The sequence below is a fragment of the Amblyomma mixtum genome, chromosome 1 (genome assembly GCF_055824585.1).
Source record: "Amblyomma mixtum isolate Tamu chromosome 1, ASM5582458v1, whole genome shotgun sequence".
Taxonomy (NCBI): domain Eukaryota; kingdom Metazoa; phylum Arthropoda; class Arachnida; order Ixodida; family Ixodidae; genus Amblyomma; species Amblyomma mixtum.
The window spans coordinates 186,456,939-186,601,117 of record NC_143012.1 but is presented as its reverse complement, the minus strand read 5'-3'; the positions used below and the strand labels follow the sequence as shown (position 1 = coordinate 186,601,117).

The following is a 144,179-nucleotide window of genomic DNA, read 5'->3' as shown; positions in this document are numbered from 1 at the left end:
ATCGAACCCGCGTCTTTCGGGTCAGCAGCCGAGAACCATAACCACTGAGCCACCGCGGCGGGGCAGACGGAGTAAGAAAGCAATGTTGTAATCACGTTGTGTCACATGAGTTCAAGGTCTAAACATTTTTAAACTCCGCGGCCTTTCGTTTCTGCCGCATAAAAACGACCACGCTAAGGCTATCTCGTTGGAAGTGCCTGGGTTATACATCATTTGTGGAACTCCACAACCTTCCTACTGTCGCCTGAACGTTTCAAGCTGTATTTAAAAAAAACATTTTTTATGTCAATTTATTATTCAAGGGCGCAAAACTCAGCGTGGGAGTCAAACTCGAAGGCTGTCAAGGCTCACCGCTGCAGTTTTCGCATATTTGGGCGCCCACGGTCATTGACGGCGATGTATCCCGCAACGTCATCTGCCATTTGCAAATATCACAAGCAGCGTAGATGCGGCTGCCCTTTTCATTAAATCACTTTGACTGCTTGAAAATAGAGCAGGCGTTGATTTAAAGGTCATATGTAGCAGCAATCCCCGAGAGACAAAAGCGCATAGAACAAGCACGCGGAAAGCTGTTACCATGGCTCCCAACTAGCATCATTCTAACAACTGAGACAATATAAACCAATAACCATCTTTATTATAAGGACAGATAACCATGCGCCAATTAGGAATATTCCCTAATTTGTCACCTGCAACTTGCCTTATTCAATGTAGAACACAGATAAAACTTCGCAAAAAAATTCATGCGAAACGGAGCCAGGTGCCAGTTTATTGTTTATATGAAACCAATAGCGGAAACGTAAGTAAACATTACCACGAATATTTACTACATTCGAGTCAGTGCGAAAGCACGGATTTCTCTTCGTAGAAGACATCAGTGAGCGGGCATTTACGCTTGTTACGCTTGGGCACAATGCAAAAGAGCTCGGCTGCTGTCCCGAAAGACGGAGGTTCGATCCCGGCCGCGGCAGCCGAACTTCGATTAAGGCGAAATTCTAGAGGCCCGTGTGCTATGCGATGTCAGTGCAAGTTAAAGAACCCCAGGTGGCCGAAATTTCCGGAGCCCTTCACTACGGCGTCCCTCATACCCTGAGTTGCTTTGGGACGTGAAATCCCAATAAACCAAACCAAAACAAACAATGCAAAATAACCGAGATTGCCGAACTCAAATGAAATTAAGACACAAGAAACAAAAATGCTTGCTCGAATCAGCACTTCGTTTCGGCGCATATTTGATAGAAAGAATCTAAAGGATGACGGTACATCGGTCTAAACATCAATCACAGCCTGCCAATGCCAAAAAACACCTGCACATTTCAAATGGCTTATAAAAAAATGAGAAAAATACCTTGGCCTAGTGCTGGATCAGGCGCTCTGTAGTGTTGACTGTAGCTGCAGGCTTTCTATATTCGTTTGCGCTAATATCCTCACGTGAGATGTGCTATGCGTTTATAATGTGTAAGAGAGGTCATGAACACAAAATGCGTGGAAACGTAGACTCTACCGTGTTCCAACACATCTATGTCGTAAACTCCAGCATCGACGCATTCTCTTCTCCAAATGTTTGCGAATCAATTTTTATCCATAATGTTTTGTATATATATTTCGTACGCAAGCCTTCGAACATTGTTTGCTTTTTTGAGCAAACCGAATGGCGCAGCAATTGCCTCACATATATCGGTGGACATCCGAACCAACCGTGCCGCAGGGGAAGGGATGAAGGTGGGAGTGAAAGAAGAAAGAGAACAAGAGGTGCTGCCTTCCGCGCCTCTTCAGTAATTCGTGACTTCTTCAATACCTCCGCTTCCAATGCCTTTCTGCGTTCATTTTTAAGTTGCGGAGCCAAGCTGCGCATTCGCACGGGCGACTGCAATGAAGGTTTATGAGGGCTGCCGCTATGCAGACCCGAAGCTTTGCTCAACGCGTTTTATTATCTCTTGACAAGTGAGGCTCCTCTGAGGAGGTGAAACAGTTGCAAACACCAGATACGTTACTGGCATCACTTCACTCGCGTTCGGTACACGCTGTTTTTCATGCCTGCTTCTTTGTTTATCTACTCTGTTTGAACCTCTTATTTACTTTCTATGTATACAGGACTACCTTCCGAAGTCTCCTTTCTTTACGTCACTTTCGATTTCATCCCATGTATTGTATATTATAGCAGTGATTGCAGTTCGTGTGCCTGCTTCGCGGGTCAAACCATTGGAAAAGTCAGAAGAATGACACTGACGTTTCTTACATTCCAGAGGGAGAATCCGGCTCATCTTCGACAAATGTCTATGTATATCGCTTCAAACCGCTGCTATTAGACAAGAAGCATTACGTACGGTCTCAGGGGATCGCTGCCGTGTGAACATGACATTTCATGTTTCCATTTTACGGCTCTTGTAGTCCGCCATAAATGCATGAATGCGAGTAAAGTTGACCAGCGGGACGGGGCCGCTCCAACGATGGTGGCAGTAACCATTCCGTTTCGTCCCAAACGATGCACTATTCTCAGCGGCGACGACTGTAATCCTTAAGTATTCGCTCTCTGGTATTTTGTGGCATTAATTATTGACAAACGGCGCACAACAGAGGCTTCGAAAAACTCTGGAGTGTGCCGGGGTCACCGAAGCCTGATTTCTAATAATATAGCAGATGTTTTCTCCACGTATCCGACTGTCTGACTTGCTGAAATTCTGTGTGGAAAGCACGGATACTGTCAAAGCGCCTGCCTTGAAGTACCGTTGCCGGAAAGCGATGGCTGAAGAACTTGTGGCACATAAGGCGAGAGGTCATGTCAGCTGTGGTAGCGTTCTCTACCGAGTAGACATAGATTCGCACTGCTGACATGGCAGGCGGACACTTAATGAAGTAACTCCAATCTCAAAAGGCGTTTGATGAACTCTGCAAGAGACGAGGTGATACGTGGTTATTTTCTGCACCGCAATCAAAAGTGGTCCATGATGTCTTGAACGAAGACAAAGTTAGTAGCGAACGAGGACAGGCCACGCCACTGCCGATCGGGGTATCCACACAGAAAGTCCAGTGCGTCGGGATGTCACCAACCGACAGAGTTTCCTTTCGAACGCCGCCTACACAAGAACGGCGGTGAGCCTAAAAACGGAAGTGCGAAAATTTTTTATTCTGAGCAAAGCTTTGAGGGACGCCGCAAGAGAATAGAGCCCTTCGTCGAGGTTTCCATTTGTCGTAGCTACCTCGCTGGCTCGGGAAATCAGGTCAAGTGTGTCGTCCAGGGCTGTGCTCGACAGGACGGCTTCCCACTGAAACGGCAAAGGATGACTTATGGGGGTACTGATGGAGGATTGGGCCATTCTCATATGAAATATTGTAGGGTTAGACGTGCCCCACAAAAATTGCGATTTTGAGGTAGCGAGTGGGGTTAATTTCGTGCCTAAGCGTGAGAGAGAGGAAAGTTGTGGGCAATTGTTAGCCTTAAAGGGCCACTGACCAGGGTCCGGACATTTTTGAAAAACAAGCCCACTGCATAGATGAGGCATCGAAGATAACCTCTGCAAAATACTAGAGCCATGCGCGCCCCGAAAAGCTGCGAAAATTCAAATCAAAGCCCGTTCGTTCTTTCCTTCCTTCAAAAACGGGCCCCGCCCACTACTCTGCACCCCGCTGACGTCAAGGGTGGCTACTTTCGCTAAAGGCACTCCATTGGTGCATCGTTCTGACTGACGGGAGAAGGTTGGGCGTAGCCTTGGCGTCGCGTCGTCTGCACAAGGTTTTCCGCAGCGCCTTCTGTTCTGGCTCATGCCTCCAAACCCGCATGAAGGAAAAAAAAAAAAACTGCGGAGGGAGCGTGCGGCGACAGCCTTGAACCCTTGCCATAAAAAGTAAAAAATAGTAAAACTGAGGGAGTTGGTTCGCCCCCCCCTCCCCCCCCGCCGTGATCACGTCACGAGACGCTCTGCGTGCGCGCTCCCTTCTCAGTTTCTTTTCTTCTATGCGAGCCCCCCAAAACAAGGTTTTAATTAGTAGTGCAGCAGAGCCTTTCCCTCGCTCGTCCACTTGAGCGCTCCGCACAGACACCGCTTATCCTCCATGCATCTTGCGTACGCCCTGACTCCAATGAACGACATGGGCTTCGGAGCGGAGAAAAGACACAAACACACAGAACACAAACACGCATGAAGAAAAGCAAACGGGCGGTTGTCGGGTCCGCACTTCGCCGTGTGTTTCGAACAGAAACGACTTCCGCCCATCCGCTCGTGAAACGGTGGGGAGGCCTAAAAAAAAAAATGAAAAGGTGGCTCGCTAACTGGGAATGACAAACAGATGTATGAAAGGGTGCGTTCGCTAACAAGTCTAGGTGGTCGAGCCGATCGCGCCTCTCGATCGTTCAGTGTGCGGAGAAAATGCGACGACGCTGTTTCGTCGTCGCCCAAGAAAAGAATTCTATTGAAGGCGGGGCCATGACGTAGCCCCGTGACGCACTCCACAGACACCACGCCTCCGGCTTACGTCGGAGAACGAAGGGGTGATTTTGCCTTGCCGAGCCTACTCGACGAGGAGCGGGAGAGAAGAATTTCGAGGAGGGAATGGAAGGGGAGGAGGCTCGCTGAAAGAGAGGTAGAGAGTGTCTGCTGAGCTGGGGTGGTCCGTGGCCCTTTAAGGATCATCACTATTCCATGACAAAGTGCCTGCTACAAGCAACGATTTGATTTCGACGCCACCGCTGACATACTGCATGGCTGGTAGGCACGCGAAAAGCACACCTAATTCTCTCAGGAACACGTTTGTGATTGTGCAACCGCTCCTGCAACGCGCCGCCACCTGTCCTCTCTCCTCGTTGCCTTTCCCTCTCTCTCTTCCTCTCCGCTTTCCCCTTCATCGCTCCTTCATCGTTTGCTCCCGCTCCTTTTAGGCAGCCGTGTGATGTGGGTGGTCAGTGGACGTTGAAGACCCCCATATGGTAGAAATTATTCGGAGCCCTCGACTGCGGAACCGCTTTTTCTCATCGTTCTTTTACTGCCTGCTTCGTTCCTTCTCTCAGGACGTGTTTGAGGAGACGCCCGATAAGTCAGACAGTTACTAGGCCGTTTCCTTTCCCCCCCAAAATGTTCGTATTTCTCGGTTTTTGCTCCTCCTTGCGTACGGGATAACGGGACACGTGCGGACGGGATGACAGCTACAGTGCCCTCCATGACTCCGCGATACCGGGTGAAAAGAGGCTAACACAACTTGCGCTGCAAAAAGAGAAACAGCTCCCTGACGAAGGAACGTTGTGCGTTTATCTCATCGACTCTGCGTTGTCGCTCGTTCGTTGTCGTAGCCATGGCCACGGTCCAGCTCGTTTCAGCAAGTGAGTAGTAACGACGACGCCCGTGAAAAGCATGCGTCAAGAGGACGGGGCACTCTCATCAGTTCCACTTTTAGTACGTTCGACGAAATACACTGCCGTTCTAGTCACTGCTGAATACTGCGAAAAATGGCTAAAATATTTCAGAAACATTCCTGTATATCATACTTCATCTAGTAGGGTAGATGGTAGCCTTTCATTTACCGCACATATATTCTCTTTATATACACGCTCATACCCTTACCAAACTACTATGTGAGCTTCTTGAGAATATCGTTTATTCACATCTGATCGGCGTCATCCAATACTATTCCTTGCTCACATCATCAACAAGGTGAACGCATTACAATTCTTAAACACATAGCGTTGTACTAAAACTACTGTGGCATACATATAAACACGCGTGTTGTGCATTCATATAAAATTTACAATGACAGAATAAATCATTGGAGGAGCACGATGGTTTGGGCCAAGACAAGGCGGACCGTCCTGTTTCGCTTGCTCCTGCTCTTGTGTGTGCGTTTCAATTGTGCTGAAAATGTTTCTACAACATCGAATTTATCGAACTTCCCGTGGTGGTATTTATTCGATAGACTCCTAGCGGAAGGTCTCCTTGGTATTGTGACTAACTACTATGGTATACATATAAACACGCGGGTACAACTATCGATGGCAAAGACAAGGTAATTCGTCACATGCGGAGACGCGTATATGGCGATATAAATTATTTATGTACGTTCCGTGTATGTAATAAAACCAGTCGGGAGTTGGCGCTTCGTCTTGCTGTGTACCTATGTGTTTCTTCTGTTTTTTTTTTTTTGCGGCGTTGAATATTTGAAAATGAACCAACACCAACTAGCCTAACAGCAAGTTCTTATGAACCGCTCATAGCTGTTGTCGAAGGCTGTTTACTTTCTTTTATTTTGTGCAGTCACAATAAATGTCGAAAATAATAAAGGTCAAACAGTGAAGAGAAAGTGATCCCTGCTTGACTGAGAAACGTCACAATGCTTATAGCAAAGCTCAGGTACCTGAACTTCTTGATTTCCAAAAGTTACGTACAAAAGGCTAAAGCCCTGCATGTAAACAACAGCTTCAAATGAAACCGGGAGCTCACACTATGAGTTTAGGTGTCAAAGACTTGTTTGCACAATGCTCCTTATTTGGACCTCGGACTAAAGCTTCACTTGTTATTATCGTTTTAGTGCAGATGTGCGCCAAAAAAGTATAATAGGCAATACTGAGTCTAAACAACGAATATACACCGCCAAACCATTACAGACTGAGCTTTGACACTTCTTTGAAAATAATGGTACAACGAAGACAGTCACAACACTCTCATTTCAAGACAACAAAAGAGACAAACATCAGAGTGAACAGTTGCCGCTTCATTACTGTGGTGCTTACTGCACAATAGCCCGAATCATATCCGCACATCATTGATAAGTACACACGACTGAATACGTTGTGCATGCCTATAAAATTTGAAAATGACAGAATAAATAATGGCAGTAGCATAATGGTTTGGGTCAAGACAAGACGCACCACCCTGTTTTTCTTGCTCCTGCTGTTGTGTGTGCGTTTCATTTGTGCTGAGAATTTTCTACACCATAGAATTTATCATATTTCCCAAGGTGATATTTATTTCTGTTGACTGCTAGCGGAGCGTCGCCTCGGTATTGTGACAAGCAAAAATTTGCTTGCTACGTTTTTTGCTTGAGTTCCTGGCCAAGGCAATCTTCGGAAACTGGGAGTCCTTTTGTTTCTTTGTCAGGCTAAAGCAGCAATCAGTTGTTTATCTTTGTCGAAGGCCATAATTTGTTCCTTTCAGTAGTAGAATCAAAGCGGGAGCTTAAGTATAAAGCCATATGTTTACTAGTTAAAACCGTGGTAATGTTGGTGTTGTGCAGATGAGATAAGCTGTAAAATCAGAACGGCAGCAATTGCTGCCTGTGTGTGTAATAATCAAGATGAAAGTATTTCTGGCTCTGTTGCACATTGCCAGTGCTCCCTAAGAATGTTAAAAGTATTTCTGCTATCTCATGCAGCTAGGGGTCCTGACACCTCAGGGAACCCGAAATGATCTGCTCTGTCCACTGCAAAATTCCATCGGCGGAAGTGCCGCAGCTATACGTCAGGGCAGTCAAAATCCACCGGCAGGCTAAAAAAAAAGTGTACAGTCTGCGTCGCGCTTGTCTAGAGCCCTCGAGCTGTGCCCTGCCCTGCATAAAAGTTGACACCTCGTCATAGCGTACAAATTTTAAACGCTGCGCTAGCGTGGAAGACGAGCCACATAAACCCGCAAGCAAGGTCGGTGCAAACAATCTGCCCGCAAACAAAGGACTGCTTTCTAATTTCACTTTTGATTGTGTAGTGCAGACTGCTCCTGCGCGCTACACAAGGCTGACGCAGACTGTAAGCCTTCCGCAACCATGCAATTCGGGCACAAAAATCGATTACATAGTGCATCTTGGTCAGCCATACCAGTGTGTAAGCGCAGCCAGTGCACATGCTAGAGATTTCATAGATTGATTCTGGCCTAAAAAGTTGAAGAATAATAAGCCCCGCATCCACCGCTAAAAGTGCAACGAGCTTAAACCAATACCGAATGAAAAAGAGCATGTCCAATGGACTACAAATGTATTTTCCTCCACCAGCAGGTCAGAATACAAAAAAAGTTATGATTGGCAAGGTTACTGTGTGCTGTGAATATGAAAGCACTCTTTCACCTAAAGGCCTTGACCTTAAAGGCCTTTACTTAAAGCACCTGCAGGCCGACATCCTAAAGGCCTTCGGCTAATAGGCGCTTAAGGCCTTCATTCTAAAGGCCTTTATCATCGCTATTCTCATTAATGACCCGTGCCCACTATCGGCAACGTTCTTTACAATTCCAAACCTATCAGTATCATTAACTATCACTGTGAGTATCACTATCACTAACTACTACTGTTTCGTGTAATGTCTTCGCTTCACTGCCTATGACCATCCTTTACTATTTTGTGTTCTACTACTACCATGATGCTAGAGCATAGTGATGTCATCGAGGTTATAGCACAACTGCTGCTGGAGAACAGCGTCGGGTTTTGTTGCCGCTCACCCGTGTAATTATTTCGCATTAAAAGGGCATATGTGCTACTTGAGCAGTGAAGCCACGCTGCCGGCGTGGGGACCCAGGCAGTCTCCCTTAATTTGCCATGGGAAGAAATTGGCAGGGTCGGATGCAGGCACAAAACAATTTGATTATCAACGGCGGGTTATGGACGTTTCGATGGGAGCCAGGACAGCGCAATATTTTCAAATGGTTAGGGTAGACGTTAGCCCGATTTCAGGCCCTTGTGAACGGCGAGCACTCGCTCTTTGCCCAAAATATGCGGCCCTCGTCCTCAATGCATGCTTCCTACCACGGAATGCTTTCCGGGGTCTCCCACGAGTCCGCAGATCTTACAAGGGTGAGAAATAAGGTCCTCTCCATCTAGCCACGTCCCCCTCCCCCCGACACCCCCCCCCCTCCCACCCCCCCAAAAATTTCGTCGGCAACTATGCGAGGTTGGTTTTACCCACTCAGAGGCTGTTCCGCCGCATACTTCAAAGTACTAGCCTCGACGTCGACCCTTCCTTCCTTTCCAGTTATCACACCTTTTCCTGTTCAGTATGAAGATGCGGCCCAAGCAAAGAAAAGTTGATGCCTCGCACTGCCTTTGAAATAGCCGTCATCTGGCGATGCCGAATTTGATTGTAGCTTCCGACTAGGAAATGTGTCATTGACAGCCATTTTCTACCCATGCAACTGCACTTTCGTGGGTGGTAATGATTATACAGACCCTTTCAACCATACTTGTAATAATGATAATGCGGTTTAATTATACCAAATACAAAGAGAAGGTGGGGTAGCACAGTAGTAAGGGCTGTCCTGGCGACATCAATGCAAGGGCGCAGGCTAGCTACCCCATTGGACTACACCCTTGGACTTATTCAGTACACATACATAAATATATAAGGCACGTTTAAAAAAATACGTATTGTAGCCACGCTCATCCACTGTGAATTGTGGTAAAAAAGATGACCCTATGGCGTGAAGCTCGTTCAGAATCCGAGCGCTCAGCTGGACCATTGCTGCGTGTTGCATATTCAGCTAAACCACAACCCCCCTTACAACATATACCGTATTTTGCCGCACTGGTCACGACAACGGTATTTATTGCTCAGCAAACTTTTACAACAGCATTTCACAGTATTTCAACTGTGGCTAGATAAATTACCAGGAATACGTATTCAGCGGGCTTCTACAACACTGACACGAATTGTTGGAGAAAGCACCATGTCCCACAGAAACAAGCATGATACATCAAATGAAACACTGCTTCGTGAGCAACCGGACTTCACTACCTGGACAAAAAGCAGGATCAGGAAACGCCTGTCAAAAAATATTTATTTTCAGACTTGCGAAAGTAACAGTATCGCCTTTTTCGCATTCTTGTAGACATGTCTGCGACTGTTCATGGCTGCCTTAAAAAAAAAAAAAATAGCTGCCGGCATGAAATTACCTTTTGGCTTTGCTTTGATTTGTCTCGTGTTCTTTTAAGACGCGTTTCGTTGTTTTATCTGATATAGCGTGCCCACGTCTTTACTCCATGGCGCCGTTTTACGTTGGAATGTGTAACTTGACCATTTGGATATGATCGTGTGCAAATCGTGTGCCGCAGAGGCAAGTCATTGGAGTATGTAGCAACTGATTTGATTCGCAAATTGATTGCTTTGGGTTCCTTCCAAAAGGATAATTAATAGTTGGCAAAGTTTTACGTGAGTAACGTTGGTTCTTATGAAACGCTTTATTGAAGAAGTTACGTATTTTGGTTGATACTAGCTTTTGGATAGTGGAAAAGATATGGTCCACAAAATTCATTTTACTCACTTTTAGTGCTCCTCTAGCGCGCGGCTTTAGTGCTCCTCTAACGCTGGCTAGCATACATGCTAGCCAGCGTTTTTCGTTAACTGGGTGCGTCCCATATTCTACACTGGTGTCTCTTCAGATGGGGAAGTACAGTCGGCTCATACTCATCCTCGTTGGGGGCTGTGGAAGTTGAATAGCTGTATGCTGTCAGATGAAATCTTCCAACGTGCTTTATCTATTTGCTGGACGGACACATGGTGACGCGGTGACTTCTCATTTTTGCAAAACTGGGCCTTGCTTAAGCAAAAAAAGCTTGGCTATTGAAGCCTCGCCAAGAAACAAGTATTTGAAGAGACATCACCTTCGTGAGCTCGGGAGTACTTTGGTTGAGCTACATGAGTTAGTGAGGCTTAGCTCAGGTGAATACTGAGAAAATGTCACCACCGTAAAGCAGAGCTTCAACAGTATGAAGCCGAAAAATACAAGGGGGCCTTCATAAGGTCTGGGTTCTATGGGTTTCTGGATGAGCAATCATCTCGTCGTGCCCTGAGAGGTGAAAGACAGACTGCTCTTGGTGAGGAAATATTGGAAATTCAGTACGGAGGTTGCACACAGAGCGAAGCTCCGGTATTATTGATGCTCTCTTCAACTGTAATCGGAAGCTGTTTGGGGTTGTGTGGGCAACAATGTGAAATAAGAATCAGTCGCAGATGCCAAGCCTTCCCACCACTTTACTGGGATTCACAGATAATGTCCATGAGGCGAGAAACCCAGGCTTGGAAAGATAAGGAACTGTCGATATTTGCTCAGGCTCAAGTATCCAATGTTTATTTGCAAAACTTGATTATGAGCTGCAGGTCCCCCACTGTGCGAGAAAGAAAGCGCAGGCGATGACCAGAGTATTGGCTACCTTCGTATGGCGCTCCCAATGGGAACACATGCGTCGTGTAGAGTCTTGTGGAATGCGCCTTGTTCACTTATTCGTGCATCAGCATGCTTCGCGTTTTTTTTTCCTTTTCAAACAGGCAAACCACTCCTTTTTAGTACCTGTTCTTATTAGGCGTCTTAGTGCTCGTATGCCTTTCTAATTCGCTTCTAATGGGCACTCGTGAAGGGTTTTATGGGGATTCCTTAGGAATTTGCTCACACCTTCAATTTTCTCACTGTGCGTTTTTCTTTATACTGTATGCATAGCCTCTTAAGAAGGCAGATGACTGAGGTGCTTAAAGTTTATTTTTTTCTTGTGCCTTTGTATTGGACACCTTTTCTGGAGTTCCTTGACACCAGTTTATTAGGACGTGTTAAGCAAATGTGCATTTCTTCCGCTGCAGAAACATCCTTCCTTAAATTGCACAAATCCACGCTGCCTGCAAGGCATGGCTTCATGTTAAGGAGATGTTCGTACCATGGACGGTTAACTGCCGCCTCTTCAATGTGCCAGAGACCGTTGACCACAATATTGGTTTACTCTGTCAATGATGCTATGTTCTTCTGGGACATATTACAGCAAACACTTCAGAAGGTCATTCAAATCACACCCTACAGTATCCGCTTTTTGCCTGTGGAGAAAAAATGTTTTGCCGTATGACCTATTTATGTTGATGGGATTATTTAGTCTCTGGAAGAGCCGTGTGATAGACCGCCACGCTAAATCATCGCGGTCATCAAATCTTCATTCCGTGAGCAGTGCGCTTTGCTGCGGTGAGTATGTATGCTGCCCTAGAAGAGCCGCTTAGCTGGCTCCTTTTTCAAGATGCACGTGTGCGCGTTTGGATGTTTGACTTTGGATGTTTGGGAACGTGGGGACGTGCAAGGTTATGGCGAGATCGTATTACACTGCGTGGTAGTTTGTGCCATAAGCGTACTCAGATTTTTCTTTTCGGCACTATTTCGAAGCAACAAAAGAAAAAAGAAAAGTCATGGCGCAGTGGAATCGTCCCCGTCTACCATGCCACAGGCAGGCTTTCGATTTCCACCCAGACCTAAATTTTCTTTTCTTATTTTCCTTCTTTGCGGTTCGTGCCTTTTTGGGTTATGGATTGAATTGTGGATTATGATTTGCAGTGTTGAAATATGGGTTGGAATATCGTTTGGCTTGTTGAATGGCTTTGGATTGGATTGTGGATTGGCTATGGATTGGTGAAAGCGTGATGCATCCTGTCCACGCCACTCATGAGCCATAAAAGGCTTTCGCCATAATATGCCCCCCTCCACCGCTAAGTGCACAACAGGCTGAACGAAAATCCACCGGTGAAAATATAAATGAAATGGGCAGAGATATACGTTAGCAGCGAAACGACAGTGCTGGAGAGCGAGCCTGGGCAGACTCTTGTAATCTGCCTTACAAGGCCATGTAGTTTCGCATTGCCCAGTCAGAAGTATCTTTTCGCACAGGAAACTTAATTATCAGCAGAGTAGAGCTAATCAGGAAAGTTTTTAAATATTTGCATCCGGGATTAGTTTCAATGTGGAAGATGTAGCTGCATTGAAAAACACCAGATTTCAGATGTTTGCACCCAGCTACCATTTACACACCTTTTTTTTTACCGACGTAGAAGAAGACCGAAAAATACAAAAGCTACCACATGGAAGTGGCGCTAATTCAGCGTCCGAAGAGGCATCTCACGTCAGAAAATTATTATTTTTCTTTTCAGAGCACTATTCCCGACGATGCTTTCCGTGCGCACTATGCGAAAGATATGCGGCACCACCCGTCAGCTGGTGGCTTTGTGGCGGTTTTAACGTGGTGTGATGTCATAGATGGAACAAAAAATGCAGTGCTTCGATTCATCGCGAGCATGTGCTTTACAATCACCCACTAAGATTATACCCCTCGAGAAGAGATTGCACCATTTCATATCACAAAGGAACGTTGTAATTGCACTAGTAAACCTTCTGCAGGCCTGTCAGAAAAATAAAACTTTTCCGGGGACTTCTTGACTGTCGTGCGCATTTTTAATCTTTGTTTCTTGCTGTTATACTGTATGATCAATACTCATGGCTTCTTGCTTCTTTCTTTTCCCTATTTAAACGCCAGATTTTGAAACCAAAGCCATAACTGACAGCCAGCGCCCGTACTGTTAAGTGCCTTTTGCTAATCTTCCGTCCTGTGCGCTGTTTTTCATTACAAATCGTCACCAACTCGGCCAACTAACAGCAGTGCTAAGTGGCAGCTTTTGAACTCCGCGGATTTTCTCCGCGGCCGGTAAATAAGGGTGCAGAAATGAAAACTTGAGCAATTATTTAGTCAGCTGTTTGTGAAAATTATTTAGAACTTCTGGATGAACCCTTCATTTCTTTAAAACATTAAGTTGGGCTAGTTGGTAACGGCTTGAAGGAATCATATTCTTAGCGGTAAGAAACAGACACAACACCAAGAGACACACACACAGGACACCCGCTAGACAGAAACTTCGTTAAAACATTCAGTTAACTTAATGTTTTAACGAAGTTTCTGTCTAGCGGGTGTCCTGTGTGTGTGTCTCTTGGTGTTGTGTCTGTTTCTTACCGCTAAGAATATGATTCCTTCATTTCTCCACCTAATATTTAAAAATTACCTAGCAAGTCTAGTGAATAACTGCTTTGGTGAATGAAGGAATACTGCAAGCTCTCAATACCACTAAGTGTGCTTAAATCGGCTGACTCTCTTCGTATTCTACAAAACCTCGATTTCCTTTGTTCGGATACCCGTTACATCCGCTGTTTTTTGTCTCATAACATCATCGCGGCAAAAAATCTGTTTCAAATGCAGCCGCCTAATCGAGTGAGTGACGATAATGGTGAACTGGAAAAAGGGGGTTTAAAACGCCTGGTCCTGGTGTTCTCTGTCCTTAAAGAGCCGCTGTACTGCCAATGCATGGAGCACTCAAACTCCAATTCTCAGCGTGGCAGCAGTGAACTCTACTTTGTGCGCTTCTCAGTGGGATTACTCCTTAAGGCTGTGAACTATTTCTCAACATACTACTGGTCTTAATTGCAGATGAATTGCATTGGGGACTCTTAGGGATGCCTGTGATTACGCAATCAGGCGTGTGAGTAGAATTGGTGTGAAGCCCGCTCTTTCACTCGGAAGGCCCTGCTGTACATTCATGGGGAAGCTGCACGTGGCCTGGACGTTGCGCATTTGCAACACAGCAATTTTCCATAGCTAGCGGCGGTGAACAGCTGAAGCTTTGCATAGCCTTTCCGAAAACGACAAGAAAGTGGCGCAGCTATGGAAATAAATCATTCTCGGAAGTGAACAGCGCCAGATAGTTTCCCTTACAGGATGCTCATGATCTTGCCATGAATGTCGCACTTTCGTAGTATTTCATTCGGTGATATTTTATTTCGCACACTAAGTTATGTTCACGACTCTGTGAGTAAGCTCGGAGGGGTGTATTGGTTGTCACCTTTTCTTCTCGCAGCATTTTTTCCCCAACCTCAGCCATTGTAGCCGACGTCTGTGCTTCGTACTATTTCGACGGCGGCATGACATTTCATCTGCTTCGATTGCAAAGGGCGCAGCCAGCGTGCCTACCAAAAGGTCATCGTTTATCGCAACCAGCTGAGGCGTTTTTCACAACAAACATCCCCCGCGTCTTTCGAGTATGGCTACCCTGTGTGTGTGACATTCTGCTTGTCAGCCACATACGTCTTACAGTCGCCCATGAATGCAGCAATCCGAATAACATGTCTGCCCAAATGGTGCAGTACGATGATCGCTTCTGGCGCTCAATTTCTTTTTTACTCTATAGGCGTTTACTACCAACAGACCGCCGCCTCTTTAAGAACTTTATAGTTGTTGACCTTTGCGATTATATTATGAATTACTTCTGATCAATTTTTTTAAGCGATAACATATTCAGTAATATTCTAAATTGATTAACACCACAAAATAAATAAATAAATAAATAAAAAAAATCCCCTGTGACCCTTGGTTTCTGTGGCTGTTGGCTTCTGTCATATTTATAAACGAGCCCCTCAATCCCCTTTCCTTGTTTGCTTAATTGCTTAGCGAGGGCCTCGGTTCTGGCAGCCTTGACGCCATAGGAAGCATAAGAGGGTTCTCACGCAGCTTCCACCCTCTCCGTTCGATGACGTTCTACGTCACACTATGCGGTAACTCAGGTCGTTCTACGTCTGCCGCTTATGAACGTGGGTGGCGCTGATGAACACTCTCAAGGTCAGGTTACTTGTAAACATAAATACCCCTGAAAGCAGAAGATATGACAGCCGTCGCCGTAGCTCAGAGGTAGAGCACCGGACGCGTAATTCGGAGGTCGTGGGTTCGGATCCCACCGGGGGCATGTGGTTGTTTTTTCTGCTGCTTTTCTAATCAATTTGTTTTAAGCGATAACATATTCAGTAATGTTCTAAATTGATTAACACCCCAAAATAAATAAATAAATTAAAGAAATCCCCTGTGCCCCTTGGTTTCTGTGGCGGTTGGCTTCTGTCATATTTATTAACAAGCCCCTCAATCCCCTTTCCTTGTTTGCTTAAGTTTAACTGAGTAATTTCTTCTGCCTGTTTTTATGTGCGATACAAGTTGGCAACCTACCTACTCAAAACCACACTCTAAAAAGTCTACTTATGAGCTTTGGACATTTCACTAAACAAGGAAAGTTAATAGAGTAGGCGGTGATCATGCTGTGACACAGATTGTACACCCTTTCAAGTTTTCTCTAATAAGATATTACTTGCCTGATTCAGTCCGACATATTTGAAGATCCACATCATCTGCTGGGACAAAATGCCAAAGAAGCAGTATATACTGCAACAAATCTGCCAGCGCATCGACCATAAACGAAGTTACCCTAAAAGAAATTCATCACCACTTATACTTTACGGTGGTCGCTTGCCGAAGTGAAGCGAGGTGGATCAGAACTACTGCTGTGTGTGCAGCTTGATTTGGCTCTTTGTCGGTGCAGATGATGCAGCTTTTTAATTAATTTTGAATGAGTCAAGCAGTTAGTGCATCCTAGCAAGTCATTATATTATACGGGCCATTGACTGCCACGTCGTTCTTTGAATTGCTGCCCGACCTAGCAAGCTGCGTAACCGGAGAAGTATTTTACCGCTGTTTTTAGAGGTTCGACACGTGTTGTAATTATAAAAAAGTTAGAAGGGTCACCAATTCTTTCACGGTCGAATTTTAGTGGAGGCGAAATTCTAGAGGCCCGCGTACTGCGCGATGTCAGTGCACATTAAAGAACCCCAGGTGGTCGAAATTTCCGGAGCCCTCCACTACGGCGTGCCACATAGTCCGAGTCGCTTTGAGTCTTTAAACCCAAATAAACCAAACCCCATTCTTTTCAAGCGCTTAGTGTGTGATAATCTCGATTGAAAAACGTAATTTAAATATCTCTTGCAGTGTTTGGAACTTTAGGCTACGTACGGAGGAAATTACAAACTTTCCGAAGCACTCATAAAAATCATATCCCGCCCTCCCTTTTGCTGATATTTGTGCCTGTGGGCGTTGGTTTCAATGCTACGAGTGCCAGCGATTGCACAAAAGTGGCTAATTGCCGTTTGAATCGAGCGGAAATCCGCCTCCTTTTTTTTGAGCGCTCCCGTAAAAAAAGCTGATGTTGGCTCTCACCTTCTTGTTAGTTGTTGATGCTCGGCTGCTGACCCAAAAGACACGGATTCGATCCCGGCCTCGGCGGCCTAATTTCGATGGAGGCGAAATTCTAGAGGCCCGTGTACTGTGCGATGCCAGTGCCCGTTCAGAACCCCAGGTGGTCAAAATTTCCGGAGCCCTACTCTACGGCGTCTCATATCCTGAGTCGCTTTGGGACGTTAAACCCTCATAAACTAACTAACTAGTTACTGATGGAGAGGGTCCAGTGCAACTCTGGCCACAGTCTCCGGATATCAGCACAGGTTCAGAAAGTAACCTACAAAGCTTTTTAAGGCTCTAAATTTCCCTCTTTGGATACCGCTTCTGCAAATTGTTTGTGCAACATACTGGACAAATATAGCATTGCCATTCTTCAGGCAGGTATGTTCTTCTTGGCAGATAGCAGTACAGTGCATGAGGTAAAAGGCTAAAAATAATAAAAAATCTTTTTTTGTCCCCGACATAGCTAATCTCGTTTCCATGGCACGGAAAAGCAAATTGCCTTCTACTATCCGCCCTGGGCCCTGAAATTTTATTCGTCGACCGTCTCAATATGCTGGAGAGCAAATCTTCGACAACCCTTCCTTCCAGCGACGTGCTGGAACTCTCTTGCTACAGTCGCATTTCATCACAAAACGAGAGGAGGTGTTTAGATTTAGCGCGTCCCGGCGACCAACAGTAAGCGAAGAAAGTTTGTGCACCTGGTTGTGGTACAAAGTCGGAGAGTTTTTTCGCAGTACAGACAGTGATAGGAGGCTGCGGGAAACACTGGTTACATTAAATGAATTTTTATTGAAAGCCTGGGCAGGGGATTGTCTCGCCCTTGTGCGTCTGTTGTCGAATGTTGCACGCCGGAACAGCTTTGCAATTTTAGACAATTGCCACACACACCAACCGCAGCCCCGAACGCCTGAAAGACTTAGGCTACTGACGTTGCTTCGCACCTTGTCCTACACAATGAAGGAGGACAGAAAACTTCTCTTGTGAATATTGCTAGTTATCCCGCTATACCAAACAAACCGCCCTAAAACAGGGAACGGCCGGTACGCGTTGCGAAATTCCTGGACTTAGAATGTTCTACCTAGACTCTAACGAGTCCTGAAGAAAATATCTTTTGGCAATACATTGCAGTGAGGGGTCATCATCATCATCATCAGCCTGAAAACGTCCACTGCAGGGCAAAGGAAAAAAAAAACGCCTTTATAGTACTGCGAAATGGAATCGATGTGCCGATGCATGGGAACGAAACTATACAGCTGAAGAAACATATTATGCTGCAGTTCGCTCCGCCAAAGGTGCTTTTTTCAAAAAGATCTGCCAAAAATCCTAACCAATAACCCCAAGAGGTTTTGGGAAATAATAAACCCCCAAGCATCATGGAACACACCTATTACAAACGCCGCGGGTGAGGAAGCCACTGATGAAGAAGGTGCTGAAATATTTAACCGCGCTTTTGCGTCCGTCTTCACAGACGAAACAAACTCATCACTACCCACTCCGCCTACTGTAGCACTACCAACAATGCCACCCCTTGACATCACAGTGCAAGGCATAACTAACCATATTGAGAGAATAAAACTTTCATCAGCTGCTGGAGTGGACGAAATCAACTCCAAAATACTGAAAAACACAAAACACATTTCAGCCATATATCTTTCATTATTGTATTCGCAATTGCTTTCAACAGGAATGCTACCGGATGACTGGCAGGTTGAGAGGGTCATTCCGGTCCACAAATCAGGTCTAAAGGACTCTCCACTGAATTACCGCCCCATCTCCTTATCCAGTGTGCCTTGCAAAATCATGGAACATGTCATCTATTCCCATGTCATAAACTTCCTAGATTCTAACAACTTTTTTCATCCAGCTGAGCACGGGTTTCGTAGGGGACTCTCCTGCGAGACCCAAATGGCAATCTTCACTTTCGATCTGCATGCTAACCTCGACCGTAACCTACAGACCGATGCATTATTTTTAGATTTCGCGAAGGCTTTTGATAAGGTACCACACCAACGCCTATTACTTAAACTATCCTTTTTAAATTTGCACCCTAATATTCTAGACTGGATTAAAGAATTCCTAGCTAACCGTTCTCCGTTTGTTTCTATTAACTATCACAACTCAAGCACTCTCCCTATAACATCCGGCGTTCCGCATTGATCTGTGCTCTGCCCGCTTTTATTCTTAATATATATTAACGATCTGGCGCCACAAGTATCGCGTAAAATTGGCATATTTGCCGACGACTGTGTAATTTATCGTACCGTTACTAACATTTCTGATGAAGTGGCTCTTCAAAATGACTTCAACCGCGTCCATGAATGGTGTGACCTCTGGCTCATGACACTAAACGCTAAAAAATGCAAACTCGTCTCATTTCACCGTCAACGCAACCCCCTTATTTTTTCCTATACAGCTGCCAACTCATCTATAGAAAGCGTCCAATCGTTCAAGTACCTCGGTGTAACACTCTGTAGCGATCTTTCTTTGCGAACACACATTACCACAATCATATCATCTGCTAAAATATCTCTAGGATTCCTAAAAAGTCATCTTCGTCATGCACCGCAACACGTGAAACGTCTAGATTACACAACCCTTATTAGACCTAAACTCGAGTACGCCAGTCCCATCTGGAATCCACACCAAATATACCTAACAAATGCACTCGAATCAGTTCGAAACCGCGCCATTCGCTTCGTTCATTCTGCATATTCATATACGATCAGCGTTTCATCTCTAAAGAATAATTCCGGTCTCGAAAGCCTTGAAACTCGCCGTCGCGTCGCCTGCATGTGTTTGCTCCACAAATTTTTCCATAGCACTCTGAATCAAACACCTTACATTTCTCATCCGACCCGCATATCTCACCGCACTGCACACCCGTTTCAGATCGCCCGGCCTCTATCGCGCACTGCAACCTTTTCAGGTTCCTTTTTTCTCCGCACCATCGTTGACTGGAATGCCCTCCCCGCCGATGTTGCCGCCATCACGTGCCCATCTACATTCTTATCCGCTGTAACCACTTGTATCATACTGCAATGACATGTATTTATTATTGTTGAATATACTAACCCACCCCTTATGCAATACCTCCTCAAGGGGGTCTTTAAGGCTAATAAAGTGAAGTGAAGAAGAAGTGAAAGACCCCTCCCATGTCTCTCCAATTAACCGTCTCTTTTGACAGTTGCGGCCACCGTAGCAACGCAAACATAATCTGATGCACCCATTAAACTTTCTGGCGCCCCCTGCTACACTTGCCTTCTCTTGGAATCCACTCAGTTTCCCTTAAGGACCAACGGCTAGCTTGCCTTCGCATTACATGCCCTGCCCAAGCTCATTTCTTCCTCTTGGTTTCGACTAGAATGCCATTAACCCACTTTTGTTCCCTCACCCACTCAGCGAGCTTCCGATATCTTAACGTTACACCTATCACTTTTCTTTCTGTAGCTCACTGCGTTGTCCTTAAGCTCTACTCTCTTCATGAGGGGTGCACACAAAATATTTGATCAGATCAGCTTCGCCAAGTCAGTTGGCGGAGCTGGTCTTCAAGCCTACAGCCGGACTGTCCAGCCTCCCACTGTTCAAGAGATGAGTTGGGATTCATCTGTACTGCTCTTATATTGGGACAAGCCCATGTTATACGGTGTACTCAAGGAAATTTAGAAGAGTGCGGTGAGGGGATAGCTGGTATGACATTATGAGAACAAAAAGTAACTGCGCAAAAGGACGGGACAAGAGAAAGAGAACCACACGGGACAAACGCAACTTAAGGATAGTCTATAAAAAAGGAACATTCTCTGTCGTATAGTCTTGAACGTGTCCTGTATGAGGTGGCTTATGTATCGGTAGGTTTTAGTTTGTAACTTTCTCCCAGCTACTGATTTTTCTTTTGTGTGCTTGCTATGAGGGCAAGGGTTTATTCCTCTGATGCTCTTATATGCGCTGCCGGAGTCGTCTACTAGATACCACAAGCCTTCGGTAAATCGTGTCTTCGCCGGACAGGACACTACTTAAATAATCGTGTGCGGGAGGATGGGCTATGTTTGTGGATGGGGGTCTTTCATTTACCTAAATACTGTTGGGCATGCACACAGTGTCAGCAACAGCTGAATGAGGTTAGGACGCTAGATAGCAGCGAAAATAACGTCATGTGGGAACTTATGATAGTGTACTTCACGAAGAGGAAAAGCCACCACTACGTCAGCGAGACTTGAGTTGCACCATAGACCAACACCGCGTTTACAAAGATAGGGGGCGCTTGCGCACGCCGGAGCCAGCTGTGTTTGAAATGTATGATTAGGACTCATACGAATACATGTAAACAAAGTTTCCCCAGCACTATTCTGATTTCGCGCTGTACCTACGCTACCGTACCTTCGTGAAGGATAATCAAGTTCAGTTATTGTGAATGTATGACGCGCTATTTCGAAAGGAATGTACTTTTCAAACAGCGCGATACATGCACGTCGGATTCAGGCCGAGATTGGCCGTGTACGGTACTAGGAGCAGAATTCATAGAAACACCTGCAGACAAAATTTTCCGAAATATTTTTCTAGTCTCACAAAGTACTTATGAAAGCTGCCATTGGTTAAAAGTTGGCAAGCGCATTGAAGAAGAGGGTGACAAAGTATGGCGTGACATTTCCGAGGAATCGCCTTAAAATAACACCCTGAATATGATGTTGTGCAGCCGGACATACCCCCTTTACACGCTTTATCCGTTGGTGGTTCCTTTCAGTCACCCAAGCTTCTCGTGTAGTCCGACATGCTGCAGCGCGCCATAAGTGTCCTCATAAATAGTGCCATGCAAATTAGAGACGAACGATAGGTTTGCAATGAAGACAGTACTAAAACAGCACGATAAAGGAACCGTGCAGAGTAACAGACGGGCAATATCGTGCTTACACACATGGTAGCGTTCGCTCAAGCACGAGCCGGAGGAGGCCGGGTGTCGTCAACCGCGTCATCTGCAATGTGCGTGATTCTTTTTCGTTCGCTTGTCACGACGCTTAAGAGTTGATTTTCCATGCGGTGTTGTTTAGGCTGTCTAATTTGAATGGAAGTACTGGCGAGGAAACGTAGCGCACGCGGCTGCATGTCGGCCTACACAAGAAGCATGAGCCATTCGGGGAAACACGCAGCGGACAGAGTGCCTTTAGGGCGCTCGTTGTTTTGTGAGCTCTGATTTGTATCTTCCCTGTTAGGTTTCGAGTCGTTGCGCTGTTTTACAAGAGCCTGTTTCACAAAACAAATTTATCATGGCATTTTAAAGCGATAGCTTCGAAAGGACGTAGTATACTTTGTCACACACTTCTTCAATGCAGTTGCCAGCTGTTAACGAATGGGTTACCTCCATGAGCTGTCTGCGAGACAAGAAAAATATTTCGTAAAGTTTTGCTAAAATGTGTTCCTGGCGGTCGTGTTCCCGCTCTGTACCTGCAGCCTGGAGGTGGGGGGAGGGGCGGCTACGTAACAATAATTGAACACTATCCATTCATTACAGCGCACTGACATCCTCTACAGTTTTCTGGAGCTCGTAATAACCGCCGCTACAAGGATCCTTGATACAAAGTGCGCAGCTTTCAGTGCCTCGAGCTTGTAGAAAAATAAACAGCAAGAGGTACTTCGACTCGCTGCTCTCGCGATTTAAAGTGAATACTGACGTAACGGGCGTCCGGATCCCGTTGATGAAATTACGATTCGCCGGATATAAACTAAGGCTTATTAACATGTCCCTTCTGCAACTTCTCTTCAGCTTCGAATATATACGTTGAAGCGCAATTTAGAGCGAGGGTGCTTCCAACTGGTATATAAAGACCCCACAGTGCCCAGACCCTCTAGCTCATTCAAAATCGCCGTCGTGAACTAGTTAGGAGCCAGCAGATTTTAGGCCTACATTAACGAGTCCTCTAAAAGAAAAGAGAATACAAAAAACCGCAATCATTGCTCAGCCACTAACTCATTGTCTCTACAGCCCAAAACCTTCGAGGCAATCTGGTGGCAACCTAGCGAAATGCATCAATATATCAGTCCTGCTGACGTATTGTAGATGGGTTCTTTATTTAAGCACCCTTTTTCGGGCCTGAGCCCCTAAAGTTTATTTCCGGCCATCGGAGATGCATTCAGAGACCGGATACAGCTTTTAATCTACATTCCTTTCCTGTCTTAACCTGCTCGACCAGTTCCCTGAGGTTCGTAGAGGACACGAAAGGCAACTGTAAAGGGCAGTATGAGGAATTTTCTCAGTACAACTTTCATCTAAACATAAGTGCAACTTTATTTGAGCGCAGAAAAAGGCAATGGGTGACAACGCATCTAACTGTTTTGCTGTATGCTCAGGCATGACAGTTCGACGCCAACACCGTTTGAAGAGATTCCAACATATATTTGAAATTGTTATGGCAGAATATACAAATATCACCCGCGAACATTTTTTTTTGCTATCGTTATCTCAGCACGGCTATGAAGCAGCCTTTAAAAATCGTGGCAGGCCTTAATATCCGGGAATACTCTATGTCTCGTCCAGAACACATCCCTTTACATGCAGCATGTCGTCAAAGTTTGGTACAAAACCGTCCGTGTCAAGAAGTTGGATGGTACCCAACGAACTTCTTGACATAAATCCTGAGAAGCATGCACTGAGCTAATAACTGAAACAACCAACAGGCACCAAGTTCGAACAAGGGTCGAAGGCACAGGTTACTTTACAAACCCGTGCGCCTAGCAAAGCAGAGTACCAGGCATGAGCCGTGGCTTGTGCCCATCTGAAGAACACGGTGGATACCAGCATCACTGGAGTGCCTAAGCCGTAGCCTAGTGACCAGAGCACCTGCCTACATTCGGGAGGTGCTGGGTTCGCTCACCAGTGCTGCCGGGTGCGCCAAGCTTTCTAATGGGTGCAAAGGTTCTCCTGGCGTGGTGTTCGGCTTTTCTGGGGTGAAATGCTTGGGAAAAGGTTCTTCGGACAACCGACACAAAGTAGCAAGAGCTGTTAATGTTACCTCTCTCCATGAAACGACGTCATGACCGTACGTACACCATGCCTATTAAGCTCTTAAAATGCTTGGTCGGCCGCCTCGGCTGCGGGAGGGTGTTGGTTCTAAACCCACCGCCGACAACCCACCGGTAAAAATAGTTGCAAGCGTCCCCAGGCCCAGCGCCCGGCTTCCTCACTGGTGGGCGCTTGGAAGAGGTTGCTCAAAACCCACTGCATCGTATAGGGTAAAATAAGTTTCGAACACAATCGGCCTTCGAAGGTGGTTCGTGATTCAGTTGAGAGTTCACAAAGTCACTCACGGATTGAAGAAAGTGGCAAACCAGTTTAACGTACCGGTAGTCCTCTCTGCCTCCGCAAGCTTGGCGAGCTAAGCCATCGCATAACTTGCGAAAGCCAATAGATCGGCTGTCAAAAGAGACACGGGCATATTTTATTTAAGTGGGTCATTAACGTCGTTTATGAAATTCCTATCCGTGAATGACCGACTTAGGGAACATACAAAGGATATTTGAAATAATGAGGGTGAGTGACTTCTTGAACACTGCAGGGCTTTAACCAATTGTACACCATGCATGGTCCCGCGGTGTTAGATATCTGGGTAGAGACAGGCAGCAGACGGCTCATGAAACTCTGGAGGCCTTTAAATAAAAAAGCTTGTTCGAGCTGTGTGAGTGGCACTTCAGTTTTTTTTTTATGATAAGGGAAAATTCCTTTCAGCCCCACTCTGATAAGATCGGAGTTGGTTTTCTTGGTGCCTTACACGCGTGCGCTTTAGCAGGGAGGGCTTCTGTTCTTGCCATTCTTCCGGGTCAGCACCAGGCGAAGCGTCGAAGGTTGGTGGCACCCGGGGCGGCTGAAGAATGATTGGAGTCGTCGCCTGGGGCAAGGTCATGGTAGACGTTGCTACTGGTTTTCGCTTCCGGGTAGGGTCCGGCAGAATCCCGAACTCAGGTGCGCCCCCTTGCAGACGGCGCCTTGCGCGGTGGACTGGACTCAGGTCCTGCGGTAGATGACTCAGAGGGCTGGCGTCACGACTTGTAGGCGGTGTCCGGAACATGGAAGGCTACCCAGCACCTCCACCAGATGTCACGTTGTAGTGACGGCAGTCCAGTGGTCAGGAAAACACCAACAAGACTTGGAAACGAAGCTCTTTATATGGGCTGACGTGCGCCCGCAAAAGAACTGAATCACTCGGCGGCGGCGTAAGCAACAAACGTGCTTGTTAGTCGTCGAACTACGAAATGCCCGCCGCTCGCGGCATCGCTCAATTTAAAGCCACCAAGGAAACATCGAGATAAAAGGTCAAGATCATCTACAGTAATCTAGAAAAACGTAGATGCAGCTCTTCATGGCTGTGATCAATTGAGATTAGTCCGGTCGCTTCTCGCGTCACAAACAAAAAATGATAACACCCCTTTCCTGGGGCCTTGCGCGAACGAATGGACACTACAGTGGTACGTGGCAATATGTCTACTGCTTTCACGTGACTAAACAGCTGTAGTAAGTGCCCGTGTTGTCCTCTTTCTTGTGTGTTCTCCGTTACGCTGAAAACCCCGGTAATATGTCTGAAAGTCAAAAAGCTCTGCAGTTAACTCTCTTAAAAGGTAATCTCAAATTACTACATCTAATGTTGCTCCGCATATCAATGGATACTAGCGACAAGAAAAGTAACACTGCTGCAGAAGCAGATTGTATTCTTGTGACTGATTCCTTTTGTGTTTTCTTTTTTAGTTTTCTCTACGTCTAGACGATGTATGTACGAAGTGTAAATCTTTCTCGAAGCATGCCACTGCCTGAAAAGTGCTGAGAGCCCACTCAAGTGTATATTTTCTGTTTTTGTTTTGCCAACGTATGCCTAGATAATGTATGCAAAGGGTTGAAATCTTTCCCTCTGCATGCCACGGCCTCAAAATGCAGAGAAAGCACTTAAGCTTCTATTTTATTTTTTAGTTTTCTCTACATGTGTCTAGATGATGTATGTACAGAGTGGAAACCTTTCTCTCTGCATGCCACTGTTTCAAAACTGCTGAGAACCAAGTCTAGTCTTCGCTTTTTAACTCATCAGCTCCGTCATTTCTGTAGGTTATGACGGGAAAAAATATTATTATTATTATCACCATATTTGAACCACAGCATTATGCTGTAAAGTGTGACCGTAGAGCTGAAGGAAAGCTATCTTGCAGCATTTCTGGGGGGCGGGGGGGGGGGGGAATCATCAGCCAGCTGCTACTAGTCATGTGTAGTTTGTACTGAGTAGACGCGAAAGCGACACACTTGGCATGCGCGTTTTGCTCCTCGTGGAATTGAACTACGCCTGCACAGGAGTTGCCGAGTTTCAACCTGGCCTCAGCGGCTGTGTTTCGGTGGAGGCGAAACGCAAAAGCCGCTCGTGTGCTGTGCGATGTCAGTGCACGTTAAGGATCCCCATTTGGTCGAAATTATTCCCGAGCCCTCCACCTTTCTCTCACTCCCTCTTTTCTCCTTTTCCTTACAGCACGGCTCAGGTGTCCAACGAGGTGTGAGACTTCGTCATTTCCCTTCCTCACAAAAAAAAAACAAAATCAATTTTTCTGCGTCGCACAGATTTGTTCGTTTTAAAAAGTTTGGCGGGCAGCAGAAAAAATTTCGCTCATTTCCCAGAGGGCGCCACACATTGTAAAAAAAGAAAATAAACGCGCTACCATTTACAAACCACCGCGTAAGCGGCACACATAGCATGGGTTGAGGTCGGCTGCTGTCGCAGTCTGCGATAACTGCCAGGCGGCCGAGTGGAGCAGACGCGCTTCACATGGGCTCTGTGAACTTGCTGCTTCATTCTCCCAATTGCCCTTCATAGCGCCCGAAATTTCTACCTCAGGCCTTCGCAACATCCCAGGAACTACTACGAGGACTTATTTGCCCATCATTGTGCCTTATTTTCGCACAAGCGGCTTACGAAGACCTCGGAGGCGGCGTCACCGCACTAAGCATAACGCCGCCTCGCCGGCGCATGGCCACGACAATGCATCATATGGCTGACGCCGCTGCCTTGCCAGCCTGCCACAGAGTGTTGTGCTCGCTGTCCATGGCAGCGAAGCGAGGGAGGCCATGAAGTTGCCGACATAGAAACCCAGGACGCCACGCCCGCAATTTCCACTTCCCACCCACCAGAGGGCGTCCCAACGGCCAAAATCAAGATATGTCACAATTGCGGCCTCCGCGACCCGAAAGAACCACAAACCTGCTCCCGCTATGTGCACCTCGGAGGAGGTCACGTCACAGGAGGACGAGAAACCTGTAAACGGCTCCGACCGGACTCTCACCGAACCCCTCCTTCAAATGACATGGTAAAAGGAACAGAGAACCGTAGAAACACTCCCTATGCCTCCGCAGGAAGAACGGGCAACCGAACCACCACCTTCACTGAATCAGCTGGGACCAGAAGAGATCCTCTCTATCCAAGTCAAGGTCTCGATCGCGTTCCCGCTAGAAAGCCCGCAACTATCAGGAGGAGCATAATGCAGGCACCCAGAAGCCCAACGGTTTCGAGAACAAGAATGAACCACCACCGCCGCCCCCCTAAAGACGGACGTTCAGGTGAGCTGGCTACCCTTGGGCTCCTCCCAGCGCTTAAGTTGTAGCCCTATCCAATCAAAGTTAGAACAGGAAAAATTTCGAGGGGGCACTTTGGGGATCTAAACTGCGATGAGGCGAAAGCCTTTCCCGCAACTCTCCGGCGTCCTTACGCTAGACAAGATGAACTGCTTATGCGTTGGCAGAAGTCGGCGTAGCATAGTGGCTAGCACGCTCGGCTATGTACGGAAGGATGGTGGTTCGATTCTCGCCGTGCACAACATTTCAGGATTTTTGTTCTGGTCAATGACTAGTTAGTCATGACTTGTGACTAGTAATAACTTCCACTTGAGATGCATAACGGACGGACGGACAGAGTCATGGCCGCGAGTATGAGCCATTAAAGGCTTTCGCCTTAAAAGAAACTTAAAGCACAGGTTCAGGACCTTACACGGCGCTTTCAGCGCCAAGATGAGCAGCCCTAACAACCGCCCACACAAGCACTCTACAACCAACATCCCAAAGACCACTCGCACCACCAGTGCAGGCTTCCCATCCCGCACCGCAGCCGGAGTCACCACCCCCCGAAATCATTACCCTTGCCAGAATATACGTGGCTATTTAGGCACTTAGTTCGTGGGTACAGGCAATTGAATCGCGGGTAGAAGTGATTGGCATGCCAGTCCCACACCTTACCACTCAACAACAAATAGCTACCCAACTCCCAAAACATGAACAAGCCATAGAACTGCTCCAGCGTAGCGTTCGGGTACCGGAACACGGCTCGCTCAAGCGAGAAAATAGCGCCGATTACTGCACTTCAAACCCTAAAGCCGCACCAACAACGCTAATGATGACAACGACGCCCAAAGCAGTCTCGAAGGCAGCGTTATCTAATAACTGATGCGACAACGCGCCATCAGCTGAAAATTTGGCAGTGGAACAGTGGTTCACTCCACAAAAAAATTTCCTAACTACAACTTTTCACTCAGCACCATCCGCTATCACCGGAGGTTATCTGTATCCAGGAGATCGGAGCTCACCTTTTCACTATTAGAGGATACTAATATACGATCCGGGCTATCCACAAGTTGCGGGGTACATAGCCAACCCCATAGCCTCATAACCTTCACGTCCGCAATCACCGCAATTGATTCCATGCTTCAAATCCTCCCTTTCTTTTCCAAACATTATATTTATCTAATGAGATGCACATACAGTTTATTTCATTTGAACATGGTTGTAAGTTGAATCATCAGCATTCATATTCTGAGACAGAGACCACGTGGATATATAACCACCAAATTGTTTTATTAACATAACCTGCCATTAGTTATTTTCTGAAGTAGGTACTTTGACACGCAAGCAGATCAGTACACTTGAGATATTTGTTCTTCTATATGAGAAATGTTACGCGTCATTCGTGTAACTTGCATGTGTGCTCACTGTGAGCCCCAGAGACACTTTCACTCCGGCACAAAAAAAAAAAAACAGTGCCGTTCAGGTCTATATACTGCTATATGAAAAATGCTACATTAAACTTCGGTCATTAACACGCGGCAAAGGGATCGCTCATTTTCATCACTGTCTACGTCATCCTTGAGGTTTGAAAAGTTTCGCTCACCACATTGCTGAAAGAGGAGAGTCCCAATGGCTGCCTAGCAGCTCCCGTGGCGACCGTTATAATGAACGTCATCCGTAACCTTTGACGACCGTTCTGCTCTGGGAGGTATTTTGAAGACAAAGATGAAAAATCGCGTTTCACGAGCTCTTTCGCTCTTTCGCGCACTTCGCTCTTTTATCGACCGCTGCGTCACGCGGCCGTGAAGGAGGCTGAGAAAGCGGCAAAGGCGCCTGAACGCCTCCATAAGGGCGGATAAAACAGTGTAAATGATGCGATGGATCCAGGTGTAAAGAGGCGCAGTCACGTTGTCAGCGTAGTCCACCTATCGCCAGTCGACCGCACTGCAAATCGATAGTTCCACCTAGTACCAACTGCATGAGGCAAGGATGCGCTACAGAATGGGAAAGCCCTAGGCGTTTCTGACACTAGCTAATCGATCTGCATCAGGAAGCGGTCGGCGATTGCCACTTGCCTTGTTCTTCCTTAAACAGCACTTGGATATCTTTGTGACATAATGGCATCCTCGCTGTTTTCCGCGCACGTACCGAGACGGCCATGTTCGATGCCAGTGTTTCTTAACGACCTATATCAGTCCCTAGATTTGAGGCAAGCTTCAATACCTCTTGGGCTCTCTGTAGAGGAAGGTGCGTTCACGCGGATCGCACATTATGACAACGCAAATGATTATCGCGATGAAAAGTTGCATTTTCACGGAGAAAGGTTAGCGTCACGATTAACGTTAGTTAAATAAGCGTGTGAATTCGTAGTTCTCTCCAAATTCCGGGATAGAAAAACATCAAATATTAAGCCTAACGCCACCAAACACGAGTTGCGGTTTTAAAGGGACCAACAACTGCCCAAAACGACTCTTCAGAAAAGGGTTCAAATGAAACGATTGTGAGAAACGGGCTCTTTATTACCGAAAAGCTCGGAATATAAAATTTGATGCTTGCATGGGGATCACACGAATCACACTGAAGTGACAACCTGCCGTTGAACCTTACCATTACTGATTTTTTTTTTCACCAAGTCAGCAAACATCAGCAAAATATTGTTCACATGTTGGTTAATGCGTGAGTCTTTAGTTCGTTCAAAAATATTTGTCATATTGCATCGTACATTTTAGTTTAAGCTCTCTCTGGACGACCCGACCATTACTGATGCAGTGTTTCAAGCTTTCGTTTCTAGGCTGCGTCTCAGTCTTTAGGGATTTCGGTTCTGGCAGTGACCACAATGTACTTAAATTTTCCTCGTTCCCGCAAACGTTCCTCTTAGATAACGACTTTCGTCATTGAAGTTGAAGCGGATCCTACGCCATGCTAAACCTGCTGTAGTGCGATTTCGCAGTTGGGACCATAATACTTTTGGTTCATCACTTTTGCAGAAGGCAAATGCTCTCACTCTCGCTGGTCATGGTTTGCAGCTTCTGAACGCACAAAAGTAGGCAGTTACACTGCTCGTAAAATGATAAATAAGCTTTTTCTACAGCGCTTCTAACAAAATCTTTCTTCTCTCCAGTGCCTTCAGAAGTCAGTTTTGTGTTACGCCGAGAAATATTGGGAGGATATAATTCTGTTCCAGGTCCACGTCTTGATCGTGGAAGATCAGTCGGGGCGCCCACCTAATTATTAGCCACTTCTCTATGTGTCGTCGTTCAGTGCAATAAGATCGAAAGTTCTCGTGAACTTTCAACACTGCAATCAAAAGCCGACCAAGCTGCTCTTCATCATGGACTACATGAACCACAGGACGCAGAGATTCGAAAATTAAATCACTAAGGATTCCACATAGTGTACCAATGGCTACAAGGACGCTAAGGAATCGCAGTACACTACAGCAAGAACGAAGCCGCCCTATCTGCCCGCAGGGAGGGTGGTTGTGGGTGGCATGCAAGGGCGATAAATCCTTACCTTGGTATGTTTTCAATAAAACCCGCATGTTCCTTACCAGCGCGTGGTAATCAATCGATATAGGCCTCCTCTAATTTGTTTTATGTTTACCTATGCGACGAGAAAATGTGGATTGGGAAACGCTTTTTAAACTAATTCTGTCGAGCCCCAGAAACCACAAGCTTTTTGTACATATTACACCCAAACACAGATGAGCATATCTGCTGTTTCGTCACGAGCAGATCGGTTATCTGACGTCCCAATCTTTTTCATCACCCGGTTCGCACTCCCTGATGGAGAAACGTCTCCACAATCAGTCGTGCATTACAACGATTCTTAGGCATCCCTCGAAAGACGCGGGATAGATCTCGGCCGCGGAGGTCGAATTTCGATGGAGGCGAAATTTTAGAGGGCCGTGTTTTGTGCGATTTCAATGCACATTAAAAATCCCCAGGTGGTAGAAATTTCCGGAGGCCTTCACTTCAGAGTCCCTCATATCCCGAGTAACTTTGGGGCGTTAAACCCTCATAACACCATAAAAGCAACATCCCTTACTACCAGTATTCTCAACCTCATTGCACCACCGGAAGCTTTGCCGCTTAGACTCTTTTTTGCTTTTCTTATATCCGCTCTGTCAGAGAAGCGGCTACCTTCGTTGTCTATCATCACGAAATTCTCAAAACTCGCGCCTGCAACCACGAAGCCCATTGTGTCACATGGATGTTCTTCCCGCCACTGGTCATCAAGGCTCAGTGACCTACACATTCGTGGAAATGCGCATCGAGAGGGTCGGCATTATGCTCCTTGGTTAAGACCATGGGAATAAAATAAAAGTAATATAAAAGAAGGCCATGAATTTGAATCCTAGTGGCGGCATGTGATTGTCTTCCTTTCAAGCGTCTGTAAAATTGCCTTGAATCCAAAATGATTACGCTACTAATTTACCGCTCCGATTCACGCCCTGTTCGAAAGCAAGAAGTACATTGTGATATGTATCCCTTGGCTGCAATCACTACTGACGTCTTAATATAGTTCTCGATACTTCATCCCAGTACTTGGATATTGATATCGGTGAGGTAGCAGCTATGCTTAGCGATGTACGCATCTTTGCGCACTTTTCTTGACGTCTTTCTCAGCTAAAAAGCCGGATAGAGTTTCAAGAAGCTCCGAACTCCTAAGGATTTTTCGATTGCTAGAGACCAAACTGTACTTGCTATGCTGCATGAAAGCCCTCATCTCTGTTGAAAAGGGCTCACATGGATGGCTTCACGCAGCGGCACAGGAATTACTGCACGTAGAGGGAGAAAAACTAAGCGCGGGAGTCTCATACTGTTAAGCCTCATCGCAGCAATTTTCGCATCTTTGGACGCCTACGGTCTTTGACGGAGATGCACCCGCCGGCGCCATCAGCCATTAGCAAACATCGCAACAGGAGGCCACTCATGCTGCGACCTTTTTCATGGCGTCGCAACAATTGTGGGAAGCGAAGAACAGACGTTGGTCTGATATGTCACTACAATGACCGCGAGACAACAGCGCATAGAGCAAGCGCGCTGAACGCTGTTGCCATCGATCTCAATGAGCTTCGCTCTAACAATTCAGGCGGATATGCATCATTAATATCCTTTAACTTATGGCTATTAAATGTCTGCAAAAAATAACATCACCTAGGCTGTCCTCTGTAACTTGCTCGTTCTTGATCTACAGCACACATAAAACATGACCACAAAATTTGTGTGAAACGCGACCCGGTGTCAATATTTATTGAAGTCAATGCAATGTAGCAATTAGAAATAAAATATGAACAGCTATGAACATTCACGCTTGAACGCAAGGCAGAAAAATTAAGGTAACAGAACTGGAATCATAGTTTAACATCAGGGAACATTTTCTTAAAATCAAAACACAAGAAATAAAAAGCTTGCTCATATCAACATTTTAAATTAGTAAATTGGATTTTGGGGAACGGAAATGGCGCAGTACCTGTCTCACATAGCTCGGCGGACACCTGAACCGCGCCGTAAGGGGGAGAGACAGAAGACATTATTGTCGCAAAAGAATGGTTGCTGGATTCTTAGCAGAAGGGCCAGGTTGCCGTTAGCTGATAACTTGTGGCGACTTCGGCGCTCTCGATTGCTCCCGCCTGGACGGCGGGGGGGGGGGGGGGGGGGGGGGCAAGCTGCGCAGCACTTCAATTAACCACCGCATACTTGTTCATAAGCTAGAATCTTGGTATTTCCGGTCCACCTCTTCAGTTGATATTGATATTACCCCGCACCTCCACCAAAATATGTAACGGAAAACAGGGCGACAGGTCGCTAACCAGCAGAATGCAGCAGCCAGGCAGCCAGCGCGAGACACTTCAACGTCTTCGAAGACACTTCAGCGCCACCTGAGAACACCAGGTGGCAATATGCAGTTATTTAAGCAATCGATCACAAGTTATTGCTATAAACGACACTTTTTCTACCTCTCAGACTATAAACCAAGGTGTTCCGCAGGGATCAATACTGGGACCGTTACTGTTCTTACTGTTCATTAATGATCTACCTATCGCACTAAACCACAAAAAATGTGTATTATATGCGGACGATACAACCATTTACACTTCAGACAAATCTACCACCACACTTCAGCATAAACTTAACATAGACCTAAATAATATCAGCCAGTGGTGCAAAAATAACATGCTGCAAATGAACCCCAACAAACAACTTTCATGCTATTTCACTCTCCTCTCAGAATCATAAATATTCCACCATCACTAACATAACCATGCACTGCATATTATGCACTGCATAACCATGCACTGCATGATAACCATGCACTGCATATTTCCGAATCTTTCAGATTCCTTGGGGTCACTTTAGATAAGCACTTGAAGTTTCATCTCCATGTTCAATCACTCATGCATAAGGTTTCCATCGGCATTCATATTATAATCAAAACACGCGTGCATACTTTCAACCGCACATCTTACGTTAATTATATTATGCATATATCCACAGTCACCTTAGCTACTGTTTGTCCTGCTGGGGAAATACATATTTCACTCACATTGAAAGACTTCAGCGCCTTCAGAATCAGGCCATCAGGCTCATGTCATGTCATTCAGTTCATTCTTAACACACTCTTTACCACTTTATCATAGCTTGTGCATACTTCCACTTCAACAGTTATTCGCTGTGAAATTATCCATCATTATCTACAAGGTAATTAATCATCATGCTCGTATTGATGGCTTTCCTGATCAGCTTATAAATATTAATTCTACTAGGTTTCAACAGCGTAATAATCTTCTTCTACCTAAAGTGAGGACTAATTATGGAAAATTTACCACAATATTTGCTGGCATATCCTGTTGGAATACTTTGCCATGTGAAATTAAAGCATCGTTTACTGTTCACTCATTTCATCACCGCATTAAAGAGTACTTAATTTAATTTCCTGTGTAGCTCACATGCCTAAACAGTAGTAATCCTTGCTTAAAGTCTCATTTTCTTTGCATTGTGTTTCAAAGTTGTTGCTGTATATACTTTTTGCTCCGTTTTTCGCACATAACATTGTAAATTTTTTGTAGATTGTTTATTTATGCTAATTGATACACTGCCTTCCATTCTTTGTAATTTTACCCCACTTTATTTGTTCTAGGAGGTCCCCCCGACAGTCGTGTACTCTGGGACCTCCTTCTGTACTGATTTTATTGTATTTGTATTAGTATGTGTGTTTTAAATAAACTTGAAACTTGAAACTTCTTCCTAGGCTTCTGCTGAGGGAGCCTTTATAAGAGCTTCTGGAGAAGGACCCTCCGGGCAGACCCATAGTGTATGATCAAGGGTGGCAGTGCTGCCGCAGTGGATGCAGGTGGAGTCTATGGGGCCGGGGTGGATGTGGGTGTAAATGCACGGGTTCGAGTAAGTATGGGTTTGAAATCTTCTCCAAGCCACCTCTTGGTGTTTGGAGAGGGACTTGTGCGGGGGAGGATAGATTCTTCTCGAGAATTTGGAAAATTGGGTAATGTCGTGGTAGGAAATCAGTGCCTCCATCTCGGGTCCCCCTGGAGGAGAGCCCACTGCTCGGCTGACAAAACCTCGAGCGTGTTGGTGGTCTGCTTCGTTCCCTGGGTTCTCTGAATCGGCAGAAGTCCATACCAGTTCTCTCTCTTGTTGTAGCGTAATAGTTCGGAGAGTGTTTCTAGCAGTTAGGGATATTCTAGCGCGCGAGAAGTGTCGTATGGAAGTCTTTTAATCACTGACAATGATGTCAGCCTCAGTATTGGCTAAGGCCAAGGCTATGGCCGCTTCTTCTGCTTGATCCGAGCACTTGACCACGACCGAGGCCGCAGAGATGCATTCGCCTCTTCCAGTTTGGATGCCCAAATGGCGAAGGCGTCTTGGCTGAGATTTTAATCGGATGCATCAGTGTACACGGCTCCAGGATCATTTAGGTACTTTCTATTCAGAGCCCGCACTCTGGCTCATCTTCTGCCGTCGTGGAAGCTCGGTAGCATATTTCAGGGGAACGGTTTGATGATTAGTTTGTCGCGCACTCCTTGTAGTAGAGGGCCCGGTCGGTCAGGCATGGGTTCAGCGTTTACGCCTATTCGATCTAGAATCTCTCTTCCTGCTGCAGTGTTTGGCCAGTCTTTGAGTGTCCATAGCCTTGTGCGCAGTGATGAGTCCTTCTACAGTGTTGTGTATACACAAGGATAAAAATCTGTCCATGGGTGTGTTTCTGGCAAACCCTAGACCAGCTTCATAAGCTTGCCTGAGTAACCTGTTTAATCTGTCGATGTCCACCTTAAATAGTTTGAGGTATGGTAGAGAGTAGCTTTGTCTGCTAATGACGAATGCATAAATAAGTCGACAGATGTCGGCCTCTTTCATACTTCTCTTTTTAGCGGTGATTCTTCGAATGAGCCTGACTATCTGGTTGACCGTTGTTTCCACACGGCTGACTGTAATGTTGCTTTTAAGATTATTTTGAATGAACAGACATGGCACTCGAATGATTACGAACTCCTGTATCCGGAAACGTTGAAGGCTCACCTCTATGGTGTTTTCTCTCTGTTTCTTTTGTCTGATTAGAAGGAGTTCAAACTTGGATTGAGAACATTTGAGTAAACAGCTGCTGGCGTGCTCCTGGACTACTTGTGCCGCTTCCTGAAGAGATTCTTCCACGTTTCTTCTACGCCCCTCATATGGTAACGTCGCCCGCATAGTGTTTAGGACGTAAGTCCTCTATGTCCTTTAGCTTGCTAGGCAGCGATATCAGAGATAGGTTGAAGATAAAGGGTGACAGGACGGAGCCTTGCGGCGTGCCTCTATCTCCCAGTTCTATCCTATCCGACCTGATTCTCTCAATTAAGAATTCCGCCGTTCTCTTAGATAGAAAATAGCTGACATACTTGTAGGCTCTGGCGCCTACATTTATGCTCGGGAGGCCTCCTAGATATTGCGAAATGCGATACGTAGTCAAAGGCCTTTTCTAAGTCAAGTCCAAGAATGGCTGTGGTGCTGGTTTTATCCCGGGGATCTATGACGTCGTTATAAAACTGAAACATGGCGTCTTGGGTTGATATTTGGCTCCTGAAACCTGCTATAGTACTGGGTACTAAGTCATTATCCTCAGCATAGCCTTGCATTCTGGTCAAGATCATGTGCACCATGAGTTTGGCTAAGAACGACGCAAGAGATATGGGTCCGAGGTTGTCAATGCAGACCCTCTTGCTGGGTTTAGAGATAAAAATTACTCTCGCGTGTTTCCACGGTGAGGAAGTTCTCTTTTACGCCAATATCCATGGAATAAATCTGTAACTGTCAAGACAGATTTAAGATCTAGATTTCGGAGCATCTTATTCGTGACTCCGTCTGATTCCGCGGCTGATGTTGTGCTAAGGTCACCGATTGCAGCCGATGCCTCCGCGCCCGTAATGTCTCTGTGTAGCTCCTCGTTGGGAGCACCCGTGTAGCTGCTAAGGGCGTCTCTTTTAGACGTGTTCAGGTATCTCTTCCGAAGTTCGTACAGGAGCACCGCATCTTTTCCTGGGAATCCGTGTATGATTTCGCTCATGCGAGATCTGGCAGTAGATTTTGTTTCAGTGGGCTCTAAGAGGTGCCTTAAGAGCAGCCAGGCCCTTTTTTCCCGAACTGACCACATACGACCTTCATAGCAGTGGCATGCTGCCCGAAGTCCTCAAAACTTCGCCGTTATTCGAAAGCATCGGCGAACTTCACGACTCCGCTTCACCACCGTAATATGAATCAAAGGTGAGGTCCCTACGTGGCATTCGTTCTTTGTAGAAACGAAAGGAAGCATGGGTCCCTTAAACTACGCGAACCTGGAACGAACGTCAGCTGTCTTCAAGAGCTCACACAAACCGAGGCGCCGGACAACGCTCGCTCCCTCTCCTTCACCCCCAAGTCTACTTATTTTTATTTTGCGGATAGATGACTTTGGCACAAACAATTGTACCCCTTTAACAGCGTGCACGACACGATATATGCGTCGAGAGGAGTGCTGCGAGAGGAGTGGCCTGAACACGGGCTTCAGTTCCCCGCTGCGAAAGCCATCATCTCTTCTTCCTGGCTACCTTAGCTACCCCTGGAAAGTGATTTACGAAGTGCCAGTGCAGCACGTTTGGGAAACTCCCCTCGTGCTGCTTGGATGTTCAGCGCGTCAAGCAGGTATAATGACACATGCAACCACTACTCCCATCTTGTCACTTTTCGAGAACACAATTGAGCCAGTCTCTACATCTGCACACACCTTCCTTCAATAAATATGCTATAAGCACACTTGTACGATGTTGAAGAAACAATACTCGGATTCCCCTGAAAGCTAAAGAGAAACCCTCGAAAGCTAGGAAATGCTTGAAATGCAATGTTCCCGCCATGTACTCGATGGCTGTGCACCTAAGTCTCAGCGCTGGATAGCAATAGTAGTCACAAGCATATGTTTCTAACACAATAGTTTTACGGAGACTCCAGGGTCGTGCCCCTGGTACGAATCCTCGCTGATGCCCGCCTGAGTATAGCCGCTGGGATATTACCGCGTGCTAATCCACACCAAAACTGCGCTTCCTGACCATATATTTGTAATCAACTCCCGTCTTTAGAGTAAAGCCTTCTCTCTTTCGAGGATAGTGTTATCAACGTCAGTGCATGACGGTAGCTCTACTGGTATTCGTGCTCAGGTTCAGTGTTTCCTGACAGTTGTCAATGCGTGATCCACCCGCTTGACGAGAACGCTCGAGAGGCGTGCTCCCGTGCAGATCAATAATTGCGATCGCAGGTTTTTGGGGCGGCCTCCTGTATTAGCCTTATATGACACAAATACGCAATGATAAAAGTAGTGTTTGTGGCCAATAGTAGTAAGAAATTCTTCGCTCACCTCGGAGAGCAGTGAGTGAAGACGCACATGCCCTCAAGGAACAACGATTTTCTCCACAAGTGAGCGACTGCATGGCTTGAGTGCTTTGTGCGATTTGCCTCTCAGCCGTCCAATATATCTAGTTGGAGTCGTTTTTTATCTAATTATCTTCCTTCTCCCACTTCCTCCTGCTATGAGCTGTAACCACCGATTGAGGACTCCTCCCGAATTTTTCAAGCCTGATAAATATTTAGTCGCAAAATTTGTACATAACCGGAAGCAAATGTAAGCACATGTAATATATCGTATTTCGTAGATCTTTTCAATAACTAAAGTCATACGCTGCCCATAAAGGCCTAACACAGGCAGATACGCGATGTTAACGCCTTCTAGCGCCTGCAATTAGCGATGAAATGATAAAACTGTAAGTAACCGCATTTCCTCATGAAGAAAACGGCACTCCCAAATTAGCGCGCGTTGATGAGAGAATATTGAAAACACTAAAACAGTCGGCCTCGAGTAAGAAACTTTAAAAATATCCTGACTCGTCTCGGAAGGGAACCCTGCTCATCAGGCGAAAAAACGGACAACACAACAACACTGCTAGCTAAATCGGTTGTAGTGTAGAATACTGTAGTGTAGGCGCTGTAGTGTAGGCGCTCTGTCTCGTCTTTCTTCTCCTGTGTGTGTGTGTGCGTATGGTTTGGCGCCTTTGAATTTAATTATGAATAACTACCAACTAGCCCAACAACAAGTTCTTCTAATGTAGAATACTATTATACTATTTGTGTTCTGAAATACCGCACCAAGAGAAATAAGTCCTGCACTCCTCAGTATGTTTTCGTAGAAGTGTTTCGCTGCATTCCCGAGCACACCTGCATCACTAATTTGCAGAAACATTCTTATTATCCCCAACTATTACACAGGGACAACAAGGAAGAGAACTAATGTTCTCTCTGCTTCGAATAAGTGGTAACCAAATAGGAGGCACGAGTTGAGCGCCTGTTCTGGTGCTTTTGCGGAAAATATATGTACAAATGGCAAGCTTTACGGTGTACATAGTGACAACCATGAAAAGTTCCGCTATATAAAACGGCAGAGTGAAATTTATCTGACGGAGTAAAAATACGGAAACATTGCCACCGATATCTTAAACTGCTCCTGCACCTTACTCCGTTTGGAACCACACACCCTGAAAATGTAGCCATATCCGTACAACACTATGTGTGCACATGTTTATTCACTGTCCACACCAGGTTACAAAAATCATATCGTGAAAGATTCATTACGCAAACGTTGCTTTTGATTCTGGCTCCGTTGTTCCTGAAGAAAATTTGTAAGTTCTTCTTTGCTGCTTTGAAAAAAGCGCTCACTGAAATAAACAATGCCACTCTCAAGTTGACGAAAATAATTTACTGTAAACCCTATGCGTTTATCTACGTGACCTGCCGCTCCGTAGAAATTTCATTCGGAACATATCGTGCCCAGTGTCATCTAAAGAGTAGCAATAAATGTTTCCTCTGGTTACCGGGCATACTAGTTTCGTATCCTGTGAAACACGGATTCCTGTATCGTAGTAAACTTGATGTTTGCGTAATCTGAAGCGCCTAGAATCAGCGCCACCAATTTAATTCACATCGCCACCCCTGCCCTTCGAGGACGGTTGCTAGAGACCCCACTTTCGGCAACGGCCTCCGTTTAGCCACCAAGCTCCTATGTCGCCGTATGACGAACTACGCTGAATTTCGGAGGCATTGTACAACTTTTTACAAAGCTCACAGATGCCACCGTCCCACACCTCCACATCCTTAACATCTTTCCATTTGAAATAGGAACCGTAACGAGTATAGTTCTTTGACAAAGCTATCAGGTAGTCGGCAAGCTCCTTAGGTGACTGGAATGCGAGCGCATCGATGTATGAGTTGGGGGGCGCGATTGCAGTGTAATTTGCACCACCAAACACAACCGGTACAATGTAATATTTTAGTACAGTAAAAAATTTTTCTGTCACGTATTCAGCGCAAATAGAATTTTCAAAGGAAAGCATGTAAAAGTAAGCACGCTCGAATTCCTCGTAGCATGCACGACCACGCGATCTGGGGCAGTCGTAACGGCCGCAGCGGCCGTACACATCAACTTGTATGTGCCGGCTCAATTCCCTGACGAATGCTTCCCGTCTGCCATCAGTCCAGCAGTTACTTACCATCCAAACAGCGATTTTTTGTTTGGATTTCCAGATGGTGCTCATGTTTTTGTTTATGGTTACCGGTGAACTCCGACGAATCACTCTGCCATAGGGGTTGTACACATCCGAGTCTGACCTGTAGGTCATGGTCCAGTTGAATAGGTTCTTCGTGGCACTGAAGTAGTGAAACAAGGTGTGTGGTGGGGACTCCATCATGTAGAAGACCCACTTTTGGGAGTTCAAACGCATCGCAGGCAAATTCCTAATGTCCATGTCCCGTAAATGGAATACGACGGCGTCGCTAGAGGCCAGCAGATTCAGGTCGTTGGTGATGAAGCACGCAGCGCTGCACTTTTCCAGCTTCTCTTCACCGACTCTTGAATTATTTAGCCCTCCATACCAAGAGCCAAAGAATTTTGTCCACATCATGATTCGCGGCAGACGCTGCGTAGCAGTGATGTTTGTCAGTAAACTGTCATTCGTGAAGCCATAAGCTGAAACCTCAATGTCCTGAAGCTTTTCGCTTGGCAGCCGTCTGTGTGGCTTTAGAGTGTAAAAGAATATATAAGTTGCTGTCATTGCCATGACTAGGAGCATCCACTTGAGTGGTAATCTGAGGGGCGAGTTGGATTTGGTAGCGGCAAAAGAGCAGGTGGATGCTGCAAAGAAAAACAAGAGAAATGATTTTTTTTTGCGCAATGCTCGAGCCGTAGATTGGAAGAGCGCTTTAATTCCGAAGTTAGCGCAATGAACAACAAACATCACTCTCACGAGTGCGATAGCTCCTCAAAAAAACTTTGAGCCCGGAAAGATTAGCTGCTCTATACCGTGGTATTGCATGCACAATATCCCACTAAAATCACAACTTTTACGTCGTTCTGTGCATGATCGGAGAGCTAAAGTGTTGGCGTATGCCCTGCCTGTATCGCTTCGCAATATTACAGCCGTGCAGCAGCGGAGGACCGCTCCTCCTTGCCCTTATCATCCTCAGTGCTTTCTCATAGTGCCGCCTGCACCCATCATGTGGTGTGCCGCTTGCCTCCGCTACTGGCCTCCGCAGCGCTCCTTCTTAGCCGCGCCCTTTCGCCGTGCTTAGCCAGCGCCTCTATACTCGGTAAAGGTAGTGCGAAAGACGAGGACGAACGCAGGACACGACACGAGCGCTATATCTTTATTACATCTTTATTGAAACAGCGCGAAGTAGAAACACACGTCTTGAGAAAGTTCTATAAAAAGAAAAAAAGGAGAACGTGGGACCTAAAACCACGTGAATATCTCTGGGCAAGGTATTAACAGAGGAGAAACGCGAAGTAGCCAGACATGTGGTGAACTAACTTGAGAGCATCGCGGCCCCAGCCAAGGAACACCGGAAGTAACTAGTTCCACATTTGTGACGGAACAGGTCAAAACACCTGGGACAAGAGACAGGCACATAGGTCGAAGGCATAGGTCGAAAAGCTGGCGTGAATGTTGTGATGACGGCTCCTAATAAACTCAAAAGTCTGTGCAGACGAGTGAACTGCGACATGACCAAAAAGAAGTAGGGATGCACGATAAAGCATCGAACCCCCTTTGTGGAGTGCACCGAAGGCCTTGTTTATTCGTTGCCAGTGACATGCGGTAAACAATACATTGGGCAGACTGGCAGGTGCATGAATGAAAGGCTACTAGAACACAAAAATAATTTCGAGAAAGCTTGCAGGAACCTGGCAATTCATTGCAGAGATTGCCCTTCAACAAGCTGTGCACCGGTTTTCCAAAAATGTAAAGCTTTGGCTAATCACAAAGACCAGTTATACCGGGAAATAATCGAGGCAGCTTCGATAGCGAGTCTGCGCGACGATTGTGTCAGCACGCCGTCTGTTGCTTTGACAAAGAAAGAATTTGACATGTTAAAAATGTGATTATAAATGTCTGTGATTATTTGTCTTATGTTTTTTGGACGCTTGAACGATATGGTTGTGACGCATGCGTTTTTTGAGAGGGCGAAAAAGGTATAAGAAGAAGTGTTTCTTCGAAATAAAAACCAGTTGTGTCACAAATGAATAATCAACATGCCCCCGCTGCTGTCCTGGCTAGTTCCACGTGTGGTCTAGATATGTTAATTGATGCGCAGGTCACACCGACAGATCGTGTGCTCATCAGCGATTCTCCCGGCCTAGATATGTAAAACGATTAGATAATGCCGCGTGAAATCCCCTCCTTAGGGGTTCCTAATATTTCTGCTTGCTCATAAAGTGGGCTACAACCATTACATTCCCCAGAATGGTCCATCAGATGTGAAGGCTTTGATCCATGTTCTTTCAGCCGCGCGTTGAGACAGCGTTGCCGCAAATATAACCAATCTGAACAGACAAAACAGAAAACATCTAAAAAGTGCCATTCCTCAGGGCTCGTTTCATACAATCAGGCGTGGTGTACGAAGGCCTACGGAGGGTGTTATAAAAAGAAAGCAGCCACAGTTGCTCGCACGGCAGATCAAACACAAGGGAAACCCCTAAGCGCCATGAACCACCACCTAACCTCGACGTGGTTTTCACGACTACGGCAGCTCTTTCCGAGAATCGGTCAACACAGCGTGGGAAAGCACCTGACAAGACCTACGCTGATGCAGTAAAAAAGAAGCGTGGGAAGTCCGTTGGTTCTTCTCCTTCATCAAAGCTGCTGCAGCGCACTGCACAAGACCCGACAAACAGCGTCGCTCGCTCTGAGCCTAAGGCGCCACAACATGACATGAAGATCAGCGACAGGCAGAAAACCGGAAGCTCTGAACAAGATATCACAAGCCTACTCATTCCGATGCTGTTTGCAGCCATCAAGGCTCTTATCCGTGCAAACCCCTCGTCAGGAGGACTCCCAGAAGTAGAAGCTGTCCTTGCAATGGAGCCGTTGGTGTCGCTCTCCTACGCTCCGCAGGGGCGTAATACCACACTTCAGTAATCATGGCTTCCACAGCGAGAACTTCGCCGCAGCTGACAATCCACAACATCTTTCGTACATGCACCATTTTCCAGTGGAACGCTCGCGGGCTACGCTCTAAACTCTCAGATTTCCGACAGCTCGTGCGAGCGTACCGCTTCCCCTTCATAGTCATCTGTGAATCACGCGTCGAGGAAACTTTCCGACTCCGCGGATACTATTTCCATCATTCACAACGACCAGATAACGTCAGCAGATTGCTGATAGGCTTTCGCAAGGATATCCCGGCCTCATCGGTTGATGTCCCGCCTCACAGCGACAATGAATACGTGTGCGCTGTCACAGTTATTGCCGGACAACAGTACACTCTGATTGGAGTATATCTTGAGCCAGGCACGCCATTTGATGCTATGAGACTTGATAACTTGATAGCAAGGACGCCCTCACCGCATATTATTTGCGGGGACTTCAATGCTCATAATGAAATTTGGGGCAGCTCACATACATGTGCCCGAGGTGCCAAGCTTGCAAAACTTCTCTCCAAGCATTCGGTTCAGCCATTAAATGATGGCAGCATCACCTACCTCCGAGGCCCGACGACTACCAGCAGCATCGACTTGACATTTGTCACAAGTTCATTCGCCCACAACTTTGGCTGGTGCACTGATTTGGAGACACGCGGAAGCGACCATTACCCAATCCTCATATCGGCTTTCCATGCGCAGAGGAACCCAAAGAAATTCCTTACAAAATCTACAGACTGGGACGCATACAAGGGCGCTGTAAGCAGAGGAATTACTGCGGCAACTCGCAATGAGGAATTAGCATCAACAATGGCGTATTGCCTGAGAGCGAGTACACAAATTACAACTAAAAATGATAGCCTACCTTCAAATGATGACACATTTCAAAGGCTCTGCGCTATACGCCGGCGAGCTGAAAGGAAAGCTCTGCGCACAAAAAGCCTCGATGACCTACGTGCATGCCGAAGGGCACAACGTCACATTCGACGCTATATGGATAAACTCAGTCGGCAAAAGTGGCGTGACTTTTGTTCTACGCTGGATGTGCGCCAACCAGTAACCAATATTTGGCGGATAGTTAGAGGTATGAGCACGCCACCTCAACAACTCCACCCCTTCACTGCACTCTCCCTTCACGAACAAAAATCTATAAAAGAAGTCTCAGAAGAATACTGCAGGCTACTGTCGACAGGGTCAGGGCATTCGACACTCTCCGCAAATGGTCAATCAGGCATCCCAAAGGCGGCAGTGCCAGCGTTAGACCTGCATTTCACAATGGGAGAACTATCCACAGCTATCGCGGAGACAAATAGACACACGTCTCCGGGTCATGATGAAGTGACTTATAAAGCCATTGCAAAGCTACCCCACACCTCCCGTCTTCGACTCCTGGAGTATTACAATTCTTCCTGGATGACTGGTGAGGTCCCCACGGAATGGAAGCTGGCGAAAATTGTGCCTGTTTTGAAACCCTGTAAGCAGCCAACAAGCTACGCATCATTCCGGCCCATTGCCCTACTGAGCTGCGTAGGTAAGCTCATGGAGCGCATGATCTGCAAACGCATAACTTGGTTCCTAGGAAGCCGAAATGAGTTCCCCCAAGAAATGAACGGGTTCCGTCAAAACAGGTCTGCGACTGACAATATCATCTCCCTCGTCTCATCAATTGAGGAGTACCTTCATGCTGGGTACATCCCGACAGCCGTTTTCCTAGACATCAAGGCCGCCTTTGACTCTGTCTTTCACCATGCAATACTCGCCGCCTTTGCCAGTCTTGGCCTTGGAGGAAAGCTATACAAATGGATTGGGCATTATTTGAAAGAACGGCAAATTTTTATGACCACTCCAAACGGTCCAACACGCTTTCACGCAGTAGAGAGGGGCGTACCACAGGGAGCGGTGCTCAGCCCTCTCCTGTTCAATATTGCCCTTATACACATAAGAAGAAACCTTCCGCGAGGGGTCCGTATAACAATTTATGCTGATGATATCTGCATCTGGACCGCATCACGTTCGCGCTATATCACCCAGCAACGTCTACAGAGAGCGCTATTGCACATTTCGATGCACCTGGCTTCCAGAGGTCTTCGTCTCTCGCCAGAAAAGAGTGTTGCAATGGCGTTTACAAGAAAAACGACGACCCGATATCCGCTGCTCCTAGGCGGACGATCGCTACCAGATGTACAATCTCAGCGATTCCTGGGTGTTGTAATCGACTATAATTTGTCATGGACACCTCAGATCAAAAAAACTCCGCGAGAGGATCATTGCAGCATCGCAAGTGTTTAGGTTCATGGCGGGAACAAGGTGGGGTAGCAACTGCCGATCAATGCTTCTGCTTGAAAAAGCCTACGTTGAAGGAACCTTGCGCTACTGTCTACCAGTGTTTCAAAGATTATCTACATCAAGCAATAAGTCTCTCGTTGCCGCACGGAACAACTGCCTGCGAATATGCCTTGGCCTCCCAAAGGGTTCCTCTGCATCAGGAACAGTAGCGGAGGCAGGATGTCTCCCACTAGAGGTGATTGCCGCCCAGGAAACTATGCGTACCCATCTCCGCCATGTTCTTCAAGGGAAGAAGCACTTCCTGCACCGTGCCCACCTAACTCACAGCAACTCTAGCTTTGGCCAGGCAGTGCAGCTCCTGCCCATCCCTACTATTAATCAGCCACAGAAACTACTACCTCTGACCTTTCCTCCATGGACACTCTCTCCTCTAAAGGTGAAGAAGTTTGTTCCAGGTGTGAATGCAAAGAGCCGCATGCCACAGGCAGCTCTTCTGCAAACTACTCTGGCCTACTTAACGGAGGAATATAGGCAGCACACCCATATCTTCACCGATGGTTCAACTACTAAAGAAACCTCTTCATGTGGCCTTTATGTGCCCTCAATAGGTCATGCCCTTTCTTACCGGCTGCAGCGGAGGACATCCTCTACGACAGCTGAGCTTGACGGCATTAAGGAAGCTGTTTCTTACATCCTGCGCCGAACCGCCGACCGTTGGGTTATCTTCACCGATTCGAAAGCATCTCTTCAGATCCTGGCCAACCTGCTGAAGAAAACGAATCACCAGCCAGTTTCCCTGGACATCGGATATCTACATCATTTAGCTATTGCCGCAGGCCACTGCATAACATTTCAGTGGGTACCTGCTCACTGTGGCATTCAGGCTAATGAAAAAGCAGATGAAGCGGCCCGTAAGGGCCACCAACATCGGAGATACATTAGAACTTTTTTTACGAAATCTGATGCGTCCCAGGTGGCCAAAAGTTTTGCTTCCGAAGAAATGTATCGGCTTTGGAGTTTGCCGACATATCAGTACCAATTTCTTCACTCAATCGACCCACATCTTAGATCAAGACTCTCACCCAGAATTCCTCGACATCTGGAAACACTTTATCATCGACTTCGTCTTAATGCTGCATATACAAACGGCTTACGATACCGTTTTAGACAAATGGACAGTCCGCACTGTGACAACTGTGCCGCGATAGAAACTGTGGAGCATATCTTGCTTGAGTGCCCTGCATATGCCAACGAGCGTGCGTACTATGAACATTGCATGCAGAAGCTCTGCTCAGTGCCCCTTACAATGGACAAAGTTTTAGGTCCCTTAGCCTGCCTTAGGCAACAGAGACTTGCAATGACTTTTCTATTCACATATTTAAAAGACATTGGACATCTTGATAAGCTTTAAACTCACTTGCACGTCACCTTCATGCATTCTTCATGCAGTGAACTTCGTCAGCCCATTTGACGGACTATGCACTCCATCACTCCATAGGTTACATCAATTCTCGCCATTGCATCCTTAGTACCCATTTCATGGCCGCATTTTATCTTCGTTTTTTTTACCTCTTCCACTCTGCTCTCCTTCTGTCTTTATCTCCCAAATTCCCCTCCCTACGCAGAGTAGCATGCCAGCGATTTTTAAGCGCCGGCTAAATTCTCTGCTCTTCATTAAAGAGTCTCTCTCTCTCTCTCAAGACGTATGTGTGCAAGACCTACATATATGAAAAGGACGTTGTCTGAACGTGCCACTGTTCATGAAAATTCGCTCTCAGGATCAAAGTCTTCACATCTCGTTCAGGACTGCAGGAATGTAACCGTCGTCGCCCACTTTATGAGCAAGCCGAAATATTAGCAACGCATAAGGAGCGGCTTTCATGCTAAATTGTCGAGGGCTTTTACATATATAAGCGGGAAGAATCTTGGATAAACACGCCATCAGTTGCTGCGATTGCGAATGAAGATATCTGCACCACACGTGGAATTAGTTTGCATCTGGAGTTCCTGGATTGCGACGGGGTAGTTTTCAAGATAGTGAATTATGTGCCCAGTTACTTCTCTTCGCTTGAGTTTACAATTTTGCCTAGCAATTTTCAGGCTATCTTTTTGGCCCCACCTTTTCTTTTTTGTATAAATTTTTGCTAAGTGGGTTTATATTTATTTTATTTTATTCCAATAAACACTTACTTGCGAAAAAGGGCTCGTGTATTGTCTTGCTTCTTCTTTTCGTCTCCCATCTTTCGCGCTACCTTCACCATGAATCCGATATCCTCGCCCTACTTTCCACCTTACCGTATTCTTACCATTCTTTTCACCAACAACGTATTCTAATCAGCGATTCCCAGCAGCTCTCTTAAACCGCAGAGGAACAAGATATCCGTGGCGCACCAAACGGAACTGAGGATCTGCATCCAAATCGCCCATTAAAACAAGCTCCTCGAGTTTGCGGAGCAATACTACTTCTTTCACTGCGCCGATCGGGATGCACCATTAGAAAGACCTCGGCTAGACCTCGCTTTCATCGGTGGGACGTCACTGCGGCGAGATTAACGAAAGATGGAGCCACGCGCAGCGGTCCAATCGAAAACCAAGGAACGCCGTGGCAGGTTATGTTCTCTGCTCGACGTACGCTCTCTACTTCTAGGTTTCTTTGCCGTCAAACTTCCACCGCCGACTGTGTCACTGCCGCGATCGACGAATGAGTTAGCCATGCATCTTTGGCTATTATCTAGTTTGTTTTCCGGTAGGGGTGTGCGAATATTCGAAATTTTGGAATATGTTTCGAATATTATATTTTTAATATTCGTATTCGATTCGGAATCCAAGTATTCGTGTTCTTTCGAATATTCGACCCGACTCGGATATTCGTATCTAGCCGAATATTCATTGTGAGCACCGGCGTTCATTTCGCTCCGCAAGCCCTATCGACAGAGACATAACAGCATGGCGGCGCTCAGAGCAATGCGCATGTAGCGCATGGATGGATGGAGCTTTTTTGTGGCTATACCTGCGAAGCTGCTATAGTCAGAGCTGTGCACGAAGTACCTCGCAATACCTGCCAGGTCAGTGCCATGTGAGAGGGCACTTTTCTGTGGCTGGAGGAGTCGTTTCATCTACAAGGGAACTACTTCTGCCTGATCATGTGGAGCAGCTGGTTTTCCTTCACGACAACCTTCTATGTTCATCCCAGCAACGCGGTTTCCTGCTGATGGCCTTAATCAATGCTGTGTACTAGCCATCCTCTCTGATATTTCCACTCTTATAAGTATAATGTTCGAGACTTTGTTACTTTTTGTGCAGCCACACACACCTTTTTTGTTCATTTAATCATCGATAGTTGAACTGTGATATCGTTGGGTGCTCAAATAAATGTTTTGTAGTGGTTAAATGCGTCTGTCCTTGACTATTCGATATTCTATTCGATATTCGAAATCAGGTATTCGTATTCGATTCGTATTCGAAAAATTTGATATTCGCACACCCCTATTTTCCGGCTAAAGATACCTCACAGTAAGAGAGCGAATCGAATTGCCTTTAGCCCTATTTCCTCGTCAAAGACTGAAAAACTGGTTTTGCGTGCACGAGTCCTGGTTACTGCCCCGCCGCGGTGGCTCAGTGGTTACGGCGCTCGGCTGGTGGCCCGAAAGACGCTGGTTCGATCCCGGCCGCGGTGGCTGAATTTCGATGGAGGCGAAATTCTAGAGGCCCGCGTACTGTGTGATGTCAGTGCACGTTAAAGAACCCCAGGTGGTCGAAATTTCCGAAGCCCTTCACTACGGCGTCTCTCATTGCCTCAGTTGCTTTGGGACGTTAAACCCCAATACCCCGAGCCGAAACCGAGTCCTGGTTACTGAATGTAACCAAAAGCGGAGATTGTTTTTACTGTGCTAACTTGAATGGTAAGTAAATAGTATAGTGAATGCTGAGTGAATAATAAGTGAACGCTAAGTGAATAGTATATTTTGTTTAAAAAGCGAAAACGTATAAAAAGAGCTTTGCCGTGCACGTCGGCGTCCTACCTCTTGGCAGGCATGTTTATTCGCGCACCTCTTCTAAAATATCCTCTCAAGGAAATGCCGAAAAAGCCCCTTTACGAACAAATAATAACAAACAAAATGCAGCACATTGTGGTTTTTGTTCATCTGTAGCTCTAAGCAATCGTTCGGGAGTAGTGAAACCTACTTCCAAGTCAATATCACAAGGCTGACATTCCGCAGTTATACACAGGCCTTCATGTCCAGTGGGTATGGGCCGCGTGCACTTGGAACATCGCGAAGTGCGCCACGTGGTCTTCCACTAGACGCTGTTGTGCTTCTTCTCATTCCCTGTGCTCTCCCCTGCCCCTTGACGCTTCCCCTCCCCCGCTAACCTTCGCATTGCTTCTACTCGCCCCCCCCCCCCCCCTCCCCCCTCGTCCACTGTGCCGAGAGTCCTTCCTGCGCACAGGATGTGTGCGTACTTGGACAAGAACGGAGCCTTCGGGGCACTTTGTACGGAGAGCTAAGCCTTTAATAAACCGCTTATGCGGAATTCACATCATTATAACACTTCGGGCCCCGTTACTTGAAAGACTGTACTTCGGCTCCTAATGACGCTTCGTGACACCGCGCATTTTAATCTTCAGAATTGCAACCTTAGTTCAACTTCTCTCCAGGCTTCTATAATGCAACAAAAATTCTTTCCCAAACACATGATCGAATACACACTGAAGTATAACTCATGCAGCGTGCGCTCCATGGCCATCGGAAACTACTTCGCCCATGGCAGTTAGCGATATCATCTGGCTGTTTAGTTAAGGGCGAAATATTAAGCTCACCGCAATCTGAAGACCTCTTCGGGTTTGCGCGGTGGCTTTCAGACGCGATGACATTCTGCCCTCCGGGAGTCGGATGAGTCCGTTGAGCCGGACGAACGCTTCCTTTGGGAGTCCTGAGATAACATGAACACGTGGCGCTTGTGCTTCAAGCATTCTTTGAAGTTGAAGTTTTTGTTGCGAACAGGTCATACACTTCTATACAAACACGAAGAGTTCGTGCTGCGAAGCTTTGATGCGCTTGGTGGCTTTCTTTGAGTACAATAGCCGCTCCATTCTTCGCTTAGCATGTCTCAACACCAAGGTAAGGCACAGCGCTTTATTAAAATTATAATCGTATAAGAGCAAACACGCGGGTACAAATAGCGATGGCAGAGTGAAGGTATAAAGCAGGCGTTCATTCGTAGACTCAGCGTCATTATCTTCGCCAGTGAGTTTATGGTTACAAGTACGAGAAACGACTCTTCCATTGATCCCTCTTTAACTACGTCTATCAAAAGCCAGTGAAAACAAAAACGCAGGACAAGATGAAGGCACACACACACTGCCTTGCAGTGTGCAGGTTTTGCCTTGTAGGTTTTCGCAGGATTTTGTATGGTTTATGGGGGTTTAACGTCCCAAAGCGACTCAGACTATGGGGACGCCGTAGTGAAGGGCTCCGGATATTTCGTCCACCTGGGGATCTTAAACGTGCACTGACATCGCACTGTACGCGGCCCTGTAGAATTTAACCTCCACCGATATTTGACCGCCCCGGCCGGCATCGAACCCGCATCTTTTCGGTAAGCAGCCGAGCTCCTTAACCACTGAGCCACCATAGCAGGGCTTTCTATGAAATCCACGTGATTCTAGCGAGGTTCATGAAGTTAGCGTCTCGACGTCTCGACGTGAGCGTAGACCAGAGTGGAAATTGGCGCGCAGCTGGATGTTAGTGATATCGTCGGGGCACTTGTACTCAAGCCGGCGGCGTGCGAAGAAGGCCTCGTTTTAAAGTGAGCCATCTCTTCTCTGCTGTTCATGATCCTGGCTTGTAGAAGAAGGTGTTCGGCTTTCGTAACTACGTGAAATCCAAGCCGGTATGCTACGGGCCTGTTCAGGCGTAAGGAACGAGGAATCACATCCCGTGCCTTGAAGGTTGGGCTGAAGATAACCCACTGGTTCTTAGTGAAATGAAGCGGCGAATCTCGGTGATAACACGTTGGCCATACGCCTCACGAAATGCCACGAAATCCAGGGCTTGAGGGAAACCCGTCTGGTCGGTTATGTTCATGGCAGACATTCTTCGAGCACCATCATTCATTACCAAATAACGCTATAAAAATGACGAATAAAAAACGTCATTTTTTTATAACGAATGGCAAGCGCTTGAAGAATTCCCGCCATGAACATACCCGACCAGGGGTTTCCGTCAAACCCTGGTTTTCATCATACCAGTACTTTGTCCTCGCCTAAGAATTTCTGCGACGAAAAACAAGGATTACTGCGAGATAAAGCTCAAATTTTCATAGAATGCGACAGCTCGCCTCAGTACTGCACAAAATGTCTTAATGTGCTGTGGCCAAAGAGATCAAGTTACACAACCTATTGTAGTATTCGTAAATCATTTATGATATAAAGTATAAAGTGGTATTCACTCAGAAACGTAAACAGCTTTTTTTCTTTTCCGAGAAACCAGATGCCGCCCCTGATAACTGTCAATGAGCCGCTTAGTTCAGAAAGTACTCACATGAATTTGCTTGAGCAAGCGACGGTTGGGTCAATGCAAATTGCGAGAGCAATGGTTCGTGCAGCAGGCTAGCTCTTTTTGCGAATGTCGAGAAGACCGATCACTGCTGTGTTTATATCTTGGCATCTTTGCGAGCACTGACGACACTGCCTGTGACGACACGGTGAGATGCTCGCAGCTGTCTTTTAGGCAGACTCTGTTTCCATTCTTTTATTTTTTGCGCTCACAATGAATGTCGAAAAAAAAAATCACATTGAAGAAACCGCGATATCCCGCTGCAACGAGAAACATTACAATGCTTAAAGGAAAGCGCATGTACCTGCGCTCATGATTTCCCCAATGCGTCACACAAACGAGCAAGGCTACCGTATTTTCCTGTGTATAAGACGCGGCTTTTTTCGAAAATCTTGCTGGTGCGTCCTATACAAGGGTGCGTCTTATATGCGAATTTTTCAGCTTTTCTTTTGCGAGTTCATCGATTACTCCGGTTCATGCTCAAGCTTCTTTCACCTAAAAAATGTCACTACCAATAACGCGGTTGTAACACGGTTGATACTTCAATACGGGGACCGCCGTGCGCGACATTCTAGGTGATCTTTATCATGAAACGGTGGGATGACGACTTCCGGGATCACAGCGCGGCTGTTTCGAAGGCCCCAAGCAAAAGTAATGAGAAGCGCCAAAAGATGGTGACAATCGCGCTTCTCGCCATTGTCAAGACAAGCCGGCGTTCTTTTTTAGTCACGCAACTTTTTTTTGCTCCGTGTACGTAGTGCATGTTTCAGCCGAGTTGCTTCCAGAAATGGGTGAACCTTTTGATAGCGCATCTGAAGATGAAGACTTCGAAGGTTTCAAGTAGAAATAAAATGATGTTATGGACATATGGGGAGCTGTATCGCTTTTTCTTTCTTGCTTGCTAAAACGTGGACGGGTATGGCGTGAGTGTTGCCTGTTTTGATCACTTAGCGTTGCTTAAGAATTGCTCGCAGGTACGGTGCATTTCGCAATAGTCGCACAAGCGTGTTTAATTAAGCCTCACTAGCCTAACTGGGTAAACTGGGGTGCGTCTTATACACGGGTGCATCTTATATACGAACTTTTTCAGTGACAGCTTGCATATATGGCAGGTGCGTCTTATACAAGGGTGCGTCTTATACACCGGAAAATACGGTATATCTGTAATCATCTGCGTTTAAGGCACACAATAAGTGATGAAACCAGAAAGTCACAAAGGAAAAATTGGCAGTGGTTTACATCTGGTTAAACCTGGAGGATTGCGAAAGCAACGAGGTGAGAGAGAGAGAGGCGATGGAGAGCGCGCGGCAGAGGCGGCGGTTCCGGCACGCTAGCTATGCGTCACTACTGCGCATGCGCGAATGGCGAGCGCGGCGGCGGAAGCTCTGAGTCATCCGCGCAGCGACGGCGGCGGCGCGCCAGCTGTGCGCCGTATGACGTCCTGCTCTTCCCGCATGCGCAGTATGGCCTTTCGTCAGCTCCGCAAAATGGCTTGGCGACTCGCGTACTGTTGCTTTCGCAACAAAAATTAAGCAGCAAATACTTGTTTGCATATTTCGACCTGGACTAAACGGTTACTTTTTAGTTATTGTATTAGTGTAAGTGTGTATCTGCAAACGCATCAGGCGCAATACTCAGACAAGTCTACAGTGAACACCGCCACATCATTAGCGAGTGCGTGGTAACGCTTTTCCACGAGTGAATACGTTGTGCATTCTTGTAGAGTTTGTTAACGATTGAATCTGTTGCATGGTCGCGAAGACACAACCATGCTGGACGCAATGCTCCTTCAAGATCGTGGTAAATCTTCTGTTTCGGGCTCTGACCAATTCATTAGCCACGCCTAGGCAGTCCGCACACTCACTCTACAGCGAATTCGACACCAGCAAGGAACCGACGCTGGTATAACCTCAGCGAGAGTGATGCGGTGGTGCCAGCCCGCTCAACAAGTCTGGCTGTGGAGCTCAATCCGCTTGCGAGGACGCTCTGCAAAGTTTCTTCGCCGATATTTTGGCCCATACGAGCTGCTCCGCCAGCTCAGCCAGGTAAACTACAAAATTCTTCCCCAACGCGCAGTTCGCTCCGCTGGACGGTTCTTGATGGCCTCCAAACAGACTGTTTCCTCAGTATTGTGACAATTCAAAAGTTACTTGACGCGTTCATTCCTTGACTTTGCTGCCGAGGAAATCTTCAAACACTCAGAGTCCGTTCGATTCATAGCCAGGTTGCACCAACCATAAGCAGCACATTTTTTTCGAAGACCATAACTTAGACCTTTTAGTGGTAGACCCAAAGCTGAAGAAAAAGTCTAAGCATGTTTTTATTGCGAAAGCAATACTGCTCACAGTTTGAGCCCTTAAGCGTAGCGCGGCGGAGGACACGTTTGCCCTTTAGCGTGACCTTAGACGTGACGTCATACTAGCTGCGAAAAACCAGGGCCCCAGCTCGACTCGTCAGTGTGGAGCGGCGGTAGACACGGCGGGCGGTGAGCCTCTCGCTTCTCCCACTAGAGGCGCTGCGGTAGGAGTGACTTCATACCAGTTGTATGAACAGAGCTCCAGCTCGCGTCATCGGCGCAGCTATTTGCAATCTGTTTTTTCAGCCAGCGTCCTCTTCGGCGGACGCGGTTGTTGCTGCGACGCGCGTCTTTTCTTTCCTTTTTCTCTTTCCTCTGATCTTTTAACTTTTCTCTATCTGCACGTGGCAGCGGTTGTGGCTCGGCTGGAGCCAGTTGGCAAACCCATGCACTTTGCTTTTCGTTCTTCTCTCAGTCGCAACAACAACAACAACCGTCGACGCAGAGCGGCGGTAGACACGGCGGATACGGGCTGAAGAAACGGATGAAGTTGCTTTCGCAATTTGCGGGCTGAGCCAAGCTGAGCCTCTCCCAATTTTTATTTGTTCAATCCGTGGTAATTTTGCTGCTCATGCGCAGACGCAATCAGTCAGCCATAAATTCATTTATAGCCGCGATTGATGTTTCTGTCTTTTATAAAAAAGCATTAAAGTGCATCCGCCTCTGTAGCAGACTGTAAGAGCTCTCTAACCGTGTTAAGAGTAGCTCTGCTATCGCGTGCTCCTCAGTTGTTGACGCCCCTAGTGAAAACGATGTCATCGGTGCTGTCCGTTGCCATATTCCACCGACTTAAATACCGCAGCAATGTGTCGGGGCCTGCAAATACCACCGGCAGGCTAGAAGAAGCTGTAAGCATTCCACACCCTCGCAGTTCGGCAAAGAGCTGGCGCTGAAGGGTGTAGTGTTCAGCCATACGAGCGTATAAGTGCAGCCAGTGCATATAGTAGAGAATTGGTACGTTCAGCCTGCCCTAGATTTTTGAAGAATAATAAGCCTTCAGCCCTAAAAGCACAACATGCTTAAACCAATATGCAATTAGAATGAACGTATTCAATCGAATACAAATGCATTTTAGCGCACCCATGGTAAAGTATAAATAAGAAGTTACGGTAGGCACTTAAGGTCTTTATGACTTGTTAATGCGAAATTGCCTTTTGAACTAGAGGGCTTTAACATAAAGATCTTTGACGTAAAGACCTTTATCATAAAGCCCTTTGACGTAGAGGCCCTGAAGGCTTTCAACCTAAAGGCTTTTATCTTTAACATTGTCATTTATGACCCTCAAAACCTGAAGATGGCCCCCGAGGTAGGCGCATGTGCGTGCTGCTCGATCCCATTCGCGGTAGGCAGCAATTTTTTCCGTACATGGCTTGCAGATAGCGTTTCAATTGAAAATGTATCAACATACAGGCCGAAGAACACAATATCGTCATAGCATCTGAGAGCAGAAACTACAAATGCGTTCACTGCGTGAAGCGGAGCGATCCTTCGGAAACAGTGCTCACCTGCGCATTCGGCGACTCGGAAACGTCCCTCGAGGTACTTTACTCTTCCCTCGAGCTTCAGGATACAGCTTCCATCAGCGCTTCGTCGAGTGTTGTTCGGGTGATGCAAAAAATATCTAGTCGAATGGATGCTTTGGACGATGAGGCATGAAAGTTTCGCGCCGAGAATCTTCTCCTCCGTGAGGCTGTGAGTCACCTGAGTGCATCTGTTCCGGTCCGTAGCGGCAACCAGAGTTAGTGCACGCTCTCCGAATGTTCGGAATCTCGCAGCAACACGTCTGTAGTGGCGACAAACCTTACTTCCACAAATTCTGCCACCTCACTGAAGCCTCCTGCTCAGTACCAACGTCACCTTCTACCACGCCCGTCAAAAGCGGTCAGCCGACCATGGCGGTCTCAAGCGACGTTTGCCACAGCCAGCCAGTCTATGCCTAAAGTAGCACCCAAATTTCCTGCGAAGGAAAACATATTTCTTTTTCCCCTGGACCCGACTGCAAGAGCCTCAGACATAAAGGAACTTTTGGCGGATGCAGTAGGTGACAAGGTTATTAGGTGTACAAAACTGAAAACGGGATGCAATACATATTACTCCTTCCATATTTCTTCAAATTCGCATTTGTTAGAAGTTGTGAGCAAATCTGAAGTACGGCCTGATGGTTGCTTATTTCGCCATTTCTATGCAAACCCATCGTCCTCACGGCTCTTTGATGGTACTAATGGGGCTCTAACCATGCTCTTAAATGGCACACGAAGCTAAGCAGTATTATGAAAATACGAGAGGGCTCCGAACTAAAAGCAAAGTGCTCTTCGCGAATGCATACCATTGCGAGTAGGACACTCTGTGCCTGACGGAAACGTGGCTAATCTTATCGCGTGCAAGTGCCTCTTATTTCTCAGATGAGTATGCTGTTTTCAGGGCCGACAGAATGTATTCAGACCAGGTTAAATGCTGCGGTGAGAGGCTGATGGCTTGCCGTTCTGTGTTAAGTGAATTTAAAAGACCAGACCCTGAGACGCACGAAGAATGTGTGCGGTTGGAAATTCCAACACGTGACAAATCACGCTAACTAGTCAGCTGTTATTACTTTCCGTCAAATTGGGATCCTAACGTTTTCACTAATCACTTTTTACATATTAGGAGAAAAAGTGATTATTCAAACGTTCAGATTTACGGGCACATCCATCTTCTTAAAATCGAATGGGCACCAGCGCAGAGCCGTTCGTGAAAAAGAGGAGTGTTTTATTGATTATATTAATTTGAGAATGGTTACGTCTGTATAATAGAAAAACTGCGCTTCCCAACTCCCTTTATGCCCTGAGGTAATAAATACATTATGAAAAAAACTGCGCGAGTAACAGTAAAATCTAATATATCTAATGTGCCTCCTTTTGATGTGAAAGCGGTGCGGAATCTGGCTTTTCTTGTAGACAGTTATTATTCCCCCTTTCCTGCGGCTATTTTGTTTGTTTGTTTTTTCTCCAGTGGCTGCAATGACACGTGAAAAAAGTTAGCTACACTGACGGCGATTACCTTGGGCTGCACAAAGAGCTTCAGGACTACGACTGGTCTTGTTTTTTTGAGATCGAGAAAGTTGACTCAGGCGTTGAGCAGCTGGCACTAGTTGCGCAGAAAATAATGAAAAGTAAATACCACGTTGCCAACCGAAAACGACAACATTTCCTTGCTGGTTTTCTTAAGATTTCAGAAAATGCTTGATGAAAAAACAGCGGTATCCCAAACTGTACCTAAAATCAGAATTTAAGTATTGTTACCACAGATATCCATTATGTAAACAAATTGTGAAAAATCTGACGCGATGAATCTGAACCTCAAACTTCCCAAACAGAACATTAAGAAAGAACCAAACTGTTTTGGGGTTTTTGTGCGGAAGAAAAAGATGATAAGGTGATGCTGCTGAAAATGATGCCCAGCTAAAGTTCCCTGACGGTATCAATTTCAACCACAAGATGCATGCCACGCTTTCGGTTATCACTGCAGCTCTTGCTTTGTGCGCCCTGATAGCATAACTACTGTTATCATTTTTGAAAACAGCGCTAACTCCTTGGGGTATGAAAGCGTCGCTGAGCATGAAGTTCTGTCGGCAATACAGAAGCTTAAGCCTAAGGGTTCGACAGGAGCGGATGAAATTCCGAGATTCATAATCAAAGAAATCGGCGGCATTTTTGGTCCTGTTTTTGCGTATTTCTTGTGTGTGCTTGTGATGTGAGTAGGTTTCTACCTGTGTCACTCATATCTTCTTTTACCAAACTTTTTTAAAATTGTAATGTACGAACGCATAAGCTCGTTTTTCCAAGAAAAGATCTCAACTCTGTAACACGGTTTTGTGAAAGGACGATCCGTGGAAACTAATTGATGCAACTTTTGCGCATAGAGTAGGTCTCACGTGTTTAATCGTGTTCAGGTAAACACAATCTACTTTGACACGACTAAAGCTTTCGGCAGGGCGTCCCATGAGGTAATTCTGATGAAGATGAACAAACCCGAACTTTGCCTCGTCTAATGCAAATGGCTCAAAAGCTACCTTGGCAGCCGCCGTAATGTGGCCCGATTTTTCGGCTGTGTGTCCGACGGGTTTTGTGTCACCATCGCTAGTGCCTCAAGGCTCCAATATAAGCCCGCTGTTGTTTTAATGTTTATTAATTATTTTCTGTTATACGTCATGAACTGCAGGGTTTTGCTCTTTGCAGATAACTGAAATTATTCTGCACGATTGAGAACTTAGAAGACAGCTGCCACTTGCAAGCTCACATTGACAACATATGAGAAATGGCGCTGGATGAATCACCTAAACTGAATATTAAAAAAACTTCCGTTTTGTCACTAACTAGAAAGCGCGACACAGTAATATTTTGAACATGCACCAAGTGGCCCTACAAGCCACTCTTCTTCAAGTTATATTTTGCTTACACAAATCTTGCCAGCCAAAGAGCTGGTGTTCTTCATGTACGAAACCTTGCTGTAATGTTGACTCCAGGCTTGGTTTTTGACTTCATGTATTTTCAGTTGTCTTGCACGCATTGAGGCATTTTTGTTTTATTGGGAAGCAATGGTGTCAGAATGGCAAAAATCACATCAAGCCGCTCGCGCGGCGCCATGCTTTGCGAATACATCTGGCAATTTTGTTATCGGCATGTTCATAACCGCAGCGCCGAACGCTGATATCTAGTCTAACGTAATCCAGTCTAGTGGTAATCGTTTTTTACTCCCGACGTTACCAATTATGTGCCTTTCTTACCAAACTTAAAGAAAGCCTGCAAAATACAAAAGCTACCACGTGACAGCGGTCCTACTTCTGCGTCCCACGACGCATAGCACCGAGCAAAATCCTTTTTTTTTTCAGCGTTGCTACCGACAGTGCTTTGCTTGCGCACTACGCGAAAGGCATGCACCAGCAGCTGTGAAGTGATAGATTTTCGAAGTCGCAAACAGCGCAGAGAACCGTCATGGATCCAAGGAAAAGTGCTGTGCATCGGTTCATCGCGCACAGGTGCTGTATACCCGTCCTCTAAGATGAGACCCCTCAAGAAATGATTGCAGTATTGCATATAGCGAAGGGGCATCGTAACTGCATTAATAAAACCTCTATATGCCTTCCAGCTAACGAAATCTGTTTTCTCTGAGCTTTTTCATCCTCGTGCATATTTATCTCTTTCTTGTTGTTGTTCTGTAGGATAAATTATCATGGCTTGTGTTTTCTCTGCCTTTCCAACTTAAACGCAAGGTTTTGAAAACAAGGTATTAATTGACAATCAGTGCCCGTCCTGTGAACTGATTTTCCTGCTCCTTCATTCTCTGCGCTGTTTGCCATTAGAAATTGTCACCAACTCGTCCAACCAACTGTACTGCTATGTGGCAGCTTTTGTAACTTACAGATTTTTTTTAAACCAATATTTTAAACCAGTATTTCTGCACCGAGCAAGTCTTTAGTGAACAATTCCTTCAAGGATTGAAGAAATACTGCAGACTAACACCACTAAGTCTGTTTCAGTCGTCTACGAATCTCCGTTCTTTTTAAAAGCTCGGTTTGTTTATCGTTTATGCCCGGTATATAAGCTGTTTTCTGGCTGATAACATCATGGGGGCAGAAAATCTGTTTGTAATGAAGCAGCCTCACCTATTCAGTGAGCGCAATGCTGAGCGTCCAAACAAAAACCCTTTACAATGCATGGTGGGGGTGGTCCCTCTTCTGAAAGAGCCACTGAGCTGACCATGCACAGAGCGCTCAAACGCTGATTCTCAGCGTAGCAGGAGTAAACTCTCCTTTATGCAATTCTCAGTGGGATTACTTTATAAGGCTGTGAACCATTTTTCAACATACCACTTACCGGAACTGCACATTAAGTTCATTAGTAACGGTCAGCGTGGTTAATCAATGATACCTCTGAGTAAAATTGGTGCGACGCCGCTCATTCATTCGGAGGACGCCGCTTTACATTGATGAGGCAGCTGCGCGTGGCCTAGAGTTAACGCTGGCCCGTTGGCGACACAGCAGTTTTTCATGGCCGGTGCCGGTGAACAGCTGAAGCTGAAGCGTAGCACGTCCCGAAAGCGATAAGCAAGTAGTGCAGCTGTGGGAATGAAAGCCAGTTGGAAAGCAAACAGTGACAGATGGTCTCTCTTACAATATTCACATCATGAGCGTGCCATCAATTTCGTACTGCAGGAGTTTTTGTGTCGGTGATATTTTATTCCAAGTCGTAAACTACGATTACGGCTGTGGGAGTTCGCTCAGCGGGGCGTATTTTTCAGCATGTTTTCTTTCTTTTCACAGCATTTCTTCCCACAACCGCATTTATTATAGCCGGCATCCGTGCTTCTTTGCGAAGCCGGCGGCGGGATGACATTTCATTTGCTTCACTTACAAAGGGAATAACTAGCATGCCTACTAAAAACTTCATTGTTTGTTTCTTTCAGCTGTGCCATTTGAACAATACGCATCCCGTGCGTCTTTCGCTCATCGCTGCTCTGTGTGCGTCAGAAGAAAGACGCCGTAGAAAGACGCCCTTTCTACGGAGAACATTTGAGTTGGTGACATTTGCCCGCGAACTTGCTTGCTTTTTAATACGTAGCTTCAATTATTCGGGCGTGAAAAACAGCTAACGGCATTCATTCAAAAGCTGCTCAAAACAAGCCCCTGATAAGGCTTCAACATCTTACTAAACAATGACTGCGAATAGAGCAGACGGTGTTCTTGCTGTAGCCTGGAATGATTAGATTACAGCCTCACCAATTATTTTCAAGCGCTCAGAAAATAATAACTTCGATTAAAAAACATAAATATCTGCCTGCATTTTAGGTATTATTAGAGCGACATGTACCGTTTTGTCTCCCAATATGTACCCTCTTCCCTTGAATGTGAGCGTCGCAAGAGCCCACTACTGCACTCACCTGCTAATCAGCAATTACCGTGTCCAGCCCGGCCATTCGACCCTGCTGGAATTGACCTTTATGACCCACTTCCCAAAACTTCTGCAGGGCACCGCTGGATCTTCGTTTCCATTGATCATCTCACGCATTATGCGGAAAATTCCTCTTTATCAGCTGCGATGCCCTCTGACGTAGCCGGTTCCATACTTCAGAACATCATTCTTCGTCACGGTGCGCCTCAGGAATTGCTCAGCGATCGAGGTCGCGTCTTCTTGTTCTGCGTCGTGGGAGCTCTTCTTCGGGAGCGTCATATCGTTCACCGCACAACGTCTTCGTACCATACGCAGACGAACGGCATGACCGAGCGCTTTAACCGCACCCTTGGCGTCTTAATGGCCAAGTATACATTTCTGCGTATCACACCGACTGGGACAGCGTTCGACATTCCGTTACCTACGCTTAGAATTCTGAAACGAAAGTCACAGCTGGTTTTTCCACGTATTTTCTTCTTTACTGACGCGAGCCTTCCTCCATCATGGACACCATACCCTCTTACTGCCGCGAATCGTCCGAATTTACTGCCGTCTCTTAAGCCGCTGCGCATGCCTTCGAATGCCGTTGTTGAAGATTTACGGGGTCGCAGCGGAGCACCAGAGAGAGACGACCAGCGTGGCAGGCTTCTAGTTCCGAACTGCCCGTGCCGGGCACGCGCTGCCCATCTTTATTTTCTTCTATCGCGGGAACGCCGATCTCAGCGCCTGCGCTTTATAGCGTCGCCGGGCGCTATAGGGCCCCCCGCCTAGACGGAACGTCGAAATGTACGCGCCGACGGGGCAGAGAAGGGGTAGCCACGGCAGGCAAGCAGGCAGCTAGAGGAACAGTGTCCCCACGGGGTCGCTACAAGGTCCGGTAAGTTCATGTCAGGGGCCGGGAAGAGCCGTCGGGTGGAGTGCACCGTCTCAGGTGGACGAGCCTGGCTGCTTCGCAACGGGCGAATGGTGCTGGGTGCCGAGTTGACAAAGGACATCGGGGTAGGGAAGGCCAAGGTCGGGCCGACAGCGACTGTGGTGCTGCCCGCGGAAACAAGTGTCGTCGGTGTTGGTACGTTGGAGCTGGAGTCGGTGGGAATGTGGCGCGCCGAGTACGTCGTCACAAGCGCTAGAATGGGCGAAACGGCTCTGTGGACTGACAGCAGCTGTGCTGCGAAAGCAGCAGCTGTAACAGTATTGGGCACAGGTGTGACTGTCAACACAACGGTGAGAGCCGTGACGATGGCAGAGGAAGTTGCAGGGCTCAATGTCAGGCGCTTGGGTGAAGGAGGATCGACATTCCGGAGCGGTTGGCCAGGGATGAGGCGCGTGTGACCATGGTCGGCTGTAGGTGGCTGAAAAAAGGTTGTTGCAGTGACAGGCCGTGCAGCTGAGACTGCTACATCAGATGGCTGGCTGGCAGCAAAAGACACAGCTTTTGGATGGACAACTGCCGCACTACTCGGTGTGGGTAGCTCGACCATTCGGTGCCGAAGGTGGCTCAAGTCAGGCACCAAAGCAGACGGTTGCTGCTGCAGTGTCGAGCTGCCAGGGTCAGAATCCGAGAAGTGGTTGACCGTACTGAGGGCTTGGGGTGGGGCCTCTTGGGCAGGCGGTGGTGTCGCCAGGGTAGTGGGGCTGGTATGTGGCATATGCTGCGGTGGCGGCTTCAACCTCACAGTAGAGGCCTGCAGAGCTGTTGGCGGTAGTGACGAGGTAGATGGAGATGCCGGAAGCCTCGGCATGGCTGCTGCCGCAGAGTCGTCCTTGGCTGCAGGAGGATCTGGTGACAACGCCAGTGAAGCGCAAGGAGGCAGAGCCAGAGACGTGGGTCGGATAGTAGTGGGAGCAGGACGCGAGGCGGAGCTCGTGCGGATCCCACCTGGTGGGGCGTCGAGAGAGACAGCCGGGCTGGAGACGCTGGACGGGAGTGGCGGCGATGCGGCGAGGGGCTGCTGAGGCGGGCCGGGTTCTGATGAAGGCTGCGTGGGCGCGAGCGAGGCCGGTGCAGGGCCAGAGGCTGGCGGCGGCGAAAACGGGTCCGCTGCGTCGTTGAGCGGCGGCGGAACGTAGTAGGCGCCGAAGTCCGCCAAGACGGCCGCACGCAGCTCATCGTATGGCCGGCAGCTGAAAGCAGAGTAGTTGAGCCGACGCAGGAGGTCGAGCGGGAGGATGTCGCAAAGGACTGCGTGTTTAAACGGCTGGATGGTGATGCCGTTCAGGTACATCGCAGCCTACAGTTGGGCGAACCACCCGCCGACGCCTGCAGGCCGGAACGCCGGGAGCGGCGGGTCGAAACTTGGGTGCTGCCAGTACGCCATGCTAGGACGCCGCTGGGATAGAAGGCACGGTTCGCCGGGTCACCACTGTTGAGGATTTGCGGGGTCGCAGCGGAGCACCAGAGAGAGACGACCAGCGTGGCAGGCTTCTAGTTCCGAACTGCCCGCGCCGGGCGTGCGCTCCGAGCACGCGCTGCCCATCTTTATTTTCTTCTATCGCGGGAGCGCCGATCTCAGCGCCTACGCTTTATAGCGCCGCCGGGCGCTATACCGTCAACTGGCCCGTTCACTTGCTTCTCACGACCAGCACCGTCAGAAAAGCGCCTTCACCGGTTATACCGGTCTGTCACCGTCTTATCTTCCTGAATACTCGGTTTGGCTTTGGGTGCCCTCCTCCAGCTCAGGGCAGTCTACAGAACTGCTGAGAAAACACCAGGGCCCTGTCGCGTTGTTCAGCAAACATCCCCAGTTAATTATCCCATCGAGCGCCTAACGCCTTCGCCTGATCATCACCGCCACGGCCGTGAAATTGCCCACTTAAACCTCCTGAAGCCCAACTACGGTTTAACTATAGTCTGCCCTTAGGCCGCCAGGATGGCGTCGACAGAAAGTTGTGGTTTGATGTCCCAACCGCCAGCGCCAACGAAGGAGAGAAACAGGAAGGAAGACGAAGCTTTTTGCGCTCTCAAACGCTGGACTACTCAGCTCCACTGTGCTAACAAAGGTTGTGGCCGTCCACATTTGTCGTTTGATTCGACTCTTTACACATGCAATAATACTACAGTGGTATAATATACGTTCTCATTTTATAATACTAGGAATGACAACTCGATATATAGACGAACAGAAAATTCAAGAAGTTAACATAAACCGCAAAATGTATGGTTCCGGAAAGCTGCCACACGTTGTTACAGGGGAGAGGACGGACTGAAAGCGAGTTACAGAAGATAAGAACCTCGACGCACAGCACTTACCGTCCAGGATACCTCCTCGCACGCAGCACGCGCACAATAAAAGCGCGTCTTTTATGTCAACACCATTCATATTAACCCTTGACCAGCCTCACGCATTAAATCATATCATCGGCCTCCGTCATCACGTCTCGTTCTTCAGTATGCCACCACGTACCAACATCATGCAGCAATCCGAAAGGTGCAAATGAAGGTCGTCAGGGCGTGTGTTATGAGAAATGGATATTTTCTTTATCTCGGAATTATATTTCGCACGGCGTTCCACATGGCAGTTACAAACGGGAAAAAATAAATCCCTTTGTATCTGACGTGCTGGCAACTGATCGGTGCTGAATGCTGGGATCAAGCTGTGTTGGGATAAGCTGTGTTGGGATAGCTTCCATGTTCTGTTTATCGACGAATTTTGTTTTTAATCGTCACTTGACCATGAAAAGAAACTATCAGCTTGTGTGAGAGGCTGAGACTGTACAAGATGGTACATGAGGATTCGACTTCACGTGGTGGTGGTTCCTTACTGTGAACTTAATGCACTCGGTCAGTGTGATTATGACAGCCGTGTGCATTTGTCTCCATTGCTGCTGCCATGCTACTTTAATTTAGGAGCACACCTTCGCACATAAAAGAGTTTGTTCTGAGTTGTAGACCAGCCAAGCTAGTCTGTCGTGCGCCTGGGTCGCTGCTTGCAGTCATTGCCTCGTTGCAATACTCGTATGAAAAAAGGACCAACTCTGTGTGTCTTGTTTTTTTTTTTTCATGCAGAATTTTAGTTTCTACGCGTTCTTGAAATGTCGGCGGCACTTGGATGAGTATCAGAGCCAATGTCAAATGCACCTTGAAAACTTTTATTACGAGCAAAAAGACAACGTAAAGCTCAGAAAGATCACCGGCAAGTTAGGTTAGTTCTCCAAAATTCGAATGGGGATCGCAAATAATTCACGTCGCTTCCCATCACCAATGCTCGGCTGAAGTGTTCTATTAGTGTTGGCGCACTAAACTAAACGCTATTGAAGGGGGTCGGTAAGTAAGCGTGAAGTTAGCCGCAGAGAAGCATAGTGATGAGGTGGGGAAAAGTTCACGTTCCCCCCTCCACTGCCGTCAGATCAGAAAGTTTTGGCTTGTCCAAAGGTGTTATACTGAAACCTCGAGAATACCAGTCGTCGCCCTCTCTCGAGTCCAACGTCCTATTCTTCGGCACCCGCACGCGTGGCTTTCGCTGTATGCACTCACACGGCGAGCTTTCCGGATGCTCCCCCTTTCTCCTCTTCCGTTTCGGAGACCCGCTTGACAGTTTGGGCCAAAAGTGAGAGCCGCCGCTTTCCCCCTCCCCTTCTGTTCCCGCGTTCCTCCACGTTAGTTTCTCTGGTAAAGGGCAGAGTTTCCATGGTAACCCGCCAGCAGACACAGGCTTCGGACAGACAAAAGTGAAATGCACAAGCTGGGGCCATAGTGCTAACGTACTTAAGCATCATCAAAACTGTTAACTTGGAAGAGAAGCAGTCAACTGTTCCCGGGGATATTAGAGTGTATCACCCATGCCAGCCTCAATTCCTTGTAATCTATTACAACGCGCATACCTTATCGCCTAAGCTTTGTTGCTAGAAAGCAGCACTTGAGACATGTGGCACCCTAAAGACTCCTAACGTGCTCCCACTAGATTCAGTGGGCCTACGGACCAATCAGCGCCATCTCGGGTGAAGCGTAGTCTTTCTCATCCGCCCTGTACTAAAACGAGGGTTGGTTACTCAACATGGACGTCCTCATATCGGCAGCGTCAATTTAAAGCCACGTCACGGTAAACTCTGAGCATTTGGGCGTCCCTGCACTCGATGAACCATACCTTGCACGCCCCACCTTCGGCAATGGCTACCTTCATGCCACCAAGTCTGCATGCCATTATAAGACGAAATACGCCTGCATTTCTCCGGTAGTGTGCACCTTTCTACAAAGCTCGCAAACGCAGTCGTACAGCCGCACCACCTCTTGACTGTCCTTCCATTTGAAATAGGACGCATACGCTGAATAGTTTTTCGACATAGCAAGCAGGTGCTCAGCGAGATGTTTTGCAGATGGGAAGGCGAGCGCGTCGATGTATGAGGTAGAAGGTGCGATTGCACTGTAATTTGCACCACCAAACCCGACCGGTACAATGCTATACTTTAATGGTATGAAAAGTTTTTCTCTTGCGTAATCAGCGCATATAGAGTTTTCGAAAGCCAGGATAAAAAATTGCCTGGCTTAGCTTATGGTTAAGCCTAGGATGCGAAGCATAGTAGTGTAACTTGCGCTTTGCGGTCTGGCGAGCCGCCCTCTCCCTGGCTGACATCTTGCTGCTCAACTGACTCAACGAGCGCGTCGCCTTTTGCGTGACGTCAGTATCTCCTAGCGGTAGGAGCGGGAGTCAGGCCACCGGCGGAGGCTTCGCGTCCGCAAGCGAGCGCATGAGTTGAGCCCCAGCTTTCACAGCTGTTGTGACGTCATATCACGTGGTGCGCCGATGTAGGTAGCAAGGAAGCCGATGTAGCAAAGAAGAGCTCGGTTGTGCGGCTAGTATGCTTCGCATATAAAATAATTGCGCTGAAAATGCCGGTAGCAGCTATCCTCACGCGATTTTGGGCACTTGAAGGTACCACAACGGCCGTACACATCGACTTGTAGGTGCCGCCTTAGTTCTTCGACAAACGCCCCTCGCCTACTATTGGTCCAACAGTTGCTTACCGCCCAAACAGCAGTTTTACGCTTAGATTTCCACAAGGCCCTCAGGTCTTTGCTGGAGGCCATGCTGTAACTTCGAGGAACGATCTTGCCATAAGAAACAGGCACGTCCGAATGTGACCTGTATGTCATTGTCCAATTGAATACGATCTTCCTATACCTAAGATTAGAAGCCCACGTATTCGGTGGGGATTCTCTAGTAAAGAAGACATACTTTTGCGACCGGGAACGAAAACGTGGCACATTCTGAATGTCGCCTGCATGAAACACGACGAGTTCGCTTGAGGCCAGTAGACGGCGGCAGTTGGTGATGAGGCATTTTGCGTTGCAGCCTTGAATCACCTCTTCGCCCCTTCTTGAGTCATTAAGGTTTCCCTGCCAAGAACCAAAGGATTTTGTCCACATCATGAGTCGAGGCAGACGCCTAGCTGTACTGATATTTCCCGCCAGCCCAGGATGTGTGAAGGAGTGATTGGTTGCCCGGAGGTCAAAATTTTTGGAGGGTAGCTGTCTGTAGAGCATTACGTCGTAAAAACAGGTGTAAATAGCTTTGACTGTTATGGTCACGGCCATCCATTTGACAGCCGTCTTCATGGGTGGGCTCAGTTTGTAAGTCAAGAGCAAGCAGGTAGTTCCTAGAAAGAAAAGAGGGAGAAATAGAGGGTTGCAGTTAATCGAACTTTTGTAAATTGGCCAGACAATGAGCTACAGGTGAAAACCAACATTAAGAAGTGAAACACTTGAACCGCTTGCGTAAAGGCTGTAATTTTGTACATTAACGAGGCACGGAAATGTCTCGAGCAAGCCACGAGTTTATTTTTAGCCAGTGAATAGTTTCTCACACCCTGTGTATTGCATACTAGTAAATGCGTTATCCAGTTTCCTTTCCTCGCGAGAGTATTAGCGGCCCCTTTTATACCACCCAGAATCTCCCCAGGCTACCTCAGGGTATCAACAATATTGGTCCCATCGACTGTTCATAATTTCTTTTATTACTTGTTCCTCCCCGGAAACGAAATTCAGAAGGCAAGACTCATGAAGCTAGTATGCCTCCAATTACAGACCTCAAACCTTTACCCAATTAGACGCAGAAGTTCAGACGGGGGTGCATTAAGCGACCGAAACGCTTCAAGAAATCCAAAAGTCGCTGCTTCGACCTGCTACTCCAAGCTTAATAATCACTAATTGCTTTCCTGAGCAGAACCCGACACACTTATAACAGTTCACGCTCCATATTGCTTTGTTTCATTTCAGCTTCCAGGAAGGATCGCGGACCCCATGATAGCAGCCCTTAGTCCAAGGTCTGTGTACTGCAGTCCTTCACTCTAGACACAGACACGGGCAAAGGGGACGAAATGGACTTCCCATGCCGTAGAACCGGATCCGACAACAGAACACTTGGCTGGCGGGCGCCTCGTGGTGGGAATATACTCCCGCCAGTCCATCCCATCCGGCCTCGTAGTTTCCCTCTGCCCTACCGTGGGGGAACGTTCGCTCATATTCGAGCTGGTGAGTCGGACGTCCTCGATTCCTCAGCGTATTTTGTTGCTAGCGGGCGTTATTGTTATTGTAACAATAAATGCCTTGTTTGTGTCTGCCAATGTGTCATTCCTTTGTTCCCTCAGAGCAAGGACCGCCGTGGTCGGCGTGCACTCAGCAGCATACGCGACCGCGGGGTGGAGTCCGCGCGGTTATGAACTGGGTCAGCCGCGTTTAAACGGGAAGAAAGTATTTATCTCCCCAATTAAAACCCCATACCATTAGAAAGAAAATCCTGCTCACCATATCCAAAACACCTCCCGTGATTTGCTCCAGGGTCGTTTGGAGCCACAGCTGGTAGGCTTCCAGCCTTAGGTCTCAAGAGACAGACCCTGCCATCGTGGCTACTGTGGAAGAGGAGAACATCGACAAGACAGCAAGTTTGCAGAACGGCGGGAGCTTTTATTGTCTTGTACCACGGGCTCGTAACGGATGTGGTAAACAGAAAAAACTTCACTAAATCCTCTAACGTTCTCCTCGTGCTTTGGCGTGAATGTGTTAGACAGGGCTGACATCGTACCCACTGTGCCCCTACTGTGGTGTTTGAGGTAATTGGCACCAATATCTCATGAGTTTCCTGGATAACAACGTGGAGAAAACAGCTCGTGGTAACTTCTGCGAAGAGAACAGGGTTGGCACACTTTCTGTGGAAAACATTATTTGCGCGCTTGGGAACTTGATAATTACGAGGCAGGTTATTTTTTGATAGAATCGAAATGGCAGAGCAGTCACCTATAGACACAGCCACCAATTCTGGACAAAAGCATTAATGAAAGGGGAAGAGTGGATGAGCGCAATTTTTTTCAGATACTGTGAGATCTTAACATAAGAATCAATATATTTGCAAATCTCCTGTCGGTAAGAATACATATTTTTGCTATTATCATTTTTGCAGTCGTAAATAGCGTTCCCCACCGGTTCTGTATGGAAGTTTTAACAGCTCGATGCGAGCAATGGGAATACTACGAAAGAAAGATTTTACTACATATCGGAAAAGAGAACCATCGCCTTCAATATTTCTATACCAGTGTCTTACGGCTTTCATATTTTTTTTAATTTGTGTCCAACATTGGGACATGATAAACGCAATGCTAATACCTTAAAGCCAAGAACAGCAGCCGCAATGGAGCTGTCTAAAATGAAGTGCGATGCATGTGCACGTACGGTGCTCCAGGGCGGTTTGCGGAAGATAAGAAGGGGAATGAACAGTGGATTAAGGTCTGCGGAGGACTGAGTAGCCAGGGCCGCAATATCTCGCGAGGACTTGGGACGATAGCGTGGTATACGAGGACGATAAAGCAGTGCAAGTGGGAAGAAGGCGGCTGTGGTAGGAGGGGGGGGGGTCCAACCGAAGCAGAAGGAAGACAAGAAAAAGTTAGGATGACGCTCATGTTTCCCCCGGAGAGTAGACGCGATAGCGCCGTCTCCCCCTTTTTCTCTCCTTTTATTCGATTTCATTCTCAGTTAAGACCATTTAGCGATCCACAACCGCATTACTGATTCCCAATCACGATTATCGATTACTGATCGCAATCATAATCCAGCTTACACTGCGCGAAATACTACGCCACTACATACTCATGCGCATACAAATTGTTACAGAACAGTGAAGCTTCATAACACGACCTTTTCATTCCGCGCTTTTCATGATACCTAAGTAGAAAATTTATATCCTTATTTTTTAGTTACTACAGCAGCACACATCCCGTACACACGTTACTATGTAATTCACACCACAAAGCGTTTATTAAGTGCCCCTTTAACATGCTGAAGCCAACGACGCTTTGTTTGCCGTAACCCCCGAAAAAAAGGCGGCGGAAACCCTCTAGTGGCTCTCAAGGGTAGACCCCTTTTCACATCTCCGCCCATACTGATAACGCGAAGCCAACCTTGTACTTTGTGTATACCTACCGGCATTCTGTCCTTCATGCGCCTTTGTTTTTTCTTTCTGTATTGTTTGTTGTTCTTGTGAGATGTCGTGCTATGCCGAAGCCCGGCAATAAAAACAAAAGAATGATGTTCGATTTGCGTAGTTAAGCCAAATGCCAATTAGGTGTGCTAACAGTTCGATTTTCACTTCGGTTCCGGTGCTCAGATGCAGTGTTCACGGATCGCAGTTTATCGGATCGCGATAGTGGGTTAAAGTCCACATATGCGGAACTGGTCATTCTCTGCATTCATAGATCCCTGGGTGTCTTCCTACCACTCCTGGCGCCGTGGTGCCGAGGGCAAGGAATTCGCCGCTGCCCAACTATAACAGGAGCTGCCATCGGTAGGACTTCGGTTGGATGCGATCCAGGCTGCTTTTTTCGGAGCAGCCTGTCGCGATAAACTTTTGTTGTAGCTGTTAAAGGTATATTTTCGGTCTTTCAAACCAAATCTTTCCGGTCATAATGCTTGTGCTACATCGCTCTTCGTATCCGATATCTAACATTCTTTCACTGCAACTTTCTTTCTCATAATCTCCACAACTATGGAAATCGCTTGTATGTGACACACATACAAGCGGTATGCATTGGTTAGGACCAAGCTGAAAAATTATGAATGAAGATAACCCGTAAGAAATTAAAAGCCTTTAGAGAAAACAGGGATAGTTCGCGAGAACATTCCACCGGCAGTGGTTCAAAAAATTCAAGTTTCAGAAGCTCTCAAAGGTCGTTGAAGCAAAAATTAAAAACGCACTGTTGAGAGGCTGAACAGGGCCTGAGTAGGAAGCTAAAAGAAATCGTATCCGACTAAAATAAAGCAGAGTGAAGCGCCAGAATATAAACAGAACTAAAACTAACTTGAATTTCGTGGGTTAGATTAAGAGAACAATGGGTGGTAAACAATCGCAGAAAGGGAAGTAACACTGATCTCCACTAGATGGCTCGATGCCGAATTCCCGCTTTCCGACACGAGCGTGAGTGAAGCCATCGGAAGTTGGACGGCTTGTCCCGGAAGTCGGGTGTCTACTGTGTGTATTTCAATGCAAAAAGTCGCGTCTTCCGCCCTTTCATTCTCAATTTTTTGCGTTGTTCTCGTGTAATGTCTGTTGTCGTATGAAAGGAACAAGCAAGCAGAACGCGAGAAATGTTAGCATTGTGTGCAGAACCCTGTAATTTCAGAGAAACTGAAGAAAACAAGCATGCAGGTCTCACCCTGCCGCGGCAAAGGAGTACCTACATCAAGCACTATGTTCTTGTCTGGCTCTTACCTTCCGAGCATGAAGGAGAAGTAGTAAAACGACGATGAGGCTAGGTCATCTTAAAACCTAATTTTCGTGCAGCAAAGGAAAGGCGAATGGTGGCGCGTGTATACATCTGCCGCAGTTTCAGTTTCGTGTTGGTGGCGGACGATGACTGTTCTCATCAATGACAGGGGATGTTTATCGCTTTAAGGTGTCATTTACCTTCCAGCCGCGTTTTAACCTAATTCCAGAGCACAGCCACGTTTCAGCCGCACAGCGCGAGAGAAACGACTGAAGAAAATGACGAATGCTGCAGCGCACGTCAGTAGCGCTGTCAGAATTCAACTGCACCAAACATCACGAATAAAAGCATATTCAAGCATAACTTGTGACAGCACGAAACAGTATACGTGAGGCACTCCGTCGAAAAAGCAGTACCATACATTTTGAGGCGGTAATGTGAAACAACCGAACACCGCCGGCACACCGCCAGATAGTAGCATCGCCTCGCCCCTGTTCGGACTAAACATAATTCGGTAAAATGGTCACTGCAAAGTGGGGTGCCTGGTGAAGGTTTCCACCTATTCTTCATTGAATTTAAACCCCATTGGTGGCATAATTTGTGCTTGAGCGCGTGAACGTGCAGCACAGTAAAGAATAGAGTTGGCAACGCTAGCGTAGCGGTACGACACAGAGCTGAGCAGACGAGGATTACTGTGTGTAGCGGTGCCCTGTCGTCTACTAGTGTCGTCCCATTGCGATGCAATGGGCTCTTATTTTTTAAAAGTCTTTCCCGAAGACTTTCTGGGTCTTCTCGCTCAGTTGACGGCGCAACAGGTAGGCATTGCCGTGGGAAAAGACCAGAACGGCAAAAAAAAAAATGAAATGCTAAGTGTAAAACCAAAACTAGAACTGAAAAACCGTGCTGAGGTTCAATTTCGTGCACTGCCAAAGGCTGAATTCCGGGACAAGGCCGCCTACTTCACGGTGGCTTCACTTTCGGACGCCCGATGCGCCACCCAGCCCCTTAGTGGAGATCAGTGGGCAGTAATGGCTTGGGGCAGCACAGAAATCACCTGGGGAAATTATTACAAAATTGTCTGAAAAATGTATGAAAAATAGGAAAAAAACGCATATGAAGATGCCCCGTCTTGTAGCGTCGATCTACATGTCTTGGGGTGCAAGAGCGAATTGTGGTCGACAACCCGCACAATCTCCTAAACGTACTTGACAAGCGTCCACACTACCCTGGCTCTTGAAATGTGAAAGCTACCTACTCAGAAATTGAACCACAGAAGTCTCAAGACTGCGAAAAATCAACAGCATTAAACCTGCCTCTTTGACTACTTCTTTAGCACTGTGTGTTCCTGGCCGGCATAGTGCTATAAATAAAAAAATCAGCGTAGTGGCCACCAGTAAAGAGAGGACCACTTCTGATTAAGCTTTTTGTGCACCTATATTTTATCAAGGACAGCCCATTACATGCCACGAGATTATAAAGCAGTAACAATCTTTCATTTTCTTTTTGTTATCGGAATCGTGGCATTGCGATCAAGACGTTCAGTAGCATTAGGAGAGGGACTCACATGACTGTCTTCATCTAGCGCCGACGGAGCCTCTGCGAAAGACGAGAGCAATGCATAGCTCACATGGATGGGGCCGCAAAGATTACCGAGGCAGACTGCAGTTCTTGATTTGTTTTTTTTTTACCTCAAAGCGTATGAGAATGTCGGCGGCACTGCGCCAGACGATGGGATCAATCCTTAACAGCCGTCGCAAATGGAATACTTTTTCTTTTCTGTACAGCGTTGTATCTGAAGTCAAACCTGAGGAGACAAACGACTGCGACCAGGTGCCGATGCCGCATCGATAGAGAGGATGAACTATGCCGGCCGTGGAGATTCCATTGCAAAGACGCGAATAGGCTGTGTCAATATACTTTTTTTTGAGCATCATCCTCACATCATCCTTATTCGATTACAACTACTCGCTTGATGCTATCTCTTCTGAGAACGCCACAACTGCTGCGGACACGTATAGCGGATAAGTTTTGGTGACACGACCTCGCCGACAGAGCCTAGAAATGCTTTCGCATTAGTAATATTACGGCGCTAATATGAACTGAGTCCGATGAACTCAAGTGCAGGAACTAGAGCAATACGATGCTTTGTAACAACTATTATCAAAAGCGGAGCACTTAGCTACAATAAGAAGTGTATGGCGCGGGCCACGAAAGAAAGCACAAACTACAAATTGACACGCAAGATAAAAAGCGAAATTAAACACGCGGTTAAAAAGATGTTGTTTAGTCGCTCATTCATGTTTATTGACTCATTACTACAGCTATTGTACCTCGGATAGTAAGATAACGCGCCGAAAACTACCGGTGAGCCCTGTCCCAGTCGCGAGCCGAGGACAGGAAACTAGCGTGACGTCACGGAGAAAGCGGACCCATGAGCAGTACAGGAGGCTTTGCACGAGGCCGCCCGAAAGCAGAACTCGGTAACCAGCGAAGTACGCGCACACTAAGCGCCCTACGGTGAAGGTGCATGCAGCGCCACCACGCTACTCCGCCCCTTCGCGGCATCGGCGGCGTCACTCACGCGGGACCCTGTGACCAAAGCCACTACTCATTTTTCCTCGTATTTACGGCCGCGAGCCTTCCTCCATCATGGACACCATACTACCTTACTGCCCAGATTCCTCCGAATTTGCAGCTGTCTCTCAAGCCCCTGCGCATGCCGACGAATGCTGTCTACTCGCCCGTTCATTTACTTCTCACGACCAGCAACGTCAGAAAAGCGCCCGCACCGGTTCTACCGGTCTGTCGCCGTCTTATCTTCTTGGATCCTTGGTTTGGCTTTGGGTGCCCTCTTCCAGCACAGGGCAGTCTACCAAACCGCTCAGCAAATGCCAGGGCCCCTAACGCGTTGTTCAGCAAACATCCCCAGTTAATTATCTCATCGAGTCCCTCACGCCTTCACCTGATCATCGCCGCCACGGCCGTAAAATTGCCCACTTAGACCGCCTGAAGCCCTTCTACCACCTGACTATCGTCTCGTGCCCTTAGGACGCCAGGATGACGTCTTTTCACCCGGGGGGTATTGTAACACTGACAGTTGAGGTTTGATGCCCCAGCGGCCAGCGCCGACGATGGAGAGAAAGAGGAAGAAAGACGAAGCTAACGAAGCTCAGTTTTGCGGTCACGAACGCTGGACTACTGAGCTGCACCGTGCTAACAAATATTGTGGCCGTACACATTTGTCGTTTGATTCGCCTCTTTACACATGCAATAATCCTACCCTGGTATAATATACGTGGTCATTTTATATTACTAGGAATGACAACACAATGTATAGGAGAACAGGAAATTCAAGAAATTGAAAAACACGCCAAAGATATGGTTCCGGAAAGCTGCCATACGTTGTTACATAGGAGAGGATGAACTGAAGGCGAGTTGCACAAGAACCTCGACGCACAGCACTTACCATCCAGGATACCTCTTCGCACACAGCACGCGCCCATTCAAAGTGTTTTTTTTATGTCAACGCCATTGATATTAACCCTTGACCAGCCTCATGCATTAAATCATATCATCGGCCTCCGTCATCACGTCTCGTTCTTCAGCATGCCACCACGTACCAACATCATGCAGCAATCCGAAAGGTGCAAATGAAGGTGGTCAGGGCGTGTGTTATGAAAACTGGATATTTTGTTTATCTCAGAATTATATTTCGCACGGCGTTCCACATGGCAGTTACAAATGGGAAAAATAAATCCCCTTGTATCTGGTGTGCTGGCTGTTGATCTGTGCTGAATGCTGGGATCAAGCTGTGTTGGGATGCGTATAACATCCGGACGACGTCTTGTGTTGGGATTTAGCTTCCATGTTCTGTTGATCGACGAATTTTATTTTTAATCGTCACTTGACCATGAAAAGAAACTATCAGCTTGTGTGAGAGGCTCAGACTGTACAAAATGGTACACGAGGATTCGGCTTCGCGCGCGGTGGTGGTACCTTACTGTGGACTAACCTGTCAGTTAGTTCATAGTAAGGTACACATAGTGTGAACTTAATACACTCGGTCAGTGTGAACATGACAGCCGTGTGCATTTGTCTCTATTGCTGCTGCCGAGTTACTTTAATTTAGTACCACACCTTCGCACACAGAAGAGTTTGTTCTGAGTTGTAGAACAGCCAAACTAGTCTGTCGTTTGCCTGGGTGGCTGCTTGCAGTCACTGCCTCGTTGCAACACTCGTATGAAAAAAGGACAAACTCTGTGTTTCTTGTATTTTTTTATTTTCATCCAGAATTTTAGTTGCTATCCGTTCTTGAAATGTCGGCGGCACTTTGATGAGTATCAGGGCCAATGGCAAATGCACCTTGAAAACTTTTATTACGAGCAAAAAGACAACGTTAAGCTCAGAAAGATCACTGGCAAATTAGGTTAGTTCTCCGAAATTCGAATGAGGATCGCTAATAATTCATGTCGCTTGCCATCACCAATGCTCGGGTGATGTGTTCTTCTAGTGTTGGCGCACTAAAATATACGGTATTGAAGGGGGTCGGTAAGTAAGCGTGAAGTTAGCCGCAGAGAAGCATAATGATAAGGTGGGGAAAAGCTCACGTTCCCCTCTCCACTGCCGTCAGATCAGAGAGTTTTGGCCGGTCCAAAGGCGTTAGGCTGAAACTTCGAGAAGACCAGTCGTCGCCCTCTCTCGAGTCCAACGTCCTCTTCTTCGGCATCCGCACGCGTGGCTTTCGCTGTATGCACTCACACGGCGAGCCTTCCGGATGCATCCCCTTTCTCCTCTTCCGTTTCGGAGACCCGCCTTACAGTTTGGGCCAAAAGTGAGAGCCGCCGTTTCCCCCTCCCCTTCCGTTCCCGCGTTCCTCCACGTTAGTTTCTCTGGTAAAGGACAGAGTTTCCATGGCAACCCGCCAGCAGGCACAGGCTTCGGACAGACAAAAGTGAAATGCACAAGCTGGGGCCATAGTGCTAACGTACTTAAGCATCATCAAAACTGTTAACTTGGAAGAGAAGCAGTCAACCGTTCCCGGGAATATTAGAGTGTATCACCCATGCCAGCCTCAATTCCTTGTAATCTATTACAACGCGCATACCTTATCGCCTAAGCTTTGTTGCTAGAAAGCAGCACTTGAGATATGTGGCACCCTAAAGACTCCTAACGTGCTCCCACTAGATTCAGTGGGCCTACGGACCAATCAGCGCCATCTCGGGTGAAGCGTAGTCTTTCTCATCCGCCCTATAGAAAAACGAGGGGTGGTTACTCAACATGAAAATCCTAATATCGGCAGCGTTAGTTTAAAGCCACGTCACTGTAAACTCTGAGCATTTGGGCGTCCCTGCACTCGATGAACCATACCTTGCACGCCCCACCTTCGGCAATGGCTACCTTCATGCCACCAAGCCTGCATGTCATTATAAGACGAAATACGCCGCATTTCTCCGGTAGTGTGCACCTTTTTACAAAGCTCGCAAACGCAGTCGTACATCCGCACCACCTCTTGACTGTCCTTCCATTTGAAATAGGACGCATACGCTGAATAGTTTTTCGATATAGCAACCAGGTGCTCAGCGAGATGTTTTGGAGATGGGAAGGCGAGCGCGTCGATGTATGAGGTGGATGGTGCGATCGCACTGTAATTTGCACCACCAAACACGACCGGTACAATGCTATACTTTAATGCTATGAAAAGTTTTTCTGTAATGTAATCAACGCATATAGAGTTTTCGAAAGCCAGGATAAAAAAATAATTACGCTCAAAATACCGGTAGCAGCTATCCTCTCGCGATTTTGGGCACTTGAAGGTACCACAACTGCCGTACACATCGACTTGTAGGTGCCGCCTTAGTTCTTCAACAAACGCCTCTCGCCTACCATTGGTCCCACAGTTACTAACCGCCCAAACAGCAGTTTTTCGCTTAGATTTCCACAAGGCCCTCAGGTCCTTGCTGGAGGCCATGCTGGAACTTCGAGGAACGATCTTGCCATAAGGGACTGGCACGTCCGAATCTGACCTGTATGTCATTGTCCAATTGAATATCATCTTCCTATACCTGAGATTAGAAGCCCACGTATTCGGTGGGGATTCTCTAGTAAAGAAGACCCACTTTTGCGACCGGGAACGAAAACGTGGCACATTCTGAATGTCGCCCACATGAAACACGACGACTTCGCTTGAGGCCAGTAGACGGCGGTCGTTGGTGATGAGGCATTTTTCGCTGCAGCCTTGAATCACCTCTTCGCCCCTTCTTGAGTCGTTTAGGTTTCCAGGCCAAGAACCAAAGGATTTTGTCCACATCATGATTCGAGGCAGACGCCTTGCTGTACTGATGTTTCCCGCCAACCCAGGATGTGTGAACGAGTGACTGGTTGCCCGGAGGTCAAAATTTTTGAAGGGTAGCTGTCTGTAGAGCATTACGTCGTAAAAACATGTGCAAATAGCTGTCAGTGTTATAATTACGGCCATCCACTTGAGACCCGTCTTTAAGGGTGGGCTCAGTTTGGAAGTGAAGAGCGAGCAGGTAGTTCCTAGAAAGAAAAAATGGGGAAATAGAGGGTTGTAATTATTGGGATCTTCAGAAATTGACCAGACACTAAACCACAGGTGAAAACCAACACTGACAAGCGAACAGAACATCAACCGCTTGCGTAAAGGCTGAAAGTTTGTACATTAAGAATGCAAAGAAAGGTCTCCAGCAAGCCGCAAGTTTACTTTTGTCAATAAATAGGTTATAATAGGACGTGTATTGTATACAAGTAAAGGCGTTAGACAGTTCTCTTCGCACGCGAGAGCATTAGCAACCTCTGATACCACCCCGAATCTCCCCAAGCTGCCTCGGCATATCAACAATATTGGTCCCATCGCCCATAATTTCTTTTATTACTTGTTTCTGCCCGGAAACTAAATTCAGAAGGCAACAGTCATGAAGCCTGTCTGCCTTTAATTACAGACCTCAAACCTCTACCTAAGTAGATGCGGAAGTTCAGACGGGGGCGCATTAAGCGACTGAAATTCTTCATGAAATACAGAACTCGCTGCTTCGACCTGCTACTTAAAGCTGAATAACCACTAATTGTTTTCCTGAGTAGCACCCGACACACTGAAAACAGCTCGTGTTGCATACTGCTTTGTTTTATTTCAGCTCCCAGGAAGGATTGCGGACCCCATGATAGCAGCCCTTAGTCCGAGGTCTGGCTCTTGCAGTCCTTCACTCTATACACAGATGGCCACGGAAAGAGGGCGAGGATTCTTTGCAGCTTTCCCCTTTCGTGTTAACGCCTTCTTACGAATTTTCCCACTTTGATGAACCCGTGTATAGGCAGAAACCAAAAGAGCCTGCTCACTCCCATAATGGATGTATAGGGCAATAACGCGCGTGCTTTTTACTCATATATGCGAGTAGAATCTTTCTACACGCACGCCTGTAGAGAATAGGTCACAGCCCTGAGCGCAGGGTGTCGAACCGGAACCGAACCTGAACCTGAACCCGAAACCGGAACCGAACCCGAATTTTCACCCGGAACCGGAGCCGAACCGAACCCATATTTTTTTCGCCATCTTGGAACTGAACCGGAACCGGAACGATTCAAAGGAACCGCTCCGAACCGGTTCGGGAATCGGTTAAGCCCCACTTTTTTTCAGCCCAGCACACTTTTTTTTTGCAGACAAAAAGAGATAGTCTAGCGCGTAGGTTTACCCATCCGGAGCTGTCTGCGCAAGGAAGTGCGAAAATGGCACCCAGTATATGTGACCGCAGAATTGAATGAAGTGTGGTGTCTGGAAAAAAACCTAATTGACGCTTCTGTAATGTACTGGCACCAATTCTAATGTATTTATTTATTTATTTGTTTATTTATTTATTCACAGGGCCGAAGCATTACAGAGAGGAGTGGGTAGTAATAAGAAATATACAAGAACAATATTGGTACGGCAGAATTAGATTATATCAGCGAACATTCTTAAGTAACTCGGGAGTTTGTAACGCATGTGATGGAAACGGATGGTTACATTCCTTAGCTATCTTGGGGATGAATGAGGAAGAATGAAAGTTGGTGCGACTGCTTGGCACTTCAACCTTGAACTGATGGTTGCTGAGGGAAGAAATATATGAAGGCGACAGAAGTAGCGAGTGTCCGAGATGAGGTTTATAAAAGTAGATTTTGTGAAACAGACGTAAGCATAAACATAAATAGATGCAGAAATGAAATCTTGAGTTATTACTTCTCCCTCTTTACATGTTTGTGTATGGTTGTAATCAAATTGTTAGCACTGATCTAACTCAATAAAGGTCTATAGACACCAATTTTTTGCTTGCATGCTTCCTTCTTTCAAACGATGCCTTCGACATTGGTGCTCATGGAGCACCCCGTGGTATTCGCCTACGACCAACAAATAAATTATATTTGAGTTTCTTCTTGACGCTGTTCTGGTTTTATCAGCAGAACGATGGCTCTGACATGTAGTTGAATTCAGGTAACATTAGGCACGAAAAACACGGCAATATAACTGCTAATATGTAGTTTCTTGTAATACTAACCTATGAAGCACGCTGGTATAAGTGCAGTAGTGACTCAAAACAACGTATCAGCGTTTATATCACAGTTTTTCCGCGCCTCACGTGTCCTAAAGTTCAACTACACGTTATAACATCGTTCGGTTGATGAAACAGAGATCGAAACAGCACAGGAAGATGAATTCTTTTCTGAATTATTCAGCGGCCGTAGGCGAATACCACAGGGTGATACAGGTATTCTATTATCTAGTGCATCATTTGAAAGAATAAAACACGCAGTAAAATTAGTTGTGCATAATACTTTAAACACCTATTGAGAATACGTTCCCATTCGTTGCGTCATTTACCACAAATTTATGAAACATATCCTTTATTAAAAGCCCTCACGAGCACATTGCTCGAGACATCTCTGCGGGCAATAATTGTCGCGCCGACCAGTGCTGACTCTGTCGTCGCCAACTGCTGTACAGCTTCATGCTCGGGCCTTAATTCTGCCACATATGCTCAAAATATCTGAGAATTACCCTAGGCATGCACCTCCTCGCGTTTGGCTCATTTAAAAAAGAGATAAAAATGAGCGCTGATCGTCATGCAAACACACGCGGAACGTGAGGCGCCGACACGTAGGGCTTTATTGTAGCGCCTTTCATTACAGTGCCAGTTCTCTGCTATAAAGCTGTATTATTACAGAAACGACGCAGCTAAATTTATACAGTGCACCCGCTTGTTCTGGGTGGACGTTCAACAAGCTGATATGCGCTTTTGCCGAGATTATATGCGTTCCTTGCCCGCAGCAAAAGCCGGCGGCCGACAGACTACAGTTGAACGAACGTATCCCGATTCTTTTCTGCTTACAGCTTACAGGAAGCAGGTTACCAGCGTAGAACGACCACAGCAGAGTCCACCAGGGTCGATCGTCGGCGGTCATACCAGCCATACTTACTGCGTAGTAAGCAAACACGCAATAATCCGAGAGTACGGCTTGTCGTTTGATAAACGACGCACGGGCAGTTTTTCCGTCCTATGCTTGAAGCTTACACAGTGCACCGAAGGCACATGCTCGCGTTGTTGTTGCCGGTGTATACGAGTGCGAGCTTGATCAGCTGCATGTTGTGCAGTCTGCGGCACGCAGCCCTCAATAACTGCGAGTCGTTGTTTTCGATACCAAGCAGCCGATTCCTACCTTTCGCACGTGAGACGCAGAACGCGAAGCTAGAGAGAGCATCTGCCCTCCGTGATCCGCGACTTGCTTGCCGCCGTGATATCCGGCAGGCTGGTTCCGGTGGCCGCCAGCCCACGTGATCATGATGCGTTTTCCTGTCAGAGGCGAACTTGCGGGCCGCCAGCGTGCTGCCCGAGCGCGGTTAATCGAAGAGGCCCACTATTAACACGACCACCTCACCACCTACACTACAAGTTACTGCCCGATAAAATTTGATGCAACGAATTGCAATGATGCAATGATTTGATGGAAATGTTACAATTTCCTCGGTAGATTGATCAACACACACACCCACATGCACACATATTTCACATTTCCGCCCACACAAGCACAAAGGTGATCACAGCAAGCCGATGAGTCCTCTCTCTTTCCTCGGTAGCATGTGTATTACACATCAATTCGAAGTCAGACAAGTTCTTCGATGCCACTCAAGTCTTCATCACTGGAATCGGTGCTCGACTCATCAGAGGAAGAGTTGCACGAGTCAGAAATGTTGAAGACAACCGGTTCAATTTCAGCGTCAACAATCATATCGCGTTGCCATGCTTCAGCCTCAACTTGCTCCACATGAGCACAGCAGTTTTGCCAGTTTTCCTGGCTTACAGACGCCAGTGCTTCCGGCAGGAGCTTTTCCACTTCAGCCAAAGTGAAACATTTATTGCGACTTGCGATTATGAATATTGCATAAGAATGCAATCTGCCAAGTGACACAAATGCTACCGTTTAAAAATCCATTAAAATGCATGCATGAAATAGCTGGAAAAATCCGTGCACCTATTACGTGCGAAAACATGAGGTAAAACAAAAAATTATCTACACTGTGTGTAAAGCTGCTCAGTTACTGATGAACGGAAGCGGTTTTTCAGGTTTAATGCCCCAAAGTAACTCAAGCGATGAGGCATGCCATGGTGAAGGGCTGCCAATAACTTCAACCATATGCGGTTCCTTAACATTCACTGACACTGCACAGTTCACGGACCACTATCACTAATAAATGGGAGAACATTCCATTAACCATGACATGCATGAAAGCAAAAACAGAGCATTCTTGCAACCATTGTGTTCAATACATAATGTGCCTTCCTCGTGAAATAGTTGGCCTTCGCCACGTCAGGGCTGTACTTTGAAGGAGCCTTTACGCCAATGTAGGTCCCGTCGACGCATCCCACGACGTCTGTGATGCCGCCGCGCAGAAGGAAACGCTCCTTAACATACGCACGCTCGGCCGCAGTCGTGGGGAAAGCGAGCCACCGCTTCTGCACAGCCGCGTCGATAAGCGCGTCGGAGACGTCCCTCATACAGCGGCTCACAGTGCTTTGGTGGCGTCCAATAAAGCGGTCTGCGCCGACGCTCCCCTGGAAGCTCCCGGTCGGAAGAACCGGAGGGCGCAGAGGACTTGCTCTTCGACCGAAAGCGAATGAGGCCCGGTACGCACTCTCCGCAGGCGTGGGTCGTCGCCTAACTCTTTACACAACCATCGTACCGATGTTCTGGAGAGGCGAAAATGTCACTGGAATTCGTCGTCGGCCATGGCAGTAAACACCTCCAGCCGGCCGTACTGACATTTGCCGTCAGAGGAAGCGATGACCCAGGCTGCTGCTGCTGCCTCCATGACAGTCGCGAGATGAATTCGGGGCACTTCACCGTTCACGAGTTTAGCTCCGAGTTCACCTGTCAATCGAAACAATTGTTCACGCCCCCGGCGTGCCGTACATAAATTATAGGCGTACGCGCTATGGGTGGGCCACTCCCAACATCCCTGCCGGCTACAGGTATGCTGCGTGGCTGTGCTGATTGCTGACAGACATCGACGATGTTGACCATCGAAATATAACAGGCGAAACGGACGTCATCGCTGATTAATCTAAGCACCTCTGCGAAGGACACGCAACGTGGCGACAGCCGCCGATTTCTTCGCTCGCATACCAAGATTGCAAAACACGATCGCCTGTTGCAACCACGTAAGACACAGCACAACACTGACGGCGCGTCACACCTGCTTGCAAGGCGTCAAACACGGACCACGACGACGAAACGGTGCTTGGAGCACGTCGTACTCCAACAAGATGGCATCACAGGTGTTTGGCTTGGCCGTGCTTTCATCGGTGATAAAGACCAGCATCAATGTGTCAAACACATCCGGGATCGACGAACGGTCGCTGCTCTAGACCCAGTGCAATAAAGAGCTTGTAATTTCCAACACGCAAGCACTGCGTACTTCACAACCGTAACACCTTTCTCTGTTATAAGTCCGATTCCATTATTACAAACAGGATCCCTCATCTGCCCGAACGATATTATTGCGATGTGAATGCGGTATACAACGGCGATCGACGTTAGTGACAAAACCAGTCCGCAAAACCTTGAAGTGCGCGACGTAAACAAATACTACGCAGATACGTGCGCCACCACCTTCACAGATATTAGTCAGCGTCTGATGACATAGGATGAGTTGTGTCGCTGGGTAGCACGCTCTTCGCATCCGCAGTGCACTAAAGAGGCGTCACACACAACAGGCATACGTAATGAATCATTGAATACAGCCAAAAAGCAATTTTTTTCTCACAGCGCATCACAGCCGCTCGCACGGCCAATTTCTACCGCCGAGATTCGCTAAGAGCGTACTAAAAGCAATGGTTGGCCATAGCGGGGTGCGGCAGCGGCCGTAGCAGCGGAGAACTCCACCTGAGGTCACTGCAGAGAGCAGCAGTGACACGGGGGGTGCAGTGCAGTTCAGTTTTTTTCTGTTGTGTATTATGCAAGCGAGAAGATGCATGACTGTTATATTTTGATATACGACACAATAAAATATATTATGGCAATGACCGAAAAATAAGACATATTCAGCGTGTAACAGTTGCCCAGTCTTTCCAGTCGAAGGCAGCGCTACCGGCGGCGTGTCAGCGCAGGAGCTCTCGTTTTCGGCACGGTAGGCTGCCGCTCTAGTTCGTATGCAAGCCACGTTGCAAGCAATGGCCTCACTATCGCCACTAGCGGCAGAAAGTGTCAAATCTTTGTAAATTTCCTAAAGCTATGCTTTTCAACAACGGTTTATTGGATTCAGATTTTAAAATAAATTCGGAAATGAACAAAATGTTCATAATATTATCTGTTGCCTTTTCACGTATTCGAGAGAAGAGAAAGGGTTGATACAAGAGTGCACCTAGTGCGCACTGTTCGTCTTCGGAAATGGAGAGACAGATAGAGCCTGAAAGAGAAGACACGCCCTTGACGCGCCCGAAAAGGCGTGTCAAACAGCTAGCGGCGCGTGTGCAGATAGATAGCAGAGAAGTCACGATTTCGCGATTGCTGACATGGCGCTGATAACTTCAGGTAGCGCTGCGGCCTGGTATTGTGTAGTGTATTGTGTTTGAAGTGTGAAACAGGCGCGCAGGGTGCGCTTGTATCGCCTTTACGTGGCTTTATCTCTACATTTTATTGTCCGCTGCCTGCGCACGTTCCGCGCTATCTTCGTTCACTGACTGCCGTCATCGTAAACTCGGATGAAACTCGGGCGAGCGCCAAACTCGGGCCTTCCGGCATAGATCCCCGGAGCTTAACTTGAGCGTAATATCGTCGCCAGACGATATTATGACGACCCAGCAAAACAAAACCATGAGCCAAACAGGCTAAACACATCCGTTCGCATGTCTGCTGGGTTTAAGTACGTAAAACCCCTACGGCTTTTTATTTTTTGTACAAGTCACTCCCTGATTCCTATCGTTGCTCATTTTTGGGTTGTTGCATGACCGCTCACGGCTTGTCTCTTATTCTGGTAGCGCAAAGCCAGCACCCGAGCAAAGAGCAAGAAAATCAAAAGTTCCTTGCACTCGCCAGCGCCTCCGTAGTCACAGCTTGACAGAGTGTAAATAAATGGCTTATGTAGCAAGAGTCTTCAGCAGCCGGATTTGTCGCCTCCGAAAGTGTCAACAACAACAACAACAAAAAAATTGAGACAGTGCTATCAAATTGCCGGGACATTCGTCCCGTGATCGCTTTTTTAGCGCGTATTCCAGTTCTTAAAATGCAGCCATAACGTCTTGCTTTCAGCATTAGGAAGATTTGAGTATTTTTCACAAGGTAAACGCCAGATGTGGGCCGTTTTGTGCACTTAAATGAAAGCGAGGACTCGGCCGAGACAGGCGCAACCTAGAGACATGTAGATATGTTACTGACCGCTGCGATCGATCTTCCAGAGTGACATTGCAGGACAGATGCGCTGAAAATGAATGCGCAGGCTGGAGCCATGCACAAAAATCGCGTTTTTATAAAAAAGAAACGAGAGAAAGTAAGCGCGTTAATTGTTGGCCATAAAACAGCCGCTATCAAGGTTTTCTAGTGGCCGCTGTCGATCTCAGAAGGTTTTCAGTGTCTCCATACTGCAGCCAAAGTTTCAGGTGACAACCAATAGAGTAACGTCCATCCTAAGCCCAAATACCGATCCCCAGAAAGCACAAATACCAAGTGAATATGAGCCTGTTGACGGGAAAGCAGCCACGGCGAACAGGGCTCGCGCAGCCATTCGTGCCCCCTCGCCGACAGCCGCGCCACAAGCGGGGCGCGCTGTCTGTATGTGAAACTTACGCCGGAGTTTCGTGACCAGAAAGAAACATTGAAGGACTGTAGTATTAGACTGCGTAAGAAGAAGCTGAGATCCCTTTTCTAACAACTATTTTCAGGCGAGGATATTATTTTGAAAAGAATTGGCTACTACGAAGGGGTAATATTTAAAATAGCATTCGATAGTACTTCTTTTTTCTTCAACGCTACCACGTGTCTTCCAGGATTCCCGCACGAGCTTGTGTCGGAGCGCCGGGCCCCGTCTTGTCCTTCTGCTGCGCTGTGTTGCAGGGAGAATTCTACTGCCTCCAGAAGGTACCGAAAGTGCGGCGCTGTATTTAACCACATGGAAAGGCCCGAGCAAACGAATCTGCCGTCTGGTTCCGGTCTCGGAACCCCAACGTCTCCTGCGGTGTCCTCGCCGTCCGTGCCTTCAGAACCATCGTCGCCGTCTTCGTCACCGGACAAGTCTCCCCAGGACCACGAGACAGTTGGCACGGAGCCTTTTGAAGCTGCAGAGAAAGGCGTTCCGGCCGAGGCTCATTCGGCAATGGTGATCGCCTTGACGCCGAGCGATGCCGAACTGCATCTGGACCAGCACCAGGATCCCTCGCCCGCAGTACTCAATGCAGCCGCTGCGTTCAAGGGCTTGCGAGCGCCCGGAACCAAGACATCTCCCATGCGGTCGGCTTTGGATGATGAGGACTCGGTTGCCACGGCGCCTGCAGAACGAGTCGCCGTCTTTGCTCCCCCCGACGCTGCCTTCCGCCGAGTGGACCGCGGTTCTGGTGCGGCGCCGTTCATGGCTTGCTTCGCTGTCCTCGTCGTTTTGGCGTTCGCCGCAGTTCTGGCCTTGAAGACGACCGTGGCCATACGGAGCTCGCCGGGAGACGGTGGCGGTTCACACTTCTGCTGTCCCGGCGAAGTCACGGAACTCGTGAGATACGTGAACGCTACGCTGGAGCCTTGCGACAGCTTCTTTGAGTTCGTGTGCTCAAATACTGCTTGGCTTAAGATGGGAAACGTGTCCAGCACCTTACCGTCACCCCTCGCCTCGAATCGAGGCATGAAGCCCAGCTCCGTTATGACGCCTAGCGGGTCTCGAAGCCAGGTGAGCGCCTTCTTGAGGTCCATGTTCGATTCTTGTCTGCATTCGGGTGCGGACCAAAACACCGTGGTCGGAAAGCTAGCCGCATTTCTTGTCAGCACGTGCGGAGTATACCTGCGGGATGGTGGAACCACGAATCTGCTTGCCTATCTCCTCCTCAGCAATCTCAAGTACAGTATTCCGTCCCTCGTGGCGGTCACCTTAAGAGGACATAGTGCTATTTCAATTTCCCTGAAGCCGCTCCTTGATTTGAACGATCACCGGTTTCAACACTGCTTGAAGGATTCCCTTGAGAAGCTCAATAATTTTGCTGGGAAGTATGTAAAAGTTGCCGAGGTGACTACTTTCGCGGGTTCATTGCAAGCTCCTGACCCGGCAGGCGTCAAAGTTGAGCACTACACTGGCCTTAACCTCTCCGCGCTCTTGCAGAAGCGGGACATCAGGAAAGCTTTAGAGGTTACATCGATCGACTTGAAGCACGTGACAGAAGTCAGCGTGAGTGGCACAGATCAAATCCACGCCCTCTTTGGCGCCCTCACCTCCCAAGCAAAAAGCGTGAGTGATGCTGGAGCCTCCTACCTGCTCGCATGCAGCGTCTACAACGGTCTAGTTGAGCTCGCTTGGCCCGCCGTGCACACTCAGTCAGACAGGCTAATCTTCTGCACGCGCCAAATCGAGCTGATGCCGAGCATTCGCGACATAATGTACACGGACGAGTTTATTACGCCCGACAAGAAGGTCCAGGTGACCCGAGTTGTGAATTCCATCATTGAGGCCATACAGACCGACCCCATTGTCAGCTCATTCTTCAGCGGCGTCGACAGAAAATACTTGGACACGTTCTTTGCCGGCATGGCCCTGGTTATGCCGTGGGAAAACGCTCGTCCGGCAATCAGGGAGACGAGACTGACGCAGAGCTTCATCGAGAGGATTCTCGAAGGTCGTGCCTACGAGTTCGAGGCGCGGCTCAGGCTGGCGCGCTGGGGCTTGCCGTTACCAAGCAGTGCGGAGGAAACCAGTGGAAGAGGCCGGCATTACCTTTCACTCCACAAGGGTACAAACATCCTGATTTCTCCGGTCGTCTATGCGTTCATACGGAACGACGTCGCCCACACAGACGTCTTCAACACGCCCATCATCCCCTGGTCCCTGGCGGAATCCATCTGGCGCTTTCTCCTCAGCGAGACAGGGCTGTGGTCGGACCAAGCTCGCCTTCGTATTGAACAGCTCGTCGGCTGCTTCCGAGAGCACTACCTTGCCGGCGGCCCGAGTGGACACTCTACCTTCAGCGATGTAAACATAGTGGCGGCTTCGCTGGGCCTTTCGTCGGTGCTCAAGTCCTTTTCCGAGCCGCTCTGGTTCAAGGTTGAAGCGACGGGAAGCTTTTGGAGCTTATCGCACAGCCAGTACTTTTACATTCGCGAGGCGTTCTACCGCTGTCCTGCAAGCTCTGACCAGGCAAGCAGAACCTATGTGAACGTTCCTTTAATGCATGCTGGAACGTTCTCTAGGACGTTCCAATGCCAAAGCTCGAAACATATGGCCAAGAGGGACGCCTGCAGCGTCATTTCTACAAGGAATAATGCTTGACCTGGAAAAACCAACTCAAAGACGAATAGCCTTCACCCACCGCCGCCAAAACTTGAGTTACAAAACTTGAATTATATTTTCGTGCTTCCGTTGAAAGGATCTCGAGTGGAAATTTGTGACCGTTCTGTAAGTGTTCGTGTTTTCGACCTTCAGTAACAAAAGTGGCAATTCCAAAAATATGGGGCTCCACTTATCTGAGTTAGCGAATTCCTCTAGTGGTTACAACAAGATGCCCGTAATTTTCTAGTTTTTTCATGTTCTTTATTGTTCTATTTAATCCTCGGGGAAGCTGTTTTGGAAATAGCTTGGAGACTCTGGAACTCTGTGTATCAGAATACTGACAAACACTGCCACAAGGCTGTTGACACTTAGGTTCTGTGTGATGTTCCCATGCTTACGCCTATCGAAGCCGAGTATACCCAGAAATGTCTTGGGCATAACTGCATCGAAGAAGTCATTGAAGAAAGGGTCGGAAAGTTTTTCTTTTTAAAATTTTCCTCTTTAATTAAGTGAGCTTCACTTTGTTTAAAAAAAGAAACGAACTCATAGAAGAACGTGCTTGGATTTTGGATGTTGACTAACGTGGTCTTTTTGCCCCCCTTGCCTTACAGAAATTTAGTTGTGGCGCACAACACACCGCGCTAGCATACCCAACACTGGCCGCACAAGTTTTGTAAAGGAGTTCTTTGGTAGCTTGCGGGAAGGAACGAGTGTTTCGGCGGAGAAATCCTAACGATTTGCATGCCTTAATTTCCAACTATATAACCAACGTGCCGATGCCAGCAGAGCGATGACGTGAAATAGACACCTAAATATTTTCAGGTTTGCATTATTTATAGTATATGTGGGTACTAGCTTTGTGCGTTTCCTCGAAAACGCCATGCACACTGTTTTGTCCAAGTTGAGATTCATTTTCCATTTTCCGCACCACTTATGAACAGTGCCAAGGTCGTTTTGAAAGACATCACTGTCAGCATTACATGTTATAATTTTATACAGAACATCCCCATGTGTGACGCTATATTTTCAGTGATATCGTTGATGTACAGTAAGAAAAGAAGAGGTCCCAAGACGGAACCCTGGGGGACGCCTGATGTTACATCAACAACATCAGATTCAGCTCCATGCACCATTAAAAATTGACGTCTCGCGTGCAGATATTCACTTACCCAGGCAATTATGCGACAATCAATATTATAAGAGTAAATGGGTCCTGCTAAATGGATCTTGAACGGGCTATAAAATGGTCAGAGGAGGGACTTCCTCCGCTGGCTGTCGCCTTTGCTTTTGTCATGCCGTTGTCGCCGGTTAATTAACGTCTTTACGTGTAGATGTCATCGGATGCAGCCGCCGCATACATGAGCTGTGCATGAACGTCTCAGTTGCTTAAACTTTAGAGGGAAGAAAAAAACGCTATTTGAGGTCGCTATTAAGGCCCCAATGAAAAAGCATTTGCTCCGCTAAGTAACGTTGCTCATCTTCCAAGGACTCCAGACAGAAGGGGAGGATAAGAGAAATGAGGAGAGATAATGGCAGCGTTAAATGAGTGCAGAATGCCTTTAGTGCCTGCCGTGATGGTTGTTCGGACAGTTGGTAAAGTGAGGTCAGGTCGTCCACATTTTCGTCACAGCTTCAACCATATACCCAGGAACCACACTCATTAGGCATAGAGGAGCTGAAATTGGATATCCTCCGACAGGGTAGCACTACAAAAGCCGTCCGCCTCGTCTGGGCATGTTATTTTAAGGCGAAAGCCTTTACTGGCTCATACTGTCGTCCGTTAGCAGAGGGTGTCACACCTTTGGCAGCGTAAACTCGTGTTAACTCGGGAGCTAAATGGCCTCGTACCATGAAATTGCCTCCCACAACAGAAGCAGTAGTCTTATATTTCTTCCCCGGCACCCCTCGCTCAACAAAAGGCAAGCAGTAGTCCGGAGGTTGTTACAAATATGATTTTTTATTAAAGCGAAAGCCTTTAATTGCTCATACTGTCGTCCGTGTCGTGACTCAGCTTGCGACCCGCGTTTAACTAGACGACGACCCCAAAGAAGCATGCCACGCTGAGAAAGTGCCTTCGGTATTTTCTCACGCTTCGCTGATTGGGGATGAGCATTCCCGGCGAAGGACGCCCGGGGCCAGCGGCCAACGACGGACGGAACCAAGGGCGCCCGTTCGGGGAAATGAAGGGACGGAGCCGACGGGATTAGCCGTTTCCGTCAAGAGCCGACCACCCCGCAGACAGCTCGTCGCGGCAGTTGAGGCCCGCGGCGTCGCAAAAAAATAAATTAGTTTTTGAGGATAGGAAATGGCGCAGTATCTGTCTCTCATATATCGGCAGACACCTGAACCGCGCCGTAAGGGAAGGGGGGAAGGTAAGAGTGAAAGAAGAAAGATAGAAAGAGGTGCCGTAGTGGAGGTCTCCCGGAATAATTTCGACCACCTAGGGATCTTTAACGTGCACTGACATCGCACGTGCACACGGGTGCCTCCGTCGAAACGCGGCCGCCGCGGTCGGGTTCGAACCCGGGTAGTCCGGCTCGGTAGACGAGCGCCTTACCACTGAACCACCGCGGCGGGATAACGTCGCAAGGACCACACGCGTTTTCAGTGACACGGAGCCGCTTGCAACCCTGTTGCTGCACTGCAGGAATTCGCAGCTGAGTTGCAATTTATCCTCTCCCGTTCCCACGGGTTGACTCTGCAACGAGTGACTCCGCGTGCTACAGTGCTGTGCGAATGTGATTGGTGCCCATCTTGGGGAAATGTGCCTCGTGTTTGATTCGCCCCCGCCTGATGGAGGGGCCGAACCTTAGGGGATTTAAGGACGGTGCTGAGTGCGAAAGGACGCTCTGGGCCTTACCGAAAAGGCTCATCCAGGCGCTCGACGTTATGAACGGTTAAATTTTGATTCCTTGCTCTTCTAATCTTCAGTATGTAATTAACTTTCTCAAAAGTGCCATTAAACCCGCTTGTTTTTCGTTTCCCAAACTCCGAAGCTTCAGCCTTCCCTAGGGTGAGCCCCAGGGTGACGTAACAACTGGTTAGCAGCGGTGGGATCCGAAGACCTAACATCCGTTAACAAAGCGTGTCACACGCGTTTAACTCGGGAACTAAAAAGATAGAATAAACCCAATGGTTGCTTCATATAGAGAAGGAAAACATGAGCATAGTAGCCAAGTTTGATGACCGTGGATTAATCAGTTAATTATGGGCAAAAATATCGTAACTGCCTCGAAATAGCGCGGACTTCGATATAGCCACGGGAACGGTGTGACGTCACATCCACCGGAAGTCGTCAAGGCATAATGAAAATTGTCACAGAATGGCCGGAAAACGTCGGATTTGTGTCCAGTTAGATGGAGAAGTGTGTAATTAAGCGTAATTAACACTTAAGATCCCCGAAAGATGTACAATTTGGGTATCGATATAGCCACGGGAACGGTGTGACGTCACATCCACCGGAAGTCGTCCCGGTGGATGTGAATTTCGAGAACCGGGTTATCTTCGGCGCTGTGCCTGAAAAAAAATTGGCTATTTCGACGAGTTACGCGCACTGGAGATGCTGCTTTGCCTGTAAGATTCTCGAAAGCGCATGCATTTCGTCGCGATGTAGCCAAAATTTGTTGGGCCACAGCGCCGAGGGTAACGGCGTTTTCGAAATTATAAACACTGATATCTGTAATACTTACGGTGGGTTACACGCCTCTCAAAACTTGACGAGCCTAACAGTGATAGTCATAAAATGAACATTCAATATTAGGTAACCAGCTCGCGGTGTGGTTAGCACGTCTTTGCTGTATTCTGATGTACTACACCTGATGTACTACACCTTCTGATGATGTGACAATGCTATGCCAAAAAAAGCGCTTTTCTAACTCCATTGGACTAGCTTTTAAAATTGTGCAAAGTCTTAGGTGAAACAACCTGTATAACATTCAGTAGGAGGCCAGGAAATAGATCGCTGTTCTTGCGCTGCAGCAGTGTGTGCTTGTACAACGCCGAAAAACATCGACGAAAGCTGCGCGCATGAATGCGCTGCTGAATGCGCATGAAGCATGACTGCTGCTTTCAAAGCAGCTTTCAAGATGATGCAACATTATGATAGAGGCCTCCGAAACACTGCCAACATGGAGAAAAATGGCGCTACTTGTTGCAGTTCCTTGTCATGCGACGCGAAAAGTTCGCGGCAACAAACGCGAGAACCAGTGGCTCAGGGCGACAGATGTGATCGAAAGTCGTCGATGCTATCGCAACAATTTCATCACAAGGCATGAAATTTGTTCCATTTTCATTTAGCTTTATCCGGTCACAGTTAGTAAAGCTTAATCAGAAAGTCACGCCGGCAGGCAAAATGCCACAGCAGACGTCTTCGGAGCTCGATTTCGGGTGCCAAAATAAAAACAAAATAGCAGCGGTTTAACGACTGCTGAAACTGGTTAGAGAGCGAAAGCTATGGCGTCTGTAACATTGAGAGCGTTCCGGACACTGGACAGGCAGCGCCCACCCAGCCACCCTGGCAGGCAGGTGACAGTTAATGGTTGATCACGAGAGTTTGCTCACCCAATGAACGCTGCGGCCTATTCCTGCAGTGCCGCTTGTCTGCCACAATGTTGTCAGCGCTAACGCATGCGGCCCACATCTCCCTCCTTCTCACCACTCCGCGTACCTATAAGCGCGATTCAGGTGCCCACTGACCCAGGGAGCCAGCTATGCGCACTTCCTTTCCCTTAAAATAATCGCGGTATAAAAACGTTTTGAGCGCGAACACCAGTGAATACAATGAACGCCGACGGCCCTATGGCTTAAGTATCGTGTTTCTGCCACAACGTTGTCAGGTTGGTTGCGACTGAGAGAAGGACGAAAAGGAAAGTGCACGGGCCTGCCAACTGGCTCAAGCCGGCTCCCAAACTCTTTTTCACAAAATAAAAGTTTTCACCACCACCAGCCACCACCGCTGCCACGTGCAGATAGAAGAGAGTTGTAAGATAAGAGGACAGAGTTAAAGAGAGAGTAAAGACGCGCGTCGCAACAACCGCGTCCGCCGGGACGGACGCTGGCTGAAAAAACAGATACACGGCCGCAGCCCGAAGGCTGCCAGCGAATGCCACAGATGTTGTCAGCCGAAGCATGCAGCGCACATCTGACCAACATCAGCAGGGTGGCTTGCCCATAGAGAAGCATACTATGGCTTGCCTACGAGCGCGTTGAGCCCGCTGGCTCAGCGTGGCAGCGTGGGCGACATTAATGTCCGTCTCCGTGGCTCGATGGCGACTGCAAGCACTCCGTGCTCCACCCATTACATACAGCTGTATTAAGGCGAAATCCTTTAATGGCTCATGCTCGCGGTGTCCGTTCTTGCGCTGGAATCGTGCAAACTGCCGCAACCTCCTCCGACCCTGTCTTTGTGAGACGAGTGTATTGGTTGTTGAGGTGGGCCTCCCGAAGCTCCCTAAAAGCCTTTTAGCCCGACTACACATCCAGCACACTCAATTCACAGAGGAGAGATGCCGCCTTCCCGTACACTGGAGACGCGCCCTCCACGTGCGGCCTCTCCCCACCAATATGTCCAAAGAGGATCATAATGGCAGGCGCCTGGCGCGGGCGGAAGCCTTGGACCGCCATTTTCGGAGCAAACCAGGAGTCTTCTACGTGGACGCGTCCGGCCCGGACTCTAGGGGATGGTACACGGCCGCGGTCGTCCACGAGGGTAAAACAGTAGACGCCCTTACTTTCAAGGCCCAGTCAGCAATTCACGCAGAAGAGGTTGCCATCGCTTTGGCAGCCTCTGACACCTCCTCCAAATACATAATCACCGACTCACGCGGGGCTTGTCGAAACGTCACGCAAGGGTGGGTTACTCCCCTAGCTTATCGTATTTACCAAAATTGTAGCCGAGACTCGGATCCCGCGCACCGATCTATCGTTTGGGCTCCAGGTCACCAAGGCGTCCACGGAAATGAGGCAGCCGACGCCGCCGCCCGCGCGCTCTCTCTCCGGGCATTTCCCACGGGACCCGACGCCGACCAGGACTTCCATTTCAATCCGATTTACACTTTTAAGGAAATATGCGATTATTACAAATCCACGCACCAAACTCTTCCCACCCCATGCAAAGGGCTGGGGAAGGACAACGAGCGGGTACTCCTGCGCCTGCTCACCAACACGATGTTGTGCCCGGCAATTCTAAAGCATTTCGATCCTAAATTCGACGGGCGGTGCTCACACTGTGGGGAGGTGTCTGACACCTACCACATGGTGTGGGCCTGCCAGCAGAACCCATCCCTACCCCCTATCCCGAACCCCACCCGAGAGGACTAAGAGGCGACCCTGTCCGGTTGCTGCACCCTCGAGGCCCAAAGGGCCTTAACGCAGCGCGCCCGGGCTGCGGCAAGCGCCAATGGTGTGCCTGACTAGGCATCCCACCTAGTGGTTGTAAGGGCGTGACCCTTCAGGTCACGACCCCCAACACCTCTCTCTATGATTAATAAATGTTTTCACCACCACCACCACCTCCTCCGTAAATTACTTTCCTCAAATTCATTTTCTTCACTACGGGCCCTCTTTCTGTTCCCTCTTTCACTCCCACTTCCTCCCTTCCTCTGCAAACGGATGACGGGTGTGCACCGAGAGATGCGAGGCAGTTACTGCGTAATTTCCTTTCTTGAAATAGAATTTTCATTTTTTTCACTACGGCTCCTCTTTGTCTTTCTTCTTTCACTCCCACTTCCTCCTTTCCTGTACGGTGCGCTTCGGGTGTCCACCGCGACGGTTGCTAGGCAACGGCTCTTGCAGCCGCAACAACAACACAAAAGCGCAATTAAGGCATCCACTGACCCAGGGAGCCGGTTATGCGCGCTTCCTTTCCTTAAAATGATCGGAATGTAAAACGTCAACGCCAACGCCAATGAACACAATGGACGCCAAAAGGACAACGGCGACGGCGGCGCCGCGAAACGGGCGCCAAAGAGCTCGCTCGAAAACACTGCAATCAAAATAGAGACCGCGGTCACCAAAGACAATAAAAACCGCGCATGCGGGAAGCCCGCCACGCGCCAAGCGGTTCGGGAAAGCGGCGGTGGGTTGCCCACAATGCATTCGCCAAGCACACTTTACAATTTCCAAAGTGTCTTTGGTAATTTTTTATTCACGTCATCATCACATCATTGTCACGTGGTTATCACACGATAGTGAAGCGGAAACCTTGACCTTGGGTACCATGGGGTAGTGCACCGCAGCGACACCATAAGCTCTTCATGGTTCGCCCTCTGCCTCACTTGGTCAACCGGCTGTGGACGGCGACCTTGGCTTTACATGGCGTAGTGAAGGTTTCACTTCAAATATTGCGACCAGTAACACCATCCGTCGTAGTCGAAACTGGGGTAATAATGGTCGATCGGAGTAGTAGTTTATTGTTACAAAAGTACAAAATGAAAGAAGAGATGGCGGCTGCGGCAATCGCTAAACCTGCGTCTCAGTGTTTCGTTCTAGCGTATCATAAGCGACGCAACTGATCTAGTTCTTACCAAGGAAGGGGGGTTGGGGGGGGGGGCGGCCTGGTGTCGCCCACAAGTGTTGCGAAAGGTCACGGAAGAGAGGGAGAGAATTGCTTGACCCAGGCCCTCGACGCATTCTCAAGACGGCGAACTGACGCTGCTCTTGACGCGGTATGGTTGTTACCCAACTCATGGTTGGTACGGCACGGCAGGGTTGGAGATTTTTGTCCGGCCGTCAGGTATGAGGAGCAAGCAGAGGCTTTGTTAGGAACAGCGGAACCAGTTGCTTGGGCCTGGCGGGGCATGAGCTATGTTTCTGATTCCAAAGTGACTTCATTTGCATGAGGATTCGCCGTTATTGTAGGCAGTAACTTTTGAAGCTTCAAGGCCGTACATAATTTTAACATACAAGACCTCGCTCCTCGCTGCTTGTCTGCTTTTCCGCTCCAATCGTCTACCGCACACATGCTCAAATGCCTGAACAGATGTTTCGATATCCTAACAAAATATGTTTGCCTGTAGCATTTACACACAGCGTACATAAACTGCCGCCTCGTCGAGTACACACCGTTCTGGAATCATGCTTTTTAAGGCACTGTGAGCCTGGTAGGGTGAACACCGAGTTTCTTACCGAGGGTCGCGTTCAGCGGAATACCCAGCGTAGTCGTCGTGTTCAGCGGCGGCGTGAGCGAAAAATTGACGCAGCAGGTGGCCCATATGCCACCTAGGTCACGTGACGTTGTGATGTCACCGGAATGCGAGAAAACTGCCCACAGTGGCAGCTGGGAGTTGATTGGTGGCGAGAGGTTGCTGGAGAAGAGCAACCTTGGTCTCACAATCCCCACCGGTGGCTGTGGGCAGCAATGAGCCTCCGGCCGGGGCTGTGGCGCATTCCTTAAACGCTGCACCACTGCGCCAGGAGTGGTATGAGGACTCTGCGCGATCTGTGAACGTAATGTAGAGAATGGGCAATTCCGCATATATGGTCACGTAGGCAGAAATTAGGCGACAGAGAAGGTGAACCTAGGCCGGATGTATCTCTAATGCTGTCTTTACTTAACTCGTTAGTGCGGGTGAAGTGATGGCAGAAGAAAGAACAGTGTCCGTGCCTGCCAAGGGACCCGCAAAGGGTACCCCAGGTCGATGAAAGTGCCTATTAACAATATCGTGTCACACACTCAAAGCGGATCTCAAGGGTCCCCTCCAGAGTTTAGAGCGGAGCTCTTGCCCACCTGCTCCTTCCTGCCTTGCGCATCGCCGTCGCAACCGGCAGTGCTATAGCAAAGTGATGAGCAGGGGGAAGGCTGAAGGTAGAGCGATGACGAAGGTAGGGCAGAAATGATAAGATGGAGGAGGGGGGGGGGGTAGGAGAGCGAAAGGCAGGGACGTAAGGTGAAAAGTGAAAAGTGGGATTATGGCGTCGTCAGGCGAGAGCCCTCAGCGCCGGCTGCTACGTAGAATTCGTCCATCATGCTTAAAACATGCACTACAACCACCAATGTTCAGAAAAAGATATCACTGCACGACATATGAAAAAGACTGGACAGATTAAAGTCAATTTTATTGACTCGAGTTTTCTCAGGCACTCTCGTCCCTCGAAAGAAACAGTGACGTGTGAACAACCTAAGTCCGCTAAGGCGCGAGAAAAACGCAGATGTGGGGAGCCCACCAATGTTCGGTGCGCAGTCACAAGGAGTTCACGTCGTGGTGTTCGCCGCGCAATAGTGTCACTTCAGTCCACGGCACACAGCAGGACCACGCGCACAACACCCACTTTCCTGCTCACTAGTACGGCAGGGTTAGTACGGCCACACGGCCGTGCCGCACTTCGGTGAAGCGGGTGGACCAACGCGGAAGGAATTGGTGCTCCTCCAGCGACACGAGGTCCAGCCACGTTTGTGCCATCATGAGCGCACGCACCCTCTACAGCGTCGGGTACATGGCCCTGTGCGGCCGTCCTTGCAGAGCCGCCACATCTCTCTGGCGCCACAGAACAAACGCCCCGACACAAAGCAACATGCGTACAAAACGGTCGCGGCATCTGGAATTAGGGCCAAGGGTCGCCCCGTACATACGGGACATAATGACCCAGAATGTCCTGGCGACTGCACATTCAAAGAAGGCGTGTGGCATTGTCTCTATGAGACCGCACCGCGGGCATCGGGCGGAGGGTGCCACGCCCCAAGCCGCCAGGTGATCTGCCGTAGGTAGGGCCCGCCTGCCCCGCAGCCAGGAGAAGTCTCGCACGTGAGCGGAAAGGGATGACGACGTTAGGTCCCGCCACCGCGCCTCCCTGCTTAGCGTCAGTTTCACCTGTGGGGCGTCGTTTATAAAGGCCAGGAGTTCGCATATCTACGTCTGGCAGTGCTGTGGTGAAGGTCCAGAGCGTCTCGCTGTGAAGAGAATTTGGCACATAAGAGAAGTTTATTTGGACTCTCGATCAAAAAGGGACGTCCGTCCCCCTACAAAAGCAAAGATACATTGCGGCAACTGATGTCGCCCTATGCACACACACTCACAGGGAACGTAAGTGTCCGAAAACAAAAAGTGCGCAAGAAAGTTCTAGTGGGTCCATACGCGGGTGAAGCACGCCGGGTTGAAAACAACGCACAAAAACCCGCACACAAAAACCCGCGCACAAAAACCCGCGCACGAACAACGCACACCACACACGCGCGCCACACTTCATATGGCAGGGGCCGCACCGTAATACGGCCCCTGCCTACGACGATGAAGCGGGTAGACCAGCGCCGAAGGAACTGGTGCTCCTCCAGCGACACGAGGTCCACGCACGCCTGGGCGAACATGCGCACACGCACCCGCCGCAACATGGGGTACATGACCCTCTGCGGCCGTCCTTGTAGAGCCGCTGCACCTCTCTGGCGCCACAGTACGAACTCCCCGACACAAAGAAGCATACGCACAAAAGGGTCGCGGAACCTTGAATTGGGGCCAAGGGTCGCCCGCAAGTGGTTTAGCCCGCCTTCACAAGTGGTGGAGGTGAAACTCGATCCCCGTGCTGCCTTCTACCCTGCCTCTCGCAGGAGTTGCGTTCCGGTTGCCGTTTCGGCCCTACGACCATCGTCATGTCAACCGAAGGCCACTCCGACCCTGCTGGACCCTCTCCATCGACCACACCTGCACCGCCTCCTCCGACCACGCCCACTTGGCAACGCGATCCGCCTATGTTCGCTGGTCGTCGAGACGAAGACGTGGATGACTGGCTCGACACCTATGAACGCTGCAGTGCCTATAACGGGTGGGACGACGCTTTAAAATTCCTCAACGTTTCTTTCTACCACATTGAGGTTGCCAGAAACTGGTTCATAAATCGTGAACCCCACACTACCAACTGGCCTACCTTCAAACAGCAGTTCCGTCAGTATTTTGCCGACCAGGCTGCTCGGACTGAGGTCGCCAAGAAAAAGCTCGCTTCCCGCATTCAAGGTCCGGATGAATCTTATGCGTCTTACATAGAACACATCCTAGCGCTTTGCCGGCGTCTTAGTCCCACCATGCCGGAAACTGAACGCGTGCACCACATCTTGAAAGGAATCAATTCTGTGGCTTTTAACACCCTACTTGCCCAAAATCCATCAAGTGTTGATTCCATTATTTCCACCTGCCAACGCCTCGACCAGCTGCAATCCTCTCGATTGCAGCCCGGCCTCGCACAGCCCGGCCTCACTCTACCCGGCCTTGCTGCAACCTTTGCTGGCCTCTATCTGCGCGCACTGATTCGATCGATCATCCGCGAAGAGCTCCAAGTTCTCGGCCCTTTCTGCCGCCACGGGTGTGATCATCCTCCCGCACCTTCTAATGACGCTGGTCTCCGCAACATCATTAAAGAAGAGTTGGCCACCATCTGCCACCCTACCGCATTCGACCGAGCTCCAACTTACGCTGAAGTCGCTGCATCATCCCCTCCCGTTATGCTCCCACCCCCACTGGCTCCGACATACAACCACATGAACGCAATGGCGACGCCTCCAACTCCGCCATCTTATTACGCACCTTGGCGCCAATCCCGACCAGTGGGCTACTACTGTGGTATCAGAGGCCATATCTCCCGCTTATGTCGTCGACGCCTTCAGGACGAACGCCGCCGTTACGCACCCTTCGAGATTGAGCTACCCTCCACTTCCTATTGTCAGCGCCAAACTTCTTCCAACCCTCCTCGCCGGTCCTCTTCGTCACAGATGTCCTCGTCTGCACCAAGTGAAGCCCATGTTTCCCGACGCCGGTCTCCATCTCCATATCGCCGCTCAATGTCCCCACTCCGACCTGCTACCGTTCTCCCTGGCGCCCGTTCGGAAAACTAGGTGATGCAGTTTCCGGAGGTGAAAGTGCACTTTGCGAACTCACTAAAAGTCCTCCAGATCGCCCGTATATGATTTCTGTTTTAGCTGAAGGCTTACCGGTGGAAGCTTTGATTGACACAGCGGCTGCAATTTCTGTTATTCACGCTGATTTGTGCCGCCGTTTGCGGAAAGTGACGACTACATACGATGGGCCTGAACCTCGTGGAGCAAATAATGTTACCCTGCGCCCTTTCGCGAAGTGCACTGTGCGCGTTGTTATCGACGGTGTCCGCCATCATGTGCAGTTTGCTGTGCTCTCCCCTTGTGCGTATCTGATGATTTTTGGATGGGATTTGTTGTCTGGAGCTTTAGCTTTAATATCTTGTGGTGCCCGTGTCATCCATATGAGAGACAGTGATTTTTCTTCTGAATTTTCTGCCCTACCTCATCCGCTCATTGCCGCAGCTGATACTGTTTTGCCTCCTCAGAGCGAACAACTCCTTTCCGTTATTTCTGACCGCATCACAGATGGGGACGTACTCATCACACCATCTCATCGTCATTTTGCACGCGGCATCGCCTTCCCGTCGAGCCTTGTACGGTTCTGCAGCGGCTCCGCGATCGTGGCGGCCATGAACACTTCACGTGAATCCCTCGTGTTGCCTAAAGGAACGTCACTCCCATGCGTGGTGGATGCTCAGCCTTTGTCCCTGATGGTGCTCACCGCCCCTCTGCCTCAGCATCCCGTGTCCTCAGACGTCACTCTTACTTCCCTATCCAAGACGATCAATCCGGACCTCACGCCGCATCAACGTCAGGCATTGCTCACCTTGCTTCGCAATCACCAAGCCATTTTTGATGCTACTTCCCCACCGCTGGGACGGACTACTCTTGCCCACCACCGCATCTTTACCGAGGGGAACTCGATAGTACGGCGACGGCCTTATTGGGTTTCTCTCTCCGAACGCAGTCATTGAAGAAAATGTGCAGGATATGCTCCACCGAAATATCATTCGTCCCTCCACAAGCCCGTGGTCGCCACTAGTAGTGTTAGTTAAAAAAAAGACGGATCGGTACGATTTTGTGTTGACTACCGTGCACTCAACAAAATTACCCGCAAAGATGTCTACCCGACGCCACGGATTGATGACGCCCTTGACTCTCTCCAAGGTGCCGAATATTTCTCTACCTTGGACCTCCGCTCAGGCTACTGGCAAATACCCATGCACGAGGACGACAGAGAAAAAACTGCTTTCGCCACTCCTGATGGACTTCACGAATTTAATGTTATGCCCTTCGGCCTCTGCAACGCACCAGCCACATTTGAAAGAATGATCGATACTGTCCTTTGTGGCCTGAAGTGGAAAACCTGTTTATGTTATTTGGACGACATTGTTATCTTTTCTTCAACTTTTAACGACCATCTCACGCGCCTCAATGAGGTTCTCACGTGCCTCGCTTCAGCAGGCCTTCAGCTCAACACCAAGAAGTGCCACTTTGCACACAAGGAAATCACCATTTTGGGGCATCTAGTTAGCCACGACGGCATTCGTCCAGACCCTGACAAAATCATCGCGGTTCTAAACTTTCCTCGTCCTCAACGGACTGCAGATTTGCGCAGTTTTCTTGGCCTGGCGTCCTATTTCCGGCGTTTTATTCGGAATTTCGCCACTATTGCAGCCCCACTTCATGACCTACTTAAAGCGCGCAGCACTTTCGTGTGGACTGACCAGTGCGACACTGCTTTTAACAACCTCAAGCACGCTCTCACATCGGATCCTACCCTTGCCCACTTCAATGACACCGCTCCAGCCATCCTGCACACTGATGCCAGTGGTCACGGTCTCGGCGCTGTACTTATGCAGCGCGACGCAACTTCGCGTGAGAGGGTGATTGCGTTCGCCAGCCGGACCCTGAGTACAGCTGACAAATATTACCCAATTACTGAGAAGGAATGTCTTGCAGTCGTCTGGGCAGTTCAAAAATTCCGCCCTTACCTATACGGTCGCCACTTCATAGTTGTGACCGATCACCATGCCCTGTGCTGGTTGTCTTCGCTCAAGAATTTGACCGGCCGCCTTGGCCGTTGGATTCTGCGCCTCCAAGAGTACAACTTCGACATCACTTATAAATCGGGTCGCCAACACCAAGACGCCGACGCCCTTTCTCGCTGCCCACTTTCGGAACCCGCCGGCTGTTTTTATACGCAACGCCTTTCCACTTCTGCGCACAGTCGACTCTCTCTCCCTCCGACACACATCACAGCAGTTTCTTTCGACGACTCTGACACCAAACACGCTCTCCGCTCGCAGCAAACTAGCCGACGCCTACTGTCGGCCCATCATCGACCGCCTTGTCGGCGCTTCGACCTCACCCAATGCTAGGCTCCGCCGCGACACAACATTCGCGACACAAGGACCCAAAATGTCCTAGCTACCGAACACTCAAAGATCGCGTGTGGCAAGGTCTCTAAAAGTCATGGGTGGAAAGAACAGCGCAAACTAAGACAGAAAACACAGAAAAGAGGGGAGACACTACAAGCGCTGACTCGCAACTAAGGTTTATTAGAAAGAACAGAACAGAATAAATACAAAAACCACCCACGACTGCGTACGTCATAACAGATTACGTGCAAGGCGTGCAAAATGATCTAAACAGGAGCATCGCGCGTGTGCACCCGGTTATTTAAGTATCTAAATTCTAAATCTGACAAGACCACTGAAGGATCACTCACGCACCGTTTGCCGTTTTTTCGGATAAAGAACGCTTCCATCAGCTCCCGGGTCACCTTATCTTGGTGGAAAAAAAGCACATTAGTTTTCGGGAAAAGGGGTGTGCATTTGCAAACCCGGCAGTGTGCGGGAAGGTTGTCTCGCGAGTCACTGCCGAGTAAGTTGCGGTGCTCAAAGAGCCTTACATTTATACAGCTCACTGTCAACACGGCCTCTTCCGTTGGCCCCTGTCTTGACCGTAGGCCGTAGGCCGGCTGTCATTCCGCACGCTCACAGGCTTTCCCATGGGTTAAAGAGCGTGGCAAAAAGGTACGATGTTAGGGTGGTGTTCTCGGCTCCTAAGAAGCTCGCTGCAATTTGCCCACAAGTGGACAAAAAACTGGCGGCTGGTGTCCACAAAAATCGCAAGGCCTGTACAACAAAACATGTGGCGCCTTTCATTCCTTGCAAAAAGGGTGTTGTATATCGGTTGCCACTGTCTTGCGGTAAAGAGTACATCGGGCAAACGGGGCGCTGTGTAAATGTAAGGCTCTTTGAGCACCGCAACTTACTCGGCAATGACTCGCGAGACAACCTTCCCGCACACTGCCGGGTTTGCAAATGCACACCCCTTTTCCCGAAAACTAATGTGCTTTTTTTCCACCAAGATAAGGTGACCCGGGGCTGATGGAAGCGTTTTTTATCCGAAAAAACGGCAAACGATGCGTGAGTGATCCTTCAGTGGCCTTGTCAGTTTTAGAATTTAGATACTTTAATAACCGGGTGCACACGCGCGATGCTCCTGTTTAGATCATCTCGCACGCCTTGCACGTAATCTGTTATGACGTACGCAGTCGTGGGTGGTTTTTGTATATATTCTGTTCTGTTCTTTCTCATAAGCCTTAGTTGCGAGTCAGCGCTTGTAGTGTCTCCCCTCTTTTCTATGTTTTCTGTCTTAGTTTGCGCTGTCTTTTCCACCATGAATTCACAGCAACTTGCCCAAATGTCTGCTTTGCTCTAAAAGTCCGCATTGTGGACATCGAGAGGAGGGGGCCACGCCCCAAGCCGCCAGGCGATGTGCCGTAGGCAGGGCCCGCCTGCCCCGCAGCCAGCCGAAGTGTCGCACGTCTGCGGGAACAGATGACGTCAGGTCCCGCCATCGCACCTCCCTGCTTATCGCCAATGTCTCCTGTGGGGCTTCTTTGATGGCCAGGAGTTCGCATATCCGAGAGGCGGGAGTTGAAAATAACTCTACCTCTGGCAGTGCTGCAGTGAGGGACCTGAGCGTCTGGCAGGCTCTCTGGTAAAACCGAGGCTGCTGCAAGGCTGTCGGGCCAACACTCTGGTCAGAGAAAAAAAGGGAGCGCGATGCCGAATAGGTAAGCCAGTAGCCCCCTACCCGGGTAGCCGGCCTGGTTAGCCAGGTCATTGGTTGCCCGCAAAGCGAGCACATTGCATATCGTGGGCAAGTGGGGAAGGCTGAATCCCCCCATGTTAGTGGGAAGCCGGAGGAGTGCGCGCGCTACAGACTCCGTCTTTCCTGCCCAGAAGAACGAGCCGCATAAAGTGGCCAAACGGCACGTGAAGGTGCGGGGTGGGTGGGCAACGCGAGCGACATAGTACAGTGGGGCGCACACCGACGCGCGGATGATAAATGCCCGCTCCGCGAGGGAGAGGCGGAATCGCACCGCCACTGTCAAGCGTTTCTCGGCGGTCTCTCTAAGGCGAGTCCACGTCTCGCGAGCCGGCTCACCGGACGGGAGGAAATAAACCCCCAGAACTTTCACGGCCGAAACCCACTGTATGTCGCCCAACAGGTCTGCGGAGAACGCGCCAAAGCGCAACGCTCTACTCATGTCCCTGTTCAGCAGGGCGCCGGATAGCTCGCTGTACACTTCAAACAGCCGTAAAAATGCTACGTAGCTGTCCTCGTCCCGCAGGAACAGGGAAACGTCGTCGGCGTATGCAGAGACCTTAACCTGGCCGTGGACTGGCAGTGGGAAACCGCGCACAGAAGGGCTCCCGGCGATGCGACGCAGCAGTGGGTCTAGGCACGAAACAAAAAGCATGGGCGACAAGGGGCAGCCCTACCTAATCCCTCTAGAGGCACAAAAAGGAGCGCTGATCGCTCCGTTGACTGTCAGGCGGGCCGTAAGCCCCGAGTAAAGGAGTCCGACTCTCTCTATGAAGGCCGATGGAAAGCCGAAAGCCTCGAGAACACCTAGCAGGTACCGGTGCTCGATACGGTCAAAAGCTTTGGACTGGTCAAGCGAGGCAAAGCAGCCCGGGATCCGCGCTCTCGAGGTGAACGTGAACAAGTCACGAGTAAGTGCGAGAGCGGAAAACACGGAACGGCCCGGCACGCTACACGTTTGCGCAAGGCTGACCACCGAGGGCAGAATCGCGCTCAACCTGTTCGCCAGCAGTGACGCTACGATCTTGTAGTCTGCATTGAGCAGAGTGATCGGGCGCCACGCCTGCGGGTCAGATAGGCACCCGCCGGGCTTCAGAATAAGCGCGACTCGGCTCTCTCTGAAAGACGTTGGTCGAGCTCCGTCCGTCAGAAAGCTGTGGATCATACCGTGCAGAGAATCCTCTAAGACGTCATAAAGCTTTGCGTAAAAACTGACGGGGATACCGTCAGGTCCGGGGGCCGAGGCAGCATTCATTTTTGCTACTGCGGCGCGGGGCTCATCTCGCGACACCGGTGCGCATTGCTGCTGCGAGAGCTCGTCTTCAACTACGGGGAGACCCTGGCAGAAACCGCGGAGTGCGTCGCGAAACGCGGGGTCGCCCACTCGCTCGACACTGGAGGCGAACAGCTCGGAAACGCGGCGTGTGAGGACGTCGCGGATGTCCGTGGCGCTGTTACTCGTGGCCCCGTTGGGCAGCGCGATTTCCGCAATGAATGCGGACGCATACTCCTCGAGGGCGCCAGCGCGAACCAACCGCAAGACCGAAGGGTCGACTACGGGCCTGCCCTGAACGAGGGCCCGGCTGGCAGCGCGTGACGACTGCCGCAACAGCGTCTCGTAGCGAGCCTTCAATAAGTTGTAGTAATCGCGCATAGCAAAGGTTAGCGGCGCGCCTCTCTAAACTATGCGGATCCGAGCCAGCGTCTCATTGAGTTCGCGAGTGATGCGCGCTCTTCGCCGAGGGCCTTCCGCGATAAAGAGTGCACGCCACTCGCCCTTCCGCTCGTCCTACGGCACTGATGCGTTAGCGCGCGCGCCCGGAGCACCCAGCGCACGCTGCAATGATGTGACACTCGACCAATATGTCAGTAAGCTGGCGTCCATTCGCCACAAGTCAACTCGTGGGGCGCACCCGCCAAAGTCCAGCACAACTGACAGCGGTCGATGGTCGGAGATGCGCGGAGTGCCCCGAGGAAACTCGAGTACTTCGCACGAAGCTACATATCGCGCGAGGACGGGCTGGAACAAAAACTTATCGAGCCTACTGGCCGACGTACCTCTTTTCCTCTCTCCCACGTGACCCCGAAGTTGTCGCCATGCAAGGAGACCCATGCGTCGGACAGTCAGAACTTCGTGCATAGGTCCCGTAGGGAGCGTGCGCCGGCGTAAGGCCGACCCTGACCTGGGCCGCTTACATCGCATGAGGGGTCGAGGACACAATTGAAGCCGCCCACTATGAAAGTGGGGTACGACTCCAGCGACTCAAAAAATGAGGAAGAATCGCTTCGTCGTGCCGGCGCATACACTGCCAATGCCCTTACCCGTCTGCCGTTAAGGGAGAAGTCGACGGCCAACGTGCGACCGTCGACGCCATACGTACAATGTGCGCCTGAACGGAGGGAACTGTTAATGAACACCACACCGACACCATATGACATTGCGTCGGTGAGTGAAAAGAATGCGGGCGCGAGGAAGCGATTCTTAAAGTTCGCGACATCGCGTGCGGTCCGGAAGTAACATTCCTGAAGGGAGAAAATGTCGACGCCCTGCGCGCGAGCGAAGTGCATCACCTCCCTCTGCGTACCAGTGAACGAAATCCTTGAACGTTCAGGGAGAGGAGGTGCACAGTCGCCATGAAGAAAAAGCAGGACGCCGACATTCTGCCGACAAGTTTCTAACCAGTCGAATTCTATATCGACTCCATACCTCCACCTGCGGAAGCAAGACGAGGATTCACTCGAAGTCATCCTCCACAAAATTATTAAGCGGGCTCTAGGCCTCCCCGTGACCACCTCCAACAAGCGCCTCCTGGGGCTAGGCATGGTGAACACATTTCGGAAGCTCCGGGAAGCCCACTTGACTAACCAATACACACGTCTCTCGAAGACATCGTCGGGTCGCCGCCTCCTTGCCCGACTACACATCCAACACACCACTCTCATGGAAGAGCGCGTACGTATTCCATCCCAGTGGAGATGCGCCCTCCACGTGCGCCCTCTTCCCGCGAACATGAACCGTGAGGACCATAATGGCCAGCGCCTGGCGCGGGCGGAAGCCCTGGCCCACCACTATGGACCGAAACCCGGCGTATTCTACGTGGATGCCTCAGGCCCCCACCATGGGGGATGGTACACAGCCGCAGTCGTCCAAGAATCCAAAACAGTGAACGGCCTTAGTTTCCGAGCCTGTGACATAACACACGCGGAGGAGGTCGCCATTGCGTTGGCTAAATCTGATTCCAATTCAAAAACAATTATTTCCGACTCGCGAGGGGCATGTCGGAACGTCGAGCAGGGCTGGGTACCGTATCTAGCCTACCAAATTCTTCAAAACAGCGTCTACACCGGTGACCCCGCGCACCGGCGTATCGTTTGGGCTCCTGCTCACATGGGCCTTGAGGGAAATGAGGCAGCTGACGCCGCCGCCCGCGCGCTCTCTCACCCGACATTCCCCTCCGAACCTGACGATCGGGAACTCGAATTTATTCCAGCTTATACCTTCAAAGACATCGTTTTACTCTATCAATCTGGCCATGGTCTTTATCCCCGCCCGTGTAAAGGTCTCTCAAAGGTGGAGGAGCGGCTTCTGCTCCGCCTGTATACTAATACTTTGCTGTGCCCGGCAGCTCTGAAACACTTCGACCCTTCTTTCTCGGGCAGCTGTCCGCACTGTGCGGAGAAGTCTTCGGACATCTACCACATGGTGTGGGCCTGCCCCTCCAACCCTGCTATCCCCCCTCACCCCAACCCAACCCGGGAGGACTGGGAGGCGACCCTGCTCGGCTGCTCTGACCTGCAGGCCCAACGGGCCTTGGTCGCGCGAGCCCGGGCGGCGGCCGATGCCACTGGGCCCCGAACTAGGGACCTCCACCTAGTATTTGTAAGGGCTGGCCTCCTCTGGGTCAGCTCATGCATAACCTCCTGTATTATACCTGTACATAAATGTTTTCCACCACCACCACCACCGACAAGTTTAAGGGGCCCCGCCATTAGCGGAGTCACACGCGCGCGCCAGCTTTTTGGGTAGGGACGGATCGGCCGAGCTATCCGAGTCCGCGGACTGCGATAAGGCGTGCTTCCCCGAAACTCTGCCCAAGTCCATGGGTTCTACGGAGGGTAGCGAGCCGGTGGCGTCTCTTACCGCACCCCGCGAGGCGTGGTCGGCAGGTGTCGTGGACTGGTTGCGGTCGGCGGAGTCCTGAGCCTTCGAGTCCTCGTCCTCTGGTGGTGGTCGGCGCCGTGGCCCTCGAGACGGGCCGGCGGCGCTCAGCTGGTCGGTCGCTCCGGGCTGTTCGCAGGGGACGTCTCCGGTGAGGCAGAGCGTCGCGCCACGTGAGAGCGCTCCGTCGCTCTCGTCCGCTGTTGTGGAAGAGTCGTCCTCGCCGGAGGAGGACGAGTCAGACGAGTTCGTCAGGGAGAGCGGCGGGAGATCGCCGAGGTACGGGAAGGTCAGCGAGTCGGTAGACGCTGTTTCCGCGGCGCTCTCCGGCTGCTCCTGCGATGAAGCTGCAGGCTCGGAACCGGCCGGGGTTTCCGACACGTGAGTAGCGGGCATGTCGTCGTCCTGCCGTGGCGCGGTCTCCGCAGTGGGCACCTTCGCCGGGGCAGGAACGGTATCCTGCGGCGGTTGCGCCGCTGGCGATGCCGGCTTCTTTTAAGGGCCGCTGGAAGCGGCCGCCGACGCGTAGTACCGCGGCCGCAGGCAGTCAGCCGTCGTGTGGGCTCCGGAGCAGCGTCGGCACGCCGCGTCGCATCCGGCCGTCTCGTGCCCGCACTCGTCGCAGCGGGCGCACCGCGGCGTGCGGCAGGTCGCGCCGACATGTCCGTCTTGGCCGCAGCGAGAGCATACCTTTCGGACGCCCCTGTAGTCGAACATAACGCGGTGACCCTGCACAGACATGAACTTAGGTACCGCCTGCTTCATCTCCATCCTGACGAGACGCTGGCCGTTGCTCACGTGGCGTCGCCCCTTCAGCGTCGGATGAGAGATCTCGAGCACCTTGCCGTAGGGGCTTAGTGCCGAGGCCAGCGCCGTGTCCCCGACGAACAGCGGCACCCGGAATGCCGTTACGTGGACCACGGAGGGGCCCACTCAGGACACTGGGACAGAGGTCCCGTTCACAGGGAAAGATCCCTCCGCTAGGAGCTTTTGCGCCGCCGCAGCCTAGGACACGGCGATACAAAACTTGAGCCCTCCTTGATGCTGGAGGCTTTCGAGCCCTTTCGGGCCGACGATGCTTTTAATGCCGTCGACAGTGTCGTCGGCCGTGTCGTCCGCGTTCACTGCGAACGAGAAGCGGTGCGCCTTGGGTGGAGGCGCCCGGAACTGCGGACCAGCAGGACCGGAAGACGGCATGGTGGCAGCAAGGTGGGGGCCTGGAACCAGCAGGACCAATCCAGGGAGGCTCTCGGGCAGCCGGCGGGCAGCGCGGCGCCGGGACGGCATTTGGCCTTTGAAGAGAAGTTTATTGGACCCTTAGACAAAAAGGGACGTCCGTCCCTCTACAAAACAAAGGTACATTGCAGCGACTGACGTCGCCCGGTGCAAACATACACACGCGGTGAACTTGTGTCCAAGAACACATGTCTCAGAAAGTTCGAGTCCAAACGCGCGGGCATTTAGCGAGACAGATGATAAAGTTCGACTGATTGCTGTCCGCTGCAAAGGCGCACTTGGACGATTTATTGAAACTGACGCACTGCCTTGCCTAAGGGATTTGATTACTTGCAGAAAGGTGATGGGCCCTTTCAACGTCGCACAGGTGCGTGGCTGATTATGTTGGAATAAGTGAAACATCTATCACAAAACTGCTAGTCGGAACTTGAGTCAGCCATGAATCGGCTGTCGAATCGTCAACCAGCACATACATGGGTATCTACGGGGGCCGTTTATGGTGTCCACGCCCTTGACACGGGAACGGGCACACAAAAGTGCGGGTCGCGCGCCTCGTACCCTGCTCCGAGCGAATAACGCGCCCTTTGTGGCTTCAGCTTTCCTTTTTTAAGGCGGAAGCCTTTAATGTCTCATCGTTGTAAGCAGCAGTTGTCGACAAAAAATGTCACGCTTTTCAATTGGTGGAAACGGTCGTGACGTCACAGTGTGCGAATTTCAAACGGGGCCAATTGTAACTTTGGCTAGTAACCATGCAACCAATTGAAGGGATCGTATAGTGATGCTCCAAGTAAGTGGGACTGAGATTAGTTAATTGCTTAATTACCCAATTAGCCTAATTAACTTTACTAGTCAGGCCATATAAATAAATAAAACCGATTAAGAAATTCGTCGAGCTCAGGAATCGAACCCCGGTCTTCGGCGTGAGAGACGAGCATGCTATCCACTCCGCCATGCCAGCTTTTTTTTTCTTTATTGCCACTCCGCCATGCCAGCTCGATGGTTTGGAATGAACAAAGGCGCGTCTATAATTTATAGTGAATACGGTGTCTTCACTCACTCTCATCCTCCTCCATTCCCTTCCGGCGAGGTTTAGGTGTCCACCGACAAATGAGAAACAGATACATTTCCTTTCCTCAAAAACCAATTTACCGATGAGCGAGGCGTAGAACCGAATGGGCGATGGCGTTCTATGGACTCCTTAGCAGCGTTGCAAGACGCTGTCGCGTTACACTCTTAGGGGCGAAGCTTAACATCTGAACCACACATCAGTGACCACACTTTAGGTCAAAAAAGTGCCCCCCTGAATTTTGTGAGACAGTTACTGCGTAATTTCCTTTCCTCAAATACAATCTTCATTTTCTTCATTACGGCTCCTATTTATCTATCTTCTTTCCCTCCCACTTCCTCCCTTCCTCTACGGTGCGGTTCAGGTGTCCACCGAGATGACAGAGAATTACTGCACCATTTCCTTTCCTCAAAAAGCGTTGCGTTCAAAGGGCAAGGCATCGCGCCGAACGGGTGGTGGCGTTCCGTGGACTCCCTGGCAGCGCTACAACGCGCTGTCGTGTTCCACTCCTAAAGGCGATGCTTAAGCGTCATTAATTAGCAGTTAATTAGTATTCAGGCATTAATCAGTAATTAACCATTAATTAGTGATTTGTCATCACTTAGTAATTAGTACTCAATTATATGTGACGCCACCAGTGCCACAGAAACAGTGAAGGTGGTGCGGAAAACGCTTCCGCCTCTACCCACTTTAGATAGTCAAAGTGCCCCCTGAATTTTCTAAGCAATGGGACACGCACGTTGCAACGCCCTCCAGCAGGGAGCAGCAAAGGCGGGAGAGGACGCCGCAACCGGGGAAGGGTTGCAACGCATTCGCTCAGTGCCTCTGTTAACCTGGCACTCATCGATGCAACCTACAGCCCACTACAACTACTGTGTAACCCCCGTATGGGAGCGGAGGTGCCCGTATGTACGCTATCTTGTTCTCTCTTCGTAGCACAAAACTATAGAGGCAGAAGAATGCGATATCCCCCGCCGCACAAATATTTCGGGAGAGAGGAAGCTGTCACTTGGAGACAATTACAAACAGGCTCTTTCCCAAACTTACATATACTAAACAAAATGCACCCTACGATATACGCGGACAAATGTCCCTGGTGCGACGAAAAACCTGCTCTATATCACATCACATGAGCGTGCCAAAACATAGACGTGGTCCCCAAAATACAAAACCCGAGTGCAGAGCAATGGGAGACTCTGCTGTCCAGCGACCGTTCTGAAGACCTGGTACAGCGAGCTCAACGGGCGGCAGTGGCCAGCGGAGCCCTGGACTGAGGGCAACCGACCATTGATTAGAGGCGGACTACTTCGACAGAGAAAGCTCCTGAGATCTTCAAGACATCTCTGAAGATGCCCCCAAACCGCAGGAAAAAGCATTAGTGAAAATAAAGTTTTCCCTTCCTTTTCCCTTCCTTGTTCTTTCTGTCTCTCATGCATCCAAGTTGTAAGGGAAAGCCGCTACTCTTGCATGTAGGTGTGACAATTCGTGCGCGTACACCAGTGCCCGCACAAACCCGGTCAGTGACTCCCTGGAAGCGGCCGACCGCGCCATCCTGGCGCCGTGTCGCCACGAAGAGACAAGGCCAGATAACGCATAGGATGGCCGTCAACGACTCCTACGGTGGGGATTAAGCCCGTCACGAATATTCCAGGGAAGAGCTGCGCGGAGTGAACCGGTCAGCGACCTTCCCGGGAAGCGGCTGACCGCGCCATCCCGGCGTCGTGTCGCCGCGGAGGGGGGGCTCGACGCTGTCACGAGGAGGGAGATCTGCGCGGAGTGAACAAAAGGAAGCGGCGAGCGGGCGGCGGCGCGGGGGCGGCGTGAAGCCTGGCCCGCATGGAGCGTTTTTTACCCGCGAAATCGCGCCGCGCGCCCGACGCCCGCGCCAGCGTCGACGAATTCACTCCCGCATGGTCAGCAGCCGAGCGGCGCGCGCTACGGGCGCGTTACGGGATACGTTGACAAGATGGCGGCGCCCTGCTCGCACACTTCGGAATAAATACATGTCACCGCTGTATTCTTCGACGTGATAGCTCGCTCAAATGGTAGCGGTTCACTTTTATTCCGCCTACTCTTGCCCACGCGTAGAGGTATAAGCGATAACTAGACCTTGTTTTTTAGATAATTTGGCGATTTTCAAGCTCTTAGGCCTAACTAAATATAGTGTGTTTACCTCACAAGAACGACACCTGGTGAAGCAGTTGTCTAGCTTTTAGTCACTTGCTACATTTTCATCTATTTGCAGTTTTTCTTCTTGGAACGAAAAAAGGCTCGCAACGCACCCATTTTAGTTATCAGTAATTACGGATAAAAAATTTCTTCAACACAGCGTTGATGAGCTTCGGCGTCTTGTCACTAGATGGCGCTACCTGAGGGACGGCGCGGCCAGCTAAAAGCGACTCCTCCGAAAGACAACACGCTGCTCGGCCGTTTCTGCCGAGAAACCCGAAGCCTAAGCCCCGGTACTATAATGAACTAGAACTCGGTACCCTCGGAGCGCCAAACGCCCGTCTTTCCGGGAAGCACGACGCAATTACACGACGCAGATACCCGAGAAGCGACGCAGCTACAGTGAACTAGAATATTTTCCAGTGGCGCGACCGCGCCTCCCAGCCTGACGCACGCCGTGTCCCCTGCAGCGGCGGCGCTGCGATCGACCACCCTTGAACGCTCGGCTCGCCTCCGCAGCGTGCGATGCCAGCACATGAGACTGGAAAGCCTGCTTCGTTATTTAGCTGCGCGTTTAACGTAGTTTTGTTTTGCGCTTGCTATATGTCTTTAATATTTGAAGATATTTGGCATGTGCGGATGTTTACTGAATTGAGTGTACAGCATGCAATAACAGACGAAGGCTATTGAGCGCACTGTAAACGTTTTTTTTTTTGAGCTAAGTATTACAAACTGTCGCAGTTCCGACATATTTCGAGACACTAAATTTCGCAAAGTGACAGTTATTCGTGGGACCATTTCTCACGGGATATACGCGATTAAAATTATATATATATATATATATATATATATATATATATATATATATATATATATATATATATATATATATATATATATATACCGTTTTCATTATGAACCAATTAAGACACATATTCACCGAATATTAGGTGTGTATAACTAATGATTCCATGCTGATATGAGAATGCACTTCAGTCAACACATATGGTATACACCATAAAAGCGATTGACGCAAAAAACAGTCGAAAAACTGCTTAATACGATTTTAATGCAGGTGTTCGTAATTTTCACTGAGATCAACTTGAAAGCTCCAATGCATGAATCAAACAGTCTACAAATATAGCTAATTTAATCTGCTTAGCTTGAGGTGCTGCGCTGCCTTTCGCTTCGACAGCATGTTTGACTTGTTCAGTCCTTTGATAAAAAAATGAAGCCGCGTAGTAATATAAAAACTCACTATGCGAGGAGTGATACTCTCAGCATGTGCATTGCATCCCACATTTATAGAAGCAGCACAATGAATCATGTGTAATATGTCCATGACACTTTCGGAATGAACATTGCGCGCACTAAAGCAGTTCGTAAAAATGTCCTCCAGCCTTATTGTGATGAAACGGAACAGTTCAACCAAGGGGTAGAGTAAGCCGCCTTTGTCAATATGTTTTTGACCCAAAAGACGCGGGTTCGATCCCGGCCGCGACGGCTGGAATTTCTTTGGAGCAGAAATTCTAGAGGCCCGTGTACTGTGCGATGTCGGTGCACGTTAAAGAACCCCAGGTGGTCGAAATTTCCGGAGCCCTCCACTACAGTGTCTCTCATAGCCTTAGTCGCTTTGGGACGTTAAACCCCATAAACCAACCAACCAACCGTTTAACAAATTCTGCAGCATGCATGCGGCGCCCTTGCTCTGCTGGCAATAAGAGGCAATCGATACATGCAGGACATTTTGTCGGTAGCACGCACTTTTTTGCCACGTACCGAGAGATATGTGATAGATCAACCTTGAGTCACTTCTTTGGATGTTATAGTCATGTTGCACAGCTGCACTGCCACATGAAGCCGACGGTCCCTATTTTTCGTAGCAAACCTTCACTTTCTCCATCAGTTGCTGCTTTGCAGTTTCCTCTTTGTCCCCCGCGCCAAGAAGAGAACTTAATATGTCGCTCTCTGCATTTCCACCTGCAACGCTGTGTGCCAAGTTGTAATAAGAGAGGCAGTGAACAGTGATAACAAACTGTTGTGGTGTTGGATGGGAGTTGCAGCCAGATGAAAGCCTTACCAATCCAAAGAAGTTCTCCACTTTGTCCTGGCTCAGTCGAGATGTAGCTGTAGCCAACTTGGTCGTGCAAGTACTGAAGGAGCTCAGGAGTACTTGTTAGCGTGACTCTTAGGCCTTCCGCGGTAGATTCGCTCAGAATTTTTTTTTATCAGCGTGGCGCTCCCAGGTGTCCAGGAAACCTAGGGTTTCCTTTATTAACTTCACACCATCAGAAGCAGGCCTGAGGGCTTCAGCTTTATGCCTGCCAGTCATCACAGCAATCAAGGGCTTCATTCTTATGAAAAACTTTTCTGTAGCTTCAAGTTTACCGCAGCTCTGCTGGTAAAGAAAAAAGGCTCGCAAAGGACCATGCCTGAGCAATTGGAATGCATAACTTGCCCGCATTTTTTCGAAATTGTTGGGGCTGATGTGCACGGTAGTTATGCCAGGCATTGCTTTCATTGTTACAGCATTTCTGTCCAGTTCGCAAGCTTTTCGAGCAAATTGCATTGAAACCGTTCCATCGGGGGTGTCAAAAGTTGTGACAAGTTTCGAATATTTTTGGCAAGGTGTGGGAAATCAGAAAAAAAATATAAGAAACGGCTGCTGTCAACAGGATGCGGTTTCTCGTGCAATGCAACCACACTGAACGAAAAGCCAGCGCACAACTGAAGCGCCGTCGAGCGTGCTCTGAACCGCCGCCGCCGGCCGCCTTCAAGGGTGGGCGACAACAGCTCCGCCGCTTCAGGAGACACTCTCGGTGACGCGCGTAGCAAGGCGCTGCTCCCTCCGCTCGCTTCACTGGAAAATATTCTAGTTCACTGTAACGCAGCTACAGTGCCAGAGAGAGCTCGCGAGCGCGTCTCTCGGCCGGCGTGGCTCGGGCCAGAGTCACGTGATGCCCGCTCCGGCTCTCATTGGCCCTCTGTCGCTGCCCTCTCCCGGCGTCGGTGGTGGTGGTGGTGAAAACATTTATTAATCATAGAGAGAGGTGTTGGGGGTCGTGACCAGAAGGGTCACGCCCTTACAACTACTAGGTGGGATGCCTAGTCAGGCACACCATTGGCGTTTGCCGCAGCCCGGGCGCGCTGCGTTAAGGCCCTTTGGGCCTCGAGGGTGCAGCAACCGGACAGGGTCGCCTCCCAGTCCCAGTCGCCGACCAGGACACTGATTTCAATCCGATTTACACTTTTAAGGAAATATGCGATTATTACAAATCCACGCACCAAACTCTTCCCACCCCATGCAAAGGGCTGGGGAAGGACAACGAGCGGGTACTCCTGCGCCTGCTCACCAACACGATGTTGTGCCCGGCAATTCTAAAGCATTTCGATCCTAAATTCGACGGGCGGTGCTCACACTGTGGGGAAGTGTCTGACACCTACCACATGGTGTGGGCCTCCCAGCAGAACCCATCCCTACCCCCTATCCCGAACCCCACCCGAGAGGACTGGGAGGCGTCGGCGCGGCGTCGACGTTTTTTTCTGTTTCGACAGAACCCGACGATTTGGCAAAAACGTCCTCTCCGGCGGCAAAAAAAACGCTCCGGTGCCGTCAACGCCGACGAATCGCCCGGAAAAACGCTCCATGCGGGCCACGCTTGAAGCGGCCAGCGGCTACGGCGAAGGGGGAGGCTGCAGAAAGAAAGAAGCAAAAGGCTTAAAGGGGGGGGGGGGGGGGGCGACGGGAGGAACGGGCAGACAGGCACGATTCGAGCGGGCGGACGAGACGGAGGAAGGCAGAAGACTGGGGCGGCGAATGGACCAGGGAGCCCGGGGTCTAGCTTTCGCTCGCGTTCGGCCTCCACAGCACGCTTCAACGCCTGGCAGCTCCTCCAACGCCTGGCCGAGAACGAAAGCCGCACCGCCGTGAAGAATCCCCAGTCCGGCCGCAGCAGACATCCAGCCATTCGTCGAGCCCGTGCCGCAACAAGCTGACTGAGCCCCGACGTGGACGAGCCCTACTGCATTTCCCGTAAGCGGCATCAAGCCAGACCCATTAATTAAATCATATTCTAAAATCATTCTTGGAGTCTGTGCATCAATCCCCTCATGCCCAGTGTGGACCCAGGGCCATTTTAAGAAAATGAGCCATCACACAGGATCCATGCATGGTGCCACGGTTGGCCAGAAAGGGTGCTCTCTGGATGTGCCTATTTTTCATTGCTGAAGTCGCTCGTAGTCTAAGAAAAAAAAATGGAGTGGACACTTAAGCTCCGCCTTGAGGGTATGACGTTATGGCGTTAATGGGGACTTGGTCATTCTCTGCTTTACATTCTTATATCTCTGGGGAGTCCTCATAGCACTCCTGGCGCAGTGGTGCAGCGGTTAAGCGGCGCCCCTGCCCTGAGATGTCAGGTGCTGCTACCGGTGGGGATTTCGCGATCCAGGTTGCTCTTCCCGAGCAACCACTCGCGATCGATGATTAATTTAACTGCCAGCTGCCGCAGTGATTAGCTGTCTCGCAGTTTAATGGGCAGGTTGTTGCGATGTCTCTACAAGGTAACGTGAACTATAGATGGCCCACCTAGGTTGCTCTGCGTATTTTTTGTTGGATCTTTTGCTCAGGGTCAACGACGATGCTGGAAATTTTGCGGTCCGAGCTACTTAACGCTATCGCTTTAATACCGTCGCAGTGAAGAACACATTTATTAAGTTGTTCGTCGGCTGCAAAGGCCTATTTTGGGAGGACTTGGGTGGACGTCAATGAGTAAGTACTCCCTTATTACAAACCTACTCCACCTTGGGGGTTCCCATGAAATATTTGACCAACACTGTTCCCACTTCGAGTTATTGATCAATTCGCTCTCGCCCTACCATAAGCTTTCCGTCCCGGTTAGCTTAATTGGTAGAGCGACTGCTCCGGTGAAGCGGTGGTCCCGGGTTCGAGCCCCGGACCAGGACGAATTTTTCTTTAACTGCGAAGCTTGTGAGAAAGCTGTATAGCTTGCCTGAAATCGAGTCCGGTTCCAAGCATCTTTGCACTTCGAAAACCAATGACTCCACGGAAGGCGCCTTATCCTCGCCCCTACTCTTTACCGGCAGGCCAGACGGCTTGCCAGTCACTTGTAAACACCACTCCAGGTAGAAGACGAGGCGATCGAAACGAGGACGTGCAAGTGTAGGCGCCTTGCAATTTTAGCTGCTTCACCAACAGGCTTTCTCACTTTCCACTCACCACAAGATTTCTCCTGGTACTGTCCTAAACAAAAATTACGAAATCCTCCAGTTTTGCTGAATTTAAAGCTAGTGCCAAGCCGACGGCAGCGGTCACTTGCTATTCCGACGGCGCTGTTCCGGCGGCCAGGAAGGAAAATGGCGCCTGCTGGTTGTTGTTGCCAGCAGAACTAGCACCTTTGCGGTACTCTGAAATTTTCCAGACACTCTAAGCGCAGCTGATGCGCTGCGCTGCTCGCCTCCGACCGAGAGGAGCCGCCGAGTGACGTCACAGGTGCCCACGCCGCTCGTCCCCGACCGAGAGATGACGGTGATGCGGCGGTGGCGTAACCAGGGATATAGCGTTCCTCTGGCTACGTATATCCTGGCATAGCTGAGCTAAGCCACTGCCATTTTTTTTCTTCTTCTCATACATGATGATGTATATCGCTTTGCTGAGGACGTTTGTTATGGAGTGAAAGCCATAGAAGGTACCGTCACTGTAGTAAATGGCGTTGTGATCCTGTCGGGACGAGCCCTCAGCTTTCACAAAGTAGGTCACGTGATCTGAAGTGGGCAGTCTCGTCGTGTGGAGAGGTGCCAAGTGACGCCATCGGTGCCACTCTCTCGTACGAGAAAACATTTACGAGATTCTTTGAATTCGCAAAACAGCATTGACAGTGCTGCTGCATTTATCAGGAGAATATTGCTCCACTATCTTTTACTGCTAGCTTGGCATCTTTTACAAGCTGGGTAAAATGAGGTGCTGACGTAATAGCAGGGTTTCGTGGTTGCTGCGGAATACGCCCTGTCGATTGGTGCCGATTGGACATGGTTCACACACAAGCAGAGTGGGTCATGGAGAACGGTGACAGAGCACGACTGTACTGTGCACGAGAACAAGAATTTGAGTCGTCACAAGCAGACAAAAATGATTGGTAGCTTGATGGTGTTGCGGCTGAACACGGCCTTGTGGGTGAGGAGATTCAAACGTAAGCTTTTAGGGATTCTTTGGAACTGGTTGTAACTTCAGAATGGAACTGAAAGTTAAAACTGAAAATTAACAGGGCGTTTAAAAAGGTTTAAATCTGATTTTGATTTCCTCTGTTTGTAATTAGTTGTGGTTATAGAAAAAAAAATGTTGAAAGTCGAAAGTATTCTTTCCCTTTACTGGTTAGAAAGTTTTAATAACGGGGCCATAAAATTACTGTTCTAATATTTATCCTCACTCGAGCTGAGCAATTCTGGATTGGGAGAATTACATAGTCTGCATTGGTGGATGACGGTACTAGTAAATGTAGTTCTTTTCGCATGTGTTAGCGATTGTTACTTGTAAATCTACATTTTACTGAACCACTGTAGTCCAATATTTTTACGAGTTTTCGCAGCCTTTTCGACTCTATAGAAAAAGAACCACGACATGCTTTTTCAGTACATTATTTTATATGGACCGAAACCTCCCATAGCAAGTTCCCGGTGAAATACGTAAGACATGAGATACAGTTTAGAGGTACAACATAACTTTCCTGCACTAGCGGGTAGGGAATGGCGGTTTACATGCCCCTCTCCGGCCGCTGTTAGCAATTCAGTGCGAACCGCGTCGGCCCGTTGCTTCCGAAATATATGTTTAAAAAGATATTTGCGTCCGATAAGCACTAGGGTACTCTCCCCCTCCCTCCTAACTTCGGGATTTTGCTGCCCCTTATCAGTGACTGCGAGCTCATTCCTTTGGTTTAGCTTGTGCCCCTTCTCCTGATCGCCTCTAGACTTCCTAGCCGTCGCCTGTGTGTAGCTGTTCCTGTCTGAACTTGTCTGACTTACTTGCTTATCGCTGTCCATTCCAGTGCAAGCCCCATCCCCGTGGCTCGCGCTGAAACGTCCGCCAATGTGGCTTCCAATGCCGGTGTCAGCCATTTTTGCCCCCAACTGAACAAGCTTTTCTTGAAGTTTGCGCTTCTCTGCCCTCTCTACCTGTAACTCTTTTTCTAGAGCATCCATACGTAGCCCTAGTTTGGAGTTTGCCTGCTCAGCCCTGTCCAGGCGTGCACGTATACGCACGAAAGTTTCGAGGGCACGCTCGCCCTGCTTCAACCTCAGCCCTGCATGATGCAGCCATCTGCATGCAATGCGTGTTTTGCGACTCAAAAGCACATGAAAGCAAAGGAGTGCGAGTCGAAGGTGACAGTGAACGAGAGGAAGGCAATCCTTACAGCGAAAGGCGGATGCTTTCGTTGCGCGAAGCATGGACATCGTTCAAGGCAATGCAGGGTTAAGATCAGTTGCAGGCGATGCAAACGCAGACATTGGGCAACATTCGGGCGAGTTGAAGTGTGCTGCTCCGACGATACGACCCAAAAGCGCAGTAAAAAATCGAGGCCCTAGAAACACAGTCCATATGTGAACAGAGTATTCCCTGCCCCAACGAACAGATAAGAGAAACACTTGGAGATATGATGCTTCCTTTGGGTGATGATTCAGCTGTTAACGACGGCACACCGATTGACGTGCTGATTGGCTGCGATAAGTATTGGGAATGCATCACTGGAAAGGTGAGAAAGCTTCCCAACAGACTGACTGCCGTCGAGACGGTATTTGGAGAGGCAGTTCAAGGCAGTTCAAGGCAGAGGCAGTTCAAGTACTGTCCAAATGTCAAGAGAGTTTGCTCACATGCTCTTGTCATGAGGACGACCGTGGCTGATCGAGAAACCGCTTCGCTTCTAAATATGCTCTGGCAGTTGAAAAACACCAGAGTGTCAGACACATCGATTACAAATTCAGGCTCCCAAGCCCTGGAAGTTATTGCCAAAAATGTCAAGAAGACCCACGATCGCAACGAAGACAAACTTCCTTTCAAAGACGACGTGCAAATGTCTGAAAACCGCGGAGTAGCGGAGAATAGCCTTCGGTATTTAGCAGTTAAGCCGGAATCCGAGTCTCATGAGATACTACGACTCCGAAATTCGACGTTTAACTGACGGAGAACTTGAGCAGAAAAGGGAGGTTGGTGTCTTAAATTCCATTAGCGATAAGGACGATGAGGTGCTGGATCTGAAAGAATTTAGCTCTGTATCTAGAGTGAATCGAGTAACAGGTTGGATTTTCTGGTTCGTACGAAATCTGCGATCTCGTGTTCAGGACCTCGGGCCCTTTGACTGCAGCAGAAATCGGACGCGCAGAAAATATTTGGCTGAAACGTGTCAGAAGTCAGCATTTTCTGCGGAACTGGAAAGCACAAAGAAAAGCAGCCGCATCCAAAACGACTCCGTCTGGAAAGAATTCGCTCTGTGGATAGACGAAAATGGCTTACTGAGGATTGAAGGGCGGGCGAATCTGCTCCGCAGAGACGACACTCGACGAACGACATCCGATTGTGCTCCCCAAGCATTATCCCTACACAACGCTGCTGGTGCACCAAGACCATCGACAGCTGCTTCACGCAGGCGCAACAGCCACACTTGTGCAGCTACAAGACAAGTACTGGATTATGCGGGGGCGTCAGCTTGTGAAAAGTGTTGTGAAATCGATTGTGGTGTGTAAGCGGCACAGTGCCTCGCACTTTGACGCAGCAACAGGGCTCCTCCCACCTGACCGGACGTTCCAAACGGACTCGTTTCAGGTGGTGGGCATTGGCTTTGCCGGTCCCCTCACGATGAAGGGGAACAGTCGGACCATGAAATCGTACATCGTGCTGTTTACGTGCGCTGTGACGCGGGCAGTGCATCTTTAACTTGTTGCAGACATGAGCACGGGATGATTCTTCCAGGCTGTCGCTCGTTTGTGTCACGCAGGGGCTTGCGCCGAACTATTTACTTCGACAATGTACCCTCGTTTAAACGAGCCTCAAAGGATATGGGCATTTTGTGGTGGCTCCCGTGGCACCATGAAACTCAGAGGGGCCAAAGGAGAGGGGCCAAAGGCCGGGAAAAGCGGAGAGCTCTTTCGTCTAGAAGGGCAATGGAAAAGGGTAGAACGAGCGGGGAGCCCAAACAATGAGCACGCAATTTTCGATGTCTTGCTCCCCTCCTAACGAACAGTTTGATTATTTCTTGTTTCTTGCATTGAACGAAGTCACGTAAAGGATAACAGTCCACTGTCATCAACAACGAACTAAATCAGTTAGTTTCTAAACTGACGTCGCACAGCGCACGGGCGCCTTTTGCGCTTCGACTCCATCGAAACGCGGCCGCCGCGGTCGGGTTCGAACACGGGTACTCAGGCTCAGAAGACGACTGCCCTAATTATTAAGACGAGCGACAGAAATTATTTCAGTGTAAGGTACAGAAGTGTACCTATAATAAAGGCGGGTATGGATTCATAAATCAACAAGGGCTCTTTCTATCTGGCGCGCTTATCTTCTGTTCGGAGCAAGCGGCCATTCAGCATGAAGTGTTTAATAAACAGATGGAGTGTCGAGGAAACTGTTTATTCGAGGGAAATATAAAGAATGAGGACATAAAGGCTAGAAGACACAATCCAAGACCAGCATGGTACACAAAGACTCGGTGCAAAGGTAACTGCGTTTCTTAATACGAGCAAATCTGAAAGTAGCAACAGAGAGAACAAAAGACAGGTAGTCGACACATCGGTAATGCTTGCAGAAAAAAAAAATGCTGGACGTCCTGAAATGGTGATGCTTTGCAGCTGGCGCACAAAGTGAAAAATAAACGGTGCTCCTACGTCGGCAGGCAGTTTGCCTCCCTCATGCACCACCCTTTAACAAGTTTAGAATACTATGTGACTTGTCAATCATCGTCCACGGTCCAGTTATCAAAAAGGCAAAATGAACTTTAGTCCTCAGTCTTCTCAAAAGCCCTTTGAGGATCGGAAATAGGCGCCACGCCTGCGCAAGAGTACGGCGTGCGATGCGTTTCACGACGCAGAGAACAATATATCCGCAATTGTCGGAGTAATGAACAGTCCCAATGTTTGGAGCGAGTCGTTTGGATCCAACGTCTTCTCGCAGGTGGCGGGCTGGGTCTGATCATCCCATCGACATCGCCAACCATGCGAGGGACTTAGCAATCAACAGGGAGCGTGATGGCGCTAAACGGGTAGCCGAAGCCGATGAGGAGCGGGAGCTTAGAAATCAAAGGAAATGCGCATAACTGCCCCCAGGCGCAGTGGTGTTTCCATTGGTTTTTCAAGTTTAATGTGTTTCCATTGATTGCATTGAACCGTTAAGACTGCCATAGAAAACCAATTGGGCTTTTAACAATGGCAAAAACGTTAATAGAAAAAATAAAAAAAACTGCCGACGGGTGATCTGCGAATTTACTGTGAATGTTATATTGAAATGTTGCACTATATGAAAAAAATGCCTCAATAAACGGTTTCCTGCTCAAAAGTGCTTGTCTCTAGATTTGTTGGGTACGTTCGCTCGTCGCTGCTAAGCGTTGTCTCAACTCGAGCCGGCAGCTTGCTTAGAATATAAGGTCAGTTCCTGTGACTAAAAAAACAAGCTCTTCTTTGCCAGGCAACATGTCTTCATTGTTTCTTTTAAGGAAATGTAAGACGCCACTCTACACAAAAAGTCACCATCGTCAGTAGGGCTGCCCTCTTTTTTTCTGGTATTTTCCGACTCCTGTCTCATGGCAGGGGACATTTTCTCCATGCGTCACGCATTGCAATATCAGTTTGAGACCCCTAGGTATACGGGCACGCTCTAGGCAGCTTTCTATCTTTGCGTGTCGGATGGATGAATTCCTTACAAATAACGCATTTTGCAGCACGTTTAAAGCTCTGTCCCAAGTGTTAGGTTGGCAAGGAAGAAGAGTCAGTTGCTTTCCATATATGCCATACAGGCAGTCCTTTTTCATGGCAATGTGAGAGTGAAGGACGGAAGGCAGGGTTCATCACAAGCATAGGCTGAAACCGGAACGATGTGGCATCCGTCTAACAGTGCAGTAATGAGTTGACTAAGAAAGGCACTCGCCACGACTGCTGGTTCCCTTTTATGCCACTTGAAAAGATGTGCATTGAGAAGCTTAAAACGTTCAGCTGCATTCGGATCTCTTTCAAACGCGTCGGATCGTTTCAACTGTGCGCAGCGGTGATGAGATGCTTCCTGCTCACCGTGTAATGTATATCACACTCCATAAGCCGGAAACTGTGATAAGTGGCTTTTGGGTGGCCTGTTTAGTGTGTCCACCGTAGTCTGCTTCTTTCTACCATTCTTGTAAAACAGTAGTAGGCTTCGGTTTTTGACCGCTGTAAAACAAATGTCGATGGCCAATCAGAACTGTTGCTGCATCACTTCGCTGCTGCTTTTTCATAACGATATTATCTTACTGCCTTCTGTGCCATTGACCGTTCACATTAACAAGGATCGTGCAGAGATTTCCGTGCTCTAAGTGGGAACCTCAACTGCCGTCATTGCTACCATGGCTACCAGCTAAGCAGAGTGGGTAGCAAATATGGCCTTATTCATTACAGGGACGTGTTTTATGATACGTGGCCACAGCCTTTTTGTCTCAACGCCGCGTCGGCACCTGGTTCCAGTCGTTTGTCTCTTTCGGTTTGACTCGAGATACAATGCGGTACAAAAAAAAGCATTCCATGTGCGACAGCTGCTAAGGACTCATCGAATCGTCTGGCGCAGCTCCGCCGACATACTCACACGTTCTGAGGTAAAAAAACAATCTGCAGACTACATCGTTAACCTTTGCGGCCTCACGCATCTGAGCTACGCATTTCTCTCGCCGTTCGCAGTGACTCCGTCGGCGCTGGATGAAGACAGTCATGTGAGTCTCTCTCCTAAACCACTCAGCAGATTTGTCGCAATGCCACAAGTCCACTAACCATGGGGAATAGAAAGCTCTTTGTAGAGCTTTATTATCTTATGGCTATATAGGTGCACAAAAAGTATAATCAGAAGTGCTCCTCTCTTCTGTGGCGGCCACTACGCTGATGTTTTTATTTAATGCACTACGCCGACCAGGAACGCACAGTGTTAAAGAAGTAGTCAAACAGGCAGGGTTAATCCAGGTGATTTTTCGCAGTTTTTGGACGAGTAGGCGGCTTTCATATTTCAAGAGCCTGGGTAGTATGGCCACTTTTCAAGTACGTTTAAGAGATTGTGCGGGTGATCGACCACAACTGGCTCTCGCACCGCAAGACACGTACGTCAATGCGACAAAGCGGGGCACCTTTATACGCGCTTTTTTTTTCTTATTTTTCATGCATTTTTCGCATGATTTTGTACTAATTTCCCCGAGGCGGTTTCTATGCTGCCCGAAGCTGTTATATTGCCTTTTCTGCGATTGTTTACCGCCCATTGTTCTCTTAACCTATCCCGTAAAACTCAAGTTAGTTTTAGTAATTTTTAAGCTATGCCGTTTTACAATGCTTTACTTTCTTAGGATGCCTTCTATTCTAGTAGCCACTCAGGACATGTTCAGCCTCTTAACCGTGCGTTTTTGATGTAACGTTTTTTGAGAACTTCTGGAACTTGAATTTTTTGAACCACTGCCGGTAGAAAGTTCTCGCGAACTATCACTATTCTCGCTGAAGGCTTTTCATTTCTGACGGGTTGTCTTCATTCGTTATTTTTCAGCTTGGTCCTAAGCCATGCATAGCCGCTTATATATGCTTCATATACGAGCGACTTCCTTCGTGTAGTAGATTATGGCAAAGAAACTTGCACTAAAAAATATCAGATATCAAGTACGAGGAGCGATGCAGCACAAGCGTTATAAACTGAAAGATTTATTTGGGAAGCGAAACTTCACCTAACTAATAACAATTAAAACTACGCCCTCGTGTCAAGCAAGCTTACTTTTTGTTTTGAAGAAATATGCACGGCTTACGCAACCCTCGCTCCTTCCCTGAGTATTGCAAGCATCTGCTACATCACTTGCCGCTTTATTGAAGGCAGTCAAATCACAAAAAAATGGCTTGCTGTTTGATATTGCCAATAATGAAGTATTGTGGGCAAGCATAGCCTTTTGCAGGCGGAAGCCATTGCCACGTACGTGAAAGCGGAATTGAGGTGTCCACTGACCCAGGGAGCCATTTACGTGCGTTTTCAACTCTTTCGTCACCACTGCGAATTTACCCAATGCAACGTCTGCGGTCTATGCTCCAGTGCTGCGTTTCTGCGTCAATGTTGTCAACGCCAACGCGCATTGTTCTAGTACCTTGCTTATGTTACAATGCTAACCACGACAACGCATGCAGCGCACTTCTATCTGCCAGTACCTTCACATAGCTCAAAGCGCGAATATTAGTTTGATAGTAGTATTACTAAATGAAGAAGACAATGTACAATGCACAGCGCGTGGGTATTTGATTGCCTCAGCCGATCACGAGACGTTTTCGGTGACAACAACCTAGCGCTCTCGGGCAGTGCCCAGCGAAGCTGATCTGTTCGCGTCTTCGGTGTTTCAAATCACAGTCGCGGATATTTTTGTAAAATTTATTTTTACTTGTTTCTTTCACTTGGCACAAACCCACAGACATCCAAAGGTCTTGCTTGGGGTTTACTCATCGGAACAGTGCTTTCGTAGTAACAAGGAAGAGCCCTTGCGTGCTGTGTAATAATTGTTTGCACACTTCAGAATTACAGTGAACGAAATGTGTGCTGTGTCTATGAAAGCCTGCCGACACGCATTCTTTTAGCCCAATACTGATACATGGACTGGATTTAGTGCAGTCTGATACTAAACCCTCCTGGCACCCTCAGCAAACTTTTGATTGCGGCGAAAATACTTCGCCCATTGATCAAGACGGTTGTTTATTTGCGCAGTCAGTTTTCAGTTTAGACTCCAGAGCCCTCACTTTTTGAAATAATTGTGATGCATAGGTTCACAGCATGCTTGGGTGACACGCAGATGTTGCGCAGATGTTGCGCAATTGTCAAAAAACTTCAAAAAAAGACACCACAATAAAAAGAAATGACTGGCCAAGTTCTACAAGAGTAAGGTTTTAATGCGCTAGTAAGCAGTTGACTACACCAACCACTGCAAAAACATTTTTCTTTGTCCGTTTAAAACACCTTCTTTTACATCTGCTGAACCACTGGTACCACTGCCACCACCATCTTGTTCACAGCGCATCATTTCCCTGTTGCTATTTTTCACAACAGTGGCGTGTTTAAGGCATTGTCTAAGTCGTGCCAAGACATTTCTCATTTTGCCTCGTCCATGTTTGGCTCGAGGCCGATGCGACTGGGCGGCGCGCGGAGGTTTTACAGGCTACTCCGCAGTAGCTTTTCATCACGTCAACAGAAGCAGAGTTTGCATACATCATCAATTTTCTTTTTGCTCACGCCCACTAGGATGATGCTCACTATGTTCATGTCCATTGTGTCCACCTTTATACGTCCAGTAAGACGGCACCCGTCGTGGCTGTGAGGTTGCATACTCGTTTCCCACGAGAAATTCCTTGGTTATAACCTCACTCGTGGAAGTTTTTGTCTGGTATTTTTTATGCTGGTGCTGTGCAGAAAGAGCACACACACACAGATCGCTCAATTCGCTCATCGCGGCGATTAATGCTAGCGCATTAAAAAGGGAAAGTCTTCATCAGATATCTTCCCTTCAAATTTAACAAAGCGGCATAGAAATTTCCTTGTTTAGGAGGATAATTTTTCGTAGTTGCTGGTCGAAATATATTTTTGACATTTCGGAATAATTTTACCAACTGAAAGGGGACGAGTTTGCCCTTGTAAATTGTTGTTACTGCGCAAACATTCGATAGCACTGAGAAAAACACAGCAAATAGTCACTACACGAGACCAAATCTACTGCAACACGCCACCACCAGCGAAGTTTTTTCAAACCACTCCAAGCCACATCCTTCATCTCTCATTCGAAATGACATCCGTGACGTAGGCCGGGGCGTATGCCCGACTATTACGCGAATCAAAACAAGATAACAGCTTGGTCAGGAGCAGTTACCAAATAGAAGTTCGTTCACAGTCCACGCCGCCAGAGAAAGCGGCCGCGGCTAGCGATTTTTACCCAGTCATGCAGCTCTCATAGCACTGTCAGTAATTTCAAAGGACACGAGCCACAAACATAAACGCGTCCGTAAATGTCACCCCACCGACATCACGAACACACGAGAGAACAATTGTTTCGTACGCCAAAGCAACAAGCGATCACGGTGCAATAATATAGGGTATTTCACCTAAGACTACCCAATTTTTAAAAGTAGGGTTTTTCCGTTAGAAGAGGGCTCTTTACGCATTGCATTGAAAGTGGTGTAGTACCCACCAAGGTTCTCGAAAGCGCATATATATACTCCCGATAGAGCCAAAATTTGTTCGGCTATAGCGGCGAGGGTAAACGCGCCCCTGAGGAGGAGTTGGACGGGTGCCAGAGGGCGGAAGACGGACGGTGCAGAAACCGAAATTTGTAAATTTTGCGGCCACGTAGCAACATTAGATCGCATAATTTGGAGATGTTTTCGTGCCCCAGGGCACAACGCGATTAAAACTAGCGATGAATGGGAGACCACGCTGAGAAGCTCCGACGAAAAAACTCAGCGCTTCGCCGTCCGCCTGGCGGCCGAGGCTGCAGACCTCTTCTCCTAGACGGGATCGGATGTCATCCGGCCGCGGTGCGACAGACTGCCTCCCCGGACGCCTGCGTGCGGACCCGGAGGTGGCTGCCGCGCCATATTCGGCGGAAATAAATGTTCTTCCTCCTCCTCCTCCTCTAGAAACTTATACAGATATTACTTAGGATGGGATAAACGCCTATCAGTAATTAAGAAAACTAAAAGTAATTGTTAAAAAAGTTAACTTAAATATTGGTTAACCAGCCTGCTAGTTAGTACGTCTTAGCTGAATGCTGATGTACTACACCGCAGACAATGCTGTGTAGAAAAAAGCGCTCTTCTAACTCAAGAAGCCTATATTTTAAAGCGGTGTTAAGTCTGAGGTGAAACACCCAGTATAGTTAGGTGTTGACACTGCGCCCGACCGAGCGACCAGAACGCGATCGCAGCTCCGCGTGCTTCCTTGGAATGCAGACAGATGGCGCCACGCGATGTAGGCTGGCCAAGTCGCCGAGCTACGGTGGCTACTGTAGGTGCTGCTGGTCGTTCACTGCGGCGGCATATATGCGCGCTTGTTTAAGTGCAGCAATGCTCTGAAGTGTTGAAACTAATGTCGAGACCAAGCCATTTTATGCAACCTTGTGTTCTACTTGCTGGAACTGAATGAATGGGTGGAACAGCATCAAGGACGCGCTCCTGTGGTCCTTCGGAGCTCGTTATTAAAATACATTCGTTGCAAGGTTTTTTAGGGCGAAAGCATTATTAGCCTCCTGCCCCGCAAAATCCCCAGGTGGACTTGAAACCTCTGGAATAGTTACGAAAGGAAAGGCGCATAACTAGGTCTCTGGCTGAGTGGACACCTCAATAGCGCTTTGAGCTACACGGCGGTAGTGATAGATGTGCGCCGTATGCGTTGGAGCTGATCACGCTGTGGCCGAAACACCGCACTAGAGGACGCAAGCGTTCATTGGGTTCATTGGCGTTGACAACGTTGTAGATTCCGTTGACTGTGATGAAACGAAAATCGCATAAGTGGCTCCTGGGTCAGTGGACACTTAATTCGCGCTTTGAGGTATATACGGTGGTGTGTGTGCACCAGCAAAAAACCAGGCTTTCGAATAATGTTCAATCATTAACAGTGCTAAACCGCCTACCATTGTTTTCATTGCTCCACACTACTGTCGAGAGGGTGCTTAACTATTCTGCCTCTTAAAGATAAACGGCCGTCATCAACACACATGCTCCCACATTTCGCCAAAGTGCCCACGCGTGCATTGAGATATTGCTTGAGCGGCGTAATCAGCCGACGCTGTTACAATATGAGGCCCGGCGTGCAGAGAACACGGCTAATTTCGACGATCTGTGTTTTTTGATATGCGCAGAAAATTCAAGGGCGTTTCCGTATTTCGCCATTGTCACAGATACTGCCTCATAAGCTATGAATCGGTCTCGAGCTCTCGTGGTCGGTAGCAGAACAACTCCGCAGCTATACACGCTAGCGCAGCCTATCTGTATGAACTGGAGGTGTTGCTTTTCAGTGCAGTAAGGATGACTATTTTGATATCTTTGCTTCAGGTACGGCATTTCAAATGAGCTGCAAGCCATACCCTGATATGGGACAGCAATGCAGGCACTGCAGGACGATGTGCAGACTTTTCACTCTGAATTTGCTGCATATCCAGTTTGCCCGTGGCAGAAAATGTTTGACTCAGTCGTGTTTCAAGCTGCACATTTTTAGCTTCTACACGCTCTTTTCTACAAGCTCTACAAGCACCTATTTAGCTTCTACCTTCACGATGGGCACTGTTAAAAGAGACTTTTATTAAGTTGATTTCCTCTGCTTGGCCCTGAAGCATTGCCTCAAGGGTTTCAGTATGTGCAATCAAAGCTTGAACTTTTTGCTTGCGCTCTACCCCTTCGCGCGAGGACACACAATACGCAGCGTCGTCACCGAAGCTGTTCGATGTGCCGGACTCGGCAGGAATGCTCCCGTCGCTGATATCTGCCGCCTCCGATGGCACGGTGACAACATCGGTGGGCGGCACAAGCTCGGATGTAGTGGCACAAGCACCGGTGGAGTCCAAGCTTATGCTCCATGATTGCCTGTTTCGAAGTTTCCATCTCGGTGGAGGTTTCAGCGCATAAAGACGAACACAGTCGGCACAGCATCTTGTCTGAGGTAACGCCGATTCCCCGCTACATTCCGAAGACAGCAGTCTTCCGCAAAATGCCTCGAGCACATTTTGTTGAATTTTGTGACATTGAAAAACTTCCCCTCGTCACATTTAATTGCAATGACTACCTGTTTCTTCGAATGAGCGTCCCCTGGGAAGCAGTAGAAGGACGCCTACAACAAAAGAAGTAAACCCCAACCCCATCTTTGCCTCGAGTCCTCGCTCTGCAGGACACCACCCTCCTTTTAAGAAGAAAAGAACACCTCCGGCACTGCACATGTGCTCTAATCCCTCCGTGTGCGGTAACCCTCCACCGCGGTCTTACCCGTGGTGAGGAGGTTGCGCTTCGGAGGGTCCGGGTCCGGGTTGCCCTAAGTCCAGCCGTGACACGAAAGTGGCCGCAATTCGAAGGTGTATATCCCCGCCCAGGGTGTCCAGTCTGCAAGAACAGAAATATTAAGGCCGACATTCACCACCTGCTATTTTTTATCCGGCTCTTGAATCCGCCAAAAATTCGGCACCTGGCGGCAGTGGATCTCTCACCGAACAATCCTGCTTCATATACCGCTAGGCCACAGAAATCGCTTCACCGTTTACTCCTGGACTTCATTAAGTCAATGAACCTTTTTTATTTATTTAAGCATCCTCGTCATCCATCACTACATGCCCTTTTATAACCTCAGGCAGGAAATATCACTGAAAAAAAAAGTAGACACAAGGTGTGGGGTTTTAATAATTGCGGAGATATAAATACGTCCTGCCCGCGTAACCGTGGCTGACACAGTTCAAAACCGCGCGGACCCCAACCCGTGCTCCCGTACGCTACCGAGCGCACACCTGCCACGGCGGGCCACGCTCTGCGGGAACAAAGGAACGACACACAGGCTGACACAAACAGGCATTTATTGTTACAACAACAATAACGCCAGCTAGCAACAAAATACGCCGAGGAATCGAGAACATCCGACTCACCAGCACGGTTACGAGCGAATGTTCACTCACGGTAGGGCAGAGGAAAACTCCGAGGGCGGACAGGACGAGATGCGGGGAACGTTCCTCCCCACGAGGGTTAGCGCCAGCCGGCAAAGAGCGGAGCCTCGCGCCGAACGTCAACGCGCTTCCCCGGCACCAAGCAGAAGAGAACCGTCTATCCAATCGCGCACGCGCAGCAAACACGCCATCCGTGGCGCTCGTGGTTCTGCGACGCCAGCGCCTTCCCCTGATAGTTAAAGTAACACAACTAAGGAGGGTGCATTGCTGCGAAGCGAACCACCGGAGACGAGTAGAAGGTGCAATGCGGGGAAGCGAAATACAGGGGACGAGTAAGCGCGTCCCCACAGAGGTCACGCACGAACTAAATACATGAATGAGGAAAGGCTGATAATAGGCCTACTTGCCCTTGAGCCCTTTTCTTCGAGCAGTCTTCTCATCTTGCACCATGACACACAGCAGTGAACGGACATGATGCTGGCATATCAACACAGCGGTTGGAAAATGCGGGAAAAAGGCGCGATTCCGCACATCCCGCGCTACGGCTGCACGCGCGTAAGGGCGCTCCCGGTGTTGCTCGCCAAGCTAATGGCGGTAAGGCTCCTTGTTAAGCCCCATAGATGGAGGTGAATTAGGAAAGTCTCCTCTTGCTCTGCTTCATTTTTCATTTGCACCACTCCTCCGTACAATTGCATATCGTCATCTCAAAGTGCGTCCCCAGTCTTCCCGAGATGTTAAGGCACTGAGTACACAATCCTCCGCTGACCCTGTTCTCAGACCATTGCCCTTATTGTGTTTAACAACCTGCCCCGCAGCACTTAACCGCCAGTACCACACTTCATTTTAGATAGCTTTATTGAAGCTGATGTTGTCGGCTATAAGCGGGCTTAGCATTGCGTAAATTCTGTCAGGAATTGCTCTGCCATAGCAATGCCGTAGTTAACAACCTGCCTCGCAATTATCAGGGTCCCAATTGTGTAAATAGTGCATTCCAGAGAACGTGTGGCAACCGTGTCCTCTCCAGAGAAGGTAGCATGACCCGCCTTCTCCACGTCGGTATCTAGGAAACACAGAAGATAATAGTGTACATCACCTCAAACACCACACTAGGGGCAGGGGGGATAGATGCCAGCCCTGTCCTACACATTCCAGCTTAAGTACGAAGAGAACCTGAGACTATGCGGCGTAGTTTTTCACGTTTACCGCATCCGTTAGGAACCCGTCGTACAAGTCAATAAAAGCTCCCGCCGCACTGCAAATTTTCTGTCTTGTCGATGTTCTGCTCGTGCGCAGGAGCCAAGATGGACGAGTCTGTCTTTTGCAACCGAAGGCAGGATTCCTACTATTAGTGCCGCAAATGGCCTTCAAGAAAAGCACGGGAGGTGTTTTGAATATGGTGAGCTGGATTTTCTTGCAAATATTTCTCATCGAAGCTAAATTCTACAATTTTTCTGGTCTTGCAGTGACAGAAGCAGTTTGTAGAATGCTCATTATCGCCGGGTACATCATCTATTATTTCCAGCAAGGATTTTAACGCGAAGGCATTAAGGGCCCCATGTCGTGGAAAGCAGGTGTCGTCTTCGCCGTCGGCGGCGTTGGCCGTGACCAAAATATCCCAGAAGCACTAACAAATAAAAACGAGTAGAAAATTGGTCGAGTTGGGGAATCGAACCAGGGCCTCCGGAGTGCGAAGCGAGCACGCTAACCCCTCAGCCACACTATTTGGATGGCTTCCGATGAACAAAGGCGTGATTAGTGAATACGGTGTTGTCTTAGAAGGGTTCTTTAGAGATATGTACTGTGGTGTATATTCATCAGTATGAGCCTGGAAATTACAGAATTCGCAGTTAAGCGAGTAGAAAAGTACGTTTCCGCTACTTTTCCTCTTCGCTTGGCACGCACGTAGCGCCATCAGGCGGCGCCTACTAAACCAGTCCCTCCTCCTCCTCGCAATGTACGCCACTGCCCCAACAGATAGCGCGCGACGGCAGCGCCCCCCGGTCGTCTCGTTCGGGCTCAGTGGGGCTGGGCGGGGACGCAGGAATGACGCGGTGAGCGGCGATAAACGCAGCGCACATCCAGAGCGCATTCACCATGAAGCTTGCGGCTTGCAGTCCGTTCGTTCGGCGCGGAAGCTATGCTGGATTTCGTGGCATCGGGTTTGTCGAGAACAATGTGCCGACGAACGCTATCGTGTCATACCCTCAAGGCAGAGCTTGAGCGTCCCATCCAAGTTTTACTCAATTATCCACTTCGGCGAAAGCGGTGAAAATAATGTCGCTTTCAATAGACCCAAAGCGCTCGCTGAAAGCAGAAGCTTGATAGACGAGATTGAAAGGTTGGTGCAGGCCGGCCCGGGAGTCTGCGCACTTGACGGGGAATGTTAACCTCATTAGTCCCAAGTGGCACCATGAACGAAAAAAAAAATGCAAATTGAAACTTGCCTCTGCACGAATGAAATTAAATAAAAAGAAAGAACTCCCCAATATAAAACACCCGTAAGCCATTCGTGAAAATGATCAAGACTAAATAACGGCTCGAAAAGGCTGTGCCTGGGAAGCGTCGAATGAAAAAGGCATTAATCACCTAGGTCTGTTAAGAAAGGACAAGACCAATCGTTATAATGCAACAAAACAATACCAATAAGCGCGGATAAAAATTCTCAACTCATAAAGGCATGCAAGGACCTGAAACAAAACAACCCTAGAGCACCACCCAGTAAAGAGCACCACCCTTGATCGTGGTCCGGCCGGGCGTCCTGTTGTCGCATCCGGCTCTACGGCGTGGGAAGTACGTTTAGTCCCCTTCGCCCGCCTTCCTTTATCTCCTCTCTGGGCCGTGTCCTGTTCCCTACAGGTGTGCTTATACGAGATCCTCCCAGCATTTATGAGTAAAAACTGTACGCGTTATTGCCCTGTACGTCCATGATGGGAGTGAGCAGGCTGTTTTGGTTTCTGCCTAAACAAGGGTGAAGAAGAGATAAAAGTGGGAAAATTCGTCAGAAGGGGTTAACGTGGAAAGAGAGAGCTACAAAGAGAGTTCGCCCTCTTTCCGTGGCAATCTGTGTCTAGAGTAAAGAACTGCAAGACACAGACCTCGGACTAAGGGCAGCTATCATGAGGTCCGCAGTCATGCCTGGAGGGTGAAATGAAACAAAGCAATATGCAACGTGAACTGTTTAAGGTGTGTCGGGTTCTGCTCAGGAAAGCAATTAGTGCTTATTCAGCTTGGAGTAAGGTCGGAGCAGCGATATTTGGATTACATGGAGTTTCGGTCGCTTAATGCGCCCCCGTCTAACTTCCGCGTCTACTTAGGTACAGGTTTGAGGTCTGAAATTGAAGGTAGACAGGCTTCATGACTGTTGTCTTCTGAGTTTAGTTTCCGGGGAGAGCCAATTAATAAAATAAATTGTAGACAGGCGATGGGACCAATATTGTTGATATCCTGAGGCAGCCTGGGCAGGTTAGGGGTGGTATCAAAGAGGCTGCTAATGCTCTCGCAAGCTAAGTGAAGTGCATAACGCTTTTACTTGTACACAATACACGGGTTATTATAACCTATGTATTGGGAAAAGTAAACTTGGGGCTTGCTGGAGACCTTTCCGCGCCTCCTTAATGTACAAAATCAGCCTTTACGCAAGCAGTTGAAGGGGCGCTCGCTTCTCAATTCAATTCAATTCAATTCAATTCAATGTTTATTTTCCAACTCTAGGTTGGGGGGCACCTCAGCGAAAAAGCAGTTTCTCACTGCTTGAGAGTGCCGAGGGCCCTCGCATACATCAGCAGGCGACAGTTTTAGCAGGAAGCTGCTTTACATGGAACATATTACAGGCATAAACACAAGCATAAACACAGGTATAAACACAGGTATAAACACAGGTATAAACACAGGTATAAACACAGGTATAAACACAGTTATAAACACAGTTATAAACGCAGTTATAAACGCAGTTATAAACGCAGGTATAAACGCAGGTATAAACGCAGGTATAGACGCAGGTATAGACGCAGGTATAAACGCAGGTATAAACGCAGGTATAAACGCAGGTATAAAGAATAGATATGTGGTTACCAAAATAACAGTGCAACATGATGGTATTACCAGAGGGATACAATCAAAGCATCAAAAGGATTGTTTCAACGTTTCATGAAATATTCGCGAACTTGTCTCCGAGTAAAAGTAGTGAAATCAGCACGCAGTTTTTCATGTTTATTCAGCACAAAGGGAACCTGGTATGTAAGTGATTGAAGTAAGTATCCCGTGCGACGATGTGGTAGAAACCACATATCTGAAGCACGGGTTCGGGGATCACTTCTTTGACTAGTTAAGCAAGAAGAAGCGGTTAAAAATGCTTTAAAATCTTCACTTGAAAAGAACAACGAGTAGACTAAGCGGAATTCAAAGACAGTCATCACATTGATAATGCCAAAATCTGCAAATAACTGGCCGGTTGCATGTAGTCGTGGGAGATTGCCAATGTAGCGCAAAACTTTCTTTTGCAAACGATGAAGAATGCACAGATTCTTAAGGCTCGTTGTAGCCCACACAAGTGTACAGTAATTAATTCTAGAAGCAAAAAGAGCGTGGTAAACTTGGAGTCTGGCTTTCACTGGTAAGAGATGCCGGCATCGTGATACTGCACCTGCTGCTGCTGATAGGTGTTTTGATAATGATTCGATATGACTAGTCCATGTCATATCAGCGGAGAAGGCTACACCCAATATTTTAAGTTTATCAACTAATGTTATCACTTCAGGACCAAGTACAAGAGGGTGGTTTATATCCACATGTTTGTTTCCGGCTTTGAACAGTACACCTTTAGTTTTAGTTGTATTAATTTTTAGTCCATTAAGATTTGACCAATCCCAAATTTTCAGCAATTCAGATTGAGCTTCCGCTAGAACTGCACTAATATGTTTGCCAGAAACAAACATGCTCATATCATCAGCATAAAGCACAAATGATGCAATATTTCTATTTTCAACAGCGTCATTAATATATACATTGAACAAAAACGGCCCCAGAACACTACCTTGAGGTACGCCGGAGGTAACTGTTTGAAAAGACGAGCAGATATTGTCAATAGAAACACACTGTTGCCGGTCACATAAGTAAGATTCAAGCAACGAATGACATACACCACGTAAGCCATATGCAAACAGTTTGTGTAATAATATTTGATGATTTAGACGGTCAAAAGCTTTGCTATAGTCAATAAATATGCCGAGTGTAAGGTAGTTGTTGTCAATGTTGTTAATTATAAGTTCTTTCATTGTAAGTAAAGCCGTTTCAGTACACCTGCCTTTCCGGAAACCGTGCTGGCAGTCGGTTAGTAAGCTATGCTTCAAGAAAAAGATGTTAATACGTGCAAATATTAGTTTTTCTAGTCCTTTTGAAAATACAGGAAGTATAGATATCGGTCGATAGTTATTAATATCATTCTTTTCGCCCCCCTTATGTATAACGGATACTCTTGCTTTCTTCATAGCGATTGGAAAACAGCCTGATTCAAGCACTAAGTTAAATATATACGATAAATAGGGTGCGATGATATCAATAACGTATTTAACCGGCTTTATTTGCAAGTCGTCAGCATCTTTGGCATTACTGTTATGTAAGTTCAGAAATGTGGAACAAATTTCTGCCTCATCGGTTGGCTGAAGAAAAAGAGTGTCACTGCAGCGAGATGGAAAGGTGAAATCTGCTTTCAGGCTATCTTGTGTATTTGTCAAGTTGACAAAATGAGTATTAAAGTGTTCCGCTAAGTCAACACCGGAGAGGTTTGTATTGCTTAGAAATTCTGCCGCTGAAAACCTTGGATTTCGGCCCTTCAACACCATGTTTATAACATTCCATGCCTTATGAGGACGACTCTTTAAAGTATTTGTAAAAAGGTTATTATAATACAATTTCTTCGCTTTCCTTAGCTCCGCATTTAACTTATTTCTGCATTTCTTGAATTTTAAGAAAGCAGATGGCTCTCTGGTGTCCAGGAATTTTTTGAAAAGTTTGTTTTTCTTCTTTATCATTTTCAGATGGTCGGGCCCAACCCAAGGCTTTCTTATACTTCCATTCGATTTCACTCGTCTATATGGAAAGCAGGTGTCATAGTAACGGCGAAAAATAGAGAGGAATGCATTGTAGGCATCGTTCGCATTTGTTTTCTCATATACAAGAGACCAGTCACCGTCTGAAACACACGCGCGAAAAGAATCCATGTTTGCTGTCGATAGGCACCGAGAGATTATTGGAGGCTTAAGCATTTTTTTCTTGGAGAGATTGCTTGAATATGATATAAAGATGGGACTATGATCACTTATGTCATAGCTTATAGTGCCCGCAGTTTCAACTGCTGTGTCTGCGTTTACAATGAACTGATCAAGCAATGATTGTCCAGTAAGCGAAACGCGAGTTGGTGTCGAAATCACATTTTTGAAGCCGCACGAAGTCACTATATTATTCAGCTGTAAAGAATGAACGTTATCACTGCCCATGTTTACATTGAAGTCACCACCTAGTAGCAAGCGATAATTTTTATCTGCAACATAGTCTAATACTTCTTCAACGAACTCGAAGAAAATGCTATGGCGGCCGATATACCACAGTAAACAATTGTTCTTCGGCTTGTACGCACAACGATTCATAATCCCTAGTGATCCGCGTAAATGGTTTAAAAATGTCGGAGGATATGTTTTGCTTGACATGCATCGCAACGCCCCCACCACGAGTTTCACTTCTCAATGTTGGTTTTCACTTGTAGCTCAGTGTTTGGTCAATTTCTAAAAATGTGATTAATTACAACCCTCCATTTCTGCCTCTTTTCTCTCTAGGAACTACCTTCTTGCTCTTCACTTCCAAACTGACCGCACCCATAAAGACGGCTATAAAGTGGATGGCCGCAATCATAACACTGACAGCTATTTACACATGTTTTTACAACGTAATGCTGTACAGACAGCTACGCTCCAAAAGTTTGTCCTCCGGGCCACCAGTGACTCTTTCATACATACTGGTTTGGCGGGAAACATCAGTACAGCAAGGCGTCTGCCTCGAATCATGATGTGGACAAAATCATTTGGTTCTTGGCATGGAAACCTTAACGACTCAAGAAGGGGCGAAGAGGTGATTCAAGGCTGCAGCGCAAAATGCCTCATCACCAACGACCGCCGTCTACTGGCCTCAAGCGAAGTCGTCGTGTTTCATGTAGGCGATATTCAGAATGTGCCACGTTTTCGTTCCCGGTCGCAAAAGTGGGTCTTCTTTACTAGAGAATCCCCACCGAATACGTGGGCTTCTAATCTCAGGTATAGGAAGATCATATTCAATTGGACAATGACATACAGGTCAGATTCGGATGTACTGTTCCTTATGGCAACATCGTTCCTCGAAGTTCCGGCATGGCCTCCAGCAAAGACCTTAGGGCCTTGTGGAAATCTAAGGGAAAAACTGCTGTCTGGGCGGTAAGCAACTGCGGGACCAATGGTAGGCGAGAGGCGTTTGTCGAAGAACTAAGGCGGCACGTACAAGTCGATGTGTATGGCCGTTGTGGTACCTTCAAGTGCCCAAAATCGCGAGAGGATAGCTGCTACCGGAATTTTGAGCGTAATTATTTTTTTATCCTGGCTTTCGAAAACTCTATATGCGCTGATTACGCAACAGAAAAACTTTTCATAGCATTAAAGTATAGCATTGTACCGGTCGTGTTTGGCGGTGCAAATTACAGTGCCATCGCGCCATCCACCTCATACATCGACGCGCTCGCCTTCCCATCTCCAAAACACCTCGCTGAGCACCTGGTAGCTCTAACGAAAAACTATTCAGCGTATGCGTCCTATTTCAAATGGAAGGACAGTCAAGAGGTGGTGCGGATGTACAACTGCGTTTGCGAGCTTTGTAGAAAGATGCACACTACCGGAGAAATGCTGCGTATTTCGTCTTATAATGACATGGAGGCTTGGTGGCATGAAGGTAGCCATTGCCGAAGGTGGGGCGTGCAAGGTATGTCTCATCGAGTGCAGGGACGCCTAAATGCTCAGAGTTTACCGTGACGTGGCTTTAAATTGACGCTGCCGATATGAGGATGTGCATGTTGAGTAACCACCCCTCGGTTTACTATAGGGCGGATGAGACAGACTACGCTTCACCCGAGATGGCGCTGATTGGTCCGTAGGCCCGCTGAATCTAGTTGGAGCACGTTAGGAGTCTTTAGTGTGCCACATGTCTCAAGTGCTGCTTTCTAGCAACAAAGCTTAGGTGTTAAGGTATGCGCGTTATAATAGATTAGAAGGAATTGAGGCTGGCATGGGTGATACACCCTATATCCCAGGGAACAGTTGACTGCTTCTCTTCGAAATTGACAGTTTTGATGACGCTTAAGTCCGTTAGCACTATGGCCTAAGATTCTACATTTCACTTTTGTCTGTCCGAAGCCTATGAGAGCAGGCGGTTACCATGAAAACTCCGTCCTTTACCAGAGAAACTAATGTGGAGGGACGCGGCATTGGAGAAAGAGGGGAAAACGGCGGCTCTCACTTTTGGCCCAGACTGTCAGGCGGGTCTCCGAAACGGAAGAGGATAAAGGGGACGGATCCGGAAGGCTCGCCGTGTGAGTGCACACGGTGAAAGTGATGCGTGCGGATGCCGAAGAAGGGGACGCTGGACTCGAGGGAAGGTGACGACTGGTCTTCTCGAGTTGGTTTCAGTCTTGCTCCTTTGGACCTGCCAAAGGCTCCTGATTTGACGGGACTGGAGAGGGGAACGTGAACTGTTCCCCACCTCATCACTATGCTTCTCTGCGGATAACTTCGCGCTTACTTACCCACTCCATTCAATAGCGTTTAGATTAGTGTGCCAGCACTAGAAGAACATTTACGTCTAGCATTGGCGATACCAAACGACATGAATTGTTAGCGCACCTCATTCGAATTTAGGAGTGCAATCCTAAATTGCCGGTGATTTTTTCTGAGCTTTAAATTGTCCCTTTGCTCGCAGTAAAAGTTTTCAAGGTGTATTTGCCATTTTCACTGCTAGTGACCAAAGTGCAGCCTACCTTCAAATAACATCTAGCAATTCTGGACAAAAATAAAAAAAATGAGAAACAGAGAGTTTGTCCTTTTTCCCAACGAGTATTGCAACGAAGCAGTGATTACAAGCAGCGACGCACGCGCACGATTGACCGGTTTGCTAGTCTACAACTCAAAACGAACTCCTTTCTGTGCGAAGGTGTGCTCCTAAATTAAAGTAACTCGGTGGCAGCAATAGAGACAAATGAATACGGCTGTCATGTTCACAATGACCGAGTGTGTAAAGTTCACACTATGTGAATCTGACTCTGGACAAACCAACATGTTCCGAACGGCGAAAAAAGGCCAGAAGGCGGAGTCCAATCCTCGTGTTCCATTTTGTATAGTCTGAGGCTCTCACACAAGGTAACATTTTCTTTTCATGGTCAAGTGACAATTAAAAACAAAATTCGTCGGTAAAGAGAACATGGAAGTTAAATCCCAACACAAGATGTCATCCGGATGTTATACGTGTCTCAACACAGCTTGATCCCAGCATTCAGCACCGATCAATTGCCAGCGGATCAGATACAAAGCAATTTATTTTTTCCCATTTGTAACTGCCACGTGGAACGCCGTGGGAAATATAATTCCGAGATAAAAAAAAAATATCCATTTTTCATAACACACGTCCTGACCACCTTTATTTGCACCTTTTGGATTGCTGCATGATATTGGTACGTGGCGGCATGCTCTAGAACGAGACGGGATTAAGGAGGCCGGTGGCGTGATTTAATGTATGAGGCTGGCCAAGACTTAATGGGAATGGCGTTGGCATATAAGAAGCGCTTTGATTGGGCGCGTGCTGTGTGCGAAGAGGTATCCTGGACGGTAAGCGCTATGCGTCGAGGTTCTTTTCTTCTGTAACTCGCTTTCAGTCCGTCCTCTCCCATGTAACAACGCGTGGCAGCTTTCCGGAACCATACTTTTTGCGGTGTATGTTGATTTCTTGAATTTCCTGTTCTTTTATACGTCGTGTTTTCATTCCTAGTATTACAAAACGCGCCCGTATATTATACCAAGATAGGATTATTGCATGTGTAAAGAGGCGAATCAAGCAATAAATGTGGACGGCGACAATCTTCGTTAGCACAGTGGAGCTCATTAGTCCAGCGTTCATGAGCGCAAAACTAAGCTTCGTCAGCTTCGTCTTTCTTCCTCTTTCCTTCGTCAGTGTTGGCGGCTGGTGCATCACACCCCAACTCTCTTTCTTACAATACCCCCCGGGTGAAAAGACGTCATCCTGGCGGCCTAAGGGCACGAGACGATAGGTCGTAGAAGGGCTTCAGGCGGTCTAAGCGGATAATTTGACGGCCGCGGTGACTATAATCAGGCGTAGGCGAGAGGGGTTCGATGAGATAATTAACTGGGGATGTGTGCTGAACAACGTGATAGGGGCCCTGGTATTTGATTAGCAGTTGTGTGAACTGCCCTGAGCTGGAGGAGGGCACCCAAAGCTAAACCAAGGATCTGGGAAGACAGATAAGACGGCGGAAGACCGGTAGAAGCGGCGCGGGCGCTTTTCTGATGTTGCTGATCTTGAGAAGTACAAGAATGGGCCTATTGATGACATTCCTCGGAGTGCGCAGCGGCTTGAGAGACGGTTGTAAATTCGGAATAATCTGGACGGCGAGGAAGCATGGTGTCTACAAGGAAGGAAGGCTCCTGGCCGCAGAGAAGAAAATATGGAGAAAAACCAGTAGTGGCTTGCGTTGCAGAATTGTAAGCGTAGGTAACGAAAGGTGGAACGCGGTCCCAGTCGGTGTGATAGGCAGAAGTGCACTTGGCCATCATGTCGCCGAGGGTCCGGTTAAAGCGCTCGGTCATGGCGTTCGTCTGCGGATGGTACGAAAACGTTGTGCGGTGAACGATGTGACACTGCCGAAGAAGGGCTTCCACGACGCACACAAGAACACGCCGCACCGATCGCTGAGCAAGTCCTGAGGCGCACCGTGACGAAGAATGATGTTATGAAGTAAGAAACGGGCTACGTCATAGGCTGTCGTAGCTGGTAACGAGGCTGTCTTCGCATAGCGCGTGAGATGATAAATGGCGACGATGATCCAGCGGTGCCCTGTGGTAGTGCAGGGAAGTGGGCCATAAAGGTCGATCCCAGCACGGTCGAATGGCCGAGCTGGACACGGTAAATGCTGATTAGCAGGTGAGTGCGGCGGTGGGTTCTTGCGACGCTAACATTTGAGGGAAGAGCGTGCATATTGGGGGACAAAACGGTACATGCCCGGCTATTAATACCAAAACGCAGGCAGATATTTATGTTCTGGAATCGAAGTTATTATTTCCTGTGCGCTTGAAAACAATTGGTGAGGCTTTAATCATTCCAGACCACAGCAAGGAGGACGAGGAGGAATAAGAGGAAAGGCAGGGTTGTTAACCGGAAGGATAATCTGTTTGCTACCCTACACGGGGGCAGGGGTGTGAGGAGTTAAAAAAATGAAAGAGAAAGGAGAGTAACAGAAAATTTAAGTCACCTGGAAAGTCAGCATC

At 48.4% G+C, this 144,179-nt stretch overlaps 4 protein-coding genes and 1 pseudogene across 5 annotated transcripts; 1 reads left to right on the top strand and 4 right to left on the bottom strand.

The window, feature by feature from the left end:
- Nucleotides 1-39,908: 39,908 nt before the first annotated feature.
- LOC149370231 (lewis-type alpha-(1,3)-fucosyltransferase-like) lies at nucleotides 39,909-41,012 on the bottom strand. Its single transcript, XM_089577375.1, has one exon. It carries the CDS (start codon nucleotides 41,010-41,012, stop codon nucleotides 39,909-39,911), a length of 1,104 nt encoding a protein of 367 aa, XP_089433501.1.
- A 25,496-nt stretch (nucleotides 41,013-66,508) lies between these two features.
- LOC149370230 (lewis-type alpha-(1,3)-fucosyltransferase-like) lies at nucleotides 66,509-67,975 on the bottom strand. The gene is made up of 2 exons (XM_089577368.1): nucleotides 67,307-67,975; nucleotides 66,509-66,967 (listed from the first exon to the last, which is right to left on the bottom strand). The coding sequence occupies exons 1-2, from the start codon at nucleotides 67,973-67,975 to the stop codon at nucleotides 66,635-66,637; spliced, it is 1,002 nt and encodes a 333-aa protein (XP_089433494.1). The 3' UTR covers nucleotides 66,509-66,634.
- Nucleotides 67,976-69,206: 1,231 nt separating this feature from the next.
- LOC149370228 (uncharacterized) lies at nucleotides 69,207-110,263 on the bottom strand. Its single transcript, XM_089582830.1, has 2 exons — nucleotides 109,246-110,263; nucleotides 69,207-69,339 (listed from the first exon to the last, which is right to left on the bottom strand). The coding sequence occupies exons 1-2, from the start codon at nucleotides 109,657-109,659 to the stop codon at nucleotides 69,337-69,339; spliced, it is 417 nt and encodes a 138-aa protein (XP_089438956.1). The 5' UTR covers nucleotides 109,660-110,263; the 3' UTR covers nucleotides 69,207-69,336.
- Nucleotides 77,501-78,607, bottom strand: LOC149370229 (lewis-type alpha-(1,3)-fucosyltransferase-like). The gene has a single exon (XM_089567602.1). It carries the CDS (start codon nucleotides 78,605-78,607, stop codon nucleotides 77,501-77,503), a length of 1,107 nt encoding a protein of 368 aa, XP_089423728.1.
- A 15,399-nt stretch (nucleotides 110,264-125,662) lies between the features above and the next one.
- On the top strand, nucleotides 125,663-141,680 carry LOC149370227 (lewis-type alpha-(1,3)-fucosyltransferase-like; annotated as a pseudogene). Its single transcript, XR_016291042.1, has 3 exons — nucleotides 125,663-125,688; nucleotides 133,906-134,008; nucleotides 139,443-141,680. The product of XR_016291042.1 is annotated as a lewis-type alpha-(1,3)-fucosyltransferase-like (transcript).
- The last annotated feature ends 2,499 nt before the right edge of the window (nucleotides 141,681-144,179 follow it).

Excerpts from the sequence above, each read along its gene's own strand:
- LOC149370231 (XM_089577375.1), bottom strand. The coding sequence starts at position 41,012 with ATGGCAATGACAGCAACTTATATATTCTTTTACACTCTAAAGCCACAC.
- LOC149370230 (XM_089577368.1), bottom strand. The coding sequence starts at position 67,975 with ATGCTCTACAGACAGCTACCCTCCAAAAATTTTGACCTCCGGGCAACC. Across the intron at positions 66,968-67,306 it reads GGCATTTTCAGCGCAATTAT|TTTTTTATCCTGGCTTTCGA; the intron begins TTTATATGCGAA and ends TAAGCCAGGCAA.
- LOC149370229 (XM_089567602.1), bottom strand. The coding sequence starts at position 78,607 with ATGCTCTACAGACAGCTACCCTTCAAAAATTTTGACCTCCGGGCAACC.
- LOC149370228 (XM_089582830.1), bottom strand. The coding sequence starts at position 109,659 with ATGCCCGCTACTCACGTGTCGGAAACCCCGGCCGGTTCCGAGCCTGCA.